Below are 117,224 nucleotides of genomic sequence, written 5' to 3'. Positions count from 1 at the left end.
GAGTGCATGCCCCATGAGTTCTTTCTTCCCCTCATTTAAATTTTTTCTAGGTTGCTGTTATTTGTGAGTTAAGCATAAGTTGAACCAAGATCAACCTTGTGGACCCACACTTGCTTTGGAGGGAAAGCCAGGGAAAAAGACAAAAAACTGGAAGGCAGCCACCAGGAAAGGAAAAAGACTTTGGGAACCTCCATGCACCAGGGACGATTCCCACCTAATGAATGCAAAGCCCAGGAGTCAGGAAGAGGAAATGAACAGCAGAGATCCCAAAGGCTGTGGCACTCACACCAAGCAGAGGTTTCTAGGGCTGCCTGTTTGCATCCTAGCAGCCTTCTCCTGGAAGGTACACTCTCATATCCCACTAAAGGAAATGCCTTCATCTACAGGCCCAGACTCTGGACTATGGAAAATGGGAAAAGACAGGAAACAGGGGGGTTCTTATGTGGCTGTAGCCAAGGATTTAAAGATGGGAACTCCCTGCCTCAGTCAGCTCAAGGTCCCAATCTTACTTCCCCGATGCCTGACCTCACCTGGAGCAGGGATTAGACCAGATCACTTCTGCTGAATCATGGACTAAGAACCACCACCCAGGGACTCAAAAAAAGCAGCAAGTCCAATGGAGTCTTGTTGCCTACCCCACTAGAAACGGTTCAGTAAACATCAAACCACAGCAAAGACTAAAGCCTTTATTGTAGATGTTAAAGCATGCGTTTGTCTTTACAGATGCGCTACCACAGGTGGCGTGTACGTGAAGGGCTGTGAATGGCAATAAGTACAGTGCATAATTCCAATCTGTTCTATCGGGCACATCCCCACAGGAACTCTTCCTGCTGTAGGAAGAGATGGGACCTTTTCCATAGCCTCCATTTTCAGTCTGCCACAGTCTGTGCTGCAAAGACGACAATAAGCCGCCACTGTGCTCGGATTGACATTCTGCAACATCCAACGTGCCGGTGCCGAGTGAAGGCTGCTCTTTTTAGTCTGTGTTCTGATGAACAGCCCCACCTCACCCCAGGCTGATGCCCCAGTTTCTCATTCCCTCCTGCTACCTGGAACAGGATGCCTTCTGTCTCCATAGCATTATAAAAGGCACATATACATCTATTTACAAGTGCATAAATATATAAATAGGGATGTTATACAAAAATAAATACCCATATTCTCTCTCTTTAGAATAAGTCTTTAGCACAGGCAGCTCAGTCCCTAACTGGTGGGAGGAGGAGTCTCTATGGGCATATGTGCAGGAGGGCTGCTGCACAGATGCCTTCTTGGGTCCTGGGTCAGGCAAGTGATTGCTGGGTTCTGGACATGTAGGTCTCCTCTGGCCTGGCAGCAGCCTGTCCTTTCTACTTCTTCAACTGGCACCAGGCCCAGGCAGCATGGGGCACCTAGAAAAGAAGGGGAACAAGAGCCAGTGACAAAGAAAGCAAAGCTTTGACCAGCACAGAAAGGTGCTGGGGGATAGCAAGGGACACTCACTAGCTATGAGCTCCACTGCATCCAAACCACCTTTGCTTTAGCTGAACAAGAACCAATACAGTGCGTGGTTCTCCCCACCCTTGTTCTGTGGTAGCAGGCCCACAGAGACACCTCATGCCACAGGGCCTACTTTTCCTAACAAGAGAATGGTTTTGCCAGACCAGCCTTCTGGGGAATGTACTGATTTAACTTTTCAGGTGTCCTGCACTTAGATGTACATCTGCCTCTGCACTCATTTGACTGGCTGGCTGGGCTATGGGAGTGCTGGTAGGCTACGGCACTGCAGCAGCTGACTGCACAGCTCTGGTGTCACCCACCCAGGCTGGGTACCTGCCCCCAAGCAGGCCAGTTCCCTCTGTCAGACCTCATCTGGATCAGTCTCATGGTTCCACCTACTAAGCTGGCTTCTTCACGTGGCTGGCTGGTGTGGCATGAAGATGCAGTGCCAGCACATCAGAACTCAGCTTTATGTAAAAGACTACGTGTCATCTCCGCTGCCCTCCACCAGCCTACCTAGTACAACACTTTCCCTTCAAGGTGAACCTAAACAAGAAGAGCAGCAGCACACACCAAGCTCTCTTGCTCACTGACCTGTGTGGAACATGGGGTCCCTCCTGGCTTCCAGGCCAAGGCCTCGCACCTTGGTTCCCATCACTGGGCGATGGAGGCCAACGAGTTGTTCCTGCAGGTGATGGCAGTCATCGTGCGGCTGGAGCAGCTGATGAGTGGAATCACCTGGGAGGCTGTAGAAGAAAGAATGTTCTTCCTGTCTGGAATTGGGCAACCTGGAAGGAAGACAGGAAAGGACTTCCAGTTAAGGCATTATCTCCAAATACTTTGTCCTCCAGGAGAATTGGGGTATGTTCTCTTTCAGCCAACTGAAGGTTCAGCAGGAAGTTTCCCTTTGAAGGGGGACCTGCACCTGGTGCTGCCTTCCATGAGCTCAAATACAGTATCAGCCTGGTGTCACGACACTGAGTGCCCGCAAATAGGGGAAAAGTGGTACATGCATGTGTGATGGGGACTGAGGTAAAAGGACAGTCAGATTCACACCCTCTTATTCTATGACCTAGCCTCTCTCTAGAGAGACCCCACATAGTGCTAGAAGGCAGCTCCCTGGTCTGTACTGGTCTGGCAAGCCCAGGATGTGACTCAGATACATTAAAAGTGCTGCCTTGTTCTTCTCTCTCACATGGGGAAATATAATTTAATTGGAGAAGGCCAGAAAATAGTTTGCCTTCCAAAAAGAGAAAAAGTGGTATTTTGTTTATCTGTAATTTTGTTCCAAGTTGAGAAAACAGTTAAAGGGGAAAAAATAGTTAGAATTTTAATAGGAAAAATCTCAAAAAAATTCTGTTTTGGAGAACCAAATGGGAGTGCCTTTGCTTGATCACTGGGCAGAGCGCCCTGCCCTGACTCTGCTGTACAATGCTGGGCGGCCTGGAATTTTTAGGGCTCCCACCAGCCAACACAGGAGGACTTGGGAGCCCTAGGAGCCCAAATCCCCCATCAGGCTGGTGGCTGAGGTACCTGGAAGCTATGATATGCACAGCACATGAACATTTTCCAGCAATAAACCGATTCTGTGGCAACTGAATTTTTGTTGGAAATCTGATGGAAAATTCCCCACTGGCTTGAGGCTTAATATAGGGCCTGGAGTCCCCAGGACCTGCCTGCTCCATAAGGGTGTAAGAAGAAATGGCAGGAAGGGAGAGGACCAGAGAGGATGGAAACAATGAAGTGAAATCTGCAGTGAGGTGCACTGAGGAGGAGACTAGAGCTAGCAATAGACATTGCCCAGCAAAGTGGATCAGCTGTGCCAGATGCAACTTGGCAGAGCTGATCCATTTCACTGGGTGCAACGCATATAGCCCATCAATCTTGTGAGACAACAGGCAACGCGTTCCCTGCTTTCAGAGATGCGTCTCTCAGCAATCTCCGGGAAACCCTGGAGATTGCTGGAGGCAGGCCTCTGGAAACGGGGAACCCCAACTTTCCCTGTTTCCAGATACACTCCCCAGAGATCTTAGACATGTCCCTAGAAGTGGGGAAAGCTGGGACAAGCCACTACAGTCCAGGGCTGGGGCTGCCAATCAGCCCTAGGATCACACCATGTCCTAGCTTTCCCTGCTTCCAGAGATGCACCCCAGCAATGTCAGGGATGAGTCTCCAGAAGCAAGGAACCCCAACTTTTTCCACTTGCAGAGATGGCTGGAGGTACATCTCGGGAAGTGGGGAAAGTGGGACAGGCACTCCCAGGGCTTAAGAAGCCCAGTCCTGTACAGGAGTTCCCATTCAAGCTCCAGTTGCCCATGGTCCCTGCCATAAAGCAAGTATATGTACACTGCAATACAGCAGCACAATTTATTACTACATTTTGTCATGGTGTGACAGAAGGGAGGAACACCTATTTGCTGTCACTTTGTGCCACCATACAAATGTTTATGACAGCACAAAGGTGACATCTGTTTCCACTCTAGGTCTGGGCAGATGGGAGATTCTCAAGGGTGGCTTTGTATCAGTAGCGTCAACAGTAATCCTCTGGTCCAACCCAAGTCGCCAACCCCAACTGGAACATGAAAAGGGGAAGAAAGGGAGACAGGTCTTCTTCAGACTGAGGCCTATGCTGCCCTAACATCCTCAGAGGTGTGAGATAAATTAAAAGAAGATGAAACCTGGAACAGTTCTAGCAGCAACATCTGTTAGGACGTAGACTAGTCTCCCAAGAGAACTGGATGGGGAAGCCTCATTACTTAAAATTTTTAAACAGGGTTGGACAAAGCTTTGGAGCACAGGTAAACAGGGAATGACTCTTCAGGGCACATAAGCCAACCTAGCAGATCTTTTTCCTAAGTCCCACAAGTCCTTGTATTATTACTGCACTACCCAAGTCCAAGGCCCATGAGCCAGGGCTTACCTGGAGCTCTGATAATCTTGCTGGAGGTTGCCATTTTGCATCACCCTTTCCTGCAGCAAGGTGTTGGTCTCATCCTGTGGTTGAAATGAGAGAGGGAGGAACATCTTAGAAGAGCAAGAATGCAAGCCAGGGTTAGGGGATGGAGAAACCAAAGCTAGTGCTATGGGACTGTGGAGTGGTGTCAGCATAGCGGATCAGAAAGAGGGGAAGCAGAGATGACCTGCACTTCATACTGGAGAGGCCAGAGTGCCTGTTGGGAAGTGGAATGAGTACTAGCAAACTCATTTCCAGCTAAACATGGTAACAGCCCTTGGTGACTTTATTAGAACAGTTAAGTTGCTACCTAGATTTGTGTTCCCAGGAGAACGATGGGGTCCCCTATAAAATCCCAGCACACCCTTCCCCAGCAGCAAGGAAGGAACGTTCTTCACTGAGATGCAAGGGCCCCTCACTCCCTCTCCTCAGCCAGTCTGCCAAGGAGCTGCTCTATCTCCTCACTGCACCTAGGAGCAGCTTCCCTGCTCTCTTCCTTCCAAGACCCAGGCGCACAGTCCCTTCCTCCATAGTTAACTGGAAAAAGATTTCCCCTCACACACACTGCCTCCATTCACTTGGCTGAAGCGTGGGATGAGTGAGTCTGGTAAACTGTTCCCCTTCCACACCAGTGCCAGAGAAAGGGGGTGTCTGAACACAGAAATCCCATGGAAAGGGCTGACCAGGGCCAGAGGCTGCCTGACTAAAACATCCACCCAGCATTTTGCTTATGTCCCTTGTCAAGCTGGGTGTGAGAGCGAGACCTTACCTGATGAACTTCATCCGGACAGTAGTCCCGGGGCTTTGTGCTTGGGTAGCCTATCCCTGCTGAGGGATAGCTGCCATTCAGGTGCACCCCATTGGCATAGGGCTGCCCACTGGCTCGAGGAGCAGAGACCCCTCGCAGGGGTACCATGGTATATTGGCAGGAAGACACCAACAGCCCAGCTCCAGGGAAGCCCATGTCTATGGTCTGCTCTGAAAAGGGAGAAGAAGGAAGGAGCACGTAAGGTTGGGAGAGGGGAGGCTGCTAGCTGTTGGGAAGATGCGTTGGGATACACCAGGCTCAAACATCTGCTAAATTGCCCACCCCCTCCACTGCAATAGATGTAAATGACCCTGCAGGGAAGGGATGGGACCTGTCTGATGGAGTAGGGGTTGTGGTTTTCTGATTGTTTTCCAAGTCCAGGGCTGCCTCTTGGTGTTACAAGCTGGACAGGGAGTGGATCTCCCATACACCCAGCATGGAGCTGCCCAGCACAGTGAGACTTTGACTTCCAACACGCCCTGGATCCTCTCAGCTACAGTGGGTCTGATAAACCAGCCCCCAGCTGCACCTTTAAGAACAAAGCCACTTACTCTGTTTGGACCAGGCTCTCCAAAGGCAGAAGGGGATAAAGGCCACGATGATGAGCACGATGGAGCCCAGCACTACCCCTACGATCAGGTACGGCAGGTCGCTGGAGCGGGCCACCATGGCCCCTGTCCCCAGGCCACTTTGCCCACTGCCGACTGGTGGGCGCTGCTGTGGGGGCACTGTTGGGGGTGGCAGGCGACCGGGCAGCCCAAGGGACTTACGAGCTGCAAGAGGAAGAGACAGGGTTAAAAAGAGATGCATCACCCAATGACAAAGGGCAGCTACACGGGAGGGTATGTCTGTCTATGCTGCACACACTGCAGGGCAATGTAGAGACACCAGAGCTAGCACAGGACCACGCATAGTCCAGCTGTTGTAGCATACAGCTGTGTGGGCTAATTCACTGAGATCCAGGGTAAATTAGCTGGTGGGAATTCTGTGCTGTGAACACTGGGTAGCTTCCATGACATGAGTTAGCCTGTGTAAAGCCATCTGGGGTATTGCTATGCTGCCCTGCAACGTAGACATATCCTCTGTGTATGGCTCCCAGAACCACCAGCTGCCTGAGCCCACACAGGTGGCGGTGGACTAATTGTCATATTATATATCAGTGATAATTATAATCCTCATATACAAGAAATTAGAATCACTTTGTCATGAAAATGGCAGCAGTTTGCCATCACCCACACACATACACAACAATTTAGGACAGGAAGTGAAGGGGACCCTTGCATCCAGTGAGAACAGTGGGGGAGATGTAAAGAAGACTAGAGATAATGAATAGTCTCTGGGAGGGCAGGAGTATCCCACAGGGCTGTCACTGGCCAGTCTCTTCATCTGCACCCTTTCCCTTAGTAATATGATCCACTCACATGGCTCTACCTACTCTCTCTATAGATGGGTCATAAATGTCACTTTCTATTCCTAAATTATTTCCTTCCATCTAGTGCCACATTACACCAATCTGTCCAACATCTCCTCTCTAATATGTTCACTGTCAACTCACAGCAAATGTGTCCAAAACAAACTCTCCCTACAGTCTGTGTTGATACTGACACCAGCCCTCCCATCCCTGTCACACAGACTCCGAGAGTCACTCTTGACTGCTCAGCTCTCTCTCTCACCTCACATACCTAGGCTGCTGTTTCTCCTAGGAGAACCCTTGGAAAGGCCAGCCACTTCAATCTATCCGGAGAACAATTTCTCCCCTCCACATCATGTTAGTCTCGCTGACACTGATGCCGCCCCCATCAGTCCATCCATAGCGAGACAGATAAAATCCTCTCTCTCACACATTGGACTGCACTGAATTCCTCCATTGTCCCCATCTTCTCCACGATGCCTAGTTGAGATGGTTTTGTCTTCACCTACCCATCTCCATCCTTCCCTAGTCAGCCAGTTTTCTTCTTTTATTGCACTGCCCAGTTGTTTCCTCTGCTGCACAGATGACACTGGCTCTGCCACCAATTTTATCAGATCCTCTCATACACATCAGTGCGGGCTGCTTTCCAGTGTCCTCAACCACTGCTCTGTTCAGCCTCTACCCTCTCTTCAATTTAAAGCCTACTAAAAGTGTCTGTCCTCCAAGGGGCCCACTTCAACTGATCTAACTCACCCTGGTCACACACCACACTATTATTACTTCTCCAAGTACTTTTGCACAGCCAAACAAGGTATGTCTGTGTCTCGTTTGCCTGCTATTTCTTGCCTTTGACCAGCGCTGAACAGACTGTGGGAGCAGGGGTTGTACCTCCCCCACAAGTATGCACTATAGGGGAGCAGAATTTTTTCAGTGACCTGGAAACTCATTAAAAAAAACCAAACAAAAAACACCAAACACAAATTTAGGTCCAAACAAAAATTTGGAAAGGAAAAGAAAAGAGGAAAATGTCTAAATATTTTATTTTCCCATCTTAAAAAAAAAAAAAGAAAAAAATCAAACCCATTGGATTTTTCTTTTCAAAGTGACATTTTTTTAAAGGGATAAATAAACCAAACCCATAACATTTACTTTGGGCTGAACAAAATGTTTTGGAACAACCAGAAACAACACTGAGGAGGGGGAGAGCCTGATAGGTTTTTTGGTTCAATGAAGAAAAACAAGCTATTTTAATTTAAAGCTGATCCAAAATACATCGTTCAGCCACCAGAATGAGCCAGTCCATCTTTTCAAGAGCCCTGCGGCCTATAGCCTGTAGCATATTGGGGCTGTGACCATCAAGAGGGCCCCTCCTAGAGCTGAACATTGGGATGGAATCAGTGCAAGCCTTGCCTCATCTCCATCCATGTCTGCCTGTCATTCATCCCTCAGCTGTTACATAGGCCGTAAGTTCTTCTAGGCAGGGACTGCCTCCCGACCCAGCACAACTGCTCACCTTTGGTTTCACAAATCATCACATTGCTGAATTCACTTTCACCACCCTCATTGAAGCACTGCATCTTAATGTCGTATGAAGTCTCTGGCTGCAAGTGGCTGATGGAGTGCCAGTACCGATCACCTGGAGATGGAATGCAGATGGCTTGGTTACAAAGCAATAGAGTTAGAAGGGATCATAAGGGTCATCTAGTCCAAAGGTAGCCAACCCACGGTATGTGTGCACAAGTGGTATGGGCAGCCTCTGTGTGTGGCATGTGGCAGATTGGAGAGGGACCTGAGATCAGAGACAGACGGCAGAAAGCAGAGCAGCAGATGGGGTGGGGAAGGGGACTGGAGTGGCACGTGGAACACCTGTCATAAAGGCAGGCCTCCACTCATCTAGTTCAACCTCCTGCATAAGTGCTCCCTCTGCTGGTCACTGCAAGGGCCAGCTGCATCTTCTCTGGCCTGGGGAACTGGCAAATACAGAGCAGTGCATCTCCACACTAAGGCTGCTGGCTTAGGCAGAGGTGTACTGGATGCAGCTTCCCATCCCCACGTTACCTTGCCATGCCCAAAGAAATCTTGGCTTTCCCAAGAATGAACCTTACTTCTAAGCTTTGCTATAACCTGGCACCCCTTCCAGAGCAGCTCCCTCCTGCCAGATGACGTTCTCAGTGGGAAGAAAACAACCCCTCGAGTGACAGCTGGGGCCAGTCTCACCTTCCACTACGTCCTTCTTGTAGTCACTGTCGTTGTCACTGTCAGTGGGGCGGTAGTAGATGTAAAAGCCGTGGATCGGGGTGTTGTTGTTACTGGCTGGGATGTACTACAGAGAACCAGAAAGCAACAATTAGCAGAGGTATCTGTGTTGCTAAACTGCCTGTTACTGGAAAAAGGTTGCAGGGATGCCTCTTCTTGCCCATGCTGCTGTTGTATAATATTCTAGCGGCTTCTGTAAGAGCCTGGAGACCCCTCTATTACCTTGGGATCTTTTGTGCCCTTCCCCGAGAACTACAAAACAGCTGTGATGCCACAGGGTTGAATTTGTCATGAGTCAGTCCACTGGTACATCCAGTCAAGTGTTCAGTACATTGCCCCCCATATTTGACTGATAATGATTCCAAGGAAAGTAAATGATGTGTACGGCTGCTCCAACAGTGGACGCAACTGGTCAAACACAGGACCTTGTGCCATTTACCCAAATCTTGCTAAGTCTAAGCATTCTGGCCAAGCTGTGAAGAACTGGTGGTCACTCACCACCTACAGGAGATATCCACCCCCCATCCCTCACCCCACTCACTGGCCATTGGCTTCATTTTTCCTAAAACTGTTTTACCACAGAGATTCTGCCTTCACACCCTCACCATCCATGAGCTATAGTCCCTCTGTTTAAAGAACAAGCAGCTGGCAGTGCAAATTCTCCACAAGGAACATAGCTAGAGGACACTACCTGGGATGAGTGTCTCTGTCTCTTTAAGATGACAGAAGCAGAAAGACCTGTCATCCTTGGCCCTCATTAATATTTCCACATTAATAAACTATGGCTCTTCCAACTGCATCTTGGCCTTGGAGGTTCCCAGAAGGCACTAAACAGAATCCCCCAAGGGGTAGGGTGTGGCTACTAGTTAGCAACAATACCTAACAGGTTAGTAGGGCTGGAATATTACTGTAGCTTTGACACTCCAGGAAAATTAAGGGTTTTTTTTGGTGCTATCTTTTACTGGACCAACTGGATCGTTCAGAGAAATATTTCCCAATGATACACGCATACAGTTGATCCAATAAAATGTCACCAACACCTCCCCCACTTTGCTTCCCAACAGATTAGGACAGGAAGTAAAGAGGGACAATGTCTGATGGAAATCACATGGAAATGTAAAGTGATGCTAGCTACTCACACAAGAATCTGGCTAGAACAGCAAGATTAACCACCCATTTCTCTTATAAATGGCCAAGGCCCCAGCTTCATACCCTGCCTGGAAGTTGGCACATCCAGCCATACAGTGCCCCAACCACCAAGATAGACCACTAGGGTGACTGCTGGCACAGAGGGCAGAGACTTGTTCAATAAATCTCCAACAGAGATTCCTAGATCCATCAAGCTTCCCCACCCAAGCACTGATGAGGCCTGGCCCTGGCTGGCTGGAGAGAATGGCCAGTATCAAAGGCCAAGCCAAGAGGGTGACAGGTTCCAGAAGGGAAACCTGGGGGTTTATCTTGCCAACCACCCAACACTCACTCATCCCTCCCCATCTGTAGACCCAGATCCACGCTCTTACCATCCACTTTAGCATGATGGTGGTCTCATTGATGGCATCAGTAAAGGTGATGTAAGGTCCGGCAACGGGGCGTTCATACACACGGTTACTGAAGCCTGACACCACATAGGGCCTAGAGGCAGCACTGGGTTCACTCTCCCCCAGTATGTTCAGAGCCCGAACACGGAACTTATAGGAGGTGCCTGGTGGGAGAGATGGAAATGAGAGAAGACTGTAGCCATCACAACAGCCAAATTAGGAAAAGCTTATGTCTCTTCCAAAAACGCGAGCACTGAGACATAATGCAGAGAGGGTACTGCTTCCCTTTTGCACCAAAAACAAAGGAGTTGGCTGATTTCTGCTGTGTCCCAAACTCAGGCCACTTCTTTTCTCCTGGGGGGCCTGGCTGGATGACCCACAGGTCAGTGCTGTGAAATTTCACCATCTCAACAGGAAATGATAAAAGGAAGTTGTGCACCCTTTCAAGGAAGCCCATAGCTCTGCCTATCTGGCAGATCTCACCAGGCTGGCTGCTGGGCTTCCTCTTCCTTGATGAAGGTGCTTAAACACAGCAGTACTATGCATGCTATAACAGATGGCAACCCACCATAAAAGTAGCAATTCTCTATGGTCATTCCCCATGGTCCCCAGCAGCTGGTGGGGGCAGTTTAATAACTAGGGCAGGGTGAGCAGGGCACTAGCCCTGGCTGCTGACTACTGAGGGGGCATTAGAGAATCTGGGAATCTTTGTGATGGCACACACTGCCCTGCACTGCCCCTACCCAACCATAGGAGCTGGGCAGGACAGTGTCACACCCAGCAGTGTATCTGGGGGAGAGAGAGGGGGCAGAGCAGAATCGTGCTCTCCACACCCCCAGGGCTTCTTTACCACAGCAGCTGCAGCTCTACACCTAGTAACATATGTGGGTAGGCAAGGGGGAGCAAATGAGGCACTGGAGATGGTTCCAAGGGAACTCAGCCAAGGGGCTGCTGCTGCCTGAGCCACCGGTCTTTCTAGTCACAGTTAGCAGCAGCAACAGCCTTCACTCTGCAGACAGCAGTGGCAGGTAACACATTCCTCTCTGGTATACTCCCCCGCTCCTTCTACCCTGGACACCGAAGGAGCTCATTACACACCTCTGGGTGGGGGATGAGAACATGTCCTACCTTTCTCCAGGCCTGTGATCTCCACTGAGAGGCGAGAGGGAGGGATGTCATTGGTGGCCAGCACCCAGTCTCCAGGCTTCTTCAGTTTCTTGTACTCCACTCGGAATGACTGGATGGGGAAACCTCCATTTCCACGGGGGATCCAGGTCACGTAGACAGATGTCTCTGATGCCATGGATATAGTGGGACGGTCTGGTGCCTCCGGAGCTGTGAGGAGCAAGGCAGCACATCAGAACAACCTGTCTCTCTCTCTCTCTCTCTCTGTGCCTGAAGGAGCAACACTACCCTTTCCTTGTCTGAAGTAAACTTAGGTGGGAGATAACCTGTTGCCTGTAAGCAGCAACTACCCCGACGTTAGCAGCAAACACACACACACAAATGTAACATATGCTGCTTCAGCTTTACCCCTGCTTTTCTCTCAGGGTACTTCTAGATCAGCTTTAGGAAAGTTACATTGCTTTAGGGTTGCAAGGTATATATCTACTCCTTTTTTTACTGGTATAAATGTATCATGTGTCTAAGCCAAAGGGTTTGGGGTGAAAAAGAAGGGTACTAGGATGGGTGAAGCATATGGGGAGAAGGGTGTGCATGCAACTGTGTGCATGTGCACATGTGTGTCCATGCATACATGAGTGTATCAGAGTAGAAGCTATACCAGTCTCTCCCATTTTTTCTTCCTTATCACCCACACAGCCCCCTCACTCACTATCTTCAAACCATTTCTTTATCTAAAAAAAAAAATCACTGGTTTTCAAGGGATGTCTATGTAGAGAAAAGGCTTGACTGATGTGGAGGCAGTGGTTATGGGGCTGTGTGGGTGATGATGAAAAACAGATGGAAGAGGCTGATATTGGAAAGAAGGGAAAGAAGAGACTGAAAGAACGCAAAGGAGAATAAGAAGGAGTTTAGAAGGAGTTCTAAACATTATAAGGAGTTCTAAACATTATAAACTGTGTAGACATAACTTTGAGGGAAAAACTACTAAGAATGGGAGGAAATGATGGACCCAGATATGAAGGAAATGGAAAGAGAACAGGAGGGAGGGAAGGGGAACTGAAAGGATGGAAGCAAATGGGAGCTACAAAGTCAAGAGAGTTCTTCACAGGAAGTGTAATAGAATTGTTTACTGGCATGCATGTCAAACAGGATATGAGATGCAATGAACAGGACCAGCTTGGTTGGGTTGGGGCTCAGACTGAAGATGTCCTAAAGCAGTGAATAGCCTGTGCCCCTTCCTGCACAAAACTGCCTCTACAACTGGCACTAAATGGACCGAGCAAGCCTCATTATGCACTAGGACCCACAAAGTTAAGCTTAGCAACGTTAAGCCTTGCCCTATGACTCGCTCTCATCCCAACACTGGCTGGCCTCAGATTCCTGGAACACAGATGGCAATCCCCACCCTGACTTCCCATCCCACTCGGGCAGAGCCTTACGAGACAGCCGGCTGTTATCTGCTTGGTTGCTGCTCTGTGTGCTCGTGCCTGGGTCATCTCTCTGGACCAGCTGCTCTTTACTGGCGACAATCTCGGGTTTTGGTCGTCGACCTAGACAAGAAAGAAGCAGTGTCAGTGCCATGGCTGCAAAGCAAAGTGTTACAGCCAGGGGTGTCTCTCTCACCACTCTGTGGGACAATGGGAAATTCTCAGCCACTCCTTGTGCACCTTCTAAATGTGTCAATGTGCGAGGAGCTCCTCTCAAGCCTCGGCCTTCTCACCCCCCCCTTTAAACTTGCCAGCGCCCTGGGAGCCTGGCCTTTGAGGTCTCCAGCTCCCCGCATGCTAGAAAATTTATACAGATGCTTTAAACTAACATGCTACATGTTCGAATTAAATGTGGAACATCTTTGCAACTGGTTTGTCATTTCACTGCATGATAAATTGATTGAATATGTGGCATGTTACGGTTTATCATGTGATTACCACCTTAGGTAGACCAATGATTTCACAGCACTTCTAGCAGTGAAGCTGATCGACATTTTTCAAATCTCCAACAATTACTTGCTTTTTCCCCCAATTAAAACTATATGGTATTTCTTTCTGAAAAAAATGTATACTTTCTCCATCAGCTGGACCTGAGAAGATGGCAATTATTACTATGTAGCTGCATTTCACCGAGGCCTAACAACAGAAAACAGAAAGGGCTTGGCCTGACTCACATAGCCAGTCACAGGTAAAAGTAGGCATGGAGTCCCAAGGCTACTCAGATCTATGTTTTAGTCTGCCTCCCACCCTACTCATTTTCTCCAGTATATCTGGGGGCAGATGTCTTTCCACAGCAGGGACCTGGGGGGCTCTACATGCTGAAGAGAAACACAGCAAGTGTGATATAAAATGCAATGGCAGAATGCAAGGCGGAAAAAGCTAACTCCAAAATGGTGTACCATCTCAGGTGGCAGGAGATGGTGTCTCAGTCTGTGCAGGAAGTTCCACCCAATACCTAGCAAAAGGTTTGACTTTTACCTGTCCTGAATGTCACCATGGCTGTCTGCCCCTCCCCGGCACAGTTATAAGCTGCCATCTCCACTTCATACAAGCTCCCAGGATCCAGTTTAGTCAAGATCAGGCGGTGCTGTGTAGCTGGAATGTCCCTGACTGTCCAGTTGTCTGAAGAGTTCATAACCTGATGAAATCAGAATATAGGAATCACTGGCCTGGAGCTCTGCTTTGCTGTTCGGGGTGAATTTGGCTTTTGGCTAAAACCTAAATTTAAAATTTGAAAAAATTTTAACAAAAAGTTTGGAAACATTTAGACTGCTTTTCTCCCCTGCTGTTAAGACGTGAGATTGGCCAGTCTAATTCTGGAAAGCTAAGAGGCCCAGATAACTCAGATACAGGTAGCAAAAGCTTCTAAATGTTGGGATGCTTTTGTCAAGTCTTCAGCTTCCACTGAGGTTCACTCCTCGCTGCTGTTTATCTTCTCTCTAATTTCACCCTACATTAATCGATTCTGAAAGATACCTAGCTCTGTAGCCATTATGTATTTCCTTTCTTGGTGCTGCACTTTAAAAAGCTATGGCTTCTTCTCTGTCTACACTATGGGGAGAGTCTATTCCACCTATCAGGCACCTATTTGGGATCCTATTCCACCCTCCTCAAGTCCTTGAAAAAGCATGAATGCACTTACTTTTGTAACACACATCATTTTACTCTCAGGACTGAGTCACAGAAAGAAGGAAAAGGAACTTGATCACCCCTGGCATGAACTATTAGGGATGTGAGCAATGTAGACTAGAATCGCATGTAGGTATCTAAATCCACTTAGGCACCTAATAGGATCTGGCCCCATGTCATCATTACAATGCACACAGTCAGACCATGCACTGATCTCCCATGGTGCCTTCACTTTTGTTTCTCTTTCTATTATCCTCTCACTTTTAATATTAATACTGGTTTGCTCTGATTGAAGAGGCTGGTTACACCACGTGTCTGAGAAAACAACCTGTACCAAGCTCCCACTGGAAAAATCAGGGTACCATTTGCAAAAAGTGCTTAAGTGCATTAGAAGCCTATGTCCTCTTGACTTCCTATGGGATCTAGGCTCCTCAGGCCCACCTTCTCAAAGGCTCCAAGTACCTGGTCCCTTTCATTTGAACAGGAATTAGGTAGCCACCCACTTTGCAAGTCTGGGCCCAAGTCATTTTTCTGACTGCTACATCCATTTCCTGCTGTGCAAGTTGCTTTGCTTTTCTTAGCTGATCAGCCCCTTTGCACTGATGTGAATGGCTATCTGTTTGCAGGTCACAATCCAGCCTGTTCAGAACCAACATCATATCTCTTATATTATGAAATGAATATATCCCCATTGCCACGACCCTGTGGATACCAAAGCTCCATATATAGCTTTTTGCTTCTCCTCTGCCATCAAGTAACTGAATACCATGCAAGGAAGTCATCCACAGCCTGTGAAATGCTGGGAGTGCCTCCTCCAGCCATTGCTATTATAGGGCCTTAAACTTGCCTGTCCTACCAGTGTAGGGAGTTCCCATCAACACTGACCAACTGTTACTCATTAAAATTCACCACCCAGCAAGGAAGATAGGATTCTGAGTCCCCCTCCCAGCCCTCCATGAGCTGTGGCTGATTACTCCATTGGTGTGTGAATGGAGAAATGAACTCAAAAGACCTCTGCCACCCATAGACTCCCTGGGGCTCCTCTGAAAATCCCAGCCTGTAGTTATGGAGAAAACTCCTGTCCTGGCTAGTATGGGGCTTAAAGACAATCTATGTCATTTAAAGCTACACTGTATAATATAAAGAAGAGGGTGTGGTCCTCTAATTTAATAGGACATTGATCTGCTTAGCAACAACGGAGCAGAGTTAAGGTTGTGACCTGGTTTTGGTTATTTCCTAACTGTTGAAGGCCGAGCTGTACAACCTTAATATTTGATTGTCAGCTTTTTCTGCGGAATATGGCAGCATGCGGCTGGAGGCACAGCATGGAAAAAATGCACTCTGGTCAACCCCTCCCCCTGCCACCTTCTCCAGGTGCGGAAACAGAGCAGAGGGCTGGGAGAGTGCAAGGTATTCTGGGAATCACAGTTCTTTAGAGCAGCAGTGGAGTTTGCTGCTGGCAGGCAAAACTGTCACCCAATTTTTTTGCTGCTGAAGTCCATGTACAGAAGTAAAAAAAATCTGCTGAATTTGGCAGCAAAGAATGGGGTCAGTTCTCCCCTCAGCAGCAGCAAACCCCATTGCCACTCTACAGAACTAGATTCCCACAATGCTTTGCACTCCATATCACCCATTGCCTGCACCAGCTGTTTCTTGGATCCAGTAAGTTTTGGCAGCCCAAGGCAAGGCAAGGCAAGGCAGAAGGCAGGCAGCAGTCAGGTAGGCTGCAGCAAGCAGACCCAGGGTGAGGTGTCCCCTCCTTCCTGTCCTTGTGCCCCTCCCCTTAGACAGTGCCCCAGGCACATACCCCACCTCGCCCACCCCACATTAAGCTACTGCGTATGGCTAAGGCTTCCAAAAGGACTTTGAAATACAGCTTCATTTTTCAGCAAGGTCTGGGTACCCCAAACTGGAGGAAGGGATTTCCAATTTCCCTTCCTCCCCGATGGCAAGGATAATATTTTTCAGGCTCGCAGGCAGGACACCTAAGTGACCCTGTACAGAAAAGAGCATTGGCAGTGCAGGCAATGTGATGAAACGGAAATGCCAAGACTTCACAATATAATTCATCTTTGGAATATTTGACACTGACTGATTAACTTCTCCCTGGCTTTATTTCTATTACCAAGTCTGTGGGACTGCAAGAAGTCCCTAAAGGCTGTTACATTTGAGCAAGCAGGGGCGGGTATATGTGTGGAAGAGGATATTAAAAACAAGGATAATGACTGTGTAGGAGCTGAGCTGCTTAATGGGGGGTGACTGCCCGTCCATGCTGGAGCAGGAAAGGGTAGGGATGCTGTCAAGAGAAAAAGAAAAAAAAAATATTCTGCTGCTCCTAGAAATTCCTTTATTGCCTGTAGCAGCTGCAGTTAACACGACAAAGCATTTTTCCAATCTGTTTTCTGTTTCGTTATTTGGGTTTATTAACTTTTGACACTTCCTTCAGTTTGGACAGTGAAACTAGGCTGGGCTGTTTCACCCTCAACTAGCAGGAGGCCTGATCTCAGCAGCACGCAGCACCTAGGTCTCACTGAAGTCAAGGGGAGCTACAGGGATTAAGCACCTCTGCAAGCCAGGTCACTGGGGAAGCACAGTGCCAGGCTGTGGATTCTCAGCAGAGTGGAGCATGTTCTCCCTCCTTCTCTCCCACCTGTCTCTCCCCCATACACAGAATTTTTTTAAACTTCTCTGGAAACCAAAAAACCCCCACATTCCTATTCATATTAGTTTTGCTTAAACTAGGGTCTCCAAACACCCAGTGTGGAAATGTCAGCAATCTAAGTGTTAAGCCCTATATGCAAGGACCTAAAGAGACAAGAGAAAGAGTCTCCAGCTGAGAATTTGGACTACACTGAAAATGTATTAGCACAAATGGCAGTGACCCTTGGTGACCCTCCCTGCCCTGCAGACCTTCCAGGTGAAGCGCTGAAAAAACACATAGAATGAGGACAAACTGCAGCTTGCAAGCTCAGATCACACGCAGAATTGGTTTTGTTACATGATACGAAGTTGGGAGGAGAAGGGGTTGTGGGTGGGAGGGGGTGCATCTTGTCCTGACAGAAAGGGTGGACTTGATGTTCCAGTGGCATTCTTGTCTGCTACAGTCTCATGTTGACATCTTACTTCTTTGTTTTAACTGGTTGTTTAAGGAGATTGTTAGCTTAAACCCTAGATTTAAGTTTTGTTTAAAAAAAAAAAAAATCAAGGATGTGTGCAGGAATTATAAAGCTTTATATTGCAAAATGTTTTCATGAAGTTAAACAATTCCAGGAAACTGTGTGTGTGTCTGTTTTAATTGAAAACCTTCCTTTGCAAGGACTGTGAATCAAAACACACCACAGTGTATAGTAACCTGAAGGCAAAAATCAAAGTAATCTACTGTAGTTGCCCAACCATACTGAAGGAAATGTAACAACCCCCCCCCCCCCCCATTTACAATTTTTTTAAAAATCCCCAATTTTCCAACTACTTTGTAAAAAGTTCCAAGAACTTTGTAAATTAAAAAAATAAATAAATACATTTGTCTCAACAACATCCCAAAATTTTAGAGTGGCCACTGGACCTGTTGATTTAGGGCTTAAGACACTGGCTCAGATCCTCAGAAGTAACGCTTCTGGGTTAGGGGACAGCTTGCCCAGAGAGTGTCCCTGCTAGGCATATTAAGCTAACCTTATAGATAAGGTGAGAGATTTTCTGTCTAGTCTGCCTTTGCCACACATGACTTGATCAGTCAGATCCAGTAAACCTAGTAACAAAAGCAGAGGGACAGCAAGTAACCTCATATGAGAAAATGAGCATGCATGTCTACGGGAGGAGTAATGCAAAGGGCAGTACCTTGCGATGCTTCACAACATAGTAGAGGATGGGGGCCCTGCTGTCATGCCGGGGTCTCCAAACTAGCTCATAACAGTCTGTCTTGGATGTCCTGGGAGAGCTCAGGATGATGGGGGCCTCTGCTGGAGACACTTGTTCTCTGTTAGTTGTGCACTGGAGAGAAGCGGCCAGTGGGGTAGGCCCCGGCCTTGGTGGTACGGCTTTATCATTGTCAGTAGAAGGTGTCGGTGGCTGAGCTGAGCTCAGCTTGGAGTCTCTCCAGGGATTCAGAGTTGCTCCTAAAAGACAAGTGGGGATGGATCAGTGGAGCAAGGACACAGAACAAATGCCACTGGAAAATTACTGGTGGACACAAGAGGTAGTAAGAGACTACCCACCTCCCCTGGCAGAAAGCAGAACTGACCCTCCCAAAAAGCCCAATTGTGCCAAAGGATGTCAGAGTGGGTACTCTGAAAGCTTACAATGAGGCAAAATGGGGTAAGGATTTACCACATTAATTGATCTGTGGAAACTACCCATGTGCATGTTCTTACTGTGCAGTAACTTGAAGCTAATTTGGGCACAGCTTAGCCCTCAGTGACAGAAATCCCTATCCCTTGCACCCAGTGGTAAGTTGCTCCTGTACCCAACAAGGGCCAAGTTTCACATTTTATTCTGCTTAAACCAAACTCTTCACACCCTCCCCCCACATCCTACCTTCTGTTTCTGTGTGCCCCATCATTATTGGGAGAGGGGCCTAAATGCAGGAGAAGGGAGCCGTATACAAGCTCTGAAATACCTCTCTTGCCACCAACAGTCCCAGTGGGGCCCCATACTCCTATCTCAGGAAGTAGGGAGTACTTAGGAACACAGCCTGGGAGATAACAGAGATTCCAGTGAGAAAAAGGGAGCTGAGGATGCCCAGTGAATCAGGGATGAAGGTGCCAGAAGAGCAAGACAGCTGAAATGCAAACAGGATGAGCAAGGAGTGACTGCCCTTCTATGCTCTCCAGGGCTCCAGAACCTGATTTGTACATTGGCCCCTTTACTTAAAGCCCCAGCATCTGGGCTGGCAGATTCCTCTGAAGGCTCACCTGGCCGAGCAGTCCTCAGCTGCACCATGGCTTGTGCACTTCCAACTTCATTCTCAGCCATGCACTGGTAGATCCCATCATCTTCTGGCCCCACGCTCACCACACGAAGGGCCCTACGGGACAGCCGGAGCCGGTGGTTGGAAGAGAGGGGCATGGCATTGCGCAGCCACATCACTGAGGGCTGGGGGTTCCCTCGCACCTCGCAGGTGAACTTTGCGCTCTGACCCCAGGGGATGATCTGTTGGGACAGCTCCATGGTGACCTCGGGAGGTTCTGTAGGGCAGAAAACAGTGAACAACAAGCCCCTGCTAGCTCTTGCATGAGCACTAGTGCAACATGATTATGATCCAATTCATTCCCTTCAAGCAGGAATTAGAGAGGGATGATGGGTCCTCAGTCAACCAAAGTTCTCCTCTTCCCTTGAGGGCTGCAGAGAGCTCCCCCTTGTCCAGCCTGCTCTTCAGTAGCCCTATGAGACCACTTGGAGAGTGTGGACAGTGTCCACAATCAGGCAGTAATACACAATTGCCTATCATTTTTCACAGAGGAAAATCCAACACCGCTACCAAGAGGTCCCTGCGGTTTTAAGAGATCGGTTCCTGGATGAAACTGTGTTAAAATGAAACCGGGGTAAGTCTGAGATGCCTGTCAGAAAAGAAAAACACTTTGCATGACTATGCCTGAAACTTCCCTTCTGAAAACTTTTTCTCTCCCCATATGGAGCCTCCTTATGCAGACTGGGGAGAAAAATACTCCACCAATAGCTGCTCAGGTCTCCACCATGTTGGGCAGTGCCAGATACTACAGTAAGGGGCGCCTCAGAAAACTCCCTGCTAGATACAGATAAAATGACAAGAGATGGGACTCCCTTGGGGGAACTCTCATCCATCTAGCTCACGGTGGAGCCCTCGGACGGAGGATGCAGGGTTCCCTGGGACAATCCACAGATGCGGACACCGGTGAGGAATGTTTCACCTCAACTTACATAGTGTGACAGGGAAACAATTTCCTCTGAGAAAGGCAACAAGGGAATGCCCAGGCTCTGCTAGGGGGGAGGGGCAGCAGGCTGCACCAGGACTCACCGAACACCTGAACATTGTAGAATATGAATGCAGCTCCAGCCTCGCCCACCCCATTGTCCGCCATGCAGCTGTAGGTCCCAGAGTCCTCCTCATTAGTGGTGTCAATCAGGAGGTTGCTGAGCAAGAACCGGGTCTTGTTGTAGCCAGAGACATTGGAGCCATCCTTGGCCCAAGTGACCCGTGGAGGTGGGATCCCACTGGCCACACATTCCAAGATGAGGCTTTGACCCTTGGTGACGATGATGGTCTGAGCCTCTGTGGGGTAGATTATCCGAGCTGCCTCTGCCATGGAGCCTGGGGAAGACACAAGAGAGTACTTGCCTGAGGTAGCAGTACCTCAGGTTGATTTCTCTGGACAAGAGGACAGACAGGGGCACCCTCCAAGCTGAAAAACATGGCTGATCCTAGGGAATCCATCCACAGCAGATACAATCTAGCAGAAGGGTGCAGACTCTTAGCTCCCAGGTCAACAAAGACAAAGTATTTTCAGAGGGAATAATGATTCCCTAGTCTACACTGACACAGACAGCAGGGGTAGCACAGAGAATAGACTGCACAGCCTTCTGCGGTCAAAAATACAGTACTAAAGTAAGTTTGCCTGATCCTAACACTGCCAATCCATGGAAAAAAAAAAAGACTGCAATACTAGAACACAGGTGCTGAACAGACAAAAAAACTCAGAGGTCAAGAAATACCAGGATGAAGGAAGTTTATGCAAAGAAGGGATGGCTGGGAGGCCAGGGACCACACTTTTTTTTAAAGGGGGCATCTTACGTCGCACACGGAGCCTCTCACTGGAGACAGAGGTTTTCACTTCTTGCGTCACAGGGTTGTAGGCAGCACATTTGTAAGTTCCTTCATCTTCTTGACTGGCATTGACTATCTGAAGATTCCCAGATGGCATAATCAAGTAGTTGTCTGGAAGGAAAGAAAAGAGAGAGAGGGCTTTTAGCCATAAGCATACCCAACATACCCAAAAGGATGGGGTAGGGTAGAGAGTGGGGTGAAAATAAACAAGGAGGAGGGAAAGAGAGGGGGATGGGTCAGTGACAAAATCCATCCTCCTGGAAATTATCCTACTCCATCTTGGAACCAGAGCAAAAAAAGAAAGAACTGGGAAGGGAATGAAGCCTCTCAGGAAGTTAAACTGCTGCACATACAGATGACAGATGGACTCAGCCAGAAGAGTTCAGCTCTGGCTTGCAAAACTCCCTTGGGGTTCAGAGCTGGAGCTCTGTTTCAGACCCACCCCCTCTCACTAGACATGCTGGAGGAATAATTCAGAATAAAAACCAAACTGGGACATGTTCAATTCATTCTGTTTCCTTTTTCTTTTTGTAAATCATTGTTGATCCTGGATTCTTAGGTACAGTACAAAGGAGCTGTGCTCAGCAGCTGGCTTGGGGTAACAATAAATATCAGGCAGAGGGCAGAGAAGGAAGGTGGTTGTGCCAGACTAAGTACACCTGCTTGCTTGATCTTGGAAGCCAAGCAGTCCTGGGCCAGACAAAAACATGGATGGGGGCCCATCATGGAGCCCTGAGGACTTTAGGAAAAAGCCAAGGTGTTGTGGTCAAACACTTGGTGAATAACAGACCACTGTAACTGAATGGGTGGCAAAACTTCACAGGACCTCACTGTTTCTGATGGATGAGAATTAAAGGGACGCCATGGATAGGAACTTGCACAACTGCAATAATCTGTAAGGAAAGTTAATACATTGCCAAAGGGTGTGAAAAGAGGGCACAGCTCATTGAAACAGAAACAAACAGAATGGTGGATCCCACCTCCTTGTCCCTGAATGCATCGTACCTCTGGAGGACTCTAGCCACTCATGTTTCACACTGTAGCGCACCAGGGCCTTTGGATGGCTTTCAGGCAGGTCACAAGCAATGACGGCAGTGTTGCCTTCATCCACTTCAATCACATGCTGGCCATCAAATTTGAAGTCTTTGAGATCTGTTGAAAGGATGGTAACAGTGAGATGTGGTAGCGAGGCAGAGAACATAGGTTTCAATGGGACTAAGCAAACCTTCCAATACTAAAATTGGAATACAGTATACTATAGGGAACAAGAGAATGAAGGACATGAATGCATAAGAAAAGTGACTGAGAGAAACCAGGGCATCAGCTGCTCTGCAGTAACTGACTATGTGTATGCTTTTACTCTGTAGTAAATTAATGCTTACCACTGGGCAAGTCTACATGTTCGTTAATGCATCGTAGTTACTGCACAATGAGTTTAGTACTTCCTTAATGAAGTATTAACTGAATGCACAGGAACTACATTTACCATGCAGTAGTGCTGGTGCACAGTTTTTTGTGACGGTCACTGTGCAGTAGCTTATTAGCATGGCTTTTGACCAGCATGCTAATGAGCACTGTTATTAGGCTACTGCACAGTAAGTGTCTCATGTAGATGCATCCCCTGTTTCACTGAGGGCTAGGTTACAATGGATTAAACTGCACTCACCACAGGGTAAGAGCAGACACAAGGAGAGAGACTACAAGAACAGGTGACATGCAATAAATCTTCTCCCTCATTTATCCCAGATAACTAGTTACCTTATTTACTTGAATAGAAAATGACTCTGATTATAAGACCCCTCTCCCTCCAGTAATTAGATTCTATATATTAAAAATTTATAAAATTTGTTATAATTTTACAGACACAGAATCTAATTATTAGAGGTTTGCCCTGAATTTTTCCCCCCTCCCACTGCTACAGCAGGGACAATAAATCTGGGGGGTCAGATATGCCTTCACTTTCTGCTTCCTACCAACCCCAAACTTTTCCCCTGGTAGTCCCTTCCTACTGTCAGACCTGGCTCTGCCTGAGCACACTGAAGTAAGGAGCAAATTTAAAAACAATAATCTTGAAATTAAACAGGGCTGTAGCAATTTGCATATACTACCTATGCACTTAGTTTATCCAGAATTGATGCCTGTTCCTTTTATTTTATTTTTTTAAAACTCCTGCAGTTTCAGCACAGGTACTCCATAAACATATTTTTGAGTGCACTGTGGCACCTACTTATATGTAATACAAACTATGCATGATATTGCTCCAAAGCCAAAGGCTCGTAATTTATCATATAGTTAACTAGGGTAAGCCCCAGAGTCCACAGCATTTCAAGCCACCTTGACCCCATAGCTCAGCACTGCTCAGTATGTACGTGTACTTCAGATCCCCCCCCAAATAATGTGCGCTAATTAGCCCCCGCTCACAACTGGAACTGGGTGTTCTTGTCAGAAATCCTGGGGTGCTCCAAAAATATACATGCAGATAAGGCGCAGGGAACCTAATCCGGCTTCACCTCATGGAGGGCAGGGCCACATTAATCATATACGCCAGGCCGAGAAGGGCCAACAGAGGGATTCTAGGTGAACTGTATGCAATGTCATGGTGGGGGCTACATTCAATAGGTACTACCATACGTCTTATTCAGATAGGTTGCACTAACCTATCCCTGTGGTAAGTTCCCATCAGCATTTTTGGCACCAGAGTGGGTGTTGGAGCTTGTTTTGGCCTTACTGGGTGCTGGTTTGTTACTTCAGTACCTCCAGGCCTGGTGCTTGATCCCTTCCAGGGGAGCAACTGCCCATTTTTTTAAGGGTCATGCAATAAATAAATAAAGATTTCCATCAGCATGTTTGCCTAATATGGACCATGTGTTTTATAGCTATGCTCAGTGTTGGCTGCATTTAATCAACTTCAGAGTTGGTTTCCATGGCTGAACACATGCTGCTTTTGGCAGCAGTTTAGTGATAGACAGTGCATTTAGTTATATTTCACTGTATGCGATTACAAGATGAGGGGCTTTTTTCCCTTTTTCCCCCCAAGCCAGCTGGGGGCTGGCGGGAAACTTGTCATGTATTTGAATAAATACAGTAATTAAATGCATGTATGAATACATGAACAGCAGGCCCATGTAGTCTAGGAACTCAAAGAACTGTATGATAGTAAACAATTCAATTTTCTAGCACCCCAACACAGCAGGTGTGGACTTTGATGTCCCTGCACACGAGACTGGCTTGGTGCAGAACATTAGTCAAGTTTGGGTCATCTTTCTGGTGCAAGGATTAAACCCTCCATGGTATACAACTTTCACCACCTTAGGCTTGGAGTCAGAGCCTCCATTTTATTGTGGTCCTGGCACAGATTAAGTGTTGAAGCGCTGCCCTCAGCAATTAATGGAACTGGCCTTTTTTTTTTTTTTTAATCTCTATGACTGAATAACTCCAAAAACAGCTCATCATGAGACTTTGTGAATACATTACTCCTTGGCAGTGTCTTGGCAGGAAATATTTTAGCCAGAGAAGGGAACTTATTGAGAAACTTAAAAGCAAATGAAAAAAAAGAGGTACAGAGAGGGTGCCATTTCAAATATAACGGTAGCACTCTACCAGGAAGCTATAACAAGCAGGTTTAACATCATGAGATTAGTCCCTGCCAAGAGGGTACACAGAATGGAGAACACAGAGGAAAGAGAATTACTGTGCATCACGAACACTTGGAATATGATTATAGGTAGAAAACAACATCCCTTTGATCTGCTCCTTGTGAGCCAAACACTATCCTCTTTCTGTGAACCAGGAGATGGTCTTGATTTAGCAAAAAGGGGATAATGACATCCCAGAGATGTCACACAGCGGGGCTTAATTCATCAGTGTCCATGAGATGCTTTGAGATCCTCCGAGGGAAAGTACTGGAGATAGGTGAAGTATTCGCTACCCAGATCTTCCCTCTGTAGACTGTTTTATCTTCAGATTATGTCTTTGCTGCTCTGTCACACTTTGCTAGGAATTTGACAGCACCCTTTAACAGTGCAGGAGCTGTGGAAGACAAACTTGGCTCTGTTGCACCCTGCATGTTCTCAGCAATAATGCTGATTGCATAGTTTGAGAGCACCACACTATACATGGGATGGGGACAAAGACACCAGGGAAGAGCAAAGAACTAGATGAGGTATAAAAGCCACCATGGGCAAAGCTTAAACGACCTACTGAGCTCCTGGATATTATGATGAAGGCTATGGGAACACTCCAGACAGTACGATTAGACTGATGAGTGCAGGATTCAATAGGTTTACCCACAGTATTTTGGGACAGAAGGGAAAACAAGACTCTTACTGCAACTCACAAACTTGAAAGACTTCCCCACTTGGAAGCAAGTGGGGGAAGAAATAACATGGAACATGAAAAGAAGGCGGCTTCTTCAGAGCCCACTTTTCTGACTATAATCACCACGTCACACCCTTCTGTTGCTTGAACAACAAACATCTCCACACATGGCATTCATGCCCGGGTCAAATGCTCTACAGCCAAAGGCTGGTTAACCACTAGATTACTGTGATGGCCTGATGTTCTTACATCCTAGTTTGCTTAGTGAAAGATGGTGGAGGTGGGGATGGTATTAAAACCAGAACACAGCTAGCAGCTTCTAAAAGCAGTTCTGCACATGAAAATTAAAGCGGTTGTTACAGAGACTGGAAAATAGTAGGAAACAGAGTAGTCTGGAACTGGACTTTGTCCCAGGGCTTTTCTCTGCTAAACCAGTTACCAGTCCCAGTCCCTTAGTGCACGCCACATTCCTGGGGGCTAAACAACCAAGAGAAGGGGCCTTGAAAAGAGAGAATGAGAAAAGCAGACGGAGAGGGGTGGATCAGGTTTCACAGGGAAAGCATTTGACGTGACACCTGCCTGTGCCTGCCTGCTGGTACATTTGAGAAATCCATTAGGAGAAAATGTTTTCACAGGGCTATTCACCCAGCCCACCCTCCTTGGCCCAGTCCTCTACTTTCTTCCTCCCCTGCCGACAACATCCTCCAGCTGCACTTCTTGACCAACTCCACATGAGCCAGAGAAGCCATAATGGAAACATTTCAAGGACTCTCCAGTCTTCATGAGCTGACTGACCCAGATCCTGCCCCCTCACCACTCTGCATAGCTGTCTCCTTCTAGAAAAGCTTAAGCCAACCTCTGGGGGCATGCAGGGTCTGCCACTGCCTCAGAATAGAAATTCTGCTGTAGCAACATACATTTTGCTTCCTTTTGGGATGGGTAAATAGTGGGGAGGAAACGCTGTCTTTTTAAAGTGAACCAGAGTAAATACCAAGGTGAATGGCCAGCAAGGAAGTGCTTCAGGTCAAGATCAGCCACTCAGGTGAAATGCAGAAGTAATGCAGATGCTAACACAGTTCCAGTCTCAAACTGGTCATGGCAGGCATGTCAAGCTCACAGGATCTAAGACTAGACAATCCCAATGAAGCTCACAGAAACCTATTTCGAAACCTGCTCCTAGCGTATGTGTCCTAGTGTACATGTGAATGATGAAAGAGAAGCACCAGGAGCTCCACGGAGAACACCAGATTTCCAAAACACACATCAATTGAGCCTACAATCGCTCTTACACCAAGTTCAGTCATCAACCTGCCTGAACCACCCAACTACATTGCTTTCTGATCTTCAGCTGCACTAGTTTCTGATAACAATTTGACCATCCAGGTGATGGAATAATACAATCCATGTTTAAAAAGATGCTCAAGCTTACCACAAGTAAATTCAGGCATGTTTCTTCTTGCATGTGAATTAAAGTCTTTTGAGTGTCCTTCAAGACCAATATTTATTTCAGCCTGTTGCAGCATGAGCTGCGTGGTAAGGCTGCGTCTTTGCCCTACAAAAGTAAAAGTATACCAGAAGAAGTAGAGGTATACTGTTTTGGGGGCACAAAAGCTGTATATCTTCAACACCTCCAGCAATGTCATTGCATTAATACTTAATAAAAGCTCATCTTCTATACGACAGCTTCACAATAATGCATGTTTTCCAAATAGCAAGTCAGGGCATTGAGATGTGCCCACATTGTTGCTTCTAACCATTGTGCTACAGCAATGCATTCTGACCTACCACAACACAATAGCATGTTGTCATCATAGAACAATTATTTTGCCTGTTACAACTATTTGGGCACGTACAACTGGGACCAGTACAACTATTTGGTGCTGTAACCTGAGGCCGTTTGGAAAACAGAGAACAGCACAGGGATTGTGGACTACATGTGACCCTCCCTTGGCAGCCTGGGAGAGCGGAAAAATGTGTTTTTGTTCTTTGGGATTTATACCAGTGCTCCAACTGCAAAGACAACTCTGGCTCCAAGGTTCTCCCACCCACAGTCATGGAAAAGTGACATGAAATTTCTCAAACAGACTTTCTGATTAAAGCAATACTCTTTGTAATTTTAAATAAAAAACAGCTCTCTTGGCAACATGGTGAAAAACCTCCCCAAATGTAAAACTTATTAGTTGTCAGGCTGGTTGTTTGGAGAGAGTTTTAGTGCTCAGATCTGAGAAAAGGGGAGAGGAAGGCAGGAGGATAAAAGGGGGAGGAGAGGTTTTGTAAATGTCATAAAAATGATTTGCAGCAAACATGTTTAATACTTCAGGAATTTCTTGGCATCATTCAATTAAAATACTATTAATAATAAAAAGAAATGAGTGAACTTCAGAAATATGATTAATCCTTTAAGACAAGCTGAGGATGGGAGCCATGTTTCCATTGGGTATTAAAGCCAGATGAAGGTTAACTCCTAACGTGCAGGATGTCTGGAGCATATCTGGTTCCTCCTCACTAGTGGGGAACAAAAGAGGAGGCCTAACTTTTCTTTCTTCCTTTAAAATTTGATGAAGAGATAAAACAGCAAGTGAAGCAAAGGTGGAAAGAGATGGAAGAAAGGTGAGAACCAAGTGTCTGCCTGTCCACATCACATCTATTTCTCTGTTCAACAAAATATAAATGAGCATCAGGAAAATTAATGTCCACCCTGGTGGTCTGAATTCATCATAGCCAAATTAAGATCTCAGAGCCAAGGCACAGGCTCCAGCAATGCTGGCAAAGACCTGTACACACACAGAGAAACCCAGGAGAGGGGAGCCTATAAGCCAGCAAGCTAAGAGAAAGAACAGACCAACAGCTCTGATGCAGGACAGCTTGCCAGGGAACTTGGCTCTTTAGGAGATGGAAAACTACAGTGAGAATTCTGCAATTAAAATACTTTTTTGTGTCCAAGATGGTATCTCAAACAGAGGTGGAGGGGTAGTGCAGAAAGACAAACACATAGATCTGGGATTCAAATTTGGGGAGTTTTATTTTAGGCTGCCCACTTGTTACATGACTTTAACAAGTAATTTTCCTGTGCTTTATTTGCCTTTCCTGTAAAATGGGTGCAGTCTCCCAAGAAGACCCTACGAGGAGAGGCTATGGGACCTTAACCTGTTCAGCCTTCACAAGAGAGGGCTGAGGGGGGGCCTGGTGGCCATCTATAAACTTAATGGGGGGACCAGCGGGGAATGGGAGAGACCTTGTTCCCCTGAGCGCCTCCCGGAGTAACAAGGAATAACAGCCATAAGTTGTTAGAGAGTAGGTTCAGACTAGATATCAGGAGGCACTACTTCACAGTCAGGGCGGCTAGGATCTGGAACCAACTTCCAAGGGAAGTGGTGCTGGCTCCTACCCCGAGGGTCTTTAAGAGGAGGCTCGACGTTTACCTGGCTGGGGTCATTTGAGCCCAGTTCTCTCCTGCCCAGGGCAGGGGGTCAGACTAGAAGATCTGCAAGGTCCCTTCCAACCCTACATCTATGAATCTCTGAAGGGATAGAGCCAAGGGCTCATGAGATGGCAAAAACATCAAGGGGGCCTTATGCCCACAGAGTTCCAGAAATGCCAAAACTCTTTGGTTTCACAACTCCTTCTTGTACCCAACCAGAGAAGGAAACCAGCATAACCTTCCTCCTTTCACCACTCAACCACCCAACCTGGTCTCAGGGGCTGGCAAAAGGCCCTGAGGTTAAGGAACTGAGCAGAAAGGATCCTGAGCAGGAGAGAAGAGACAGCCCAGAGCAGTGGCTGAGGAGACAGCAAGGCACCACAAGAAAGGCTAGATATGGAGCATCAAGCTTGGGACACAGAATAAACCATTCTTACTATTGTTTATTGAAAAGTTGAATGCCAAATTACCATAAACGACTGCTCCCTATAAACACCACTTAGTTTTATGGACTTTTCCTCAGGCCTGCAAAGTTGAACCTACATTCCCTTCATTCCCTCTGTGTGCGTATGTGTGTGTACGCAGATGGCATACTGGATACTCCAGTGCTGGAGACTATGTGAGGGGACCGACCAGATGAGGGATCAGATCAAGCCAGGTGAAGTGGGAGGCTTTGAAGAACTAAAGCAAAAATACAGCTTTCTCCACTGCCTTTATGTCAGGGGCAGAGCAGGCTTGCTGCAGGGTGGTAGAGCCTCAAAGACCAGGAAACAGTCAAGACTGAGGCCCCTGAAGCACTAAGGAGGGGTCAGGTATTCCTCACTAATCCCCATTGCGGCTGCCAGATCCCTAGCGGGGTAAAGCTTTCGCCTGCACAGAGCTGCATCTCAGTTGCTGCTCTGCTCCACGTGAAGAGTAACAGACAGCCCTTTCAGAGCAGCATAGCAAGAGTCTGTCTCTCATGCACACATAATCCCATTCCCCCTCCACTCCTTTCATGCATGGTTATCCTCACATCACACAGCAACCCCCACCCCAAACACACACATGATGCGAGTGGTCAGACACAAGGCACCCTTCAAACAGCTCCTCACACACACACACACACAGACCTCATTACACCCTCTCTCTCACATATACTCTTGTCCCGTAATGCCCTCATACCACCCCTTCCAAACACCTTACCCCGTACCACACACCACCTTGTGCACACACACCAGGTCTGACTGGGTGCCATATAACAACCACCACACCTCGTCTTCACTGCTGGCCTGCCTCCCTTGTGTTGACAGACTCAGGAAGCACCACCTGTGTTTTCCTTCCCTCCCCTCCTCACTTCACCTCTGGCCTTGGAGCAGGAGGCCTTTGGAGGAGCCAAGCCCAGCAAGCAAATGCTTTTTCAATATGGAGCTGAAGTTTCCCACCTCTACTGTGTCAGGGGAGTCATCAGAAGAGAGGCCCAGACAGGAGGAGAATGAATGGGGCCGCCTGTAAAAGACAGCTGCAAATTCCTAAGGGACTTCAAGCCTGACCCATGGCAGGGGTCACTGCCTGCTGGCACTTTCACTCACACTAGGCTCGCCCCCATGGGCTCACCCTAGGCAGAGAGCTACTATGCTACCTTTGCTCACAGATCCTGAGAGACTTATGGAATGATTTGCTCCACTCGCATAGATTCATAGATGATAGGGTCAGAAAGGACCTCAACAGATCATCGAGTCCGACCCACTGCCTGGGCAGGAAAGAGTGCTGGGGTCAGATGACCCCAGCCAGATGCCTATCCAGACTCCTCTTAGAGACCCCAAGGTAGAGGAGAGCACCAGCTCCCTTGAAAGCCCATTCCAAATTTCCCATATGTATACCCCTTCCCCATAAAAATTCTCCCCTTTGTCCCCTCTTCCCAAGAAAAGATAGTGGCCCAGTGGCAGAGCAGGGAAGACATCTCACTATGGCTCAAGAGGCATGAATTTGAGCCCTGTCCCCACACTTATGCCAAAGATGACTCTCCACCAGCCCAGCTATATATGGATACCTGACATTCAGATGGGGGCTGGGGGAAATGGGATATGGGATGGACTGAAGTCATCTCAATATAATAGCCACATCACTGCCATTGTTTGAGCTGCTGCACTAGCTTTCATTAGTACTATATCTGGCTGTGGATGCACTGGGGAGAGCATGGGGACAAACTAAGGCAGACAGGGACCTATTTATTTTGTAAGTTCCTGCTAGGTGTCCTAGACCCACCTCCTCTCCACCTGCCTGTTTACATTAACAGGTTCATGTTCCTGCTGACTTTGACCCAGAGGCTGCTGGGGGGACTGGGGAGGGAGGACACAGATGCTGCATCCTGAGGAGGCTATAAGAAAAAGTGGTTTGGAAATGAAGATTTTGGTGTGATAGACTATGTGCCCCCTGGGGAGAGGCTACAGATATATTTCATACATAATAAAATAATATTTAAAAACAAGCCCACACCAGGTAACCTTTACAGAGTCTCAATCCACACTTCAGTACTCATGTGACTATGCATAATCCTTTCAGGCTGGCTAGTCACTCCCATTATAAGGGATGAGACAGAGGACAGCTCAGAGACCTGCAGGTGGGATACAGAGCTTTAATATCCAGATTACCTTTCAAAATGCATCTAGGATTTATAGTGACCAAAGTTACCATAGTCTATTTAGTGCTTTGTGAGTAGAGGGGTCAAGCCAATTTGAACAAGAGACCCTTCCTGCCATACACCTTTTAGCAGCTGAACAATGTGTGAGACTTTGACTGACAATTATGGAAGTGATGCTCTTTCTGTTGCTTTAAGAAATCCATCTCTCAACCTCTTTTGCAAATCCCTCACTCCCCCCAGGGCTACAAAACAACAGTCATTTTAACTCTGCTGCAGGAATTAGCTGCTAGTTTCAACTAGTCCTCCAAGGCAGGGTGAACAGAGATCAGCTTAGGCATCAGTCCCAATGCTAAACTACAGCTGCCAACAGGTCAAAAACATTGCCAGGGCTAATCCACTTTATGAAAAGGGCCACCAGAGACTATCAGTGGGTTGAGTATGCATATAATTATGGGGGACTGTAGGGATCCCTTTGAGAAGGCTGAGGGTTACAAGTATCTAAGAGTTTGCCAGAAAGCACAGAAAATGCTCTGGTTACCCCAGCTCATAATAAAAAAATAAAATCATACCCTGAAAAAACATTGCTCCTTGTTTTTCTCATGCATGTCCCAATCCCAGTTCTCTCCTGCACATTGTTTCTGGATCAGGCTAAAGCTCTTACAGTGCTCCTATTGAGTCCTGAAGCTGGAAGGAGTCCTGGGACCCAGTTGCTCAGGTCCCAAACACACGTGCTGGCCAGTCCCTCCAAAGACCATCCAGACTTTTGCCTATCCCAGAACTGACAGCCTGCTCTGGAGCATTTCAAATCATTGCATGGCAGTTATAGCTGGCTTTCATCTTCCAGAGGTAGGAGAGAGAATGCAAGATGGGATGACAGAAACCAGTCACAAACTGTGGACTACATTGCAAATCAGCGCCTGCATTTATCATTGGCACGTGGTGTTTCAGACTTACACCAAGCTGCTACTGAAACGATGGCTCTTGACTGATCACTTACCACCTCTCCTACCTGAGAGAGAAAAGAAGGCTCTTCCCCTTCCAGACACAGTTCTTCCCAAGGTGGGATCTATTTCATGGTTCTCCAACACCTGGGAAATACACTGCAGCTGTCTTGCGTCCCTGTATCACTCTTCTCAAAGACTGCGGGGATCAGTGGGAGGTTCTCTCTTGGGTGTCAATATGCCCCAAGGGGAACCAGTCTTTTCTCCACATAGCACTGAAACTTTGTGGGGAAGGGGACATGGAGTCCCATGGGGTGTCACCTGTTCATTTAACCCACCTTCAGCATCATTTCTGAAGACCCATGCAGTGACATCAGTGTCCTATCCCTGCTACAGGTAGGGGGCAAAGCCATTAATCTCTCACCCTCCTGCTGCAGCCTCTGGTCCTCCTCCCAGCAGCAGAAGGCTGGCAGTAGTGGTAAAATCTCACTCATTATTCCCTTTCCTGGTTCCAGCTCAGTAGCCTCAGCCAGGGGCCATTTGCCTCCTTGACCTTTACACCTTGTGTGAGGCTTTGTAAATGCTGTGAGAAATAGAGTTGCATTGGCAGGGAGGTACTAAGTGGAAGCCTGGAGCATTACCATTCACTATTTGCTATCTAGCTTGGTGCAGGTGAGGGCAAAAATGATGAACCTGAATCAGTCCTCTGGCAACCCCCGGGATCCCAGCCCAACACTAGATGTGGTTAGACTAGATCTGTCCAGAGGGAGATGGCAGGACTGTCCTGCACACTAGTTGCTCAACCTCAGCCAGTGCTGGAGATGGCTGTCTCCCTTCAGTCACCAGAGCTAGAAGGGAAAGGTAGCACCCAGGTAGATGGAACAACAGCAGCTTTGTCTAAGCAATGACACTTGAGAGAACACTAGGGAGGGCCCAGAGGCAAACAACGGTACTAAGGAGTGGTGCATGTGCTGCTTTCCTCGTCTTTCCTAAATGCAAACCATGCCCTCAGTAATCCCATCCACCTCTCCCCTCCCCTCCACTATCAGGCCACCAGCAAAACACAGCCTCCATTCTGCTCTGGAATGTGCTCTCCGAAACTTAATCTAAGTGCAGAGCCCAGGCCAAATCCCCTCATGGATTCAACCCAAGGATGGCCTCCCCCTCCTACTCAGCCTTGGCGCGCAGTAACTGCAGCTCCACTTCACTCTCCCTCGCTTTCTCTTTTTTCCCTCCCACCCAGCCCGGCCTAAACATTTCACTTCTGATTAATGTCTCGATGACAAGCCAATAGTTCTTGGCTTTAGAACAAAACCAGCCGTTTTGCACAAACATCTCTTCTCCTTCAGTCTTTGAGGCAAATCCCCTTCCCCAGTACCCTCCGTCAGGCCCTCTCATTACCAGCTGAGAGAGGTTACAAGGCAGCTCTCTGTACCTTGGCCATTAGGGGTAACGGTGTTCTTCTCGCAGACTCCCCCGCTAGCAAATGTCTACAGCAATTCTGGGGGGCTGCTGTCTTAGTTACTTAACTCTTTTACTCCCTTGTCCCTTCTTTGGGGAGCCTCTTAATTCTTCCAGGTGATGCAAGAAGGGTCAGCTTGTCAATGCCTGCACCACCAACCTGGTGGCATAAGAGAATCCTTCAATTTAACCAGCTGAATCATCTCACCACAATGTGGCTGTGATAGCTGCCGTCTTGGCTGGCTCTAGGCACTGAACTAGCGACTTGCCAAGCAAAAAACAGGAGGTCTTTTAGCTTGAGCTAAGAGCCAAGACTCGCTAGGCAAGCACTGTAACTGTTTCTCGTTCTTTGAGGATCAAGAACAGAGACAACTAAAAAGACATGTTGACCAGTTAGTTACACAGCCATAGGTGGGTATTGTGGCTGTGTGTGCATCATGTATCAAATGACCATGCTCCTCTGTCATCATGGGGTGAGAAGACAGATGGTCAATAAAGGGATTTTTTTGGTAGTGGTAACTGCAGTCAATAAGGAAGTAGTGAATGAAATTATCCAAGAAGCTCACTCAGATACCATGGCAATACTCAGGTGCCTTATCGTATGTCTACACTACAGTGGCAGTGTGTCCCAGAAAGAATGCCCCTGAGCACTGCCTACCCACCCACGCCCTCAAGTATGCTCCAGTAATATGCTTTTGTCAAAGCCTGGGAGCAAACTAGGATTTGCTACTGCCACAACGATTACTCCAGGACCAGCCTATCCCACTGCATCACAAGCCCTGACAGCCCCAGGACTGGAGTCCCAATCAACATGAGGGATTAAAACAAAAAGGAAGAGATGGCAGAGGACAAAAGCTACTCACTGGCTAACGTCACTGTGGCTGGGACACTGGCCACAACCCCCTCAGGTACACGAGCAATACACTGATACCGGCCTACGGTGTGGTTGTTGAGAGCAAGGATGATGAGTTTCCCTGGCTCGGTGTGAATCCCCAGCACCTCATCTGACTCCGTCAGCTCCTTCCCATTCAGTCTCCAGGTAACGTTCACTCTTGTGGGGTTTGCCACACAACCCAGACTCACCACGCCACCATATTTTTGGACAATGGAGGCAGGTTGGACGGTGACTTGTAGAGACTCACCTATGCAGTGGATGGGGAGAGAAGGTGAAATACATGTGAGCACGAGCACACAGAACAGAAGATGAGCTCCTCTGCTGTCACATCCTGCTCTGCCTGGCAAGCACCACTAGTGCTGACAGATTCCTCTCATCTCTTTAGACAAAGCCTTTCTTAGAACTGTGCCATGATTACATCTCAGGTAGAGTGAGGGCTAGACTGAGAAGCCTGGCTCCTGATATGGAGCAGCCCAGAGCTTAGAATATGCTGGGATCCAGGGGTCTGGCTTGATCTACTGGAAAGCGGAGGATGTAATTCTGACCCTGAAAGTCCAAGCAACATTTGGTTCCAGGTTCCTGTTTAAACTGCTGTTTCCAGCCTTCGTTCAGCTGTGGCTGAAGCTGATATGGGGAATCATTTATGCTTGGGGATAGCATCAAGTTGCCTAAGCCCTCATCAAGGTGCCTCCTTTAGGGAGGAAAGTACCATAGGAAACTGTCGGGAGCCTGCAGGCAAAGCACAGAAGTAAGAATACATTAACATTCCACCTGGGGCAAAGCCACAAAAACTTTGCCCTCATGAAAAATACTGGCCTCTCCAGACCATCAGAGTGCACCATTCATCTTGGCCAAGCTGCAGTCATGAAACTCCTGGCCCTTCTCTTGGCTCATTCTGATCTGAGCTAAGGGGAAGACGGGGAACCAATGCTCTCATCTGCTGGAGTGTGTAACCTCAGCAGCAATCATCTCCAGTGCACTGCCTTCAAGCAATGCTGAATCAAAGTCCCCCCTCACCTCCAGGATAGTTTCTTCATACTCCCTGGGTGGGCTACCTACAAATGGCATGAAAGCAGCCTAGAGCTCTTCCTTACCCATGATTTTCACTGCAGTGGGAATGTGGGGTGTCGACATTATGTCCAATAGGGCAACAGCCATTTAGGAAGACGGGGATGCTGGACCTTGGTTGGCCTAGGTTAAAGGAAGGGAGCTGTGTCCAGGTGTATGGATTCTCTTTGGGACATTTTCCCTTGGAAGGATAAGGAAGCAGGGTAAATTGAATGTTCTGCAAGTACGTGACAGTGCAAATGGCCCCTTTACAACTGTGGGGGTGGGGAGGAGTTTGATGCTTTGGGGATGGAAAGCAGAGTCCATTCCCAGAGGCACATCAGGATCTTCAGTTATTTGTATTGTCTTACATTTGCAGAATGCAAAAATGAGAACGGCATGGAACTCACCTAAATTAGCAAAGCAACTAGCAGCTGCTAGGATAAGGCAGGGGATGGTGGCCACTGGTCTCTTCCTTCCAGGTGTCATTGTCATCCCATGCAGCGTAGCCTGGAGCAGAAGGGCCCAGGCAGGGTTCCCATAAGTTGCCTCAGAAGACTCAAGGAGGTGCTGTGGCTTCCTGCGGTGCCCTGCAGAAGACAAGAAAGAAAAGGGGGGAGGGGAATGTCAAACAAGTCCCTCGTATTCTTTGTCAATCCTTAGCAAATCCCCCAGACTGAAGATCCAAGCATATTACAAAAGTCAGCTCAATGGCAATTCTCCCCATACTGATCCCAGCTCAGATATCACTGCCTCCTGCAGGTACTTTACAAGAGGAAGGACAAACCCTGGCCAGAGTCCAGTGCAAAACAATGCTCTGGGCTGCTCCAATACCAACTAAGCTCCTGAGGGGTGCAGAAAGCCAAAAGTGGTCCACATCTAACAGAACACTTGCACCTTCTCTTAGACAATTCATTCAAATCATTTTACAGATGCCAATAAAGCACTAAAATGCCCCCACCCACCCAGGAGGTTAGTATTGTCATCCTCATTTTTCCACATAGAAGAAATAGATACAAAAGGCATTTAAGGAATTGTGGGCCCTTCTGAAATCTGGGCTCTAAGGGCCTGCCCACCACATGCGTGCTCAAGCTAGAGATGGAAACAGTGCAACTGCCTTAAAATGGTAAACTCTGTCATGGCTGAGTTTAATGCCACATACCTAGCGCTGCTCGAGGGTAGCTGTGTTGCATCCATTTCTGTGTACTGCATGCAAAGAGTAGGTGTGCTGTGCCTCACACAGTATTGCTCCCTAGCATGGTCTGGACATGTCAAAGTTCACCCAGCTAGTCAGGTATCACAAGTCTCAGACAGAATCACACATGCATGGACGCACATCACGCTCTGAGCACTGTGCTAGGCTATCTTGGCACACCCCATGACTTTCGGGAGCTAAACATAAGCATTCTTAGCAGAGTGTGGGTTAGGATATTTGTTGGGTTGACTTTCTTCTTGGCTGTGACTATAGAGACAGTATTTTGGTTTAAATGGGAAAACAAAAGAGGCTTTTTTCCCCTGCAAGCACACATACTCCTGGGAAACAGGGATTATGACAGGCTGAGGGGAGAAACCATCACTGGATCTATCAATAAATCCACAGCTCTATTTCAAGCATGCTTCTCTATTTGATCTAAGGGCACATCTACCTGTGGAGTTACTCTTGAACACCTATTCTCAATTAATTCTCTGTGTGGATGTTCTTATTCCAGAATAAGGGTGTGGACATGGGAACAATTTAGTACAGGGTAAAAAGTGGGGCTTTACTGCACATTGCTTGTTCCATAGAAATGGTCTACGTGCATGCCCTTGGTAGGAGGAAGCTAAACTGTGACAACCTGCCCTTTGAAAAAAGAGGAATAAGTTACAATGGGTTTATCCTCCACTTGGTGTGGGACAAATGAGCAGTTACTGCATAGCAGCTGACGTAAGGCAAAGCCCTGCCCCCTGTTATCCTGTGGTGAATTGTTCAAACACCTACAGAAGATTGGAACTACCTTCATCCAAGGGCACGGGATTTAAGGAAAGGAGAAATGTTCCTGTCAGACAATTCAACAATATGCATTTTGAATACCCTCTAGACACATTTTCTCTATAGCGCTACTTAGTACCTGGAATTGACAGCCCCAAGGTGCTGCTTAAAAGAGTTTCAAAATTATTAACACTAAAGGTGCTGGTAGTTTTGGTGCAGAAGTCAAAGCCTGGACTAATTCTGGAAGCCAGAAAGCTAATACAGTATATGACATTTTTTGCCATGGTGATATCAAGTAGCTAACTGCAACTGGTATCCTGGAGTCTTCAGAAGAGCATGAGGCTTTTATATCCCAGTTATCACTTTACCCTAATACCTACCTGTGTTTTAGTCTCTTTTCATGACTGTTTTAAATCAAAAGGAAAGAGAAGTAAGTTATGTTGCTTTTGCTAGAGAGAACGCAATGTCCCCAGCACAGAGCATCTGTCAAGCAGCTTAGGGCTGGAATGTTGGTTTATTAGATATAAGAAGAAAATAAATGTTTTTCAGGACCCCAAAGCAAAACAAAACTCAAAACAATTTGGGGGCTGATTTAAGTCTGCCTTGGCAGTTCTGGAAAGCTGGAGAGCAAACCACCTTTCACCGCTCTGGTTTCACCTTGTTTTGGCAGAGGGAGGAATGAACATTAAAAGGAAAAGAGATGTTTTGGGGTACCTGTTGGGAGAAGGAGGAAGGGGAGTTCTGATCAAGACCACTGTAATTCTCATAAAACACATCTTGGCTTGATATACAGAGGCAACAAACCAAGATGGATAGATACACACTTCACAGCTAGGATTACCATGTGCATACACAATTCATTACCAAATTGACAAAGTCCACCAAATGACGGAGGGCCACAGGTGGCTGTAGAGAGAGACCAGTAAATTCAATCAACATTCTTGATAGATTCAAGAGATTTGGTGTGGGATGGAGAGTGGTAGACAACTCAATGGTATGATAGTTCTCCAGACCTCTGCTAGAGCACTGGCACTACCACAAGGATACTGACCTTTCCTTTTTTAGCCAGGACTGATAAAAAAGTAAACACATAGCATAAAACATGGAAAATTAATGAAATCATGACTACTGTTCAATATCGAGGACCAGATTTGCAAAAGCATTCAGCTCCCAGGCTATATCGGGCTCATCTGAGTATCTGGACACTTATTTGGTGCCTAAGCAGGAGCTCAGCGGCTCTGAAAAATCTGCCCTGAAGCTGTCTGCATTAAACACAGAGCAAAAACTCAGAGAGAAGTAGATGCCTCTGTCAGCTGAGGTTCTGTCACCACCCTGGCTTTCTTTGTACTTGGGTAAGAGAGAGGGGCTGAAGGGAAAAAGCTCAGCTCTCAACTTAAGGAAAGAACCTACCCCAATTCCCCCATTACATCTCATTTGCAAATCCAGGGCATGTGGTCCCCTGGCACTGGGAAATCGTAGGCTTTCAGTCCCAATGAATTATTTTCCATCTTTCTACCCAACTGTACAATGGGGGCTCACTCAAAATACTCTTAATTTCCTTTTCTTCTTTCCCTGACAAACTTCCCCTTTTTCTTGCAAAAGCTCTTTCCAACAATCATCAAGACTGTGAGTCCCAACACCACCTTAGACCTTAACCTCAGCAGTTGCTCTGGGAAAGAAAGAGTTAAAATAATTTAAGGGGCTTCAACAGGGGGAAAGGCTCTCTCTCACTCTCTTTTTTTTTTGTAATGCTTTCCTGTCAGGTTAAAATAACAATTTCCTGTCAGTGGAGGGAAGGTAGTAAGTCCCTTTCAGACAGCCCAGTAAATCAAAGGCTGGGCCATTAGCAGAGTGAGATTAACGAGGGCTTCATCAGATGCGTGGAGTGTAAAAACTGTCAACCAAGCTCCCTGCCCCACACACACTGCACAGAATAAATGGGAAGGATGGGGGTAGGTAAACCAGAGAAGAGAAGATAGCCAAGTAATAAGAAGAGAGAAAAAGGAGGGAGGAGAAGCATAGAGATTTGCATTAAACACAGGCAGCAACAGAGGTGTTTGCTGATTAAAAGCTGAAGGTTTTACTGAGGAAATGCTGCCCACAGCTCCAGACCCCCTCCTGCTTAACAAGGCCCAATCAAACAATTCTTGTTGCTACCACACTGTTTGTAATTTATGAGGTTTTCAAATGGAAAGCAGCCCTGGTTTCTGTTCTTGGGCATGAATGTGCTCTTTATAGCTCCAGGCTGGAAGGAAGGTATGTGAGGAAGAAACGAAAAGCAAAGTGAAAGAGGAAAAACACTGAAGACGAGAAGAGTCCGTCCTGTTCTGGGATGACTATCAGCTCTTTTCCCCACCAGTACTTGGGCTGGAAGAAATCAATATAGCTTGGTAGCGTGATTGATTAGTGCCGAGGAATGGGAACAGTTTTGGGTTGATTCCACTGACTCACTCGGTAAACTTGGTCAAGACACGTAATCTTTATGCTTCAGTTTCCCCGTCAGTACTTTGGGTTCGGAGGACAAAAGGTGCAACAGCAGTGCTAAGCATTGCTTTCAGATTTTATTTTTACCTGTACCTGCAAGAGCCTGGCACAATGCTGATGGATTTCCCTGTGGTGGAATGGATACCAGAACAGAACAGAGAAGGAGCTCAATTTAAAGGAGGAGCTTCTCCAAGGACAGTCTGACTTGTGGTATAGCTTCTGGGCAAAAAGATACAGATGCCCCCCCATTTTTTATCTCCTTTGGGCATTTAGATTCCCTTCTCCCCATGACAAGCTGCCAAGCTAAGCTGCCATTAAAAGGCCTAGCCGCATTGATTTTGCCCAGCACCTCTTGAACTGAAGCAGCCTGTGGAAACTGGGACTCCTGTCTCAGCCTCCTCGTAAATGCCACCTTGTAGCAGCTGTACCCTAGACTACACTTTAGTGGAACTGCACACAAGGCCTTCTGACTCCTAGCTGAGCCTTATCTAATAAACTGTGAAACACCAGAACTGAAAAGTGCCATAGAAGAGGTAAGAATTTTTAGGAAGCAAGTTAACTCCTCAATCTCCTACCAAAGAGCCAAACTGAGTTTAATTTTAGTGCTTCTCACTGGAGCCACAATATTGGCCACAAGTGCTGCCCTGGAAGAGTCTGAAGAGTAGGAAGTGCAGCTGTGAGAAAAGTATGGTTCTTCTTTGCAACAGCAGTAACATGCACTGAATGAACCAAAATGTTTGGGAGAGCTGGGGTCAAGATCAATGTTGAGTGGCATATGTAAGACTGTAGAAAAAAAATGTATGATATTGTGCTACATTATTTGAAGCCTGTATCCTAATGCATATGTGCACGGAGCAAAATTAGAATTGTGGTTTCCTCCTTAACTTTGGCATTTTGGGCTTCTGAGGTTTAGCTGTTGCACTCTAACCTTTGATTCATGCAGGTTTTTTGGATGGACTCTCTTAAGAAGAGGGGCATCCCCCCCCCCCCCCCCAAATACATAATTTTAAATGATGGGGGAGAGCTTCAGGCTTTGATCCTCCATGACTCTTGATGGCTGTTAGTGAGATTAGAACCTGTAGAGCAGTAGCAATGCAGAAATATTAAACTCCTGTAGCATTATGAGGTTAACATGTTTGAAACATACTTAGGAGTAAGCAGAGCATCACAGATGTGCAGCTCAATGGATCTGCCTTGTAAACTGGGGGCTAGTTTTGTGAGTGGGATCATCAGAGGGCTTTACAAGGCAGGATTTGCATGAAAGTACCTTTCTAAAGGTATAAAGCAGGCTCATGGTAGAAAATGGGCTTCACATCAGAGCAGAATGTTTCACAGAAACAGAACCAAACCCCAGACAAAAATCTTATAATAAGGTTACAATATTACAACCCATGTTACAGGCTATATCATGTTTCATCTTCCCTTAACATGAGACTACTGGCCTTGCAGTCTCACTCCAACTACAGTCTCTGCTATGGTATCACTGTGGAGGGACTGAATGAAATGGCTCAGGAAATAGCAATGGGCTATGGAACATTGCCTTGCTTGTTTAAATCTGGCCCAGGTCAGTAGTGACAGAGTATCAGCATTATCTGACATCTCTTCAGCAACCTCTTTGAAATGAGAGTCAGCTGCTCGTGAACAGCCGCCCATCCTGCAGGCCCCAGGAAGCCCGCTTGCTGGCAGTCTTGGCAGGCCCAGTAAGTGCTGAGTTGGCTATGGAGGCTGAACTGCTCCTCTCTCTGCCCAGAAATAGTCACTCCGAGTTGGGATAGTAAGGCATGTCCCGGGACTTCCCTTGTCAGCTTACGGGGGCCTTTAGTCACCAGGGGTGTCAAATTGCTCAACAATTTAATTCCAGATGCAAAGCAAGGGAAAAAAAAAAGTGATGCAATTATTTCCCATCACCAGTTCCTCATTGCTGCAGCTCTCCTTATTCCACTTCTTGCCTCAAATGGAAACTTTGCACCCAAACAGCATATTCCGCGATCCTCTGCCCCTCTCCAAAAATGGCCTCAGACCTTAAAACGGATGAAACCTCCTTGCCAGAGTGCAGGGGAAGCAAAAGAAACATGCCTTTTCTTCAATATATTGGCCCCCACACGCACTTAATTTCCCCCCTCAAGTCCCCCTGCCCCCCCCCCCCAAATCTGTATGAATTCAATTTGACAACCCTGCTAATTGGATAAACGCAGCTCCCTACGCTCCTTTAAGCCCGTTCCCTTTTCTTTTCTTGTTTTTGGAGAGCGATTGTGGCTGTTCTTTAACACGAATTCCATCTGCTTTATTTCTCCTCTGCCCATTCAACACCCCTCCTGAATATTTATGAAGCCGTCCTCTCCCCCCTCCTTCCACTTTCTCTTTCCTAGTCCTCTTCTATTCCCCTAGGCTCCCTTCCTTCATCCCTCACCCCTCCCCACATCCCTTTCTCCTTCCCTGCCTGCCTGGGTCCTTCTCCTCTCCTCTCTCTCATTGCCCAGGACAATAACCTTGCAAATGCCCCTTCTCCCCCCACCCACCGCCCCTTTTGCTTTAGATAAACACAGGCAGTGTCAAGTGTGAGGAGAAGGGGGGAGGGGGGACAACTGCCAGTCAAGCCTCAGGTCTTCAATGAAGCCTAGAGGCCTACCCTAATCTGCTGCATGCTTGCCATATGGGAGCTGTGTTGCCCTGGGAAACACTAACAGGCAGAACGGAGCTTAATAGAGTCCATATTCATTGTAATGCAGTGAGATGGCTCAAGGGACTATTGCCCCTTGGGTCTGTTTTCATTCTTCTGTTCCCCTTCTTTCTTTCTTTCTTTCTTTCTTTCTTTCTTCCTCCCTTTTTTCTTTCTTTCTTCCTTTCAAAAGGACGAGGTCCCTGGAGAGCTCTAATCTGGAGAGGCTGGGGGCTCACGAAGGGACTGAGTTTTGGGCTGGGCGGGAGGGCGAGGCAGGATGGTTGGGAAAGTGAAGGAGAAGCGGAGTGCGAGAGTAAAGCAGAGGCTAATAAGCATGCGGTGGGGCCAGCTGTCAAGACGTTCAAAAAGCCTGCTCTTCGTGCAAACAGCCTGCCGGAGCTGGCACAGAGGTGGCGGCGGAGTCCTTCCGGCGGAGCTGTCTTGCCCCAAGTGGCTCTGCCCTCCTGCGCTGGCTACTGAAAAGCCTAGATGGAGCGTGCTAGGAAGTCTCTTCCGAAACAAAATGCTCCAAGGAAGCAGAAGCAGTTGCTGTGAGCAAGCCCAGAGTGTCAAGGGGAAGCTGGCTTTTCTCTGTTCTTTCCTTTGACCACATAAGGAGGGCATTGCAGTCTTTTTGTGCCACGCATCAGATCTGCACCACGGAGCAGAGTATGGGAGGTGGTGGAAACCCTTAACCAAATGGAAGAGCAAGTCACAGCTTCAGTCCCCAGTTTATGCCGTCTTTCTTCTCACCACCCATCTCCACAATCCATTTGCAGAAACTGTAACTTTTTGGCTAACAACCAGGTGGGTCCCCACAGACAAAGAGGGCATCTTCAGCAGTGGCATGAAGGAAGTCTCATAGTGACCCAATGAACTTAATGATCCTATGAGATTCCAAGCAGCAGACCACAACTTTGCAACTCAACCCACCCTGCATACCAAAATAAGGAAGGGAAGGATCAGATCTACAGCCACGTCTCTGCTGTGCTCACGGAAGTTTCCCATCTTTTGAAAGTTTACAAGATGTTCCCTGTTTTTTTTGTGGGTTTGCCCCATGCTTGAGGCAAATTCAGCTCTCAGACCAATATGTGAGTTGAATTTATCTTGAGGCTTTGCAAGAAAGGAACATTGTTTTCCGGCTATGCTGTCAAACCTGGCAAGGAGGCATCACGAACCGATGCCAGTCTGAAAAAAGATGCAGAATGAGAGTGTGCCCTGACACCATGTTAACATCATTTTGATTTCAACGGCAGAGGATTTCTGATATTGAAGCACCTGCTTTTACTTTAGCATCTGCGTCTCACTCTGCTAGACTATTCCTCCATCAATTATATGAATTACAGTATCACAAAGAGGCCAGTTGGTGGTAGGTGCAGCAAATGGAGTAGTAGATAATCTTTGCTTCAGAAAGCTATAACGTGGCCATTTCAAGGCATTGCCTTCACCTACAGTTATATTCTTGCTACGTACACACATTCAAGTAATCTGGGAGAACTCCCCCAGATTTGTTCTCCTGGTAGAAAAATTTACCCAGAACATCACGGACAGACATTTGCTGTCCCAGGAGGGATTGAACTTGGGCTGTCCCCAGGTTATTTTATTCCTGGAGCAGCCATTTTTACTCTGAGAATAAACACCTTGATACAAGTATATTCATGATTTCTCCTGGGAGAGCAGGGACTGTCCCAAGAGAAACCAAACGTTTGCAAGTCATGAACCCATTCAAGTCATGAACCCATCCATCCAGTCATATCCTTCTTTCAAATCCAGCAACAGCATTTGTATGTACAGGAAAAAGTAAGAGGCATCCACCTCCTCCTGGAGGACAAGCCACAAGCTAATTACAGTAAAAGCCCCATTATCTGGCATTTTACTAACCGGAATACTCTATTAACGCAAATTCCGGCAGGTTGGCTAGACCGGGGGGGGGGGGGGGGGGGGGAGGGAATGGGACACACACACGGGGGGACGGACACGACACGGACTCGCACTTGGCAGCAGCAGCCACCACCCTGCACTGCTGCTGCTCCACATCCAGCTGAAACTTCCACCCTGAGCTACCGCTGCTCCAGCCAAAAGCAGCCGGCCTCAGGAAACTGAAATTTTTAGATACCCGGCACCCCACCATTCCCCACCTGTGCCAGATAACAGTGCTTTTACTGTACTCACGTTTCTTTGTTTTTACACTGACACTGCATGCCCTACATTTCACCAAGGTTGTCTTCTCCCATTCGCTCACCACCATATCATCCCCATACACTGACAGGTAGAAAAAGGAGGAGACAGAGAGAGGTGAGCAAGTTGTAGGGATAGGAGATGGATACATCAGGGAGGGAGGGAATGTGAAGGAGACTGCCAGGCTGGGACAGGGGTAAGCAACTGAAGAGAAGTTGGTTCCGTTCAACCAAAGGATAATTTCAACCCTTCTCTTCTCCCGACTAGAACTGCTCCTCACAAGCCTTCCTAGCTAGCTCCAAGGCAAGAAAACTATGTAAGAAACAGGCCCCATAAAGTATAGTGCTCTGAAATTCTGAGTGGCGCTAGGCAGGCTAGCATACTTGCCTAAGCTACAGCAGGAGCATTTTGACGCCCAAATAGCTTAGAATGAGGAAGGTACAAAGGTAACTTTAAAACCATTTTTGTTCCTTTTCTCCCTGGCCCTAGAGTAATGCACAATCTTGTCTTTTACAGCAGGAAAAACTCTAGTAGAGCAAATATCTCCCTCTCCCCTCTCAAAATCCCCCTCACTGCTGGTACAGCATTCTTTTTTGCATGCAAGCAGAGTGAAATGAGGCAGGATTTGGCTCTGGACTGGGAGGAGAACCATGCACCCACTCCAAATGAAGCAAAGGAGCTATGAAATGGGGGGGCGGGGGAGATGCAGCCAGCATGCTCGGATTTAGCATTAGGACTGGGAAACAGTTGGTAGCATTTGCAGGATACAAGCCGAAAAATCCATGGATGTTCAGGAGGATGCCGACTGGGCGGGATCCAGACCCCACTTAAGCTGCATATCTGCTACTGAGTTCAGGGGACATGTTCCTGAACCAAGCAGGCTTTGTCATCCACAGCTGTAGTGTGAGGAGCACAGGGAAAGAACGGTGGTACCTTTCCCCGCCCACTTGGAGTCATCATCACCAAAGCACAGATGTGCCTGTGGCTTGGGTACATTATTCAGGGCACTGCTTTTGTTTTTCATTCCTGTGCTTTCCAAACAAAAACTAAGTCTTTACGTCTGAGGTTGCGGCTTTAATTGCCTGTTGAGTTGGAGGGAGGTCAGAGAGAAGACAAGCCAAAGAGGCACAAAAGAAACAATGCTGGGCAAAAAGCCAGCTGGGCATGGGAGGAAACGGTGGGGGGAGGAAGAAGAAAGTAGAAAGACAGAGAAGAGGAGCTAGAAGACTGAGAGAAAGAGAGAGAGAGAGAGAGAGGGAGAGAGATGGGTATTTGAGCTGGAACTTGGTACTTCCCATGACATTGCGTTGTGGTCTCAAACACCAGAGAACCAATCAGGAAAGAGAAAACAGCCTTGCTTTCTCAGTAGGGCTTGCCAAAGTTAAAACCATGTTTCACAAATCTGAGATTCCAATTTTTTCTTTCTAATGAGGGCCGCAAAGGAGACTTTTCTAGATGCTTCACAAAAATAGCCAAGCACAGCTTGCGCCACATCTGGCTTTACCACTCAAGAGCCTAATGGTCAGGGCACTCGTTTGGCTTACAGGAGACCCTGCGCTGCCTCATTCTGAGCTTATTCTACTTCACGTAACTGCCCTTACCACTAGGTAGCCAGCTTCTCTCTGGTTGGAAGAATTTACTTTTCCATAGAGAAATTAATATTTGGCAGACAAAGTAAAAGAGTCTCTCTGTCCAGAAATGCCAACCTGGGCCTAAGAAATGATAGCAAAGAAAATTTAGCCCAAACTAATATACCTCCACAAGATACTTTCATTTCAATAAAATGACATTTTTCTCGGGGGGGGGGGGGGGAGGAGGGGGAAGGGGAGTGTTGAATTTTGTTTTTGGATCTCATCTATTTCTTATCACCTTCAACTCAAGCCCAGCCTCAAACCGGCCCAAAAAATCCTCTTGGTCACAAGGCCTTACACCAATTATTGTACTGCTTCTCACAAAGATGCTGAATTTCACCGCATTGCCTCAAAAGGTAACTTCTTATTGAAGTAGCTATGCCTACCCTTCCTTCCACATGTACTAACACAGCCTACATTACCTAAGATTACCACAAGAGGCACCTTACAGCTTGACCTACACTGACAAGTCTCCCAGAGGAAGATCACTACATAGGGCAATAAAGGTATTATAGAGGGCCTCTAGGAAGAGGTTGAGCGTTACTTTCTGTCCTCAATTGGACAAGGTGGGCTAGGTTACAAAACAGCACTTAAATACCACACTAGCCACTAGGCCTGTGTGAGTAGGCAGCTATTCAATCCGGCTTCGGATCCAGCCGCTTCGGATGGCTGCGATCCGATCAGGAGCTCCGGACTGGGTTCCCACTTCAGTCCAGCCTAAGTGGCTCCAAAGCTTTGGAGCCACCTCAGAGATCCGGGCATAGGGTATAATGGGGAATCAATGAAATATCTATAACTTTGTTGGTTTTTTGTCTGATTTGAATGAAACTTGCAGGAGTGGTAGCCTCTGCTGAGAGCATGAAGCCTGCCAAGCTTCAAGAAGATCGGTGCAGGGGTTTGGGGGGAACTGCACCTCAAATTCTTGAAAGCAAAACTCATGTCACATGTATGTGTTACACCACAGAGGGCTAAAAACTGCATGGGTGGTGGCCCCTGCTCAGGCCACAATGCCTGCCAAGTTTCAAGGAGATAAGTGCAGGGGCTTGGGGGAACTGCACCTCAAGCTGTGGACAAGCAAAACTCGTGACGTGGGTGACACTGTATGTTAAGGCGCAGCGGGGTGAGAGCTGCAGGGGTGGTGGCCCCTGCTGAGGCCAAGAAGCCTGCCAGCTGTTGAGGAGATTGGTGCAGGGGGGTTCTGGGGCCCTGCACCCCTAGCTGCTGACAGGCGAAACTCATGACATGGGTGCTTGTGCAACTGTGTCTGTCTTGGGGCGGGGGGCCAGGCCACCAGGACTCCTGCAGGCCGCTGGTAAGCTACTGTGTTACCAGTTACCAATTAATCACGATTCACTCAGGGACCAGCTCAATGCACAGTACCTAGTTACTACATAACGACTTAATGAGCATGAACTAACACCTACAAAGCCACAAACTAAGGAGAGGAAATAATCAATACAGACGATCAACTGCCCCAAGACAGACACAGTTGCACAAGCACCCATGTCACGAGTTTTGTCTGTCAGCAGCTAGGGGTGCAGGGCCCCAGACCCCCCCAGAACCCCTGCACCAATCTCCTCCACAGCTGGCAGGTGTTGTGGACACAGCAGGGGCCACCATCCCTGCAGCTGTCACCCTGCTGTGCCTTAACATATAGTGTCACCCATGTCACGAATTTTGCCTATCAGCCGCTCGAGGTGCAGTTCCCCCCCCAAACCCCTGCACTGATCTTCTTGAAACTTGGCAGGCTTTGTGGCCTCACCAGGGGCCACCACCCATGCAATTTTCACCCCCCTGTGTTGTAACACATAGACGTGACACGAGTTTTGCTTTCAAGAACTTGGGGTGCAGTTCCTCCCAAACGCCTGCACTGATCTTCTTGAAACTTGGCAGGCTTCATGCTCTCAGCAGAAGCTACCACCCCTGCAAGTTTCATTCAAATCAGACAAAAACAACAAAGTTATAGATATTTCATAGATTCCCCATTATACCCTATGCCCGGATCTCTGAGGTGGCTCCGAACTGCTTTGGAAAACTTAAAGAAGCCAGCACTTCAATCCGGACATGCTGCTTCGGATGCCGAAGTTTCCAAAGCTTCTCTGGATCTGAAGCATGGTCTGAAGCCTCACACAGCCCTACTAGCTACTGCCTTTTGTTTCGTTAGCAATGGACATAACTTCCCCTTTTTTGATAACCTGATGCAAATAAAACCTAAAATGTCAACCAGATTTAAGAAAAAAAAAAAAAAGAGAAAAGAAACCACTTACTACCACAAACTAATACCACCAGTTGATAAACACATAAAAATACTGTAAAAACATGTTGGATAGAGGACAAAGTATTGGACTTTGGTCAATAACTATATCTTTGAATCTGGTTACAGAACTTCTTGTTTTCAAAACAGCTGAGCCCAAGTACACTACAGAATAAGAACCAGCAGTTACTGATGCTTTTGAAAAATAAGCCTATGGAACCTACCCCCTACTCTCCCGTTTTTTTAATATCTCCATTGTAGTTGCTTTGTTTTGTTATTTCATTTCATTGCAGTTCTTAATGTTGAGTTGGGAGCAAAGAGATAGTAAAATCATACAGTCACAACAGGGAATCATTTCGAACAAAGCCAAAACGAATTTACAAACAATGACCTGGCGTCCTTCTCATCTCCATAGGAAATCGGGTTCTTTTACCCAGCATGGAGAAACCTTGGGCAGCTGTTTTAAATTTTGAGCCTTTTATCAGTATATGTGTTTGTCAACTACAACTGTCACCAAGCTAGCAAAGGAATCCCTTCAGAGCCAGTCATCGGGTCTACAAAAATGTGACCAATCTGCTGAAGTAGCACTGTCCCAAAACAGCTGGGAACTAGTTCCTAGTCATTTTTTGGCACAGTTCAATGATATCAGTAATGTAAAGTAACATTGCTGTGACTCAATAGGAACAAGTCCAGAAATCACAGCAATAAATGTAAGGGTAGTTTAATATGGTTAATATCAAAATCCACGTGGGATAACAAAGGAGGCAGGATAAGTGTTCAGCAGGGACACCAATACAACATTTAATATTCAGGTGGCTGGTGAAGCCCAATCTTATTTTCCTTTGCAGATTACTTTAAATTACTTTGCCCTTTAATTTGGGATTAAAATCAAGGATTTTGGTCTCAGAGGCCATTAGCCTAATATTTTTCATCAACTCTAAGCCACTTTTTAAAATTGGGAAAACCTAAAAGAACATGGGAGTAAATAAATAGCCTCTGATTCTGCCATGCAAAAATGGTACTGAATGGTGTCATTAATGTTATAAGGGTAATGACTGCTATCATGTGAAAACTATGCCAGAGATCAGCAGGAAAAAAAAAAAAGAGAGAAAAGTTACTGCCCATAAACAGTGCTCTGGGAAATTCACTGGTTCCAGTCCAATTCTGCTATCTCCTAGCTCGAATCTCTGAACGGGTTTGAGCCAAGCTACTCAGAAGCTACTGATCTTAACACAGGGGTAACTGGAAAAAAGTCTCATGATCTGTGCTATTCAGAAGGTCCGACTAGATGGTCTAACGGTCTCTTTTGGTTTTATTAAAATCTATAACTGTCCCTCCTTTCCTGTCCTACCATGTCAGGCACGTTCCTTAGGGACACCATGGTTGAAGGACCTGAGGTGAAACTGCTGTCATCTTCAGACCCTCAATTCTCAATAGTCAGTGATTAATTTCCATTTTTCAAAAGATCAAATGGAAACTGCATTTCCTTTTGTTAGGACACAAAATTATGTGGCCTTTGCCCTGCTAGCATAGTTATGAATGGCTTAACCTTGAAGACAGAACCCACACAACAGGATAGTGGCTGAAACAGGGGTGGGACAGACAGTCCTAATGAGGCAGTCTTCAGAAATACAAGCATGCAGATTAGCTAGGACAGCAACAATACTCGTCATCATGAGTGTGTTGCCACATCTGCTCACAAATTTATGACCAGACTTCACCAATACTAGTTCCCTTACACAGGACTGGATCCCTGGATCCCTTCACACAAGACCCAGACTTAAGCCTACTTCAGAGAAAGGATAATATCAGGTCATGAGTGGCCATGTCTGAAAGCACAGAAATAAGGTGAGAATGGCCCAAAGCTTACCTGAGCCGGACCCTGTAAAGGGAATAAAAAACAAGCAGGAAAAAGTTTGATCAGTTACATAATAATACAACTAGAAGGGAAGAAGTTAGGCCACTACATACCAACGGAGAGAGATGAAGAACAAAATAAGTATGGCTCAAGTATTACAACAAATACTTTGATTCAATCTTCAACAAGGATGAAGCTGTGTAGGAAGATAATGGTATGGTATCTAATGGGAATGAGCAACAGAAAATACCGTATCTGAGGCTCCTGGTATGTTACATTTCTGGCACAATTAACATGTTAATCATGTCATAAATAGCAACATGCCATGTGTTCACGGAATTTATGGCATCATACAATGTGAAACCAGCCACAAAAATATTCCTTAAAAATGTGCTTTGTGCCATCTTTGTGGCTGGTTTATAAGTGACTGTGCAGTATACCCTCATCCCAAAGCCGACAATCAGCTGATTGTCAACATTGGAACATGGGCAGCCCCAGGCCTAGAATCTGGCTGGGGGCTGCTCTGGTTCCAATGCTGGCATCACTCTGCAACCCTTGCTATTTAAGGTGCCGGGACCCAGTGAGCCTCAGGACATGGGGCAGCTCCGGAATCTGGAATATAGCCCTCCCCTGCCTAGTCCTTAGGATTGGATAGGAGACAGCCTTGGGTCCAAACTGGGACAGGGTTGTCCAGTGCTGAATCCTAACATTCTGCTGAGCATCGGGATCTGGCACTGGGCAGTCTGGGGTCCAAGACAAAGCCATATCTGCCCAATTGGCAGGATCAGGCTGGGGGCAGCTCCAGGTCCTCTGTCCCCTGCTTTATCCCTGGAGGATGCCAGGTGCACATCTGGGGATGAGGGAGCTTCTCATTCCTAACTGCAAGTGCCAGTTTAAAGAGGTGCCTGACTTGAGCAGTGGCACCTGTGGAAACTCCCCCATCCTCAACTGTATAGGGCAAGTGGCTTGTTAAATGGGCAAGTAAGCTGGGGATGGGGGACCTTTCCCCCTACCCAGTCATATGTGCCCCTTCAAAAAGTGCCCGTGCAAGAAGGTGGTGATAAAGGAACCTCCCTATCCTCCACTGCCTGCACTGGACACCTCTTTAAACTGGCATGTGCAGCTTCAATGAATCCATGAATTTGGGGATGGTGCCCCATGGCTGAAGAATAGCACTAAGCAGAGGCATACTGCCTTTATTAAAATGGAGGAGGAAAAGAAAGGGAGAGAGAGAGAGAGAATTTTGGCATTTAAACCTTTATTATAAGAATGTTAAAACTAAAAAGGTAAATGTGCAAAAGTACATGGCCCCACTAGGGCTGGGGGTGAAAACATTAGTCAGTAAAAAACTAGCTTTATTATCAGAGATTGAAGCCCTCTCCTGATCCCTACACTCCCATCATTCAGTTATAGGGTAAAGTGTCTAAACTCAAAGTAGACATATGCCCAGGCCAGGAAACAGAAGAGATGGAATGGCTTTGTTAGAGCCAACTTCTGCAATCTGGTTTTTCGGCTTGTCAGGGTTGCCATCTTGGCCCAGCAGGAAACTGGCCAGTAAGTAAGAGAGGCAACTACAGGACCACTAGTATGGTCTACGTAAGGTCTTAGAACAGATACTGAAGGAAAGAATAAATCAATCACGTAGAGTTAACAGAATGAGACAACATGGTTTTATGCAAGAAAAATTGCATCAGACTGATCCAATATCCTTCCTTGACAGGGAAACCAATGTCTTAGATAAGGGCAATTGAATGAGTATAAATCAATCTAGGTTTAAACAAGGCCTTTGATATGGTACCTTTTGGAAATTATTAGCTAAAATGGATAAGATAAGGATTAGTGTTGTAACTGTAAGGTGGATAAGGAGCTAACAGGGAGATTATGATGCAGTGTATTGAAAGAGGCACTATCTGATTGGAGAAGTTGTTTGTGTTTCTCATGGATTTGTGGTTCTCAGGGATTAGTTTTGGGATCCATCCTCTTTAATATTTTTGGCAGTGACCTTAAGGCAAGAATTAGATGTATTCTTGTGATTTCTGAAGAGAATACAAAATTGGGAGGTATTACTAATGCAGAGATAAAATTATCAGACAGAAAAAAAATAGTCTAATAGAGTGAAGTAACGCAAGTGATAATCAAATTAACCATAAAGTCACACATTTAAGGGCTAATGCCAGGAATTTCTGCTGTAAAATGGAGGCTCATAGTATGGAGACAATGGAGGAAGTAACCTTGAAGTGGTCAGTCATCATTGGATTATCATAAATTGCCAGTGTGATGCAGATATGAAATGGCTAATGCAATTCTATGATGTATTTTTAGAGATAGGGAAATATCAGTAACACTGTAAGAGGTGTTTGTCAGACGCCATTTAGAATATTGTCTGCAGTGCCGGTTGTCTATATGCAAAAAAGAGCAATTTAAATGAACAGGTCCAGAAAAAGCCTACAAAAAGTTTTAGGAGAATGAAGAATGTATCTTATATATGAGGAGGATAAAAGAGGCGGGCTTTTTTTTAAGCTTATAAATAGCTTTTAGGGTGAACAACAGGGGAAAGAGCTACTTAAGTTCAAGACAACACTGGCATAATATCAAACACATACAAATACAAACATATTTAGACTGAAAATGAGAAGAATTTTAACCATTAGAGGACTGAAGTTCCAGAATGGCCTTCTGCATCAAGTAGTAGAGATAGGATTCCTTCAAGGAGTTGAAATAAAAATCTATGGCAGGGATAATGCAATAGGTTGGAGATGATCTTGGAGTAGTAATAAGAGCATGTAATATATGGCTTCAAGTGTTTGATATTACCATGAGGGGGCTGACAGGAACTTTGATCTCCATGTAGGTTACTAATATACATGAAACATGTCCGATGATCTCATGCTTCAGGACTTCTGATTGGCTACCGGGTGGCTAGGAAGAATTTTTCCCCCCTATTGAATACATTTGTTTCTTTTACCACCTTCAGTTGAAGCACTGGACATCGACCATATCCAGAGGTCGGTATGCTGGTGCTCCTAAAAGTACAGAGAAAACTCTCCAGTGCCTGGCTAGTGGGTCTTGCTCACATGCTCAGGGTTAAATTGCCATATTTAGGGACAGGAAGGAATCTGAGGTTAAACTGGCCATGATTGATGGGTTTTCTTGCTTTAGCGTACTCCACTTTCTAGGATCATCTGAGTATAATTTTACTTCAAATTCCCAGCCACCATTGTGTCCTAGCCACTGGTGGTGTCCTGTTTTTCTTGCTTTCTTCTTGTGGCATTGTGGGTATTTTTTAATTAGGTTCTGGAGTACTATGGTATGGAAGAGGGACCAGAGGAGGCCCTCTTGTACAGGCTTTTGAATACACTGTTCCACATGAATGCAAGAGGCTAGACATACTGGTTTGTGGAGGCCTCTTAACTACATGTTCCCTTGATGCCAGAGAAGCAGCAGGGCTGGCAGCAAGTGTGAGCTTCCCACATGTCTCCTGTGGCAGATGATAATGCAACTGGCCTGTCTACTGTAAGGCTTAAGAAGATACACCTCTCCCCCCACCACCTCTGCACATGCGCACACACTATTCAGAAAGGACAGGTTACATTTGTGCCTGCTGTAGCTCAGACTCCTGCCAACTGCTTTCACTGACCTACAGCAGCATCAGGAGGAAAATGAGATAGGTGACTGCATTCTCTGGCAGATGCTAGTCACCCCTTGCATTGTGGAGCACTGGGATACGTTAGGAAACCCTGCGGTCCCACAACTATCTAACCTATCTTTTCCTCCTGATGTACAATTTGCCTCTACAATTTCAATCAATCAGAGATCAGCAAATAGCAGGGGACTCAAGTTTGCAGGACCTTCCATCTTCACCTGTTCAGATTCAGACCAGACAGCATAGTAACTGAGAGGAACAAACTGTAGGAGTGAATGCACTAGACCCAAGCATTGGTCTGGACTATGCAGTGGTGAAGTTGCTAATCAAGGACTGGGAAGATCATAGCTCAACACAGATTTCTCATGTCACCCTGGGCAAGCCACTTAATTTTTCTGTGTCTCAATTCCCTAACTTCAAAATGGGAATAGCAACACACCCTTATTTCAGAGGGGTGCTATGAGAATAACAAAATGAAATACTGAGATATTAAGGCTATGGAGGACAGGTAAATACCTTACATAGGCAGTCAAATCTAATATCCCATCAGTCTGACATATTATTCAACCCAAGCTCAGGATCTTGTTTCTAGTAGTCTTCAGCAGGGGTGATGCATCGCGGGTGTTATGGTGCACGATTGACAGCCCAGAGGTTTCAAGTTAGAGGCCACAGCAGGAGCGCTCATGGATGGTGTGGCCTGTCAGATTCTGATGAATCTGCAAATTCTGCTAAATATCTTGTCACAAGGACCCAAAAAAAGAAAGGAAGCCATCCTCAGTAGCTAATATTTAGAATAAACATTTCTTCCCACTTGTGTTGTGGGGATTTAAATAGGTGGGAAAGGGATTCCTCCATAAAGTAGTTTGGTCCAACAGCTGAAACATCAGCAGGTGTGTCTACACAAGATGCTTAATGCTCATTGGACTAATTCTACTGTTCATTAGCATAGCTGGCAAAAACCCTGCTAATGTACAGTAGAGTAGTCCAATGGGCATTAAGTGTCACACAAAAAAGCATTTATCTGCGCTAGAGTGCAGTACCACCAATTACAGAGCATTAAGTTAGTACCTGTAATAACAGGTACTAAACTTAATGCACTGTAATTACAGCGCATTAATGAACATGTAGACTGTGGATCTATTCCTTGTCCTGCAATTAACTCGCTGTGTAACCTTTGGCAAGTCACCTCCTTCTCTGTCCCTCAGTTTCTCTACCCCTTATAGGAAAATAATGAAAACTATCCACCTTCACATTATGTTTTGAAGTCAATGAACAAAATGTACCTTATAACAGCATGGCGTTATTCCTGTTTAACCTGGTACACAACATTCACTAGCCCTTGCCTTAACAAGCACAGCTGCTAAACCTAATAGGTCGTTAAAGCCCCTGGTACTAATCCTATTATTATTCGCGTTGTTCCAGGGTTCCTGAACAGCTCTGAGGCCTCATTACACTAAATACTGCATGTACATAGACAGGTAGACACACTCCCTGTCCTGAACCACTTACAATGAGCAATAATGATGCACAAAGCAAGATTTGGGAGGTGAAGTGATGTCTTTTATTAGACCAGCTGTATAGTTGGGAGAAATGTTAGACAATGTTTTGGGCTTCAACCCCACCCCCCAAAAAACAAACAAACAAACAAACAAACAAACAACTAGTCTAATATCTCTAACAACTATAAAGTTGGTTCCCACAAAAGATACTAAGTCACTTTTTCAAACCTGCCTCTCACACATTCCCTGGACTATCACAGTCATAACATACACAGTAGAAGAATGATAACGCATGACATGGAGCAGTAGCCAACTGCTTTCCCCTCATCTTTACACTTTCCCCCTTGACACTTGCGTGCTCTCTCAAATAGACCCAAGGAGTGAGACGTAAAGAGCATCTCTGCTGGCTCTTCACACAATAAGCAGCAGCAGCGGCTCCAGCTTGAAAGTTTGCTTTCCTTGACACACAGTTTACTTTCTTCATTCCCCACTCCCACTCCTGCCACTTCCCCCTCATTCCAAAAGATCTTTCAAACAGTCTTAAGCTTTAAACAAATAAGAGTTTGGAAAGCAGCAGCCTGCTCCTGTTTCTCTCCCCACCAGCCCCTGCTTTCCCCCCCTTAGAGCAACAGTGCAATGGAGCTGGCAAGAGCTGCATGTGTATAGAAAACAAACACATGGAGCAGAGCCAGCTGTGAAGCTTGATTTGGCATAGGCTATTTACAAAAGGAATAAAGCGTGCAAGAAGGGAGAAGAGCAGTGGACAAGGAGAACAAGGTGGGGGCATATTTCACTGTATTCAAGAGCCCCAGCACTTCTTAGACTGTGCGTATAGATGTGGACACAGGTAGATCAAGGACTATGTGTAGTTGTGTACAGTCAAGGTGGGTTGAAACACATCTTTCCACCCTCCATTTGGAGGAAGCCTCAACTTTGTGGCTTAGACCCAGCTCTGAAAGCCCCGCAAAAAATAAATCTAAATCTCTAGACCCCCACTGTGGTAGGCAGAACCAGTGAGCACACATCTGTGTTTTGTGAATGCCAAGGGAGTACAATTACAGTACTTCCAGTTGGCCTCACACCAACTTTTGGACACATGGAGGGGTTTTGCACTGTGCACTTTCCATCTCCCCTCACAATAATCTCAAAATGTAACTACATGGAAGACAACATCTGTTCCTGGTTTGGGTTGAAAACTTCATGCAATGGCTGAATTCCATATGATTTCCACCCCAAACTATAAAATTAGTCCAGTCAATATGGAAAAGGACAGGGCTCAGCTGGAGAAGGGTAATGGATCACGTTTGCTTCCTGTACCTTCCCCTGCCTTTCTCCCCACAGAGGAGCACTGGATTTTCAATCCCTCTGGACCATGTTGAAGAACACTGGCTGGAGAGAATCAAGTTCTTACCTGATCCTGGGCTTTATACAAAATATCTCCACCTGCCCTTCCCTGCCCCCAGTTTGCTATTCTGTTCCTAGGGCTGTAGGACAGATTTTTGCCCCTTGCTAATTATTTCTCATTAAATGCCCAGGGCCATTTCCTCTTAGATGCTTCTTCCCCAGGGTGGCTTCAACATAGGCTGACAAGAGTTTGCTTAGGTAATGTTTTCTCCATGGCTTAAGTTATGGACACTTGATCACAACTGGGGAGTAAAGCTGAAGGCCATTTTTCAGGACTAAATTTGCCGCAGTGCTGAAGTGCCATTAAAAGTGAATTGACAAGGAAAATTTGACATCCTTTCTTCTGAAGGCATTTAGTTACGTGCCATGACATGATTACAGCAGGAGACAAGGACTCTGGGTAGCTGGATTCAGTTCTTGGTGCTGTTGGACTCATTCCATGGCCTTGGGCAAATTACTTCTCCTTCCTGCAATTCCGTTTCCTATTCTGCAAAATGAGGATAATACAGACCAGCCTCACACAGGTACTGAGATCCTGGGGCACTCAGATTCTTGGACGAAAGGTGCTAGACAAAAACATAGCATCGTTATAGTCACCACTTCCCTACAGTCCCGAGACTTCTGATTTAGCAGAACTCCACTGTCAGCATTCTGGTGTTGCAACCTCGAGGAATGAATCAGGCAAGGAAGGGTGGGATGATGATTACAATGGAGAAAAATCAATTTGCAGCGCACACAAAATATTGTGGTTATGGGAGATGGCAACCAAAGGGCGAGGGAGGGAAGGGGTTTGCTGACAATGAAGGACAGGGCAATTTTACAGAGTTCTGTCAGACTAAACCATCCCTAATCACAGACTCCAGAGAAAGTGTTTGCCAAACAAACACTGAAGCATCCAGCTGGCAAGAGGAAAGTAAACAGGAGCAGTAAAATCAACAGGGTACTGATCAGAAATGTCATCTGATTGGTTGCTACCTCCCAGCCATGCACATAGGCACTTAGATGCCTGGCTGATGTGGGCTGATGCTGCAACTGGAAGAGGCAGACCCATCTTTAAAACTCTGCTGCACAGCTGGCATTCAGTGCCTGCAAGGTATTTTCAGCAAGCATTGAATTTGTTCAACCAAACCTATAAACACTGCAGACAGGGAAGGTGTGGCATCTACCTGTGGAGTGCCAGAGCAGTTTTCCTCCACAACTGTGTTCTCAATTACCACCCTGGGCAGGTGGGAAGGATCAGCTGATATAGGTTCCTTGCCCAAAATTCTCCTTTGGGACTCCTCCAACATAATGCCTTCTCCCTTTCGGTTGTGAATGTCACACACTGCTTGTAGTCCATAGCGGCTAGAGAGCCAACTGGGACCAGGGCTCCACTGTAGCAGGCACTGGGCATGTAAATCATGGGGGGCACAATCACCACCCCAATACGTTTCCAATCTAAAGCACCAGACTAAAGGACAGGAGGGGATGCAGGCACAGAGAGATGAAGTGACTTGCCCGTGGCTACACAGAGGGTGGGTGGCAGAGGTAGGAAGAGAACCCAAATCTCCAAACTCCTAGTCCAGAGCCCTCGTGGCTGGATCATGTTTGCTTCCTGTACCTTCCCACCACAAAGGAGCACTGCATTTTCAATCCCTCTGGGCCATGTTTAAGAACGCTGGCTGGAGAGAAGTATGCAAGACCCCAGGGGCACTGCAATGCCAGTGTTTGAAAAAATCTCCCTGTACAAGTTACTGGTTACCCTGCCTATCTGTTGAGCTGAAGCATCCAAGGTGTTATCCCCCAGGGAGTCTGAAGCAGATCTCCCTGAGCACAAGAGGTTAAACTTTGCATGCTGTACCAGAAGTGGGAGGAGAAGGGAAGGAGTTTACAAGTCCTGGCTTGAGGTCACTGACACCTGCTTTGAGCTGGGGATTGTGTTTATGTTCTAGATGTTCATGTCAGGGGATTAAAAAAGCTGTTTTCCCTTTAACGGAACAAAGAGATTTGTGGGAGTCGAGATCTCTGCTGGTCCCACAAACAGGGTTTTCCCAGGCTTGTTGAACAGAGATTCTGCCAGGGTTTATACAAAAAGACTTGTTTATTTTATGCATGCAACATTGGTCTTCCAAGCATCTGAGCTGAGAAGGATTGAAGGATTCTCCTCTCCTGGGGAGAAATCAATCCAGGTCAAGGAGGAGGATCTCTATAAACAAACAATCTGACACTCGGGAGCAATCTCTGGGTTTTAATTGGAAAGGAGTGAACTGCTACTGAGTCTTGAAACGTGGATACTCACTCTTCTGTGTCTTAACAGAAGGACCGTCTCTTGGATGACTCCCCTGCCCTCCAGGTCATATTGTGTGATGTTTTGGGGGCAGTGAATTATATGCCAAGTGATACTTGTGATCGGAGACAGAAACCATACATTAGAATCTTCCAAAGCATGTTTTCCCCTCCCTTTTTTCTTGACTGATTTGCTGCAAAGAGCCTGGGCAGTCAGAAACAGCTGGAAATAAAGAGGCATCAGCTCCATGTGACTGGCCAGTTTCATGCAGATGCCAACAAGTGCTCTGCACACCACCTAAGTGCAAATACTGCCATCAGATGCTCAAGAAACAGGACACCTCAATACTGATTTTAGGGTTGTGCCAAACTTTGTGACTTTGGCTATTATTCCTGAACAGCACTAATTTGAGGTCTTTATTGACAAGAAGATATGGAAGGATAAGGCTCTCTACAATCACTTTAAAATGTCCAGAAAGCAGGATTATCCTCCTCATAGAGAAGATGAGGCATGCAGAAATGAATCATCCACTTGACCAAAATTGCACAGACCTGGAAGTGGAGACCAGGAGTCCCGACTGTGAGAAAATGCTAACAACCAAACAGATGCCTTGTTGGTTAAAGTCAGCAGCAGCAAGGATCTAAGATTTTGCATGACCATGACCCAAATGAAATACCAGACTTGGTGTATGGCCTGTGGGAATATCCGCATTGCATCTCTACAGCCAGGATAGTGTGGAATACAAGGCAGCACAGTGCCAAGAGCTAGGCTTTGGGTCTCCCTGTTCTAATGGAAGCAACTCTTATTTTGGAAGGCCAAGGGCTAACTCCAGAATAACCTCAAAACTATGCTTTGCTTTCCCAAGCAAGATCCTTGGTAAGGTATCCACCTGGGAGAGGACCTCCCCTTCTCTACTTCCCCCCTCTTCAGGGCTCAGAACAAAGTATCTTGCTGCCCAACACATTCCTCAACCAGTTTCATCTTGGTCCAAACACCTCTTGTGTTTTAACACTTGCCAACACATTCACATACACACGCGCGTGTGTGCGCGCAGTGAGAGAGGGTGTTACAACTGCATGTAAATTATCCCATAGTGGTACGTAAAGATATGGCAGGGAGTGAAGATTTTTGAGTAGCCCATGTTATCTTGAAGTCTGAATCAAATGGGTCACAAGAGAGGAAACATTCACCAGTCAAGCTTCCTTTTCGCACAGAAAGGAACCAGCTGCTTCTCATTCTCAGGTCCATACTGAATCACCTCCAAATACCATAAACAACATCTTTTTCTTTTCAGCTCCGACCACTCATCTCCTACGCATACACCCTTCTCTTTCTTGGTCCCCCCTCTGTCTGACTTGCATCCCACTTCGTCATTATAGTTATGATGGATGAGTAAACAAGGTTCTCACCACCACCCGAACTCTGCAGATCTGGGAACGCAAACCACCATCTCTGCTGATCATTCCTGAGGCTGAAAACAAGAGGGTTGAGTTTCTTCATGGGGTTAGGAGGAGCCTGGAGCGTTCAGAAGCAGCCAGTTCTTCCTGTGCTCTCCTCCAAGCCCTTTCTGTTACACCAGCAGAAAACCTACTTTGTGGCATTGTACTGATACACCAGCAAAACATGCAACCACGGCCTGGCTAACTTTTGGCAAGCTAGCCAAAAGCAGCCATTTTCTAGATTCCTATCTACCTCCCTCTGCTCAGAGTCTGTTTCTCAATCCTGCACAGCTTTATGAATTGATGACTTTAGGAAGTTACGTTATAAAGAGGATGGTGATGGCTAGTCTGCCTCTGTGTCTACCAAGAACAGGAAAAAAGCAATGCATTTACACTGCAAGAAGGGACTTTTAAGTTGGAAATTAGGAAAAATATTCTGACTTTGGTTAAGCACCGGAACAGGTTACCCTAGAGAGGTTCTGGATTCTCCTCTTCGGAAATTTTTAAAGTTCAAGTTAGACAGATATTTGCCTGGGATAGTTTAGACAGGGATGCCCCTGCCCTGAACAGAGGTTTGAACTAGATGACCTCCTGAGGTGCTTTTCAGCCTTATTCTTCTAGGACTCTATGGCACTTGGGCAGTGGTGCCCCCATGAGAATGCATTCTAATGTTGGACACCCTGGGCTTAGCCAATGGAGCCTGAGACAGTACGTCCAGTGTCACAGCAAAAGGCTAGGCTGGCTCCTATCAGAGAGGAGACTGGAAAAAAAAAACCCCAAAAGAACAGCAAGAGCAAAGCTTAGAATACAAAAAGGGCTGAATACAGGAGGTCAGCCCAATGCTGAACTAAAAGCAACCCATGGGAGCAGAAGGGAGGAGGTTAGCAATGGTTTTGTTCCTTCTGTGAAAGAAATTTGGTCTTCCCTTCTCCATACCAACACTTCCTTCACTGTGGTGTCTGAGAAAGAGAGGAGACCAATCCACCCACTGTTGGTCTTTTCATGGGATAGACTGCTACTTAAAAGGGACTGCAAATTTCCCAATGAAACTTCCAGACTGCCTTCAACTTCCCTCATGGTATTCCCAGGTCCATCCTACTCCCTACCATGTGACTGTACCTTTCCTTCTTCCCAATGCAAGAAACTCCTTTCTCTAGACCCAAAACAGGTCTGTATCTTTTTTCCCCCCAAAACTTATTTCCCAGTCTCATTTCCACAGTAGCTCTTTCCTACCCCAGCTAAGACTCTCTCCCCTCTTCTACCACAAGGGCCCTACAGGAACAGAAAAAATATGTAGCCCAGGTACACCCCGGGGTGTGTCCTGTCCACCAGTGGAAGGGATGGTGGTCAGGCAAGAGTGCTGAGAGAGGGACCTGCCATCTGGGAGCAGTTCCCACTCCTCTCTACAGTGCTAGGCCAAGACAAAGCGCTCAACTACATACAAATTTATGGCTACAATAAAGAAATATGAATAAGAAACATTAAATATTAGTATGCAACAATACAATAACCTGCAATCAACATATTGCACCACTTTGAGGGACTGCAAAAACATGAACAGGGTGATTCACAAGATATGCAATAATTAACCCCCTTGCACAGAATAAGCATTAACACTTTGGAACAGATAAGTCAAGGCATCAACACAATAAACGCATATGAACATCAACTTAGATAAAGGTAAGTTGAGGTAGCAATACCATAGACATACACAGGCAACAATACAGGTAAGTTTCGATAATAGGTAATAAACACATATAGGCAATGAAGACAGATAAACCTATATAAACTCCCTTAAGGAGCACCCTTAACTTCTACAGTACAAAAAAACAACGATCACAAAATATGGGGGTGCACTCAGCATCCCACGGGGTGTCCCCTGGAGCCCCTCCCCTTTGGGGCCCCAGGATGTGGACACGCCCCTCCCACAATGGAGGAGGGTAGAGGCTGCAGACCCTCTCCCCATCCCACCTCCCCTGCGGGACCCGCTTCCCCAGCAACTCACGCTCTCGCTCTGAAGCGGCCAAGGCTCGTGCCCTGGTGGTCAGTCCTGCAAGGGCCTCTCTCCAGCGGCACCTCCAGTTCCCCTTGATGGCCTGGTGCCCTACACTGGGCACCCAGGGCGCTCCCACGGGAGCTGAGCCCTTACTGGCTCCAGTTCCCCAGCCTCACACTGGGGGTCCTTCCCTTTCCCAGGCCCTGCTCTGGGCACTGAGGCACTTTTAGTTTAATGCAGAGCCACACTGTGGGGCTCCGGTTACTCAGCCTAGAGCCGGTGCTAACTTGAGCATCCTCAAGTTGCTCCCAGGGCCAGCTCTCTGTGTGCTGACCTGTGCAGCATGTGGGGTCTGAGCAGTCACTTGCCAGGTTCACATGTTCAAGCCGCCTTGAGAGGCTCCTAGAGCCTGAGCACCGTGCGCTGATCTGTGCACCGTCGAGACTCAGGCGGGGTCTCAATGATGGTCGTCTCCAGAGCTCCTCTCTCCTTGCCATCCCTCGCCGTCTCTCTCCCAGCATTCTGAGCATGCTCTCCTTTTACACACCTCAGTGGCTCCACCCCTGAAGTTCTCCAGACCTGGCAGGGTGCAGTCTCAAACCAGGTCCAGACTGCTCCTTGCCCCCTCCCTTCAGGAAAAGGGCACAGCCTTGCTTACCCTGGCTTTCTTCTGATTGGTGGATGGGCTCCACCAATCAGAAATGCAGAATCTCGAGCCCAGGACTCATCTGGAGCTCAAAAGGTAAGTCTGCTACAAATACATAAGAAGTTTGTACCCCACAGTCCTTCCCCTTCTTCCACATGATCCCATATACTTTTGCCAAACCTTCTCCTATATTTCTCAGGCATAACCAAGTTATACAGCAGATTTTACAGAGCAACTCATTTCCAGGGTAGTAGGGAGGGTCTGTGCCTGTCACCATAGCCAACGTTTTTTGTTTTAAATATTTCAGATGTCAGTGCAGCGAGGAAAGCAGGTGAACATCTGTCTCATGGCAGACCCGATACAAAAAATGGCTCTGCAGCTCTTCTGGCCTCCATGCTAATCTGATGGCTAGTAAAAACATCTATTGAACAAGTTGTCTTCATATGGCTTCAGTATTTATATTATGATAACACCTTGGGCACTAAGAATAAGACCTATTGTGCAAACTATCCATGCCAGCTAATCCAGACGCTGAATAAGCACAGAGCAATAGGCCAGGCCTCCACTGAAGAGCACCCTTTTTTGAAGCTTTATTTTACCAAGATGGGGCCTCAATTAATCCCATCAAATCCCAGGTGGATGTTACTCAGAACTCCAGAGCTACTCTCCTCCTGTGCTCACACAGACCTCAGAAATGAGTTACAAAGGGCACAGCTACAAGTTCATTAATGCGCCGTAATTATGGCACATTAACTTTAATACCTGTAATAACAGGTACTAACTTAATGCAACGTAAATTGGCATCACTGCGCATTAGTGCAGATGAACGCCTACCGAGCATTAGCATGGTTTTTGACAGCCACGCTAATGCACAGTAGAATTAGTCAAATGGGCATTAAGTGTCTCATGTAGACATGACTAAAGGGAACTAACTTCACAACCAGATTACTTCAGGTATTATAAGAGTTGCTTCCAAGTTGCATACTATCCCCTGCCTTCCCAACAAATAGGCCCTACTTGTTTTGAAAAATCTAATTTGTAGGAATTCCTTTTCAAGCTATTCTGAACGGCTTGTTTGCCACTTTGGACAGAGACATGTTTAGGGAGTGCCCACTCCCTGGGCTGAAGTGTCAAGTCACTGAAGAGTTAAATGCTAAGATTTCCTTAAACAAAGCTCTACCCAACCCAGAGGCCAATGAACACAAGGATTAGCAACATACTACTATCAATCACTGACTACTGATTCTTGGATGCCCTGAGACAGGAGAAGCGGGAAAAAAGAAAATACAAACGTCCATCTATGAACAGATACACATTGCCTTCAGCATAGGAGATTCTTACAATGTCTTCTTCCACCTATGGTGGTAGACTTTTCCTCTACTGGAGACAGAACTAGAACTCTTTAGGTTTGCAAACTATTTCTTCCACCTTGTATGAGCTCTGGCTACAGGGCATTATCAAGAATATCACTGAAAAGACTGTCCCCATCCTAGATGGTATCTCTTTGACATCCAGGAACCACTCACTAAAGGCAAGCCCAGGCAACTCCCAGACAACAACAGTCCCTTTGCAGAATACAAAATGTGAGACACTCCCAGAAACCCAATCATCTAGGACTGATCCCTCCTCTACCTGGCTAGTGAAGCAGAGTAATGAGCCTCTGGTACTGCTATTGTTCCTACATATGTACCCATGACTGGACTAAGACCTTAGTGTTAAGTTCTGTACAAATCAGGGGATAAAAGACACGATCCTCAGGAAGCTGACATCCAAATAACTCTGAAGGTGTTCCACACATTCTTTGGGGAGAGAAGACTGCCTTCCATGCAAAAGAATCAAATACCACCAGGAGAAGAAACTATCACTATGCTGTAAAAACTGTCTATGCCAGTTAATCCAGAAACTGTCCTGACTACTTACCTACTGCTGCGTGTCTTGAACTCCTCCCCATCAAGTTTCAGACTAAGGCTTTTAGAATCACATCACCTCTAGTTGATAGAAACACTATCCGCTTGCCACAGACCTCATATACATATGGATTTTAGATGGCAAGGGGAGTAAGTCCTTAGTTTACAGTGGGAATCTGGTTTTAGGCTTGAGCATGGAAAAGACATTACATTTAATAATTGGTAAAGTGTTTTGAGATCTTTTAGGATGAAATACCATATTAAATGGAAGGCAATGGCATGACCATGATGCTATATGCAATTCAGCAGGTGCCATCTTCTACACAAGGAGTGGGTGAAATAGTCTGGGTGAGTAGTTTGGGGTATAGTAGCCTTTTCCCCCACCCAAAAAAAAGAGACTGAGTAATATAAACAGGGATCCAAGATACATCACACTCACTAGCAAAAACACAGTGCTAATCCTTCCCACCGCACATGCATATTTCATGCACATACTCTGTGGCTGTCTTGCTCCATCATCTGTTTTTGACAGGTTCTTCCAAAAGCTGCAGGCATGGCCTCTCAGGTTCAACTGATCCATGATGCAAAGGGCATCTGCTTCGGCTCCTCAGGCAGTCACAGTCACCGTACCAGGAATCCCTACTGTACTGAACTCTTAACCTAGCGGACCACTCAAAATGGCAGCACTGACAAGTAGCAGCCTATTCACCAGACTGCAGATAAACCCCTTGGCCCACACCCAGAATTCAGCTCTCTTGGGCCATGTCTGAATTTGTCCTTTGTGAGTCATTTCCTGCCTACCTTTTATGTTATTTTATTTTTTAAGAGAGGAGACAAAAACAAAAACTTAACTATAACAGACAGACTGGATTCAAACCAGGCAGTCCACATCCCACTTGGATATGGCCAGATTCCCGAGATCAACCTTGCAAGAATTACTCCCTGCCTTCAATTCCAGTGCATGAGCTCCGTCAATCGCTGTTCAGCAGAACCAGCCCTTACCTGTCTTGTTTGGACTCTTGCCCCAAAATCAATTAGCTGGAAGTATGACTGAGGCTGCATGTTTGGGTCTTGGAAGAAACCCTATGGGCTATCCTTTACTGACAGCTCCCTCTACTACTTCAAGAGAGTTGCTGTCAGGGGCTCTAGAGATGAGCCCTGACAAGCCTCTCTCAACTCAGGCAACAGTTGACGAGGCACAGGGCCCTCAAGGTAGAAAATTTTTTGCAAGCTACTAGCCAACTGCCCGTCAAGAATGATTGGGGGGGGGGGGCAGGGACAGAGTGTCACCACCCCCTGTGTGGCTCTGGGAGCACTCCGTTTGGTTGTTTTAGACAACCAATCAGAGCGTGAATAAAGTGTTACAGACAGACAGACAAAGGCTTTTATAATATCAGAATTGGGGGGAATGGACCCAGTTTTCCAAGCATAACTCTCTCATCCCACCCGAACACCAGAGTAGGCATTTCTCTCCATTTCTATCCACCAGGTTAGTGTAACAGTGCTTTCTTTGGTACAACCTGGGCTCAAAGAATTAAGCTCCAATCAAATGATCCTTTGTGCTCTCAGTAAGTAACTCTTTATCCTTCCTCTCCTCCCATAGCATGCTCTGAGCTGCCATCCCATCCTTCTCTTTTTCATAATACAGCTACTCGCTTAATGTTGTAGTTACATTCTTGAAAAATGCAACTAAGCGAAATGATGTTAAGCAAATCCAATTACATGACAGTAGTTAGCTACTAGCAGGAGATGGCCAAACAATGTTATAACCGAACATTGCGCGACTTTAAATGAGTATGTTCCCTAATAGATCAGCGACGTAATAACAAAACGACATTAACCGGGACAACATTAAGTAAGGAGTACCCGTACAACATGCTCCTGCCTTGGCCATAAGAGTTCCAGTGAGATGCTGCCCTCCTGCAGCTAGGGGGATGGAGTACAAGGCCTACTAGTAGTAGGTGATTACCAGAATTTACCTATAGTGCACATGTAACAACTTGTGCGTTTGGAGCAGAAGGATCAGGATAAGACCCATGAGAAAGAGGGTGGGATATTTAGATAAAGACTGCAGCATTCGGGTTTGTCACATGACTTCTCACAACTCCTTGCCATACCTCAGCTAATTCTCTCCCATCAGCTCGTTCCCCAAGGAAATAACAGGTTTTTTCCATTCCCCTATGGTCACACACTCATCTGTCTTCCTTGAGACCCCAACATAACACTTTTCTACTTTGCCCACGCTGATAAAAGTATCAGGTCTAGGGATACGTGCTAAAGGCAACTCATGACTAGAGAGACAGCTCTGAGGCACAGCTCCAGAGATCCTAAATCAAAACCTAAGTGCTAGGCTTTGACCACCACTTCAGAAAAGCAGCATGGCCCAGTGGGTAGAGCACTGAACTGGGAGTCCAGTGACCTGGGTTCTTCCACCCTCCATCTCTCACCAGCTGCGTGACCTTGGACAAGTCATTTCATGTATCCATGCCTGTCTTTCTTTTGCCTTGTCATATAAAATGAAGGAGGAGGAGGGAGGGTTGGGACTGCATCTCACCTCATAGTAGTGTAATGTCTAACACAACGTGGCTGTGATCTTGGCTAAATTTTCTAGGCACTACCGTAATACAAATAATAATTTAGGTTTAAAGCAGAAAGGGAACAACAGACCTCTCTCAGGCTTTCATCTAGAGAGACAAGTTAACAAACCTCTACTTATCTTAAATACTTCAACTATGCAAAACTGGGTTACACTCACATTTTTGTGGCTGCTAAAATTTTTGTTTGTTTGCTTGATTCGTATTTTTTAACGGTGACTCTTTGAAGTGGCTCAGAGGTTTGGGATGTCCAAAGTAGTCCCAGGGGAGGTGGATTAGAGGGCAGAGTGCAGGTTAGGTGGTCAGATGTGCATGATAAACATGACTTACCACTTTGCCAGAGATACTCATCTATTTACACTCAGATTTCTTCCCCCTCCGCTAGCATCATAAGCTACCTTAGATACAACTGAGAACAGTAATAGCGGCAAATGTAGAGTAATAGTGAAAATACACCAGCTGAACCTATGCTGTACGCTAGAGACTTGATCCAGCTTTTAAATGGCACAGAAATCAATATACTACGTAAATGAAATTTATTATCAATAAATGACTCTCTGATCCACAAAAGTGTCAGGGCTACATAATACAGCAATATTGAAGAGGGGGTGTTAGAAGGATACATTCATTTAAGTGTTTGTAAAGCACAGTGTTACCTTTTGATTGCATCAAAATGCAAGACAATTCAATGTTTGCAAGGCATTTGGATACTACAGTGAAGGTGATCAGGTCTCTATAAGGTCATATGGACAATGACACATCTTTTATCTGTGCTTGTTGAGAAGTGCTAGGGTATCCCTCTCTTCTTGGATGTAGGTCTCAGATACAAGAATCCATGCTGTTGCCACCTGAAGTTTACACTAAGGCAACTCTCTTTGCTTGGAGCAGCACCTTGGGTCAGTCCACAGACTGATACATTGTGCTCCTACCATGCTTCCTACTAAGATCACACAGGTGCTTCATAGTTGTTTTCTAAGTGGGTTTCAGGAGCTGGGTGGCTCAAATCGGTTCAACTGGCTGGAAGATCCAACTGCTCAAAAGACCACCCCACTTGCTGTGTGACAGCCAAGTAACTATGAGCAGGAGCCCTCCAGCTAACAAGCTCCTGACTTTAACAGGGAATGGAGCTGGCTGGAGTTTCAAAAGTACCTGAGGGATTTTGCAACACAAGTCTCCTAGACTTTCAACAAATGATAAAGCACCTCAGGTGCTTCTTAAAATCCCACAGGGTGCAATATCCAAGAGTGTTCTCTGGCTTTGTAACTCAACTCACCCTTTTAGTTTGCTAGCGCGTGGTCTTGCTACCCTAGCGGATTTTTCTAAAACCGAGAACGAGACCTTTGGCTTAAAGGAGGTTCTTCCTGGCAATGGCAGGCCTAAACTGCTGCCCAAAGGTCCCTTTGCCACCTGCAGTTGTACAACATACCACACATCTGGGGAGTGAGGGTGGCATTCAAGCCTGTGACTGCCCTTCAGTAGATGGGTTGGAGCAAAGAGTTGGGGGAGCATTTTGGGATGGATGGAGCTGTATGAAGGAACATATTCTTAATCCAAACTCCTACTGGCTACCAAATACGTGTGTGCGCGCGCGCGTACGTGCATGCATGTGCACACGCACGCAAATCCTTGTGGCACAGATCCTGCCAGATTATTCCCAGAGTGGCAGTTCCCTGGGGAGAAGGCCTCTAGCACGTATTTAATAGAGGCTTTGGATTTTACAACACTAAGGTTTCAGATTCTGTTTTAGAAAACATTTTCTCTGGCAACGGGGCTGTTAATGGATTTGATGTTTTCTCACTTGCCTCCTCCCTCCTGTCCGTCTTTAAAAGTTTGGCATCAGAGAGCTTCTTTGAAGATAAGGCCAAATTTGCAATTAGGGAGGAAAACTTCATGAAGCTAGACATGAAGGGATGGAAAGGAGGGAAAAACAGGAGTCACTTTGCTTGTTGAGATACACATCGTCGGGTACATAAGATTACAATGGCTCCTCTGTACCTCCAGGGCCCGAAGCCATAAATTTGTTGCTCTGCTGTTACCTATACTAGACTCCTGGAGAGTCCTACTCACATAACAGCTTTTCTATAGCAGGACACCCAGTTTGTGCTCCAAATCTAAAGGCACTGCACAAAGCACATGGAGTTCCCATCTCCATGGCACAAGTCCCTGATCATGAAGACGGTCCAGTCACATTGCCAATGGATGAAGAGCAATTTCCACCATGTACTAACAGTGATTTCTATCTAAAGAATGACTGTGGCTGCCATAATTTTAGTACCTAGTGGATTTTATCCTCAATCTGTCCTGTGAAGTACAGAAGATGCAACTGTACTCATTTCAGAGGCAGAAAATGGAAGTTCACAGCAGTTTGCCCAAGGTCACACAAGAAGGCCATGGCAGGGCAGAGAACTGAACCTAGCTCTCCCAAGATCCCAAGCTTGTTTCCTTACCACGTGGCCATCCATCATCTCAGTGTAGGCAAGGGTAGCACCTGCTTTGTTCGGAATTAGCTTGAGGCTATATCTATATTAGTGACACAAGCACCTGGGTACCCACAGCAGTACAGACCCCCTAATCCAACATCACATGACAAGGCAAAAGTGGAGCTCGTGCCCAAGTCATTTATAGCAGTGTCTTAATGGATTAAGCTCTGCTTGGGTCAGCCCCACTCACCAGACCGTTGTAATGTGCTTACACACAGTGCAAGTTCCCATCATGTATAGCAGGGCCTTATTTAGCCTTGGCTCACTATCCTGTCATTTTTTGCCTGCCAACTTTCAAAGGCACTATCCTCCATTATGGAAAAAACAAAAAAACAAGCCCAAACCCTAATTTCAGGCAATTTGAAGTGGTTTGGAGAAAATAAAAACAACCTAAATGCTTCTGTCTCAGTATTAGAAGGTTGATGCCATGGTTCTTAGAGGGATATGCCCCCACCCCTCCCCTACCCAATTGTCATTATTATAGCAATCCCAATATACCAACGTTAGACACTAACCTATTTTGAAACCTTAGCACAACAACCAATCAATAGACGTCAACACCTGAAAGTGTGATCCACACGCCCCAGAGACCCTGACTTTGCACATGAGCAAAATATATCAAGAATCAACCTCTTGCCAGACTGAACCCTGGGTGTCGACGTGGAATTACCACTGCTGGGGTTTGGTTGACAGACTTACTGCCTGTTATAGGCAAACAACCAAACTCCTCCAGGGAAGGTGGACCAAGCAGGATATGCTGTTTTCAATCCACAATACAAATTTTATAGCCCCTGCAGCTCATAACTTGCATCACCTTGACTCTGCTATATTTTCTTAGAGGCAGAGAGTTCTGTGCAGTTTGGAGTGGGCCCAACAAGCCTACATAGCCACTAGGTACAATAACACTGCTCATGTCAGATGAGTAGCCAATACCTCCCCAGGGCCCGCTTAATCCTTTAGTGGGCCCTAGGCAAACAAACTCATGGGCCCCCAACTGAAGATGAAATTTTATATTACTTTTTTCTGCTCAATAATAATAATAATAATAATATGTAAAATAAGCACGACTGGGACCCATCTTCACTTAGGGCCCTACGCATGTGCCTAGTATGCCTATGCCTTAATCCGGCCCTGTACCTCTCAGTAAAGACTGCAAAATGGTTAAGAGCCAAATTTCACTTCTGCTTTTTCTTCTCTGCCCTGACATTCTGCCTACTAAAAGGAAGTATTTTGCGTCTGAAACCCAGTCATATGCTCCCTGAAGCCCAGTCACTCCTGCACTTCCCACTGTGGTCATATTAACTCTGCGTTGTTTTTTCCTTAGATGGCACTATAAAATACAACAGCAGCAGTCTTAGGAGTGCCAATCAGGGACCGGAACCCTGTTGTGCCAAGTGCTGTGGTTGTGTCCCACTGGTATATGCAGCAACCCTCAACTCAGGCTGGTGTGTTCATCACAGCTCCATACAATCACTTATGTGTAGACCTACTCATCTGGGGAATATCTGCAGGCAATCTGAATGGCTTTTACCAGCATCTCCAAGGGCCTGCAATTCCACTAGGACCACCAGGAAGCAGCAGGATGGTAAGAGTGTTTAACCCCAACACAATGCCCCTTGTTTATTGCCAGCATCCCCCAGAATACCACATCTGGCACTGGCGTTCATATGGTGCTATCTACCCTTGCAATCCCCTACCAACTCTTCTACTGCACTAGTGAATATGAGCAGTGTGTTGGCATTCATTACCAAGCACCACAAGGTTCACTCAGATGTAACTGAATGTGACATCTCAGAGGAACTCCTCAGGCACTGATGAACAGATATGCTGTCAGGCTCTGAGCACTCGTCCCGACTAGAAGTGCTCAAATACAGGTCAGATTTCTTTATAACCGTCCCAACCAGCTCATCTTAATGACTGAGATCCCTCCCCAGGATCAGCCAGGTGCTCTCAAAGGCCAGCAGCTGTTTGCTGCAACATGTGCAAGCAGATCCGCCAACAACCCTTCTGAAGGAGTTTTACAAAGCTGGACTAGCTCCACCTAGGAAGCTGATGGCCTGACCCAAGAGAACTCCATCCCTGGTCCATTACACACCAGCAAATTAAAGCTTTTTGCATAGACCAGAACAAATGACACCAACACACCTCAGTAATGGCTGTAGTCAAAAATCTGGCTTGCTGTTTTCAGCTCAACTGCTCCCCCTGGAGGCCAGGGGTTTTGCAGGACCCCCAAACAGTGCAAGACTCCATCCCAGTAGAGGGCAACTAAAGTGGCTTGAAGCCACCACTGTGCTTTCGCTTGCTTGAGCTACTCCAAGAATGCTGTGCGATTCTTACACATCCACAGGTCAAGTTGTCTACAGGGCGCAGAGCTGCCTGGATTCTCCACAGTTCTGTTCGTTGCTGCCTATGGGCTCGCCCTGATCATGCCACCTTTGCCCCCACAAGTTTCTCCTCCATCCCTGTACAAGCACAAAGCTTCTGAGGGAGTCCAGGGAAGGCATTTGTTTTTGTCAGTACTTGAGATGAAGAAATCCTTTTAGAAGCCATTCTTGGCATTCCTATCTTTTTACCCAGTGTAACAGGGCCAGAACTGGGATGATCCTCTCCCCACTGCTTGGATCTGAGGTTCATTTCCAAGCATTTGCATCTGGTCATGTGGAGGAAACAACATTCATAACTTTATTTGCCATGCCTATAGTGCTTTTCAAAGGTGAGCTACACCAGGATCTGCCCAGGTTTATGCATAGGAGGACAGGGAGTCTCATAACCCCATTAGCCTCTCTGCAGTGGGGGCCAAACAACGGATCTGAAACTTTCACAGAAAACTTTCCTTACTTTTGTGGGGAGTGACTTAAGTTTCACAGAATTCGGCTTTAAGGGTCTCAGCTGTGCATGAGCCAATGGCTTAGAATGTAAAAATGAGCTCAAAGCTCAACATAGCAGAGCTAGGAGAGTTTTGTTAGTTTTGGGAAGAGTGGGAATTTCAAGAGACAAGAAGAGTTGAGCAATTATTCCCGTCTTCTGAGCATGCAAGCCCCCAAAGGAAAACCTCAGACTGACACCAAAAGGGCTGCAGAGAGGCTTACAGACATCAGCAGCACTGGCTTTAACCAGGTGAAGCAGAACAGTCCATATTCTTTCCTGTGCCTTGTAGGGTGACCCATCTCATTGTACCAGTCATGACAGAAGCAAAAGCAATGCTTTCTAACACACAGGGATGTGACAACCCCTGTGAGCAGTACAACTGAGACATGACCACCTACCTGTTCACCTATTCCTTTTACCCCCACTCAGGTAAAAGGGCGGCGCACAGAAGGTCAGCCATCTTCACAGATGTCACCGAGAGATCTCTCAAATGTATGTGTGGTTACATACACATTTGGGGTCCAATCCATTTCATCAGGGCATCATAGGAATAAACCCTATTTCCCCCAAGAAGGGGAGTACTAACAGGAAACACCTACTGGGAGTTCTGCCTCTCATATGCATGGGATTAATTCTTTTAACTGTAAAGGAGTAATAAAAATAAAAGCAAAACACCAGTTATTTCTTGCCACAGATAAATGTATTCATCCTACAGAAAACCATGACCACCCCTAAACTGTCCTACCTTATCTCAGCAGGTTCCAGGATGCTTCCTACTAGCAAGGGGAGCAATTTCACATTCAGTTATTTAGGTCATTTAAAAAAAAACAACCCTGCATTTGGAAACCCTCGAAGTGTTTCTTCTGAAACCTTTCCCAGAGCCATAAACCTCAATATACAACCCATCAAAAAATGTGTACTATATACACTATGTATAGGCCAACGAAATGCTCTCCAGCAAACTTGGACAGATTAAGAAAACACAGTCCCCAAAAGAAATAAAAAAAACCTAAAATAAAAAACTAGTTTAAAAAAAAAAGAGCTGAGCACATACTTTTAATATTTTTAGTGATGAACATTTTTAGCCCTTTGAAATGAAATTCACTTGATAGCTTGCAAATGAACACATTAAAAAGACATTGTACAGTGCTGTAGGATAGCTGCACAGCAACAGAGAGAGCTGATCCCTAAGTAAATCAATATGATGCCTGATACTGTGTGTAGATATTTATGAATCCGTGTTTTACACGTATAAAATTGTTTTGCGACAAAAACAGTCCGAGCTGATCTACAGTTCGAGCTGGGATAACAGTTACATTAAAATGAACAAAACTGGGGGGGAGGGGGGGAAAACAACCCTTCATAGACTCAGAAATGCCTCTTCCAAATGAAATACATTTAGGACATTGGGCCCCAAACACAGGCAGAAACTTAAGTGAAAAAGCAGACTTGTGTTAAATTTTGCCAGGCTGGAGTGTCAAGAAAACAGTTTGTTCGGTCTATTATTACCAGTGTGATTAGCAAAGTCCTCAAAACCTTTCTAAAAAAAAAGAAAGAGAAAGAAAGCTTAATTGGATGCAGCTTAGAAAGCCAGACTCCTTTCCCTTCTCCTAAACAATTACTGCATTTTCTGTTTACCAGCATTGTTACAAGGACCTGCCAAAGTTGCAGCCCAAAGCAACGAGGCAGGCACACACTTTTCTCACTGCAAAGCTGAAAGTGCTTGCCCCGGCAACACCCCCCCCCCATATAAAACTTTCTTTTACCCCCTTCTCCCCCCAATCCATTTCACTGATCCCCTTCACAGAAGGACTAAAACACAGCACCGCACAAGCAAAGCAGAGGGCAAGCATTTTACTCACAGAACGTCCACCCACGCGTCTCTCTGCAGCAGCAACCCCTGCGCGCACTCACAAACCAAGATGCCTTTGCACTTCCAGGAGGGGAGGCTTCTCTGCGAACTCCCAGCAGTTTGACAGAGATGGGAAGTCGGGGGGGGAAAGAAATTAATTTCTTAAATTTCCCTCCCCCCCTCCTTCCCCCCACCCCCTGGGGCTCCTTGCTGCCCGGGGGAAGGGAGACTGATTCTTGGGGAAAGTTTTGTGCAGGCGCTGGAGCTGCAGCACCGGGGAAGACGTGCAGGGCCCTCCATTAACGCCGGGAAAGTGACCAGAAAGAGACAGAGTGAAACAAACGAGCCCCCAAGTCCCACCTGCCCGCTCCAACCAACCCTCACCCCTCCCCAGGCACCTCTGGGCGATTTGCTCTCCTGCCATATTATTGCATCAAACACACACACTGATCTTTTTCAAACAGCAAGCCAGCAACCTCCCGTGCCCCAACACAAAGATCTGCTGTACCCTCAGCAACTTAGAGGGAAATCTGTATCTATAGAGAGCTGAGAAAACATCCCGCCCATTACAACTTCTCTCTTTCTAAAGCAAACTTTTCTTTTTTTGCAGCTGTTTCACTCACCCGAGATCTCTGCTGGAGCAGGAAGGGGAAACACAGAGATACACAAAATGAAGAGAAGCAACAAAGACACTAAACTCCAGGGGCTGGGAAGCTCCAGGCGGGATCTGCAGGGAAGTCAGCAACAGAGTTTGGGGCTGGTGGTTGTTCTTTTGAGTTTAGGGGCCTATTTGTATTTTGGCGCTGGCTGTTTTGGGATTGGGGGTTTTTTTTAGGGGAAAAAATTGGGAGGAGGGAAGTCTGCAGGGCTCAGAGGAGGAGGAGGAAGCCGCTGCAGGAGGAGGAGAAACACACTGGGAGCTGGGAAGCCAGACCCTCCATATGGAAGAAGGTTTTTTGGATGACTGAACTCTTAAACAATTCCCTTCTTTTCCTACTCCTGAACTGGAGCCTCCCATTCCCCCCCTCCCTTGAGGAGGAGGAGCAAAAGAATGAGAGGGAAAAAAAACCCTAAAAGGAAGATAACCCACAATAGCCAGCCCTAAATGATGATGATGATCATCATCATATGGATTCTCCCTACTCCTCCTCCCAGCAGAGAGGATGAGTGTAAATAGGGACACAGGATCATCCTTACACACTCCCTCCTCCCCCAGAGAAGTGGAAGCTGGGAAAGTTGGACTGAAAAGTTTGGCAAGGCAGTAAAGTCCGTCCACTGCCCCTTGTCTGAGGGAGATGGTATGCGGCACTTCTGACCTCTATTCATCAAGGGGAGGGGTTGAGGATGGAGTTAGGAGCTGGGGCTACTTCAGCCCGGAGACTTCCAGTTCTTTTTTCCCCCCTCCAGCATACAGCACTAGTAAGAGCAGGATGTTTGGGCAGGAAAGTGAGGAGGTAGCTGCCTCTGGGAGCTCACAGCCTCTCTGATGGAAGAATTTTGTGTACCAGTTGGTTACAAGAGAGAACAAAGGCCTTACTTTCCCTGAATGATTGCCTACAGGCTTATATTTTATTGTGCAGGCTATGATGGTTGGGTTGGACTAAAAACAGACAATGAGTTTGATTCACACCAGAGTATTTTGGCCCACACCAAATCCAGACCTAACAGACAACCAAGCTCAATGCCTCACATTAAGTACCTGTGAATTATTCAAATTAATACTTTGTCTGGGAAAAAACTCACCTAATTTGACTTAATTGCCATTTAAGCCTACTGTGTAAACAGCTGGACTGTGCCTGTTTTGGTGCACGTCATAGGCTGAGCCAAACTGTCTCGCACTAAAGTTGGTTGTCTGTTTTTAGCCTTGGAGAACAGGGGAGGAAAGTTTGGGTCATTACCAGACTAAATATATAGAGCAGACAGAAAAGGGGATTCTCAGAATTGGTTTTTAGGACGTCTCTATTTTTTAAGCCCCAAACTCACAAACATTTTAGCCCCTTGCATAACTTCACTCATGGAAACAGTCCCATCTAATCCCTGGGTCTACTTGCGTGAGTAATAGGCATGCAAAGTTAGGGTCTGTTAAGTGTTTATAAAATTAGTCTTTAAACTATTAAGGAGCTGCGGCAATTCTCCCTGCTGTGTTTGTACCCCATGACAGCGGAGCCCATTCAAGTTTCTGGGTGCCACCACCACAGCTAATAATATGACAGATCAACCTTAACCATATGGGTTACCTGCACTAGCTCCTACTAGTGTATGAGTTCCAGCAACATCCTTTACCATGGGGCTAAACCTGCTCTTAGCAGTGTCACAACCTCTACTGACTTCAGTAGTGCAAGATCAGCCACTATGTGCATTATAGTGTAGCTGCGAAGTGATTGGTGCTACACTATGCAATGCAGTCTACAGCAACCCCCGGAGAGATGCCCACTTATTTTGAGGGGATTTGGGGGTGCTCGACACTTTTTAGGATAAGACCCAGAATTCATCAAGAGCAGACAGAACAATTTTTCAGTATGACGCAGTGTATCAATTTATACCCCAGCATCAAATCATGCATGCGCCACAGATTTACCAGAAAAGTCACTTTCAGAATGTGTCTGAGAGATGTTAAAAATATTGGGGCAATTTTTCACATCCCTGATTACCATGAGTTGACCTCAGAACCACAGAAACAACAACACAATCAACTATTAATAAATACTAGAGCATTTATGAAAAAAAGTGTTCAAGAGCTCTGAAGAGTGATGAAACCTACTGAGTTCTGTAGAAATTACTCTAATCACCTCTTGGATTAATTCTCTGTTAAATTCTACAGAACTGTTTAAACTAGTGGTGCTTAACTTTCTGGCCCTATGGGCCAGATGAGTGAGGTGGAGCCAGTCTTTGGGCTGGAACAAGCATGCTGGGTCAGTCCACAGGTGCAATCCAGCATGCTGACCTGGCTGTGCACATTGACCCAGCACCACACACAGCCCAGTCTCACATGCCAGATCTAGCCGCTTGCCAGCTTGACCCCATGTGTTGCATTGATAGTTGCATGCCAGCCCAACTCCATGTGCCGCATCCTGCCCTGTGCTGGCTCAGTGTGCTGGCTCACTGCACCGGCCTCACCACGCACCAGCATGATCTAACTTGCAGGGCCATTTCATCTAGCCCTCAGGGCTTCCCACAGCTTTGGAAATCTGATAGCAGGGAACTGCCAAAGTGGACACTGCTCCCCCACTGCCAAATTTTTGGACCTGTGGGTAGACCTTTGAGCCAGGTGACATGGCCTCATGGGCCAGAGGTTGATTACCCCTTTTTTAAAGCATTTATGATTTGGACAGGGACGATCCTGCCTTGAGCAAGGGATTGGACTAAATGACCTCCTAAGGTCCCTTTCAGCCCATTTTGTATGTGCTTCCATCTAGAGGAAAGTTAGCATTTCTGTTAAATTCTATGGAACTATTGATAAGGATGGCTTGGTTTAGGAACACCACATCCACCATCTGTGTAGGTCAGGGGTGCTCAGCTTTTCTGCCCCACAGGCCAGATGAGCAGTGAGCAATCCATCCGTAGGCTGGATCCAGCCAGCGGTCCTGATCCGGCACTTGGGGTGGACGCAGTGGTTTCCCATCCAGCTGCACAGATCAGAACAGCCTAGTCCTGATCCAACTGCATGAGGAAGGGGGCTTGGCTTGGCTCCAACCTGGCTCTATGGGGGCAGGGGCATAGCCCGGCCCTGATTAGCTGCACCAGAGGAAGGGGTCACGGCCTGGTCCTGATTCAGCTGTGTAGGGACAGGGGGCATGACCTAGCCTTGGAAAAATCTCAGCTAATTTGACTTAATTGCCATTTAAGCCTAGTGTATAAACAGCTGGACTGTGCCTGTTTTAGTGCAAGTCATAGACTGAGCCAATCTGTCTCGCTCGAAGACAGTTGTCTGTTTTTAGCCTTGAAGAACAGGGGAGACCCAGCCAGGTGGACAGAAAGGGACATGGCCTGTTCCTGATCTGGCTGCTAGGGAGGGGTTGAGCACCTCTGGTGTAGATGATTGGATTACGTGACCTGTGATATTCCCTCCAGCCCTATGATTCTGAGGGAATATATATTACAACTACGGTACAACACACTCCTATCTTCAGCTTCACAACGCTCATATAACTTTCTCTGTGCCATCCTATCTAGAACTGCCACCCATACAGAGCCATGCAGATTTTTTTTGTATTAAACACAGGTCTGCTTGTAACCTGAATCCCATTACCTGCTATAGGACCCCATCCAAATTGGATCCTTCATTGTAACTCTGACAATGACCTTAGGCAAGTCCTTTTCCCACTCTGTACCTCAATTTCCCTAGCAATAAAAACAGGATAGCCTGTTCATGAACAGCTTTGGGTCAGTCCATCTGGTTTCTCTGCAGGAGGGTTGATCCTCCTTTCAATCTCTGCAGTACCATTACTTAGCTGGAGCTGATGATTTGTCTCTGAATAGAGAGGTATTCCTAAGGAGAAAAGCTGAAAGAAAATGTAGACTAAGGGGGGAATGGGAAGAAAGAAGACTGAGAAAGTGGAGTGATTTTATAAGGAATTAAACTTTGTAAAAGATCCAGGTAAAACAAGATGAGTTCAGCCCGTTACTGCTGGCTGCTGTTATATTTTCCATAATAAGTGCTATAGCAACATTTTGCCACCTTCTCAGTGAAGGCAGCTCCTTCCAACTGCTTCACTGAGGAGGAAATATGTGAATCCCAGGTAAGTAAGGAAAGACTGCAGACCTTGGCATCTGGTCAAGAAACATGAGAGAGGGGAACAGGAAGAGGCTGGCAATGCCACTGTTAGATTGGCATGCAGGCCTCCCTTTCACAGTAGCAAGGTGCCTTTCAGGCTCCATTCTTCACATTAAGTTCCTTTTCTGGGTGTCCAACAATTAGACTTTCTATTCTCTATTTTCTTCCGATCCTTCTTAGTTTTATCAGATACCTCTTAGGAAGCTGGCTAAGGATTTGGAGAAACTTGCCTTGACAAATGCAGAAGATTTGGGAGTATAAACTCCTCAGGTTTCTTCTGCTACTCAAAACACAAAAAATCCTGAGGTTATGGAGGCAGCCTCCTTCCAACCAAAGGTTGTCCTTGCAGGAGCTAAGCAGAATAATCACTACTTGGGATGCTAGACCCTAAGGGAAGAGGCTTGTGGCTTGGGTCCTCCTTTCCCATGTCCACCCTCCCAACCCAGGGGATAAGGATAGAGGAGAAGTCTTTCCTTCATGATGTTTGAAGAAAAACTCTGGGAAGTTCATTGATTAATAATGCAGGGGCATAAGTCACCTGGATGAGACACAAACAGTGCCTGCCAACTAACTGACCTGAGGAGAAATTAATGCTCAAACTGAAGTTATTCTGTGGGAATTAACCATTGGGTCAACCTCCCTAAGGTACATGGTGGACTCTGTCACTTACAGCCTTTATATAAAGATAGAATAACCTTCCAAAAAGTAGGCTGTAGCACAAATGGAAGGATTATTATGGATTTCTTGAAGAAATGTCTCTCAGGCCTACATGTGTAGGAGACCAGACTAGGCCTTATAAGCTATGAATAGCGTCCTTCAGCTGCCCCCTCACCACAGGTGTGGAAAAATAGTTGAGATGTGCAGCCTGCATGGTTGGCTTTCCTGGACCAAGGAAAGCCTGGAGTCCTACATTTGAGAATCCCTGTCTTTCAAACCAAGGTCTTAGTAGCTCCAGCCCTCCTTAGATTACAACTATGTTAGTATCTCAGGGGAGTAAAACCAGGTTCTCAGATAAACTGAATTTAAGTCTGTGCCCACCTGACTTCATGGAGCCTCTCCTGTGTGGCCCCGGAATGTGTGATAGTGGTCTGCCATGGAGATGACTCCTGCTGTCGTGACGTGTGGTTGTGTTCTCCCCAAAGGATAACCCGATACTTGCCTGCCACATGTTGAATATTATGTTCAGTAGTGGGATTCCGTTCCACAGCAGGGAATGCACCAAGCATCATCACTAGTGGGCATTCCTGGGGCTCTACCTCCCCTACACCTCAGCCATGTGCCAGCCTATTGGGGCTGCTGAACGAAGGATGGTTCAACTCTGCTTTGAGGTAGTGTCATACTCCCTCTCTGCCTTTCTGGCCCTCAGTGGTCACAACAGCCTTCCTCACTGCCGCCCAGATGTGCTTGGGGTGGTAAGGCAGCCTTGATGATGGGTCTAGCCTATCCACATCGGGATCTTCTGAGCGGCCCCGGCCTGCTCAGCCCTCAGCGCCTGACCTTCAGCCTTTCCCCTGGCCCCAGGGTTTCAATGTAAACTTAAAGATAAAAAACCAAAACTCCAGGGAGGACCCTCTGCCCACTCTCCACTTACGCATCCTGCGTTCTCTGGCCTCACCATCCTTCGGCGTCCTCCTTCGGACCAACTCCCTCACTGTCCGGGGTGATGTGTCCCCTTTAAATTAAGCCCTGGACCCTTCTGCTGGGTCCCTCTTCAGCCCCTCCTTGTAGAGGTCGGAAGGCCTCTGTTTGCCTCGGGGGACAGCCCCACGCTCATTTTCCTGCTACACCCCACAGCTGATTTCTCGCCACCGGCTTGTATCCCAGCCGGGTGGCATTTCTTGATGATGTCATCAGGCTGTGCCGGCCCCATCCACAGAGAAAAGCAGCTGATGAATCATGTGGGTACTCCGCCCCTTTGTGGCTCATCTGGTATAGCTGTCCCTAGAGAAGGTAAATTTGTCCTGTTCTTGGGGCTTTTCTTCTTGTTGTTGTGGCAGGTTGTCCCCACCACAACCCACTCCATGGGAGGGGTCTCCCGCCCCTTTCTTATTGTCCCCCTGGGACAAAGCCATTTAGGGCCAAACAAGTTTATGAAAACCACCAGTCAGTGCAGACTTCAGAGTGTCTATAGAACTTGCTTTATACACAGAGCATCGCTTACAAATTAGATGGCCAAATTTTGCATTAATTTAAGTATCCAAAAAGTCTTATGCAAGCCCCACATTCTTTGCAGCACATTAGACTTAAACTCTATAGAATGAACTATGTGGCCAAGTCTCTCTGGGCCTTCTCTCCAACCTCACTGAAGCCAGTCACTACAGTGCCCACACATTATTTGATACTCAGTTCTCTTTGTATAACTCTGCCCCTAGATTTCCAGTGTGTCACTGTATGTAAAATGCAATGTGTGAATTCAATGCTGAAGTTGTCAGAATGGAATCTCAAATCTTTAACAGCTAGTTAAAGGGTCCATCTGACAACACAATGGGCAGGCAAAGAAGTATGGGTTTCTTCTAATGAGAAGGCAATTAACGCTTCTAGTACTGAGGCAGAAAATCATCTCTTTCCCTCTCATTTGCGGACAATATCTCTTTCCCTCCCATATTGCGGGGGGAGGATAGTAGATATACTGGACGGTAGATTTAGAGATATGTTGACAAATTGGAGGATTGGACCAAAATAAATCTCATGAAGTTCAATAAAGACAAGTGAAAACTCCTGCACTTAGGATGGAACAATCTTATGCAGCTATCCTGACTGGGGACTTACTGGCTAAGCAGCAGCTCTGCAGAAAAGGACCTGGGGTTTACAATAAGCTAAATATGAGCCAACAGTGTGCCCTTGTTGTGAAGAAGGCTGACAGCATACTGGGCTGCATTAGTAGGAGTGTTGCCAGCAGATCAAGGAAAGTGATTCTTCCACTCTATTTGGCACTGGTGAGGCTACCTCTGGAGTACTGTGTCCAGAGAGTTTGAGGAATCTCTATCCTTAGAGGTTTTTAAGACCCCGGTAGACAAAGCCTTGGTTGGGATGATAGTTGAGGACGGTCCTGCTTTGAGCAGGGAGTTGAACTATATGACCTCCTGAGGTCACTTCCAACCCTAATTTTCTATGATTGTATAATTTGGATGGAATTTTGACTGTCGTTTTTCATACCAGCAGGTTGGCGTAGAATTCTTCCTTGGTTTCAGCATTACTTGTTGGGGCATATGTGTTGATGATAGTGGTGTACTGGCTCCCTGACAGTTTAAGACAGAGAGTCATGAGGCACTCATTTATCCTGATTGGGAGCTCATTGAGTTGGTTTATGATTTTCTCCTTGATGGCAAAACCACTTCCATGAAACTGGTGCTCTCCTTCCTGTTTACCCTTCCAGAAGAAGGTATAGCTGCCTCCTTGTTCTTTGAGTTGCCCATCTCCCACTTGCTGGGTCTTGCTCAGTGCAGTGATGTCAATGTTGTGTTGCCTGAGTTCTTAAGTCACGACTGTGGTGTGGTGCTCTGGGCGTTCACTGCTAAATTTGTCCATGAGGGTCCTGATGTTCCTAGTTCCAATACTGGTTGTGTGTTTGTTGACTTTGACCACAGCAAAGCTGATTCCACTGGATGTAGTTATCCAGTCAGGGAAAAGGTAGCCAGACTATGTATAGGGCACCTTTTCTTGCCCCCTCCCCACGTGGAGTGAGCACAGTGGATCCTGAAGATTGCTGCTCAGTCATACTTAGAGCTGTCAAATCACACTCCTGGCTCCCAGTGCTGGAAGACCTTCTTGTAACTGCCGCCTTTGTGCCAGTTCATGACTATGAGTTTTCAGACCTCACAATCCTGTTCTGATCATCACTAGCTAGTCACCAAAGGATTTGAAGAATGTGCTGGAAAAGCCATTTCCATGGAATACGCCTGTGCATGATTTTTTTTATCATGGAGAAGCTGCTGCACTTCAACTTCCACACAGTTTTTGACAGAACGGGACCTTGATCTAATGGCAGGGAGGCCAAGACAACTGGAGATTTCGCTCTGCTGTAGCCTTCATCCACCTTCACACCCTTTGAGTTTCTAAGTTCTTCTACAGTCTGCCCCAGTGTTCCAACACTCTTCTTGATATTCCTTACCGTGATACTACATCTGACCACCAGCAAGCTTCCAACTGAAGCGGAGCTAAGCTACTGAATTGATGGTAAACTGTTTAATCTCAGCTGACTCCAAGCCAAAACCAAGACCACCCTGACCTCAATCATCGAGCTCCAGTATGCTGATGATGCTGTAGTGTGTACGTACTCAGAAATGGACTTTCAGGAAATCGTTGACATCTTTACTTGAGGCATACAAGAAAATGAGACAGATGCTTAACATTCAGAAGACTAAAGTCTTCCATCAACAAGCTCTTAATAAGCAGTCCCAAGCTCTGGTAATTCAGATTCATGGTAAGACTCTGGAGAATGTTGTGCATTTCCCATGCCTTGGAAGCCTAAGAGAAGGGCAGAGAAAGTGCTTCAAGGACATCCTCAAGGCTCACTTGAAAAAAATGCAAACTAACAACTCTTGGAAGATTAACTCCCAGTACCACCCTAAATGGAGGAAGAGCCTGCTGCAAGGATATCAGCACTTTGAAACCTTAAGACAACACCAGAGATAGAAAAATGGGAGAAGCAGAAACAGCATTTCACAGACCAAACCAAGAACCCAGAGCCACCCACACCACATGGAAACATGTGCCCAAGCTCCAACAGAGTCTGTCAATCCTGGATAAGCCTCATCAGCCATCTTCGAACCCACAGATAAGACAATCATGGATGATAATCATCCTCAACTTTGAGGGATTGCCGATGGCTGGCACATACAAATACCTGAGCTGTCTCTGTTTCCCCTGATCTGTTATCTGCAACTGTGCATGAATAACAGAGAAAGAAAGCAGATTTTCTTCTGAAGCAAAGTAGTTAATACTTATATCTACCTTATTGTTAGGCTCCGAAGTTAACCCCACTATTGAAAGCAAGCACAGGGTTATTCACTCCGGTCACTTTTATTCTTCTTTATGCTTAAAAATGGTCTTAGAGTTGTTATTTTTTAAAAGATTTTTTCTGCCAGTTTTTATCTTGGACATACCAAGACTGTCAAGTCTAGTCTTTTCTGCAGGATTTATTGGCACTCCTAGAGAATATATATCACTGGCTCTTATATCTAGATCAAATGGACAGGTTTATTGGCTTTTTAACAAAAGCTTCCTTTCTCCAAACTTAACTCCACTGTCTAATTAACATTAAAAAGAAAACACCCTCCAGATTCCACAGCTTTCACCCCACTGTTCAAAATGGATCCTTCATTCCTAAATCTGTATCTAGATATCCCAGTAAATGACCTGGTTTTCAAAAGTGTGCCGCTCACCCAGCATCCAGCACTGAACTAGAGTGCCTTGCCTAACCATAGTGCCAACCTAATTTTGAGTAGTGCAAAGCTGGATGGGCTCCTGGTAGCAGGTTCAGGATGGAGAAAAGGAGGGTATAGCAGTAACTGACAGCTTACTGCACTTGCATCTGGCAGACAAGTCTGGAGTTTTCACCAGTGAACCAGTGCACAAAGTGGCACAGTCACAGTTCACCTGGGATCCTCCCATGTTGTCTCTGGGGAGATCAGAAAGACTGGTGGCTTAAAGCTACCTGAGGACAAGTAGGCAAGGGTTGCAGGAAACCAAAGGGCTTAGCCCTGCGAGTCTTAGTGTGGGAACAGATCTCACAAGAAATGACATAGGTTTTTCCATCTGCCTGCATCTTCGGCCACTAGAAGTGCCAGGCCAAGAGTCTCCCACTCTTCCTGTGGTCAAAGTGTCTTGCCACTGGAGATTCATGGCAGACTCCTAGAACCTGTATCCAAAGTTGTCCCTCTGAGACATATATGCATCCTTGGTGATAGAGGATGTTGCCCTCCAGCCTGAAATCCTGTCCGCTTGTGTCCCTTGGTCAAGCAGTATAGCAACAACTTTTGAGAACGGGGTCTTGGCAGAGGGCTGATCGTGTGGTTTGCATCCAAAGAGCTGACACTTCTGATCTTCTAAATTGAGCTTAGCATTAGCAGAAGGGGCCAAACTGACAACTCTGGTGCATTAAGTTCTCTTTTTACTCCCAGAAGAGAAAAAGTACAAGCAGTAATAGAGGAGCTTTCCACATATGCTGTCCTTCCAGCGTGCCTCACCTGTTAACTCAAAACAACTGTCTCTAGGATGAGAGGGTATTTCATCTTCTACGACCCTTCAATTCTTGGCATCTCTTTGGAGAATGCCAAAGGTCACACTTGCTACCAGTTGTGGCAATACTTTTGGGAGGCAGATATCTGACTTCTAGCCACATTTTGCTGTGGCTACCACACAAGCACTAGACATGGATCTGGTCCCAACTTGAACCAGCAACCAAGTCCTGCAGCCCAATCTCTGAAGTCACTCAGTCCCTCCAAAGAAACTTTTTAACGTGAACTACTTGAGGCCCAAACCCCAGCTGGCAACGTTTCATCCTTAGTAGGTGCCGGAGTGTCTTTGTGTCCTAGGTAACCAGCTTGCCTGAATTAAACTCAGCTTTCTCTGGCCTCACACAAGACTCTTATTGCTTTTCCAGTTAGATTAAAACTCCACCTCCTCAGAACTGCAGAAACTCCAGCTGTTTGATATTGTGCTGAAGAAGGCAGGGGGCATAGGCGATCTCCAGATGAAAGAGTGAACTCAAAGGAAACCGGACAGTGGTGTTTCGATAGGATACTCAGTGGGTAACAGGCTCAGTTAAATTTGCTCATTCAGCCAGGGAGGAGAGTGAGTTTTCTCATACATCCTGCTAAGGAGAATTCAGCTGCATATGCCTTCCAATTACTGCAAGTGTAATACACAGAAGAGACTGGCCCAGGGCGGATGGGGAAGGGGAGGGGGCAGGGAAGCTAGGCCCAGAATCCCAGCACCCCTAAAACTTTAGTGGACTGTGTGATTTGAATGTTGTTACTGATCATTTTTAGATTTGCATTAAAGCCATTTAAAAACTGACTCCAAATGGCTCAGAATTCTGTGGCAATTTGAGTCCAAATATGACACAGGCCCACCTCTAATCAACAAGACAGACCAGCCAGTGCATGGCCAGAGTGAAAGTTTCAAACCCCAAACCCAGCTTCTGACTCAAGCAAAAGTCCCAGCAAAATCGATGAAAGTTTCATCTTGATAAAAAATTGATTAGAAATTCAGAATTTGTGCCCAAGTTATTTTTTAATGGAAACGGCATTTTGATGGGAACTAACTGAGTTACAGAATCAAAGACAAGATGGAGAAACTCCTCCTTTTGCAGAGAGGTATAAAGCTTTCTAGTGGTATTGTTAGGATTTATGGTCAGATTGATGGAGGGAAAAACAGAAAGACTGTGAATGTTTTGTCCAGAAGACACAGCTGCTCTGAGGGGAACAACTGCTATTAGAAGTGGCCAAAAAGTTATCCTGAGTGCAGTGGGGGAGAGAGGTGAAGGAAACACATTAGAAAGTGAAGTGTATTGGAAGCCCGCAGTTCAAAGACTTTAGATGGGAGTTTTACTTTGTTTACCCTCTTGTAAAGCTGTTGGTTACTTTGATAATCCTTAGGAAATGGGATCATTTCTCTCTTGGCCTGTCAAATTAAACAAACAAATAAAATCTTGTTGGCTGGAGAGAAGATTAAGGAAGAAAGTACCTTAGAGCAGGGATTCAGGAGTTAAGCACCTCTGAACAACAGAAGATTAGAAAAGATACCAGAGGGAACGGAAAAGGGAGAGACTCAGCAATCTAAACACAGGGAGCTAAATTCAAGGTGGAGGGGAAAAAAACATTTGCACAAGTATACATTAAATCAATTTGATGTTAGTTTGGTTACTCTGGTATAAACCAAAAAAAGGGTAAAGATTAATTTTGTGGTAAAACAAACGTGTCTCATCCCTCCCCTCCCACCCTGCTTTTACTGTGGGATACCTCACGTACATTAGCTACCCCAAGGTAAAAAGAGAGCCTTTTTTATCAGGAAAGACAAGATCCAAATTGGTGGAAATTGTACTGAGATGCAAATAAAAGTTCTAGATCTAAAAGGAACTGAAGGCCTGATGGCTGGACATACCAGCTAGCAGTGGCGTAACTAGGGCAGGATGAATGGGGGAACTGCCCTGGGCACTGACTTGAGGGAAATGAAAAAAGCAGCTGCTACCACTAGCAGCAATCACAATCTCAGCTGCAACTGTGGCAGCCACTGGGAGTCACTGATGCCCCTGTGCTCCAGGCGCCTGGCCATGTCCCTAGGCTGCTGCTGAGCAGGGATGTCCCAGCAGCTGCAAGGCTGGAAAAGCACTAATGAACACCTCTGGGGCATGCCTCTGCAACTGCCCTTGAGCTCCTGGTTTCCACCCTGCCTAGAAGCTATCTCTGGGCCTTGCACTGTTTTCAGGTTTGGAGCTTGTCTGTGGCAGCAGGTAACCAAGGTGTGTCCATGCATTGTGCAAACAAGCCTGTAAGCATTGTAACCCGGGCCACTACAAGGTCTTGCTTTCCGGTCCCTGCCTGCCTCCATGGTAGAATCCAGAGACACTTGTACACGTGATGGTTGTCACGATGTACACACGATGAAACTGCCATTGGTGGACTTACTGGCGTCACACATTACATGTGCACCAGTTTTGGGGGGTTTAGATGAGTTTGCATTGTGGCAAACTAAACTACATCCGGATGTAGTTTAGTTTGCAACGTTGCAAATTGAAACAATGCAGCTGGCAGCTCATCCTTCGGCCACAGGAGGGGAGGGAAGGCTCCGCAGAAAAAAAAGATTGGGCCCCTCACTGCTTCTGCCTTCAGAATGCACCTGCTGAAGGCAGAAGTGGTGAGGGGCCCAATTTTTTTTTTCCGGCAGAGCTTTCCTGCCTCTCCTGCACCCAGGGGGGCAAGCTGCTGGTGAGCTTGAGTGGTCCCTGTGCTGCAGGGGACTCCTGTCCTTCCATCCATGGTGGTGGTGCCCCCTGGGGCCACCCACATGGGCTGCTAGTGGGCCAGGTACTGCCCCAGCTCAGAGGCAGCACCCAGCCCAATCCAACTGTTCCCAAGCATGCCCTCTGGAAGCCTGCCAGGTGTTGCTCCCCAGGCTGGCTTGGAGAACAGTTGGATTGGGCTGGCTGCTGCCTCCGCTGTGGGGCAGCACCTGGCCCGCTAGCAGCCTGCCTGGGAGGCTCCGGGGGGACGCCGCCACCACCGTAGAGGGAAGAACCGGGGCCCCCTGCAGTTCCGGGGCTTCTCAGCTTGCTGGAAGCTCACCCCCTGGCTGCAGGCAGGCTCCGGCTCTGCCAAAAAAAAAAAAAAAGGATTGGGCCCCTTGCCATAACATGACAGAAAAATTGAAACAGTGGTTTTCAATTAAAAACCCAACTTTTCTATTTAGGGGGCATATAATAAAACCCTGAGGACTAAACCCCTGTCACATGTACCCAGAATCTTAAGGTTGATGCCCAGTGTCACTATATAGTGCATGCGGGGAGCAGTGCACTGAAGAATGAGCTCTAAAAGAATAAACACACTGAAAAGGACCTGCCTAGAAGTAACCACAGGGGAATGCTGAGTACCCTGGTACATCTTAAATCCTGTCCCCTGAACCTAAGCCCTTTATTTTAAAAACACTTCAGTCATCCCCCTTTTCTTGTAAAATGTGGCTGCAGAAGCAAGGGGAGGAGGTGCTACTTCCCTTTTTATCCAGCAGCTCAGTGGTTTGAGCACACTCCCAGTGTGGGAGATCAAGTTCAATGTTCTTCATCCAAGAATGTTCAAGCCCATTTCTACTTCTTCCCTGAAGAGTCCCTAGATGACCAGGCTGTCTGCTCTTTGAGGAGGTGGGAAACTCACTACCTGTTCCATGGATACTGTCTTTCTTTGTGTAAAGAATTCAGGATTTAATGGGCTATAGAGAAAGAGAGAGTTGCACTCATAAGAAGGAGCACAACTCTTTAGGAGTCGGGTTAGAGCACTCAACTGGGAGAGGGAAGTCCTGGGTTCCAGTCTTTGCTTTAAGGCTTTATGTAGTATAGCCAATGATGGTTTAATGTAAAATACATATAACAGTCCTTGGAACAGGTCTTCTTCTCCTTTGGGACATTTGGGCCAAAGACTGCCTCGTTTGTATATCCCAGTCAATATTCAGTGCAAGCAGGATGCCAAGTTGCTTGGCAGTGACAAAACTGATGCACTTTTGGGCAACCCCCAAAACAGAACATGGGATGAGTGGGGAACTTCAGTATCAGAAAACCAGATATCCAGGGAAATTAGCTGTCTCCAGGGTTAGGGGGCAGCTGAGACTTAGATGCCTAAGTGTGATGCTATTTCACCCTGCTCATGGGCCTAAAAGTGTTCATGTGCTTACTTTCATAACACACCATCATTTTAGTCTTGAGGCTAAGTCAGCAGGCAGGAGGATCTATGCACTTTTGAATTCATTGTTTTTGTGGGGGAGGGGATAGGAACATATTTAGGTACCTAAGTCTACTTAGACACTTAGGCTAGGTACAGACAGTAAAAAAGCCTGAGGCTGAATCAATTCAGTCTTTGCAGGTTAGTCTACACTGCACAGATTAAATTGAAACAGAAGTAAACAGACATTACCTTTGATACAGGAAATGCAGCGACATGCCTACAGTGGCTCAGGCCAGAAACTGGGGGTGCTAGAGCAGGGCTCTCTGACTATGTATTCACTTATTCTTCCTGCTGCCCCTGAGATCTCTATGATTTGCAGCCCAGAATTACAGCGGCAGGACTCTGCAACTTCCTCTTCCTGTTTCCAGGAGCCTCTGGGATATGTAGTCCACAGTTGCAGCCAGAAGTAAGTTTGAGCGGGGAAAGGGGTGTTTAACGCTGCTCCCTGGCCCCAGACCCCAGCCAGGATTTGCCTGGGGGGGGGAAGTTTCCCCCTATCCCTCCCCCCCCCTGTAGCCTGGGCTGCATCGCTAGCCAGGCTTGCTGCCCCTCCCCCGCCCCTTGTCAGGCAGTCCTCACTGCTCCAGCTAGGGAGCAGAAGGGCAGGGCCAGCCCTGCTCTCTGGAACAGACAGCCCAGCCCAGGGCTGAAAAGCATGCTGGGAGACTGTGATTTAACTTGAACTAGGAAGGGGTCTAGAACAGAAGTTTCATAAACTAATTTGACCCAAATCAGTTAAGTCTGATACTACATTCAACCAGGTTTATCTTAAACCAGTTTCAGCCATTTTGAAACTGGTTTATGTGCACTGAGCTTCTGTGCTGTTACAAGTTTAACCCACTAGACTGGTTTATGTGTAACTTCTGTCCCTAGCCTCTTGGGATCTGGCCCTTAGAATCTACTTACATCCTCTTTTAAATCTTGCCCCCTAAACTGCACAATATTTGTAGCAGTATAACTATATTGCTATTAATTAGTACTAATATGGTCATACTTTATTACTAATATGGGCACACTATTACAACTCCCAGTATGCAGAAAAGTTGTACCACATAAAGGTCACTGTCTATATCCCTTCCACAGAGATGCTTTTGTTAGTATAATAATGCATTTTCATAACATTATGTTTGCGTCCACAATCGGGGTTCTTTACTGCATTAGCTCTACTGGTATACTTCAAGAGGTACACCTTTGGGTGCAGGGAAAACTCACTGACATAAGTGAGTGAATGAGGTACAGGGCAATGGTGAATGAGCCTTAAGTCTGTGAGTCACACCACCTTGGCTCTATTTGGTTGTCATAAAATATTAAGGAGGACATATTCAGAAAGACCCACTTGAACATGTCACAGGCTCGCTCAGCTAATGTCAGCTGGAAGATGTAGCCTTTTTTTAAACAAACAGAAAAAAATAAAATAAATACAGAACAGCAACAGGCAAGAGGCAAAATCTTTACTTCTGCCTAAGTAAGGAACTCAGAATTTGGCCTGAGATTTTTTTTTCAGGACATCTTCTCCCCCTCCCCCACAAAAAATACACAGCATGAACTTTCCCACAATTTAAAATTTATTGTGCAATGAGAGTGAAACCAAATGTATGATGTCTACCGCCATCTCACGAGGTGCTATTACCACATTAGATCTGAAGAAGTAATCAGCCCTAGGTCTGTATACAAGGAACTGCTAGGCACTGAAAGAAGTGGTGTTGGTTACTTAATAAGTGTCCTTCTTCCTCAGGAATTAGTGCCAAAACCATGCCCCAACATAATACTAGGGGGTGCTCTGTTGATAGAGGAGATGTAAAAACAAAATCTGACCACTTACGGGTTTTAAAACTCCCAAGGATTTTTTAAAACCAGGAATCGAGTTATTAACTTCATTTTATAGTTACATTCCAACTCGGTTAAGTATTGCACATTTTACTAGTTGGTTTGTTGTGTCCTGTAAGTGTCAGCCAGTTATGGCACTCTGTTTGCTATTCAAAAATATACAGTCATGTTGTTACCTGCTGTTAAACAGCTCTAGTGTTTCACCCCAGAGATGGTTACATTTCAGGGATAAGGGAAGCAATCCAGGTATTTAAAGGTAAAGAGCCAGATCCTATTTATCTTTCACATGCCTAAGTGGTAGAGACATAGCCACGTACCTGCAGTTTTTGGCATTTACGCACAATTTATAATTTATAGTTCAGTGTTGCCTATGCTAGCCTACTGAGTATGCTCTGGCCAGGCCACTACCCAGGGTAAGCAGAATCGCCCAGGTATGTGCTTAAGGCCATGAAAATCCCAGAATTTTAGTTAAGCAAAAACCACAACTGGATGAGGGGTCTAGGCAATGTGTAGCTTGTGGCCTGGTGGTTAGAGCACTTTGCTGGGAAGCAAGAGATGCAGGCTCATCCACTCCCACTTTGGTAAGGAGGGTTTAGAACCTGGGTTTCCTGGGAGACAGCACTAACCATTTGGCCAAAAGCTAGAAGTGTTGTTGTTTTCCTCCCTCCATTTTACTTCCAGCAGGTACACACAATTCTGTTTCTCCACAGGAAGAAATGTATCCCAAACTGTGTAGAAATACCAGAAATTGCAGTTTTGCAGCTACACGGGTGCCATTTAAATATGCTAAAGGTAAGTATGATGTAGCAAAAAGTGCCTTGGAGCCTTCACATGGAAAAGCACCACAGAAATGTGAGATGGTACTCTGGTTAGCAGTTCCTCTTTCAGGTGGGAGATGGCTATGAATAACAGTTTCTGCCGAGCAATGACTGCCTAAAACAGTGTTTCTCAACCCTCCTTGAGGCAACCCCTCCATAACTTCTGAGAATTGAGCAGCACACAACTTCAACAACTAATTTAAATATTAGTGCTTGCTTCCTTTCAGAGTGACTGGGCACTGGAAGTGGAGAATCAGCCAGTCAGGGACAAACCTGAGTCTGTGCTTATCGACTTACATTCACTTATCTCCTCACACCTCCTGGCACTGTGCAAAGGATTTGGGGGCACCCCAGGGTATGCAGTATCCTGGATGAGAATCACCAGCCTAAAATATAGTAACTAGAACTGGTAGCATCTGATGATCTCACTAGGCATGTCTACATGAGACAATGCCCATTGGACTAATTCTACTGTGCATTGGCGCAGCTGGCAAAAACCGTGCTAATGTGCTAATGTACAGTATATTAGTCCAACGAGCATTAAGCGTCACAAAATAGTGTTCATTTGCGCTAATGCACAGTAGACATAGTTCAATGAACATTAAGTGTCACAAGAAAAGTGTTTGTGCTAGTGCCAGTCATGGGCGACTGGTGCCTCCCGAGTCTAGGGGAGCACCAGATCCCCCTCCATCCAGGAGCACATGTAAAGACACCCCAAATGCCACATTGCCTAAAGGAGTTAGGCAAGTGGAAATAGTTAGAGCATAACAACCACGAAGAAAACTTTTAGCTGTAGCACCAGAATTTGAACCGGCTGCAATTTAGTTGCATACTCCTTGGAACACTGGGTCCTAAGGTGAATACTGAATCTTAGGACACCAATTTTGCCCTTGAAAATTTGGATCTGCCTTGCCAAAATTTGGCCTGTAATGTTTTAAAAGAGTACGTGAGTGAGTAGTGCTCTACCATTCTCTCTTTGAAATTTGATCAGTATTTGTGCTGATTGTTTTGCCCTTCAATGCTTCTAACCCTCCATCATTCCAGAGGCTTCATCCTCTTTGAGGCCACCATATTGTTGGAGCCTCAGAACCCCAATTCTGGAGTGTACAACCATGTCTCCAAGGATTTTATACCTTTGGTTTTTTCCCTTTTGCACCTCTTCACTGTGATTAGGATCCAAAGCAGATGGCAGGAAATAGCTGAGACATATCTGGGTTGTGTAACTAATGCAGGGGTGGATAATTATTTGGGCTGGAGGGCCACTTAAAGAAATTTGGTGAGCTGTTGAGGGCTGGGGGCTGTGGTGCTGACATGGCCTGGCACGCGGAACAGGGATGGGGTAATTGGTCAGATATGACCCAGGCTCCTCTACCCTGCATTCACCACTGGGGACAGAGCAAGCAGGTGGGGACTCTATGGAGACTGGCTGGGACCCCACCCAGCAGGTTGTGCTCAACTGGGCATTTGGGCTGGGGCTGTGGGTGGGCAATGAGTGACATCTGGGAGCAGGACAGGTGGGCAAGGGCCAGGGCCAGGATTGCAGGGTATTGACAAGGACTAGGGCCAGGACTGCAGAGTCCCAAACAGAGCTGCAATCTACTCCCCACACATCCCCGTGATGGGCGCTGGTTCTGTGGGCAGAGACTTGTATGGAGCGGATTGCAGCTCTGTCCCAGGCCCTAGCCCCACGCTGTCACCGCACTGAGGTCTCGGCCCTTGCCCGCACATCCTTCTCCCGGATGTTACTTCCCATCCACCCATCCCATCTGCCTAGCCCAGAGCATCTTCCCTGCAGGGGTCCCAGGCTGGTCTCTATGGAGATCCTGCCCACCCACCCCTTCCAGCACCCCCAGCAGTAAGTGTAGGGTGGATGGGCTGGTGTGCCCAGGCAGTGCGCCTGGGTCCAGCAGTGGCAGCGACACTGCCAATGGCAGCCAGGAGCTGCCGCCGTCAGGGCTGCCAGGAAGCTGAGTTCAGCTGCCGCACGGCCCCAGCCCTGCTGTACGCCCAGGGGCAGTGGGACCAGCTGCATGTGCCATAGCCAGGACTGTCCTCCAAGTATGGGCAGGGCTGGGCCAAGGGGCCCACCGCTGGCTGGATAAAATCCCTTGGTGGGCCAGATCTGGCCCATGAGCCATATTTTGCTCACTCCGGCTTTAATGGCTTTGCTTCCTGCACACTATATCTTTACACTTGTAAGAGCTTGCTGGAGGCAGTGGCCATTTTGTGTTCACTTCGTATGAACTCTATTTCTCTGCTCTGTGAAAAATTTTGAATAAAATCCTGGCTCCGCTGATGCCGAGGGAAATTTGGCCAGTGACTTCAATGGGGTCAGGACTTTACCCTTTTTTACTTGTTCTTTGTTTTTTTCCATGATCCGAGATAAGTTGCAGAGCCAGTATGTGCACAGCTTTTTATGTATGGAAAGAAATCTAGAGAAACAGTGCAAGGATGCTCCAGGCTTATATTGTATGTTTAAGAAATCCTATTAGGTGGCCTACAGTCTGGAAACATTTAAAGCAAGGTGAAATAACTGGATGGTGTGACCATCAGTAAAGGGCACTGATATTTTAAGCTACCCTGATCGCCATTCAGATCCCACTTTCTTTCTGTTACAACCCTCCCCTTATTTTCTAACCTATAGTATCTTTCTTCCCCTAACTTCTTCCCCACAGGTCCATTATCTTTCCTTGTTTCTCTTGTCCTATGCCTGCTCAGTTTTTTGTTCCCTTTAGATCGCCTTAATATTGAGATCCCATCTTTAGCCACTGGAGGGGTTTGGGTTTCCCAATCTCCTTAGGCCCCTTTTTCTTTGTCTGTGAATTCATCTCTGCCTGCCTCTCCCTCCCCATTGCCCACATCCTGATCATGAAAGCCAGATGGATTAATCCAGCATGGAGCACCCTGTATGAGTCATGACAGCTCGCTAAGGCATGCAGTGCTGATGAAAGGCAGCTCTGATGGGCTCTGTCAGGGTTCCTGGAGAAACAATGTGGAAAAAAATCCACTGCCCTATATCCCAGCTCCAACATCCAGGCTCCCGAGACAGGGAGGCACCAATTTAAGCACTGAGGAAAGACCTAACATGCTATTCCTCACCCATACCCCTTCCTTTCTCAGATCCCAAGAAGGGCCCTTGCCAAAACTGCTCCTGGCTCAGGTGCCTGCTAGCACCTGCATGGTCAGCTGCAAACCTGCTGGTTCAAATATGCCGCTGGCAACTCCATTTGTTTCTGTGGGTATAACCTACCCCACTCTACTGACAGGGCCAGAGAGCTGGCAGATGATTTGAATGCTTAGTGCACTCTAGAAGTTTGAGGTAGGTCAGTAATGCCAGGCCCCTTTAGCCCACACCTCCTTCTCCTGAGAACTTACCATTGGCCAAAACAACCTATATTTGGGGCCTCAAAGGATTGTTTCCAGTAGGAAGAAAAACAAACAATCCATAACAAAGTCCTGTTTTCCAGAATGTGGTAGAAAGAAGGAGCAACAGGCTGTTTCCTTACTCATAAGTTCTCAGTCTGCTCCTCCAGTCAGTTCTGTGCCCAAGTTCTGCCTCTCTGCTCCCTTTGGGGCCACACTCAAAACTGCCTCCCTTGCTGTCTGCTAGCTCTTTCCCTGCTAATTCACACACACCTTGCCAAATCTGTAGCCCTTGCATTTGCAGCCCAGTAGCTCCCCACTCTACATGACTAATCTTCTGACCAGGCCTAACCACTTATCCCATTGCCTCAGGCAGTGGTTTCACACATTTCTAGCTATTTCACTATACTAAGGGTATTACTGTGCTATCTTTTTAGCCTGAGAGAGGTGCTTAGCCTTTACTATTTTTTCCCAGATCCGTGATGGCAGCTATTAACATTTTCAATGGGTGTGTTTACATGAGATACTTTACTGCGTATTAGACTAATCTAATGCACAGTAAAGTGTCACCATCTATAAGAGTGTAGAAATTACTGCACAGTAGATTAGTTAAGTGGTTCCCAAACTCTGATAGATTGCGTACCACCAATATGAAACAATACAGCCTTAAGTACCACCAGCAGATTTTTCACACACACACACACACACACACACACACACACACACACACGGTGCAGCCTGGTGGTGGGACACACATGGCGTCACACCCGGCTCTTGAGGCAATGGCAGCAGGGTGCAGAACTCAGTGCACAGAGGGCAGCCCACCTCCACCCCATGAGCAAATCTGGGGAGCACGTGCCCCCCATGCCTCCCCTGGGGTGTATGCAGTAGCAGGAGTCCCTCTGCACCACCTGGCCAAGCCACCTGGGGTTTTAACCATCCCACCACCCACCCCAGGGTCCCAGCCCCTGCCCCTGCCTCACTCCCTCCTTCACTGTGGAGGGCCTTGATTTGCCCCCTGCACTCCTTCTCTCCTCCATACCCCTTCCCCCCAACACACTTACCCGCTGCTTCACATGCAGTTGGGCTGTGTTCCTGGTCACCTATAGCAGGCTGTGGCTGGGTGTCTATGTGTGCGTGTGCCTCTCCCACTGGCCTTCCATGTACCACTCACATATTGTCTGCATACCACTGGTGTTGCCTGTGCCATAGTTTGGGAACCACTGGATTAGTCTAATGTACCATTTTCTAGTACTTGTCGATACAGGAACTAAAAATCAATGCATTAAACTAATGCGCTGAAGTGCACATGTAGATGCTGACCAGGAGCAAATTGCTCCTGGTCAGCCTAGGCAGCAGGGGGCCACAGAGGGCAGGAAGAGCTGTCCCAGCTCAGTGGGACCCTACCAGCCAGCCATGTGGAGATTGGGACCCATCCCAATCTCCACAAGGTAGGGAGAGCTGTCCTGGCTGCCATACAGCTACCTCTTAGTCATGTGGAGATTGGGACCAGGCCCTGTGCCCCCTGCCAGCCCAGGCATGGCCCTCAAGGGAGTCTGAAGCTCACCCTGGCTACTGCAGGGGGGCAGAGAAGGGCAGGAGCAGCCTTAGACTGAACTAATTTGGTCCTGATGAACATGTGTTCAGATGCATGTGGGGTATAATTTAATGTGCCTGAATTTTCTGCACAGAAAATTCAGGTGCATTATTTGCAGTGTAGATGTGCCCTGGTACATTAGTACCTGAAATTTTCTTTTTCATCCACTCTTTTTATTTATACCCTTATCTTATTTTCCTTATCTCTGATGTTATATGACCAACATGGCTGATTTCTAGATTCTTATTAAACCCCTCCCACTAAATTGCAGCTTGGCCCAGCTTTGCCAAGTCAGAGTATCACTTTTAGTATGCTCTTGTTCAAAACTGTGGAGTACTGCACTATGGTGTCATAGCATCTTGTGTAGATGTGCCCAATATGTTAAAATGGTGTGGTCTCTTTGAGACTATCAGACTGTTAGAATGTTGCACCCCCAGACTGGAGCAGGCAATAGGCAGGAAGAGCTGTGCTTAGACCTATGCCCGAGTTGGGACACACTTGAATTTTTCCTTATTTAGCTATGCATGTGTGTGCATTTGCACACATACACACATATGTGCATGCACACATGTGTATTTATGCATGCGCGTGCGCACACACACATTCCACTGCATCTTTCAGGATCTCAAAGCATCTAACAGCTACCATATGTCCTTCAGCCTTTAAAAGCAAAATTCATGTGTGGCCTGGAGGCTAATTCTGAGACACTCTCTAAGGGCAGAGGACTTAGCTTATGGATAGAGGACTTAGCCTCTGGGATCTGTTCCATCTGTGCCACTAGTCTGACTCCTACAGGGGCAGAGACAGATGCTTCAGGGCATGATGTAAAAACCCAGGGGTAGATAACTATGGGCTGGAAGTTCCTGATTTGCTTTCTCTTATTTAGCATGCATCATCTTCTGCTTTATTGCATCTTTCGCTTTCTATTTTGCTATTTTGGACCCAAACTCTCTCCCCGCTTCATTTTGATATATCCTTCATCGTGTCTGTTGCTAAGCAAACTATGCTTTACCTCAGCCCCTAGTTTCCCTTGACTCACACTGATATAAACTCCTTCACAGTCACACCAGTATAAATCTAGTGTAAAGTGAGAAGTGAATGTGGCCCTTTGTTCCCTTACCTACCCTGCATAAATCAATCCCAGCTTCAACCCCTTCAGTTGTTTTTGCAGGGCCAAAACATGCCTCAAGAAGGTTTTAGTGAGTTTAGAGAGATCAAATGCACTTTGAAGATCCACACTTACTGACAGATATTCAGGCAACGTAGCCAATGCCAGTGAGCAAAAAGCCCAAGATGCAGACAGCTCGGGGCATAGAGGCAAGGTTATTTGAGTAGATGCGATATCTTTTATTAGACCGAGTACTGTAGTTGGAAAAAAGTTCTTTGCAAGCTTTTGGGCCCAATCACCCCTTTTCAGGCACAGGGAGTCAGAGGACACACGAAGGGAGGATGAGTTGGCAAAGGCTTCTTCAGCAATTTACCAGCAAGCCTGCTTTTCCCTGATCAGTCATAATCTTACTCCATATAAACTTGCCCCTTCATCTCAGTAGAGAACAGAGGCAGATTAGGTGCCAAGAGGTTCTAGTTATACTGGCTTTATTACAGTAAAAGTTTCATCTAAAGTTTAACTGTGAAGTAATCGCTCATGCTTCTCCTTTCCCAGTGTCTCCTGCCTGGGTTGGAAGAGCTGCTAGTTCCTCCTGAGCCGCAGTTCTTGTACCACTCCCTACAGCACCTCCTGCTGGGAGAAGCTGGCCCAGAAATTGTTGTGAGCTCCCATGCATCTTTTCCAGTATGTAGTAGAACCTCTTCTCTTTAGGGCACTTGTCTGAAGTTGTTAGTGCATAGTTAATGAAGGCAGGGGATTCCACTAACTACCCACTTGGAAAGCAGAGCACCTTGAAATATGTACCTTGCACAAAGGCATTCTGAAGCAGAAAGTCAGTGCAGAATAACAAGGGCATTGCACATTCACCCCATAGCTCACTGCACTAACTTTTCTACGAAGGCAAGCCCATGGTGTGAAGAACTTCCATAGGTAGCAGCACTTTGTAATCTTTAGTTAGGACTAGATGTATCCTCTTGGGGAGGCTTCAAAAGGTTCCCAAAAAACCCATGTGTCCTGCTGAAAGTGTAAGAATAGCTGCCCAAATAAAAACATCCTAATATTGGGGCAAGTAGGTGGTGTCTCCATGTACGAAGCACATTAGGGGTGCATCCAGATGAGCGTGCACATGTGCTTTGTGATGCCTCAAAGGCTTTTGCAAAACCAAGACAGCACACATGAATAGGAAATCCCGGTATCTAAAAAAACCAAGTCTTTAAAACATGAGGCGGTGCACGTGGCTGTAATGGGTGGTGTCTGAAACTGGAGCCTGGCCAGCCAGAGCAACACTATGGTTAGTGGCCAGGCTCTGTGCACTAAGATCACTGCCACTGAAGCCCCGGGAGGCCCTGAGGACTCTAGGTAAGGCTGCTGGGGCTAGCCTAGGTGCCACTGCTATTTCTCCCTGGAAAACACGTGTGTGCACTCATCTGCATGTGCCAAGGCGTGTAAAACACAGAATGAAGGGAGCTAAAGAAAATTGGCCAACCAAGCCATTCTCTGAAAGGATAAGTTTTCTAGAATAGGCTTGAGACATTTCAGGTCTAAAGCAGTATTTTTTTAAAATAAAACTTGAAAGGGTTACGTTAGGGGGAAGGGGAATAAAATTTAACAGAAACTGGCTTGCAGTCTGAAAGGTCTGTTGTCCAGTTTTCTTAAAGAATCCTTTCCTAGTCCATACTAGGGCTGACGATTTTTCAGGGGACCCCCAACTGAGAGAAGTGCCCATTGACATTTCCTGAGGTTTGGATGCTTCACTCACAGGCTCCTTTTAAAAATGCTGATAATTTCAACAAATATATAGATATTATCCCTCCTTTGCTTGACACTCTGTGTCCTGTTTGTTTACTTCTTGTCCTTCTCACAGCTTGGACAAGGAAAAGAGGCAAGTCTGTTGTTTTTAGAAGTCTGTTTCCCTATAAGTTTATTATGCCCTTGCAAAGTGATGCAATATTTGGGTTGCAACTGCTTCAGGGAAATGTTTATAGAGCTTAAAAAAATGTTTCCATTTGATTTGTTTATATGGAAGGGTTTTTTTTCTTGTGATCTTTGGTGTGTGTGTGTGTGGGGGGGGGAATTGTGTGGGGATTTTTTTTTTCAGTCCTAAATTTGGGGCCAATTTAGTCATGACAATGTCATGATTGACTCTCTAGGTATTTAGGCCATGCTCATCACCAGCACTTTGGAGCTTCTTTGATCACCCTCTTAAAGCTCTGTCAGTAGTTTCATCCATCCAGAATCATGTGGCTCCCAAATTCCCTTTGTGGGGTCAAGGGGCTACAAGCCCTCAATTTGAACAACTCCACATTGTTCCTTAATTGAATCTGACCTGGGCTTGGCCCCTCATGCAGGGCAGAGCACAATATGTGAGTGATTTGGGAGGGTTAATTGGAAATGTTACTAAAAGGAAAAACAGAAGAGTAATGGGAAAGGCATCCTCGTGTGACCAAAGGCTTAACCAAAACCAGGCCTTCCTCCTAAGTCCCTGCCTGGAAAACAAGGGCATACGTGCAGGCAGCTGCTGACAGAGCGTGTGCGTGCGTTCTCCTATGTGCGGAAATATGTGGGCCGGGCCAGGCTGCTCCAAACCAGATGAAGTGTGGCAGGCTGGCTCCTGTGGCCTCTAGGAACAGCTAATCTGGGTTTGGGATAAAGATCTACTCCTGGCTCCCCTCTAGAGCTTCCTGAGTCGCATTCAGTCCCTGGAGTGCATCTCTTCTGCTAACCCTGAGCAGCTGCCACCTCCTGTGATCCCTCTCGAGCCGTAGCTCAGGAGCTCACAGTGGCTCTCCTGCCCCATTCTTTACCAGTTGCTGAGCATCAAGATGACAAGCTGCTCCAGACCCTGCTGTTCCAGTGCTGGGGAACCATGAGCAGCTGCCTACAGAGAAGTAATCTTATGGGGGAATGTATGAAACATGGGTAGTTCCACTGATGCTCACAAAGGAGAGCGCTGAAACTCCTGCAGAATATGTTGTAAAGTTTGATGTAGGAGCGCAGGCTGCAGAGAATTTGGAACCTTTTCAGTGCCTGCTTTTCCGAGCCCAAGGAAGTGGAGTAGCTGTGTGTTCTTTCCTATGAATACCAGGCCTCTCCCACTGGAAAATGCAGCAGGCAGCGTGGTAGGGACACTTAGTGGGTGCAGGAACCCTTCAACCATGGGGTCAGACTTGATGATCTGTTGAAGTCCCTTCCAACCCTAGCATCTATGAATCTATGAAACCATTTCTATGCCCAGCTCCCTCAGTCTTCCTCTGGGAGACTTTGTTTCTAGTCATTGAGTTCTAGACCTAACCTGTCCTATGACAATTTGGACCAGGGAACAGGGTTAGGACCACTGGCCATGTAGAAGCTTGCAAATCTCCCCATACATGCCTCCCTCCACAGGAATCATCAGAGGGTGTATATAGAGAGAAGAAAGGACTGTGAAGGGATTTCCAGACACCTCTGAGTTAACACCCTCTGGAGGAACAGTAGCAGAGTGCTACCCAGAGGGACATCCCTGGCTTCCTCATACTGCGGACCCCTCTGCAGAAGTGAATATCCAGCAAATGGTGGGGAAATGCCAGTCCAAGACCAAAGAGCATCAAGGAAGTGATTGAAGACATGTGACATATTGAGACAAATAAAGGAAAGAGAAGCCTCTTCATTCTGCTGCCCAGTAAGCACTCCTGCTCTCTCTCTCTCACATTTTCTCCAGAAAGAGACTGAGATTCCTGTTTGCTTTTCCCCTGAACGTTCCTTGCTCAGTGTGCTGTCTCAGGTATGTGCCAGGACCTTACGGTCTGCTCCCTCCTGCAGTTCTAAGGGGCCCAGCTCCAGGCAAGTCCCTTCAGGACCGCCAGAGAAGGGAGGACAGCCGTACTTTCCTCACTTCCGTGGAACCCCACCCTGCTACTCCAACACCAGGATCTGACAGAAGGGAGAGGCTGGGGGACCAGAAGGCTGACTAAGGCTCTTTTCAAAGGTGGGGAAAGGAGGAGGAATGAAAGGCCAGAGTACACTGAATACATAGAGGATAGAGAGAACACACACTGGAACAGAGAGCATGGGGAAACTCACTATAATAGTGACCCATCTTAATAGCTGGAAGACACAATGGCCAGAATGCCATGAGCATTAAGGTGGCACTATATGTCTCCACAAATGAAGAGCAATCAAGGTTTCCTTTGTGCCCCAAAACTTGTTTAACATCACTCCCAGCTATACAGTTGGTCCAAAAAAAGATATCACCAAAACAAGAGCTTTGCTTTCTTACATGTGTTTTGGGCCATCATAGCTACAACGCCACTCCAGCTCCCCAGGTGAATAACATTTTCCTTCAGAGAAACAACAGGGTCTGATGAAGAAAACAGGGGACAATAAGGACCCAAGTCCTTTCTTATTATAACCATATTATCCAGGACATCTTAGTGCCCAAAGTTGCCCATATAGGACATTATAACCATGTAGCCTGGCAAGTGTAAGCCCCTTTGTGCTGGGCTGTATATTTGGTGGCACACCAAGGGAGATCTTATTACCCCAAGAGCTGTCTTGAAAAGAGTGCAGTAGTCTCTTTCCTGGGGATGTACTGGTGCCCCAAGGTGCATTCATGGGGTGCTATAACCAGATGCATGGGCATGTGTGAGAAAAAAACAAGGAATGCTTTACGTATTTGGTGGTACCTGAGGGGCTACAGCCACTCCTGCTTGCATGCTCTAAAACTGAAAGTAGTCTGGGGAAGCTGCTCTGGAAGCTGCTCTCAATGAAGCTCAAGATCAAGGTCTCACAATGATTTGGGGTGGGGGGGATGGGGAGCAGCCTCCCTGCCCCTTTTCCAGGTTTGGAGTGGGTAGGAGGGACAGCTTCAGAGTCATCCCTTGGGGGAAGGGGGGTTCACACAGCTGATGTGGTATAGACAGGCTGCCCTTAGTAACCACATACCTGAGGATTGGTCCATGGGGTATACAGGGAATAGCAAACCCTGTAGGAGTTATTACTCACCTATTTGTATGCTATTGCCTGTTGTTCTAAAAGTTACAGTTTCAAGGCATATATTCTGCTTGGCATCTACATCGTCTATTCCTTCGTATTTCTCTTTCCCACCCCTGTTCCCCGACACCATCTCTCCTACACACATACACGCACCAAACTAATGCCTTCCAGATGAGGTGCTAGAAGCTGCTAATTGCACCCGGATCCATCCTGATTTGTGCTTCAGTCAGCAAGGCACCTCACTAATGGATCTGAGACTTGGCAGTGGGCCTGGGACCAGTGTCAAAGGAAACAGATGAGAAAGAAAGAAAGAAAGAGTGGAGTGTTAGAGAAAGTGAGAGCAGAGAGACCAAGAAAGGAAAATGATCGCTCTTCCCAGCAGCAAGACTGAATCTTGATAAGAGTTGTGGTTCTCCCCAGTGAAATTGTATATATGGGATTTCAGACAGCACAGCCTCATTCCTTTCTCCCAGCAGAAACCTGACACCTGCCCTGGCTGGCCCTCCATGTTTCTTTCCGATCACTTGGCAGGGAACGCTCAGCTCTGAGGGAGGCTCATGTTCTAAGGCTGACAGCAATGCAGAGCTATAACACACCTGGGCTTTATGAGCTTCAGTCCCATGCAGGGCCTCTGCTGGCTTGAGCTGCTGGAGCCAGTTTTCCTGAAGCTGAGCTGCAAGAGGCCTGGCTGAGGGAAACTGGGAACCGGGGTCCAAGCTGTCTCTTTTCATCAATCATGCTCATTCCTGGTCCTTTAGGAACACTCTCCAAGAGGAACCAGGCAGGGCAGTGGGAGATCTGAATCCTGAGAAAAAGGGATAGGGAGAGGATCAGAGAGAAGAAGGGGGATTGGGAAAATGAGAGAGAAGAGAACTGCAGAGGTGGGAAAATGACAGTGTGAGCATAAGAAAGGAAAAGCAAGGAGGAGAGGGAAGAGGAGGAGAACAAAATTATCAAAGGCAAGAGGGGGAATGAGAGAAGCAGAAGGAAGCTGGAAGGCACATAAGAAGGGAGTAGAAACAGGAGTCAATAAAAACTTGACAGGTGGCAGGCAGCAGCCTGGTGGAAAGCAGGAGGAAGAAGGCTGTTTGACCCACACAGGACATGCTAGCGCTTACGAGGGCCTCAGCTGAAGGGGAGTAGAAGTGCCCTGTACTGGCACCTCCCCAGGGACGGGGTCCAAGAAACAATAATGCTGCTAGAGATATTCTCCCTCGAGGCCTCTTGAAAATGATCCAAAACAGCAATCTGAATCATTGTTTAGGAGCCTAAAGACCTCCATCTATCACACTTCCCAAGCCTTCCAGTACAGCATTCCAGCCCTAGGCAGAGGCAGAGATGTATACCCTTCCCTCTGTGGGAGGTGCAACAATCTTCTCTTCTCCTGCCTGGAAGTCTACCAGAGATGTAGGTCCAAAGGTAGCAAGACTGCTTCCCTCAGTGGAGGTATCCTTTGAACTCAAACATAACACGCCCTTATCCACAGCTTTTCGTATGTGGAAACCAAAGCTCTTTACAAACAGCAAGCTAGTGTTATAAGCCCTGTTTTACAGATGGAGGAACCAAGGCACAGGGCAGCAAAGTGACTTTCATGTGGTCACTCAGAAAGTCAGTAGCCTACCCTGGGGCCTTCGATCTGGTGCCATCTCCACTGGAGGCGTCTATGGCACTGTGAAAGCAGGGCAGCCGTAGCGAGGGTCAAAGGCAGGGTTGGGTAAAATAAGAGTTCCAGAGAGCGGAGAGAAGGAGCATCAATGCATGCTGTTGATCTGGAGGGATGGAAAACAGTCTGATTCAAGTCTAAACAAGTAAATAGGAAAAGCATGGGTGGAAGGAGCCAAAGAAATGATTGGTGGCTACCAGGAATGGCAGCTATGGATGGAGAATTCCAGCTATGACATGAGAGTGCCAAAATGCTCTGAGTGGAACAGCCACCTGCACTCTCTAAGGCATGACTAGACTAACTGTGTGTACATGGGCACACATCTCAGCTCAGACTGGAACCATGACCCGCATGGTCCATAACTACCATCTCTAACAGGAACCTTGCCTGGTCCCAACCAGTAGAAACCATGCAAAGATCCCCTTGGCTGAGAGCTGCTTTTTCATTAACTCTGCAATTCTTGGCAGAGCTCATAGGGAATTTCCACTAGACTGTGATTCATGTAGTGAAATCTGATCTTGGCCAGGAAGAGAGAGAAGCAAAGAGACAGACAGACTGACAGACACCACACACTTTGAGCAGAGACAGTGCTGGGGAGCAGCCAGACCTCTGCCGACAGGCAAAGAGACATCCATTCTACACAATATAGGAGCGTTTGTAAGGCTCAATGGAGAGGCCACTGGTTTCATAGTGAGGAGGCTAAACATGTTACAGACAGTGTATGTGTATATACAAACTGATTAACTCAGGTCTACTGGAGATGAAAGGCAATTAAATATTTCTTGTCTTTCATATTCTGAGTTGTTTTTAGACGATATTTTAAATAAAAACACCACCCAGGTATTGGTTGCACCAAAGAACATTGACAACCTTCCTTGTTTTTTTTCCAAAAGTACTTCCTCTCAGAATTTTCCATGTTTCAGGGGTGTACTTGGTAGCCATGTTGGTCTGAGACAAAAAGACATACAAAAAACTAGAACTCTTGGTTCCAAAATGATACCTTTTATTAAGTATCATCTAATAAAAGGTATCATTTTGGAACCAAGAATTCTAGTTTTTTGTATGTCCTCTCAGAATGGCTTTGATTTTAGATAGAGAACAACATAAGGAGGAAAGAAGGGTGAAGTGTCTGAGAGAGTAGGGCACCAGCGAGTGTTTCTCTCATGCTTGCACTGAACCAAACACAAGATGCCTGCCTGTCTCTGCACACGGCAGCGGTCTGAAAAGCTTCAAGGTATGGTATGGCACACAGAAGACAAAGGCATAAGATCTAAATGGCTAAGCACAGCACAATTTAGACCTAGTAACCCTTCCCAAAGCCACTACTGTAAGGCTCATGCCATGTGATGATGAGGGAAAGGAAAGGATCAGGTCATTAGCTTGCCTTGGGAAGAAAGGGCAACAATGCCCAGTTGTCAGACCACAGCTACATTGCATTGGTCCTTCCAGTGCAATGGGGCAAGTTCATGTCTGGCATATCCCCAGTGATGTTGCTCTCAGATAAAACTGGCCCAATAACTCCTCCTTCTCTTACTTTCTTCCTGTCCCCCAAAAAACATGGCCATTTTTTTGAGGAGGGGGTAGGTGTTCCCTTTCTCCCTGCACTCCACCTATCTGGGTAGTCAAAGAGGGACCCCAGAAACTCCTCTTGTGGGTGAGGAAACTTGGGGATTCAGAGTGCTCTGCTTATGCAACCTAATTTCAGGCAAAGCCAGAGCAGCTTCATTCATACCCTGGGCCTGTACAAGAAGACAGCTTCAGGATCAGCCCCTGAGCTACAGGGTGTTATGTGAATTGTGAGTTCCCTAGTCCTTTTCCCTCAGAAAGCCAGTCTCTTCACTATGAGGCCTTGCTGATTATCAGTGCTTCACTTACCAGCACTCTGCTAGTTCTGCTTAGTGCCTGGGCCCCTCTCATCAGTCTCTTAAGCAGTGGCACACAGAGGCATGTGACTGTGGCCTTCACATGAAGGGACTTCCCTAGGAGCTTGACAAAGCTGTGCCTTCATAACCTGAGGCAGTCATGGTGTTGTCAAACATGAGGCCCTTCCTTCCTTGCCATCTCTCCCACTCCTGAGGCTGAGTCCCCTGGTTTCACAGTGCTCTCTGGTGCCAACAGGACAAGTGGGAAGTCAGGACCCAAGAACTGGGGAATGAACAGGCTTCTTCAATGCCATGCCAAGCCTGAAGCGCTAGGAAGACTGCGTAGCTCTACAGCATTAAAATAAAGGGATATTTTAAAACTTCCAAGTCAAGATGTGCTTGACATGGCTTGTTTAATTTGGGCAGGGGGTGAGATAGGGAACATGCACATGTCAAACATCCCAGATGTCTATACAAAGACACAACATTCATCAGCTTTCACGTGCAGACATTCAGTCCCATTACAATGCTCACCCCTCATTTGGTGGGTTGAATGCAAGAACATCTGGGCCAGGACCCACCATATGTGATTTATGAATCCTCCCAGAGGAGCCATCTTTTCCACTTCTTCTTCCTCTTGGGGACTTAGGGATTTGGTTGGGGTTTTTTAAAGAGTACTCCAGGTTTCTTTAAGGCAGGTCTTCTTGATTTATTGTCCTCTGGTTTGAGACACAAAAGACTTCAGAAAAAGTCATTTGCTTTTCTGAGTGGTGGTTTCCTGTACTACCTCAGCCTTTTTCTGCAGACAGAGCAGAGCACAAGACCAAGTCCAGAGCTCCCACTAGCACCAGAAAGAAGCAATTTAGGCTAGGGTAAGAGGTTTGGTTGGGGCTCTGTTTTAAAATGTGGAGTCCGCCTACATAGGGATGGAGCTCTGCGTTATGCTTTTTATACCACAAGATCTTCAGAGATGAGAGTTCCCAGTAAAGTCATAATCTAGGATTCTGATATGCTCCCCTAGGAGGGCCATACAGAGACCCAAGCATGGTGTGTCAGGTAACAAGAAAGAGGGGCAGGTTTATATAACCCACACTTACCCAGTTTAGTGCCCTGCCAAAGAATCCAGAAGAGAACTGTAACGATTAGGAGCCTGGACTCATGAGAAGAATGAGGATTATTTAGTCTGGAGAAGATAGGACTGAGAAGGGATTTGATGATAATCTTCAAATACAAAAAGCTTTCTTATAAAGAAGATGGTGATCAACTATTCTCTATACACACAGAGGACAGGTCAGGAAGTAAAGGGTGAAAATCGTAACTAGGGACATTTAGGGTGAATATTAGTAAGAACTTTCCAAGTCTAAGGGTGGTTAAGCACTCAGAAACAGAAAACCTAGAGAGGTTGTGGAATCTCCATCGCTGGAAATTTAAGAAGTTAGGCAAACATTTGTGTGGGATGGTTTAGACAGGGATCTTCCTGCCTTGAGCCAGGGGTTGGACTAGATGATCTCCTGAGATCATTTTCAGCCCTGTTTTTCCATAAGGCTATGATCCCTGGGCCACACATAGAGGCCGATGTGCCTACTGCAGCTTCAGTTAACAGAGGGGGGTCTTGTAGCACAAGTATTTTAGGCTCAAGAATTCAGACCCAGAGGCCCCAAACTCATTCCCCAGAACTGCAGACTCACCCAACAGCATGGTGTTATAGTTGCATAAATGAGCTGTTATGTGGTCACCTAGTCAGGATGGCCTAAGCAACCTGCTTTTATCCAATAAGCAATTTATGAAGCCATAAATGTGTCCTGCATGTCAGCCTTGCAACAGAAAAAATCATGATGTGGGAAATGAGCTATTATTTTAGCACCAAAGGGAGGGAAATTCAGTGCTAAACCTAACGGGAGTTAGAGTCACCAGGTGAAGGGGAGAGAGGCGCAGCTTGTAGTGCCTGGATGGAGAACAGATTTTATAATCCTATAACTTTCTGAGGAACCCCATACTAGAACAGCTTGCTGGAAAAGGTATTCTAAAAGGGTGATCTGATTCTAGAGGGATTTATTGGGGATCATCTATGAAGGAAGTATCTCTTAGGAAAGGGGCTGAGTTCCTGTGTTCTGACAGACAGAAATTTGTTTTCTTTCAAAACTTGAATCTGGTGTGTTTGAAGAATTAGGGCATTTCATTTTCTTTCTGCTAGAACAAATATGTCAATGCTTTGGTGGGCAGGGGGAGAGTTGGAGGGCCTCCACTTTGCCCAGTGCTAAATATTAGCCACCCCTGGGTTACAACTATTACAGATACAGATTCAACAGAACCAAAATGAAGTAAAATGTTATTATAGAAGCACAAAAGTCAAATGCATCCTAAATTAAATCTTGCTTTTAGATATCCATTGTGGCTGGCTAGGAAGGCATCACAAACAACTATGTGGGCTTTCTCTGCTATGAAGAAGCCACTGAATACATACAACCCTTTGTTAAAACTCTTGGGTATGCAATTCAACAGATCTTGCTATACGATAAAGTGAAACCTGGGGACCCACTCTAATAGTCAGTGCTACAGTTCTGCAGACAAGAGCTGCATTCTTACGAGAACTTCTGCAATCAGATATGATTTCTGTCCATAAATACATGAGTGATAAATACCAGAGAAGGGGAAAAACCCTTTAAGCTAAAGTACTATGCTGGCACAAGTTCTAATGGATATAAATTGGCCACAAAAAGATTTATCCTGGAAATTAGGAGAAGGTTTCTAACTGTCAGAGTGTCAAGCTTCTGAAATAGCATCCCAAGAATAGTAGTGGGGACATATGTAACTAATTAGCTTTCTGAAGCTTAAAAAGCTTATGAAAAGGGGTGTATAATGCAGTTGTCTCTGATAGCTGGTGTCTGGACTCAGTGAACCAACAGATCCCTGACAGTTATGTGCCTCAAATCCCTGCACACAACTCTCACTGAAACAGTAGTAGTTCTTAACATTTTCCATCCCATGATCCCACATTGAGATGAGAGAATTTCAAGTCCCTCTACTTATTTAGAACTAAAGAGAGGCTGGTTGCAAGCACTGGCACCTATTCGCAAGCTCCAGATCAAGAACCCAGATACTAGCAAGTATCTCACCCCAAAGAGATTGGGCTTGGACTAAATACTGGTTTGCTGACAGTAAACCACAAGTCACAAAGCACCAGGCAGCTGATGTGACAAAGGAGAAGTGGGGACAGAGACTTAGATTTTTGCCAGAAAATAAAATTGAATATGGAGACAAGAAAAAGATATTTCCTCAGGATTATCAAAGGTGATAAGAAACTTCCTATTAATAAATACTGAGGACAAACTGCACCTAATCCTGAGAGAAGAAGAGATATGATAGATAGCAAAACTACAATGCAATCAACTACTGAGTCATAAAGAAACAGCAAACACCAAACTGTGAAGACAAGGTGAAGTCCATTCCAGGCAATTGCTTGACAGAGACCTGAGGTTCTTTTATTTTACTTTTTTAAAAATTTTGTATACCTTTTAACAGCACTATGAATTGAAAAACTTAACTTTCCTATATAAATCCTTTTAATTTCTGGCCCCAGGCATTCCCAGGTTGGATTTATCTGTGCCTCTACAGTGAAGCCTATTTCAGAAGTTAACTATGCAGCCCAGGACCTTGCCTTGACTTCAGAACAGTGGTTGTCCATAACTTTTCTGAATTTAGCCACGCCCCACTTCAAAAACTAATTTCACAGTTTTTGACCGCAGAAAAATAATAGGGCAAGTCTTCTGTTACAAAGCACTCAGAAAGACTCCAACAAGTCAAAATGATTTTGACACTACAGATTATGAGTTGAAATCCCTGGGTTTATCTTGTGAAACGTGTAGATGATGTGGCATCTTGATACACCCTTGAAAGGATCTCACACATCCCAGTTGAGAATCAGTGCTTCAGAAAAACGTGATTGCACAGGGGCTTATAGGTTCTCCTCTTGGTAGTTGACAAGAGAGCTCACTTCTCCCTCCTTTGAATATTAGCAAAGCAAAAACATTCCACCTCTTTGTTAATGCCCAGAGAGCTTTTCAACACCACCTAATGGAAATAATGCTGACGGTTAGTGTTAACACCCTGTTAATCTCACCCGGTCCCATCCTGATTAAGGGTTCAAGTAGAAAAGAGAAACCAAGTTCACAACCTATGTTAATGGAGTGTTTTTAGCAAGTCACACAAAGCAAAGGGTGCTATGAAAATATACCATCTTTTCAGGATAAAGAGAGGAAACACAGGAGTTCCAATGCCATCTGGAAGAGATGGAGATACGGTACATAGAAGCCAACTACAAAATGGCTGCTTTAGCACTGCAGCAACCTGGCATTGCCAGATTTCAAGAGACAACCACAAGAAGCTCTTATTCCAAACCCAGCAGTTCTAAACTGTGACTTGTATTCTGCCAGCACATTAGGCATGTTTCTTGGGGAGGTTCATTAGCAGGTGGTGTGTGCTACTGAAATGGCTCATGAGCAGGGATCCTAGTTTTCCCTGATAAAAAAGCAAATTCTCTGATAAAAAATTGCAAATTCTCTAATAGAAACCCCCAAATCCATTATTAAAATTAAAGGCCCCCCCACAGCCCTTCGGGCCCTGCTGGTGCACCTCACTCCCTACCCACAGCCCCCACAGCCTTGCTGGTGCCCCTTGCCCCCCTACCCACAGCCCCTGCTCCCCCAACCCTGCTGGAGGGGGTTCCCAGCTGCCAGGGCTACAGACCCAGGTCTGCAGACCCCACTCCCCTCTGCTGCCTGCCGTGGGCTTCAAGCGGGGAGGAGGTGGCTCCCCACCACTGCACACACCTCCTGCCCCTTGGGAGTGCGCACTGCAGCAGGGAGCTGGCCCTCTCCCTCCTCCTCCCTGAACGAGCCACCCACAACTACTGGGGCTCTGCAGCCGCGCATTGCAGCCCTGGGCCCCATGCCCCATGAACTGCCCAGCTAGTCAGCAGCCCCAGCCCTGCCCAGCTTACTCTCTACAGGGGCCTCAGTCCCCCTCTCTCCCTCCATTTCCCGGTGGGAACTGCTCTCTGGGCTGCCTGGGGCCATATGCATGTACACACACGGTGCTCCCTGCCTGAGTGCCTTCTTCCTGCTCCCTCCTGGCTCCCTGCAGGCTGGAACTGTGCCAACCTGCAGGGAGCTCATTGCAAAACTGCAAAATCCATGGGTTTCTCTGGTAAAACGAGAAATCCGTGTTTGCCTTTGGTAAAAGGTAAAATCCATGGTTTACTCTGCTTTTCTGTGGGAAACGGAAAACCCAGATCCCTGCTCTTGAACCATTTGCAAACTATCAAGACTCATACGAGCAAAATGCAAGATCCTCTGGGCTGTTTTTAATATCACTGATTTGCATGTGCTATACCATGTTTTGCTGGTACATTTCAATCAAACCGTACAACATCGCTGGAAGACAAGTCTCATTGTGTACTTGCAGACATGCCAGGAGGCTGCTCCAATGCGCTGTAATTAGAGCATGTCCGAGTACACTCAATTAATGCTAATTAAGCAATGTTAATTACCGCACTGCAACCAGCCTCTGCGTCTCATGTATCAGTGTCCCAGCACTTCAAAATGGCAGTGGAGGCACTTTAACTAAAGCTCATTTGATGAGCTTTAGTTAAAGCGCCCTGATGCCATTTTGAAGCACAGGGATGCTGATACACAAGATGCTGTGGGTGCTTTAATTGGAGTGGTTCTTATAGAGCCACTCTAATTAAAGCACTCCCCCTCCCCTAACACCAGAGCACATGTAAAAATGCCCCTTATTCCTATTTTAGCAGGGATTCAGGGAGGGGGAAGAATTTTCCTAAGGTGTTAGGGTTAGAAACCAAGGGCACGGACAGATGTTCAAGCCCCACTTCAACTTATAGTACTTTACATAAAGTGGCATAAGTTAGAGAACCCCCCGCCTGACCCAACAGACATTTGCTTGTTGAGTGTGTGGTGTGTGTGTGTGGGGGGGTGATCAAACCTGCCTGCAGGAGCCCAAGAAGCCTGTCTGTAGCCAAGGAGCCACCCTCCCAGCACCCGCCTCCCCCCGCTCCAAGTCCGGGGCTGTCAGCAGGAAGGGAGATGGAGCGAGCTGTAGGCTGGGGTTTGCCTGGCCTGAGGTGGAGGGGGAAGCCTAGGGAGGAGGGGGAGGCTGTGAGGTTGGGGGCTCTGATCCACCTGCCCTCCCTTCAGCTCAGGCCGGACAAACCCCAGCTGGCAGCTCGCTTCCCTCCCCCTCTCCCCTTCGCTTGCTGCTGACAGCCCTGGGAGCAGGGTGGGGCTACATCATCCCAGTCCCAATCATGCGACAGATTGACTTGGGGGAATACAAATTCTCTAAGGTGCTCTGAAGTGGACCACCTTCATCTGATTCTTCATTTGATGAGTGTTAATTTGTCATGCAATCAGACAGCTTAAAAGTGCTCTGCAGCTGTGGACATGTGTCACAGCATGGCTGTGGAGTGCTGCCAGGGGGCTGATCACAAGAGTCCTGGTCTCCCATTCCTGTGCTTCTAACCAGACCCACCCCCCTTCCTGCAGGCAAAGAAGAAACAAGATCCAAAGGGAGGACCTTCCACCGCTGACTCATATAAAAATAATGGATTCCCTGACTCTGACTTGAGGAATTTATGTTTTATTTTCCAGGGGCAGAATCACCTGCTTGACGAGAGCTCCTTACTGATCTGCCATTTGCCTGCTGCCCATTGAAGACATCTCAGTTAGACTCTATACAAATATATCTGCTTTCCCTTCAGACTGACCTGTTGGGAATAAGGGTGGGAGGGTTTTCAAGAATGTTTCCTTTACCTATGGTCTGCATTTAATCCATGAAGATTAACTGAGATGTATGGGATATATATCCTATATATAAAGGATCTTGTATATGGGATATACCCTTCTGAATCCTTTTGGTTCAATATTTCCCTCTTAAAGCAGATTAATGCTAGCCAGACTCCACAGTCCCCCTCTAGGTATATACAGCAAATATCCACATAAAAACCTTTTATCAGGAAGGCAGCTGCATTGGAATTATCTTTTTCCTGCCTTATGTCCAGGTGCTCTCAAATAACTTACCTTATTATCTCCACACCAGCTATGTTTCCTCTTCCCTGACATATCAAAACCAAACGTTCAGCATAAGAAAAACAATCAGGCGGCAAGTGATGGGGCCACCCAAATTTTCTACCCCATCCCTCCTCTTCTCCCAAAATGCCAGCTGCTACCACCTGAGCTGATGCGCACCAGTAGAAGGCTCCATCACTCAGTCACTTACTCAGACTGCTGTCAGCTCTGCCAGTGTATTGGCATGCATGATGCATGATGAATGCTGCAGCATTGAGTACCTAGGTTTTGTTGCATGTTATACAGATTCTGTGGTTTTAATTATAACCTGTCTTAAGGATGTTTTCTCCTTTTTATGAATCAAAGGACCATTTTTTTAAAGAAAGCTAGAAAAGCAAGGCATAGCGCCAGACTTCCATACGTAGATCCTGAGGTGGTGCAGAGTCACTTGGAAGAACTGGATGCCTTTAAGTCGGCAGGCCCGGATGGGCTCCATCCGAGGGTGCTGAAGGCACTGGCCGACGTCATTGCAGAGCCACTGGCGGGAATATTCGAATGCTCGTGGCGCACGGGCCAAGTCCCGGAGGACTGGAAAAGGGCTAATGTGGTCCCCATTTTCAAAAAGGGGAGGAAGGAGGACCCGGGCAACTATAGGCCGGTCAGTCTCACCTCCATCCTTGGTAAAGTATTTGAAAAAATTATCAAGGCTCACATTTGTGAGAGCCCGGCAGGACAAATTATGCTGAGGGGAAACCAGCATGGGTTTGTGGCGGGCAGATCGTGCCTGACCAATCTAGTCTCTTTCTATGACCAGGTTACGAAACGCCTGGACACAGGAGGAGGGGTGGATGTCGTATACTTAGACTTCAGGAAGGCCTTCGATACGGTATCAAGTTAAGAGGCTGTGATGTGGATGACTGCACAGTCCGGTGGGTGGCAAATTGGCTAGAGGGTCGCACCCAAAGAGTCGTGGTAGATGGGTCGGTCTCGACCTGGAAGGGTGTGGGCAGTGGGGTCCCGCAGGGTTCGGTCCTTGGACCGATACTCTTTAATGTCTTCATCAGCGACTTGGACGTGGGAGTGAAATGTACTCTGTCCAAGTTTGCAGATGACACAAAGCTATGGGGAGAAGTGGACACGCCGGAGGGCAGGGAACAGCTGCAGGCAGACCTGGATAGGTTGGACAAGTGGGCAGAAAACAACAGGATGCATTTCAACAAGGAGAAATGCAAAGTGCTGCACCTAGGGAGAAAAAATGTCCAGCACACCTACAGCCTAGGGAATGGCCTGCTGGGTGGCACAGAGGTGGAAAGGGATCTTGGAGTCCTAGTGGACTCCAAGATGAACATGAGCCGGCAGTGTGATGAAGCCATCAGAAAAGCCAATGGCACTTTATCGTGCATCAGCAGATGCATGACAAATAGGTCCAGGGAGGTGATACTTCCCCTCTATAGGGCGTTGGTCAGACCGCAGTTGGAGTACTGCGTGCAATTCTGGGCGCCACACTTCAAGAAGGATGCGGATAACCTGGAGAGGGTACAGCGAAGGGCAACTCGTATGGTCAAGGGCCTGCAGACCAAGCCCTACGAGGAGAGACTAGAGAAACTGGACCTTTTCAGCCTCCGCAAGAGAAGGTTGAGAGGCGACCTTGTGGCTGCCTATAAGTTCATCACGGGGGCACAGAAGGGAATTGGTGAGGATTTATTCACCAAGGTGCCCCCGGGGGTTACAAGAAACAATGGCCACAAGCTAGTAGAGAGCAGATTTAGACTGGACATAAGGAAGAACTTCTTCACAGTTCGAGTGGCCAAGGTCTGGAACGGGCTCCCAAGGGAGGTGGTGCTCTCCCCTACCCTGGGGGTCTTCAAGAGGAGGTTAGACGAGTATCTAGCTGGGGTCATCTAGACCGAGC

The 117,224-nt window shown here is 46.6% G+C and overlaps 1 protein-coding gene across 5 annotated transcripts; it reads right to left on the bottom strand.

Moving 5' to 3' along the window:
- Positions 1 to 672: 672 nt before the first annotated feature.
- Positions 673 to 76,790, bottom strand: BOC (BOC cell adhesion associated, oncogene regulated). Of its 5 annotated transcripts, XM_019476164.2 has the most exons (20): positions 75,825 to 76,425; positions 74,361 to 74,603; positions 36,595 to 36,774; positions 35,106 to 35,384; positions 22,485 to 22,631; positions 21,447 to 21,590; positions 20,673 to 20,966; positions 19,591 to 19,863; positions 18,518 to 18,795; positions 14,033 to 14,192; positions 13,007 to 13,117; positions 11,571 to 11,777; positions 10,425 to 10,606; positions 8,866 to 8,971; positions 8,162 to 8,284; positions 5,789 to 6,010; positions 5,199 to 5,407; positions 4,397 to 4,470; positions 2,071 to 2,264; positions 673 to 1,388 (listed from the first exon to the last, which is right to left on the bottom strand). In XM_019476164.2, exons 3-20 carry the CDS (start codon positions 36,677 to 36,679, stop codon positions 1,204 to 1,206), a joined length of 3,273 nt encoding a protein of 1,090 aa, XP_019331709.1. In that variant the 5' UTR covers positions 36,680 to 36,774; positions 74,361 to 74,603; positions 75,825 to 76,425; the 3' UTR covers positions 673 to 1,203. The 5 variants fall into 5 exon arrangements, with proteins under 5 accessions (XP_019331709.1, XP_006259489.1, XP_014459454.1 ...); XM_006259427.4 differs by lacking the exons at positions 74,361 to 74,603; positions 75,825 to 76,425 and adding an exon at positions 76,438 to 76,790; XM_014603968.3 differs by lacking the exon at positions 74,361 to 74,603.
- Positions 76,791 to 117,224: the final 40,434 nt, after the last annotated feature.

Source organism: Alligator mississippiensis, chromosome 1 (genome assembly GCF_030867095.1).
Source record: "Alligator mississippiensis isolate rAllMis1 chromosome 1, rAllMis1, whole genome shotgun sequence".
In the NCBI taxonomy this organism is placed as follows: domain Eukaryota; kingdom Metazoa; phylum Chordata; order Crocodylia; family Alligatoridae; genus Alligator; species Alligator mississippiensis.
Note: the sequence above shows the minus strand (reverse complement) of the source record. Positions and strands in the feature narration are given on the sequence as shown.

Coding starts and splice junctions, on each gene's coding strand:
- BOC (XM_019476162.2), bottom strand. CDS start 37,377: ATGCAACACAGCTACCCTCGAGCAGCGCTAG. Junction 13,118..14,032: donor CATGGTGACATTCAGGACAG/GTAAAAGTCAAA, acceptor TTTCTTGTCTAG/GTCGACGACCAAAACCCGAG. Junction 4,471..5,198: donor GTCCGGATGAAGTTCATCAG/GTAAGGTCTCGC, acceptor TTTCAACCACAG/GATGAGACCAACACCTTGCT.